At 44.5% G+C, this 115,314-nt stretch overlaps 2 protein-coding genes across 5 annotated transcripts; one reads left to right on the forward strand and one right to left on the reverse strand.

Annotated features, from left to right (window-relative positions):
- Window positions 1-5,565: 5,565 nt before the first annotated feature.
- Window positions 5,566-32,558, forward strand: OLFML2B (olfactomedin like 2B). 3 transcript variants are annotated; one of them, XM_083510026.1, is made up of 8 exons: window positions 5,566-6,364; window positions 15,302-15,565; window positions 20,386-20,493; window positions 22,249-22,425; window positions 23,866-24,082; window positions 25,973-26,593; window positions 29,128-29,304; window positions 30,910-32,558. In XM_083510026.1, the coding sequence occupies exons 1-8, from the start codon at window positions 6,221-6,223 to the stop codon at window positions 31,509-31,511; spliced, it is 2,310 nt and encodes a 769-aa protein (XP_083366152.1). In that variant the 5' UTR covers window positions 5,566-6,220; the 3' UTR covers window positions 31,512-32,558. The 3 variants fall into 3 exon arrangements, with proteins under 3 accessions (XP_083366152.1, XP_083366153.1, XP_083366154.1); XM_083510027.1 differs by having other exon boundaries at window positions 5,875-6,364; window positions 25,976-26,593; XM_083510028.1 differs by lacking the exon at window positions 5,566-6,364 and adding an exon at window positions 14,484-14,721.
- A 1,670-nt stretch (window positions 32,559-34,228) lies between these two features.
- On the reverse strand, window positions 34,229-114,521 carry ATF6 (activating transcription factor 6). 2 transcript variants are annotated; one of them, XM_083507140.1, is made up of 16 exons: window positions 114,194-114,521; window positions 112,135-112,208; window positions 107,832-107,919; window positions 107,195-107,286; window positions 106,398-106,527; window positions 105,073-105,279; window positions 103,781-104,001; window positions 101,298-101,483; window positions 100,580-100,671; window positions 96,752-96,871; window positions 90,655-90,768; window positions 88,116-88,215; window positions 85,216-85,280; window positions 83,896-84,010; window positions 59,384-59,468; window positions 34,229-38,405 (listed from the first exon to the last, which is right to left on the reverse strand). In XM_083507140.1, the coding sequence occupies exons 1-16, from the start codon at window positions 114,246-114,248 to the stop codon at window positions 38,197-38,199; spliced, it is 1,953 nt and encodes a 650-aa protein (XP_083363266.1). In that variant the 5' UTR covers window positions 114,249-114,521; the 3' UTR covers window positions 34,229-38,196. The 2 variants fall into 2 exon arrangements, with proteins under 2 accessions (XP_083363266.1, XP_083363267.1); XM_083507141.1 differs by having other exon boundaries at window positions 83,896-84,007; window positions 114,194-114,502.
- Between the last annotated feature and the right edge of the window lie 793 nt (window positions 114,522-115,314).

The following is a 115,314-nucleotide window of genomic DNA, read 5'->3' on the forward strand; positions in this document are numbered from 1 at the left end:
GGGGGGGCCCGGGAAAGCTCATGAATAATAAATAAGCTCATGAATATGCAAATAAAGTGGCGCCGCCTCCTCGTGAGCGAATAGGGGAGAGTGTGCTGCGCCTATTAATCAGCTCCGAAGGAAATTGGGTGGAGCTTTTGCTCGGGAGGGAGGGCAGGAGGCATGCAGCCCGACCCTTTGCATTTTGGGCTGGGGGAGGGGCGGCGGTGGCGCTCTGCTGGAGGGGCACCGGAGATTATTGGGGGGGCAGAGCCCCCCCAAACGAATTTTTGAGGGGGCTCGGGCCCCCTCAAGCCCCATGGAGTTGGCGCCTATGGGGAAAGGTGGATATAAATAAATAAAATAATGATGATAACAACAATTGTTGTTAGCCGCCCTGAGCCCGGGTTCGGCTGGGGAGGGCGGGATATAAAGAAAATTTATTATTATTATTATTATTACCCCTCCATACTGCATGAAGGCTTCTCCATTCAAAAAACCAAAACACACACACCAGTTTATCTGAAACTGGTATGTCAGAATGCATTTTATCCTGACATGCCAGTTTCTATGTGGGGGGTATGTGTTTGTGTGTGTAGAACATTATTTTATGCGAGCCTCACCTGCAGCCTGAACTGGCGCTGTCCTACTCTTCCACCAGCCGATTGATATAAGAACTAAAGACCTCAGGTGTTTATTTTTGATTTTAATAATGTTTCACTTTAATTGCATTTAACCTTTTAGAATGTATTAGGCTTGATTTTTGTGTGTTCTACATTTCATAGAATCATAGAATCTTTGTGTTGGAAGGGACCCCAAGGGTCATCTAGTCCAACCGCCTGCAATGCAGGAATCTCAGCTAAGGAATCCGTGACAGGAGACCACCCAACCTCCGCTTAAAAACCAAGGAAGGGCAGTCCACCACCTCCCGAGGGAGACCCTTCCACTGTCAGACAGCTCCTACTGTCTCTCCCCTCCTACGCTGCCTTCCATCTCTCCTTATCTGACCCTGAAAGGCAGGATGTTTTCCTATGTCAGTTATGAGTTAGCATCAGGGAAGAAATCCTTGGCAGTTTCCTGAAAGATAGATGGGAGAAATGTCATTAAAGACTGATCATAGGCTAGGTGGCCAGGGCAACATGGGACACCTGATGCCTAAATTGGGCAAAAGGCCTACACGCGTCTGGTCAACCCCAAGGGGGGGGGAGTGAATAGCAGGAAGACGCCATGCGTGTTTTCTATCCCATGACTAGTAACCTTTCTTGATGTATATGAAGGTGTTTTATGACTCGTTGTTTGCTGTGTTTGAACTATGATATCAGCCTCTGTTCTGAGGTGCCTTGGGGCAGCCCTTCGCAACTGGCCGTTGAGTGGAGTGAGCTCTGTCCTATTGCAATAGCTATAATAAATGCTGGGCCTCTAAATCCTGATGCTGGACTTGAAAAATAGTTTCTGTGGTTTATTCAAAAGGTGGTTGTTCCTCACCCGGGTAACAAACAAGGTGATGTAGAAGGGAATTCTTACATTTGTCCCTATTGAAATTGAGTATGTTAGATTGCACCCAGTTTTCCAGTCCATTAAGGTCATTTTCATTTTTTATTCTGTCTTCTGCGACATTAGCTACTCCTCCCAGTTTGGTGTCATTTGCAAATTTGATGAGCATCCCTTCAATTCCTTCATCCAAGTAGTTTATAAAGATGTTCAACAGGCTTCTTCTTCTAAATATTTACAGTTTTCGTGTTAATAACGCTTTTCACCAACTTACCTGAGAAACAAGTTAGACTGACAGGTCTTTAATTTCCTGGATTCTTTGTGGATTCTTTTTCAAAACTTCATGTTGGCTGCGTTTCAGTCCTCTGGTGAGGAGGCTGATTCTAGCAATAAGTTACATACTTTACCTTGAAGATCAACAATTTCCCATTTGAGTTCTTAAGAACTCTCAGGTGAGTGCCCCCTGGTCTTGGAGACTTGCCAACTAGTTCTGAAATTTAATCTTTTGCCACCTTGATTTCATATCGCTTCTCCATTGTGCTTCCGGGGGGGATGGAGAAGTCTCCAAATTTCTGCAGTGAAGACTAATGCAAATTATTTATTGAGCTTTTAAAGAACATCTGCAGACTTTTGCTGGATCAGACTGAGGGCCATCTGACGCAACAATCTGTGTCCAGATGTCTCTGAGAAGTCCACAAGCAGGGATCTTGCCCTGCACCATGGTTTATCCTTAGCACCCCCCTGAAAATGATGTTGACTAAGGGATACCAGTAGCAGCTTCCACCTTCCTGTACTTTTAATGCATTTAATTGAATTAGATGAGCCTCAGGTCCCTTCCAACTCTGCTACTCAATGATTCTGCAGCAGCAGAGGCACGTCATCACCCCTCCATAGAGCCCAGCAGAGCCCAGTGGATCCTGTACTGCTTCTCAATCCCCTCCAGTCTGGTGGACTGGGGGGAAACTAGGATTGCTCTGCCCTAGCAGGCATAGACCAGTCCTTTATATGGCCTGCAAGGTGATACGGAAACCATCAGTTTCACTCAGTGGCGTAGCGTGGGTTGTCAGCACCCGGGGCAAGGCAAGTAATTTGCGCCCCCTAACCCATGGATTTGCGCCCCCTAACCTGTGGATTTGCGCCCCCTAACCCATGGATTTGCCCTAACCCCAGATGTTGCGCCCAGTGCGGCCGGCCCCCCCTGCACCCCCCATGCTACGCCACTGGTTCCAGCAAATAGACTTTGTAAAATAGAAAATTAAGTTATAAGTAAGAAAAGGTCGAAATTTAAGGCAACACTACGTTTAATTTTAAGGTATGAGCAATTGATAAAAATTGTTTTAAATTTAGAAGTATAATATTTGGAAAGTACAAAATAAGGTATGAAACAAGGTAATAATTTGCTGACATTCTTATTATAAATAATGCAGGGTAAGGAGATGTGAGGAAGTCCAATCAGTTATATAAGAAAAGTTGTACTGAATGGTTGGTTATATTTTTCTCTTTTTTCTTTTTTATTTCTTTCTTTCTATATGGCTCTTTGGTATTTTGGTTCTGGCTTTTTGGTGTAGGGATCTTGTATTATGTATTTGAAAATTTAATAAAATATTTATTAAAAAAAAATGAATATTTTTATGGGTGTGGACAATGAGGAGCGTTTCTTATGCTTAATATCTGCAACACATTGAGTGCTCGTCCAGAAAAGTTGAGACTCACCCTCCAGTGCTATGCTCATGAGGCGCTTTCCTTCTCGTTGCTTAGGACTTCGTAGCAGCGGGGGAACCGCCAAAAAAGCCCCTTCGGGCGCACGGGAGGAGCGAGCCGCCCGCTTTCCCGCCCTCGCCGGCCTCCTGGGGCGCACGCAGCGCTCGCGCCCTCCGCAGCCCGCCCAAACGCGCGCCAATGCCGGGCGACGCGCCCCCTCCGGGAAGCGCGACGTAGGCGCCGCTCCTGCACCCGACGGCCTTTTCTGCAGGGCTTCTAGCTGCAAGCGAGTGTGCGCGCAGAAGGCGGCGCCTGGGCTGGGGAGCGCGCAGCCTCGTCCTTTCCTTTGCAGCCAGCACTGTGAGAGACAGAGTGAGCCACCAGGACCAGGTAGGGGCAGAGAGCTCCGAGTGCGCCCCCAAAAATGTTGCGCCCGGTGCGGCTGGCACCCCTTGCACCCCCCACGCTACGCCACTGGTTTCACTGTTTTTAAGCTCCCATGACTAAACAATAGCAAGACCAGCATTTCTCTAAACCTATTACCATTTGCCATGCAGCTTCCAAGGGGCAGCTGGGCACCTCAAAAGTAAACCCCAGCCCTAAGGAAGGAAGGAAGGAAGGAAGGAAGGAAGGAAGGGCTGCCCTGTATTTCCCCTCACCATCCTGGTCACAAGGTCCTTGGAAAAGTATATGGCAGCCTTTCAGAAAAGTGGGTGCCCTTTTAGATAAAACAAAAACAAAGGTAATTTATTAATGAGCGGACAAAAACACAGCATCATTCTATTTATTTCATAAAATTTATACACCATTTGATTGTAAAAAAACACACCCTCAAAGCAGTTTACAAAAAGGTAAAACCATAAAATCAGGAAAAATTCACAATACATGCTAAAATAGTTTAAAATTCACATCAGCTTTACGCCATGTAAGTGAGGCTAGGTGTGCAGCTCAGGCAGTTAGTTGCCTTTCTCCACTGCTGGGTTTGGGTGGGAGACTCAGGGCCAGGCCAGGAACAATTCTTTGCCTATTCCAAGAAATCCAAGGTAGCTCCGGTCACGTGGCTTCAAGCGCCTGGGGCAATTCTAGTCACGTGGCCACATCAGAGAGAGCCCCCCCCGCAGTGACCAGCCCCTCCCCCATCCCACCTGTGCAACATGGGCGGAGCCAGGATGGGGATGGGGGAGGCTTGATAGTAGGCAGGATGCAGAACCGAGTTACCTGCGAGGCAATTGATCAGTTGAGTATTTCTGTTTCTTTACTTGATGGGGGGGGGGTTATGCCCAGGGACCCTCTGTGCACCTGGGGAGGTCCCTTTGGAGCTGGAGAAGGAGGCGCGGCCTCGTGCTTGGTCTGTGCAGAGCTACACATTTGGGGCATTGAAATGGAGCAAGGCAGGCAGGCCAGCTGTCTCCAAGCGGAGTCAAGCAGACACGCGTCTAGCCGGGGCTTCTGACCCGGGTGAAGCCTCCGGGGGGGGGGCATTGGGGCTCCAAGCCAGAGAGAAAGTGGACGAGAGCTCCATCCTTCCCCCCGAAGCTGAAGGGGCTCATTTGGAGCGAGGCAGAGAGAGGCTGCATGGCTCCCCCCGTGAAGCAGAAGACAGGATCCCGCGTGGGTTTGCTGCTGTGGGAGAAAGAAATTCAGGAGGGGCAGGAAGCTGAGGAAGAGAAGCAGTTGGACTGGAAGACGATCCGTGGCGTCTCTTCCAGCTCTACATCTCTGTGATCTCTTCAGAACTCTGAATGTGTTTAAATAGCTCAGGTTGAGACATTTTGCAGACTCTACGTGATTCACACACAGGAAAGTAAGGGGCATTTTTCCTGCCAGAGGCAGGCGCTAGTCAGCCTCAGGATTGTACTGGAAGGGCACTTTCTACTCGCAAAAAGCATTTTTATTCACCTTACAGGGAACCTAAAAGGACGACAAAATTATCATTTCTTAAAATGAGTAATCAAACAAAAGTAAAGGAATCTTGTTGAAGCTTAGGAGTAAATTTACACCTTGAAAGGGTTTGCACAGAACCAAGAAGAGGGATGGGTGGCCAAAAGCCTCAAAGAGAGGAGGGGGAAACGTTTTAGAAGGAAGCCAGAGGGTCTTGGCTGATCTTATGGAAATGCAGCCTTTGAATGATCCTGTGGCCAAATTAATCCAATTCCAAACCTGACCTCAGACACTCGCTGTACGTGGAAGTTCTACCATTGTCAAACGAGGTGCTTCTAGTGGAAGGGGAGCTCGGGATTCCTTGGCATTCTGATAATACATTGCCTACTTTTTATGCCCTTTACAAATAAATGGGTTGAGGTGCTTGCTTGTTCGTGTGTGTAGGCACAGGGCATCGGGGTGGGGGCCAAGCTGGATCTTTGGCCGGGGGACGGGACAGCCGAGGTTCGGCCCGGCTTGCTTCTTGGCTGGCGTGGCCTCCCCAAGCGGCGCCCGTCCGGCTGGAGGCTTCGTGGCTCCGGCTGCCCAGCCCGAAGGGGCCGGAGCGGGCCCTGGCGCCCCGGAGGTGTCCTGGCCCGGCCAAGTCCTTCGGCCCCCGCCGAGGCGACCCCCTGCCTGCCCGCCTGGGGCTTGTGGGCCTGCAAGAACTTTCAAGGCGAGGTGAGTCAGGCTTCGCGCCTCGGGAGTCCCATCAGACGAGAAGCGCGGCTCTCCCGTTTCAGACCCGCTTCGGGGGGCGCCTCGACCTTGGCTGGACACCCACGAAATGCGGAGCCCCTCGAGACTCGCCTGACCGGGGTCGGACCCTGCCTTTCGGCCCCAGACCTTCGGGCTTCTGGTGCCAGACTTCGGGGCTTCGGGCGGCGGGGGGTCGGAAGACACAATAGCCGAAGAGGAGGACGGGGCGGGCGGCAGGCTCCTCCTCCGGCCCGCCCCGCCCCGCCTCGCCCCCAGACGGGCAGCGGAGCCGGAGTCAGGCGCGCTCTCCCCCGCAGCCGCCATCCCCGGCGCGGCCGGTGCAGCTCGGCTCGCAGCGAGACCCCCGCCGCCCGCCGCCGCCCATGCCCGGCCCCTCGCCGCCCGCCGCCCGCTAGCCGCTGCGCCCTCCATGGCTCGGCCCGTGGCGCTGCTGCTCTGCTGCTGCTCGGCGGCGGCGCTGCTGGCTGCCTGCTGGGGCTCCTCCGCCGCCAGCCCCGCCGCCGGCGCCCCGCTGCACGACGAGGCGGACAACCAGGAGAACGTCCTCTCGCAGGTACCAGGAGGGAGGCAGCCGCGGGGCTGAACCCCACTGCCCGGCGCCGGGGGCAGCTCCGGGGCAGGAGGTGCTCGGCTGGGGCGCACTCCTGCGCGGAGCCCGGGGAGCCCGGGCGCGATCCCGCCGATGCGCCGCCCCTCGCCCCGTTGCCGGCTCTGGATGCGGCTGCTGGCTCTGGAGACCGGAGCCGGGATCTGGCTGGGGAGGAAGAAGGTGCAGGAAGGAGGAGGCGAGCGCCGTCCCTCTCCGCCCTCTCATCCCCCTGCCGGGCGCTCGGAAGGGATCCCGGGGCAGGGCGAGGGGCTCTCTGGACGCGGGCCCGAGCGGGGTGCCGGCTACAGGCGCGGCCCGGGGGCGGGAGGCTTCCAGTTCCCAGGCGCGGATTTGCTTAGAACTTCAGGAAGCTTATGTTTTCTTTGAAAAACAGGTCTCTTTGAGGCAAGTTCCACCGAATGCCTGAGGTTTGCTTCCAAATCAATGTGTGTTGTGCTGTATTGAGAGCTGGGTAAAGATAAATTTAAAAATGAAATAAAGGTGTGCAGTATTCAGGTGCTGGTTCCAAGGGCATGGAAATCATTATTTAGCACCCTGCAGACCTGCTGCAAGTTAGTTTAGTCTGCAAACCAGTTCAGATCAGAGCCATCATTTTTCCAAAGAAGGATGTATGTGGATTTTTCATTTGGGTGCCTGTCCCTTTGAGAAATAAATATGCTTCATATTTCTGAAGGCTGAACTGTGACTCAGTTGAGCTGAAGCTTTTGGGTCTGCAGCTCAATCAAAAACATCTTTACTTTGAACTCCGTGGAATTTGCTTCTATGGGACTTATTCCAAAGAGAGCCTGCTTAAGATGGTGCAGTGATTCATAGCCTTAACATAAACAGGTTGTGTTAAAGAAACTCTCTTCAAAGGTATCTTTCCACTTCATCCCTTGATGGGATCTCTGCACATGTGTGCGCCATGTTGAGCACTGCAGTGTTACACCCTATGGGCTGTGAACTTCCTTAATTTCCATCTGTACTAACGTCTTGGAGCAGAAGCACATTCTGATGTGGATCTCATCTGCTTCAACTTGCTTCCTAGGCTGCTTCCACACCCACCCACCCAATGTTGTTGTCATCAAAATTCCAGTACTTCCCCGCCTTGTCTTTTTTTACATTTGATGCAGTTTTCTTACTGTGGAAAATCTGTAAAGCTCAAAATAGCCTACTATACATCTGAAGTCACAGATGGTATAAAAGTTCGTTAGCACTTATTTCTTCTTTTATTTTATCTTTTTTGGCAAGTGGGTTGTTAACAGGTAGTTGTTAACATTGCCATCATCATTGTTAAGTTGTGGGTGAACATATCAGACGACACAGAGATTCTTCAAACAGCTCTTGTTTATTCACAGGCCAGAACAGAACAGAACAGAACTGAAGGGTTCAGTCAGCCTGCTTATATAGAGCTCCAGTACAACATAACTGTAACAATTTTCTAAAACTATCCAATCACTGAACTTCACTTTCGATTCCTTATTTGCATAACTATCTACAGTATAGGGATGTGGGTGGCGCTGTGGGTTAAACCACAGAGCCTAGGACTTGCCGATCAGAAGGTCGGCGGTTTGAATCCCCATGACAGGCTGAGCTCCCCTTGCTCGGTCCCTGCTCCTGCCCACCTAGCAGTTCGAAAGCACGTCAAAGTGCACGTAGATCAATAGGTACCGCTCCGGCGGGAAGGTAAATGGCATTTCCATGCGCTGCTCTGGTTCACCAGAAGCAGCTTAGTCATGCTGGCCACACGACCCAGAATCTGTACGCCGGCTCCCTTGGCCAATAAAGCGAGATGAGCACCGCAACTCCAGAGTTGGTCACGACTGGACCTAATGGTCAGGGGTCCCCTTTACCTTTATCTACAGTATCCCCCTGCTGGCCCAGGGTGAGAACTTCAGTACATAACAATCATCATCTTTGCTTTTAAATTGTTTTATTGTGCATTTTCATTCAGGTTGTTTTAATGACATTGTGCATTTTTTAAATACTGTTTTTATTTATATTCAAGGTACAGAAGATAATTTTTGAAAAAATAATTGTTACAACAGTAAAAAAACAAATAACTTGTCCTGATAAAATTACAGACTTGCCGTGTGTTAAAGTTTCATTTGATTACTTTAAGAAATCACGCCAAATTTTCCCACGAGTGCTGGGTGGATTCCTGCCACAGTCTGAGCGATTTGTATTCAATAAACATTTGCCATATGTTATAAAAGGAATATGGATTGTGTTTGCCCTTTGCCGCTCTCACCTGGCATGTTAGTTTCTCAGCTATGACCATACTCTGTTATACCAAGAATCAATGTTCAGCCCAACACTGGTTTTCCAACAGCTGGCTATCTCCATATGGGCAGCAGTCCATAGAAAGGTTAAGAGGTCATCTGTAGGATACTCATGAGCAGACAGGATCCTAAGCCCAAGCAGCGCTAGTGCAGGGGACATTTCAGTTTTGTTCTGTATCAAGCTTTTTTCTTTGAAGACAGCATTCCGGAAGGGTTTGATGATGTCGTAACACCACCACCACATATGGAAATACATCTCCTCCAACCATTGGGATTAGCTTCCTTACATATTCAGGATAGCCTCAGCGGTGTATAATACCACCTATGCAGAAGTTTTAAGGAGGCTTCCCTTATTTTGGAGAAATTGATTCCAGTGGTCTCCCAGACCACAAAGCCATCCCTTTTTCATTTGGTATTTGCACATCTATGTCCATTTTCCATGGCATTTTTGTGAACAATAGATTGCCATATTCTAGTATTATTGGAGCTTTATAAATTGAGGAAGCTGTGCCCTTAGAGAGTGGAGAGAGGTTAATGCTCTACTGCTGTTAGTTTCCTGTTTGCTTGAGTGGAAATGTCTGGGTTATACAGGAATCTTAACAGCTGGTTGAAGTGGTACCATGACCATTTAAGGTTTGGTATGGCAGCTATGAATTGTTCTTTTTGTGGCGGGGGGGGGGGTTACTGTTTGCATAGAAATCTTTTAATTTATAAAGACCCACCTGTTCCAAACCATTCCAATCTAAACATTGCCCTGGATGAAAGCGAAGAGGGATAAGGGGAGATATTGGGGGAGCTAGTTTTTTAAACTTTGCTTTCCACACATTTACTGTGGTTTAGAGGAAAGCGTTCACAATAGCATGTGTTTTAGTGAGTGCAGAGGGTAGAAAAGGATATGCTCTATATATACAGGACCTGAAATTTCTATATCTACCTGTGGTTTACCTTTCTGCCCATGGATCAGTGACATCAAATACTTTAATTAGAAGGCATTGTAATGAGTTTGGAGATGTGGGATTCTGAGACCACCATTTTTGACACTTCCATATATATTTCTGGAGCCTAGTCATGCTCCCCCCCCCTTTGTGAATAAATTTGTTTATTGAGCACTGCCAATTTTTAAATTGTTTGGGTGTAATCATAATTGGCAGCACTTGAAAGAGAAACAAAAATTTCGGCAGGATAGCCATCTTTACCGCAGTGGTGCAGCCTGACCCTGATAAACGTGGGTCTTCAAGACATTGTCATAACTGTAGGAATACTGGTGTGAAGTTTGCTTTCTTCAGAGCTGATAGACCTTTCTGATTTTGAATGATGGTCAGGCGAAGGAATGCCTATATACATTATTTCTTACTTGGATTCATTGAATCATAGAATTGGATGGGACCCCGAGGGTCATCTAGTCCAACCCCCTGCAATGCAAGAATTTCAGCGACAGCATCTATGACAGATGGCCAGCCAACCTCTCCTTAAAAGCCTCCAAGGAAGGAGAGTCCACCACCTCTCGTGGGAGTCTGTTCCACTGCCAAACATCTCTTACTTGTAGAAAGTTTTTTCCGAATGTTTAGTTGGAATCTCCATTGGTTCGAGACCTATCCTCCAGAGCAGGAGAAAACAAGCTTGTTCCCTCTTCCATGTGACAGCCCTTAGGATGTTTCCAGATGGCTATCATATTTCCTCTCACTCTCCTCTTTTCCAGGCTAAACATACCCAGCTCCTTCAACTGTTCCTTGTAAGGCTTAATTTCCAGACCCTTGATCATCACCCTCCTCTGCACAAGCTCCAGCTTGTCAACATCCTTCTTAAATTGTGGTGCCCAGAATTGGAAACAGTATTGCAGGTGTGGTCTGACTAAGGCAGAATAGAGTGGTACTATTACTTCCCTTGATCTGGACACTAGACCTCTGTTGGTGCCACCTAGAATAGTATTTGCCTTTTTTGCTGCTGCATCACACTGTTGGCTCGTGTTAAGCTTATGGTCCACCAAGACCCCTAGATCCTTTTCACATTTACTGCTAGTAAACCAGGCGTTCCCCATCCTATATTTGTGCATCTGGTTCTTCCTGCCTAAGTGCAGAGCCTGACATTTGTCCCTATTGAAATACATTTTGTTCGCTTGCGCCCAGTTCTCCAATCTGTTAAGGTCATTTTCATTTCTGATTCTGTCTTCTGCAGCATTAGCTCCCCCTCCCAGTTTGGTGTCATTTACAAATTTGATGATCATCCCCCCAATTCCTTCATCCAAGTCATTTATAAAGACGTTGAATAACAAGGGGCCCAGGACAAAGCCTTGTCACTTTTTTCCAGGATGATGAGGAACCGTTAATGAGTACTCTTTGGGTTCAGTCAGTCAACCAGCTACAAATCCACCTAACAGTTACCTCGTTCAACCCACATTTTACCAGCTTCGTCGTGAGAATATCATAGGGGTAACTTTTTGCTTTTGCTATGATGGATAACATTGAGTAGCCGGCAAATTGGGTCACAGATGTGTCTCTGGGGTATGAATACAGCTTGGTCCATGGTGATGTAGGAAGAAATAAATGCGTTGAGCCTTGCAGTAAAGATTGCTGTAAAGATTTTAGCATCTTGAGTTAAAAGGCTTGTGTGGAAATGGATGTTGCCCCTCCCCCAAGCGCAGGCATCCATGATAACTAGGAACCAAGTATGGAGCTAGTGCAGTTCCTGCGAATGTTTTAAGGTGCACATGCACAGGAAAGGAAATATCTGCCCCCGTGCCCCCAATGGGGAAAAGTAGTAGAGGGCAGGAAGGTAGGAACTGAGGGGGGAGGCAACAGAAAAGAGAGCACAGAAACATTCCACCAAGGACTGTGCACTGGTGTGGATGGGAAGTAGTGGAACACCTAATAAAATTGAAGATACAGAAAAACTGGTTCAGAATGAACCATTAGCATCTGGAAGGACCCCTAGCAAGATAGGTAGGTTTAGGATTGTTGCCATACAGCCCTTTCCCAGTAGGACTTTCTCCTGAGCAGATATTTCCAGGATTGTGCTGCAAGAGTACTTGTATGTTTATTCCTGTGGCTATGTGAGCCTGTGGCAACAGCGGCACTTTCAATCAGCTTTGTGTTGGTTTTCACCTGTGGCTAAAGTCAGCCAAAAGTGACAGCTGCTGCCATAGGGTCCAACAGTTGTAAAAATGAGCCATAAATTGGTATGAACAGGAGCTCTTTATGGCTCGACTGACTGTGCTTTTGGCTCTTTATTAGAAACAGAAACAATTATTTTTACTTAGATTAAAGTCTGCTGCTAAATTAATTTACTCTGTGGTTGAATGAACTCAGGTCGTGGGTGTTACTATAGTTTCCTTTTTACAAAAAAAGATTGCTTTATTTGCATCAGAGATGTGCCAAATGCAAGCCCAGCCAAATTTAATACGAAATGAATACATTGCCAGAATAGTATAGCTGGATAACAAAGCAAGCAAATTGGGCCTATTTGATTGGATCAGCTTCCATTGTTAAAGGAGCAAAGAAGCTTACATTCTGTGTCAAGCACAATGAAAAAAAGGAAGAAACTGACCAACTATAAAGAGGCTAAATTTAGTTATGGGTTGTTTTAAAAAAGGAGTGTTTTGAAATGATGGTGGCCTAATTACTAATTTTGAAACACACAAATCATGTTGATAGATGGGGAATCTTAGCCTGCTTTGTGTTACAGCACAGCGTAGCTTTCACATGCAGGAGTCCTCTTCCTGCCCTGCTGCTAGTGAGATAAGGGCAAACTCAGAAAGGTACTGATTTCACGTATAATGGATATGTATTTTTGATTTAATTGATTATTTAGAAGAGCATTAAGTTATTTCTGATAAGATTTGGTTTTAATTATTATTAGTGAATATCAATATACGTATCAAGGCTTTGAGATTAGACCACTGAAGAAGCTTGGAAAACTACCTTGGGAGTGGGCTACCTGCAAGCCCCAGTAAAAGGCCCCATTGGGGGCGAACAGCAGCCTCTTGATTACTTGGGCTGCCAGGGCGAAACAGGCGCAAAATGCTGGCACCCTGTCTACAACCTTATTAATATCCATCTACAGCTTCACTACGGGACGCGGGTGGCGCTGTGGGTTAAAGCACAGAGTCTAGGACTTGCTATCTTTTTTGGCAAGTGGGTTGTTAACAGGTAGTTGTTAACATTGCCGTCATCATTGTTAAGTTGTGGGTGAACATATCATACGACACAGAGATTCTTCAAACAGCTCTTGTTTATTCACAGGCCAGAACAGAACAGAACTGAAGGGTTCAGTCAGCCTGCTTATATAGAGCTCCAGTACAACATAACTGTAACAATTTTCTAAAACTATCCAATCACTGAACGTCACTTTCAATCCCTTATTTGCATAACTATCTACAGTATAGGGATGTGGGTGGCGCTGTGGGTTAAACCACAGAGCCTAGGACTTGCTGATCAGAAGGTCGGCGGTTTGAATCCCCACGACAGGCTGAGCTCCCATTGCTCGGTCCCTGCTCCTGCCCACCTAGCAGCACGAAAGCACGTCAAAGTGCATGTAGATCAATAGGTACCGCTCCGGCGGGAAGGTAAATGGCATTTCCATGCACTGCTCTGGTTTGCCAGAAGGGGCTTAGTCATGCTGGCCACATGACCTGGAAATTGTACACCGGCTCCCTCAGCCAATAAAGAGAGATGAGCATCGCAACCCAGAGTCGGTCACGACTGGACCTAATGGTCAGGGGTCCCTTTACCTTTACAGCTTCACTAGCATCTGTCGGTATTGTGAACAACATCAAACTTACCTTTTGTTGGTATCTTCAGGAACTTACCTAAAAAGATAAAGAAAACAAAAGACTGAGTTAAGCACTTGAAAAATCCATTGAAATCAGACATTATAAGTTCATCTTAGGTTGGGTAGTTCATAAGTCTCTGCAGCTTTGCATAAGGTTTTGTATTTTTCTCAGAAGATCGATAAAGAACGTATAATCATTTTGGTAATTATTGTGTGTATATTAGTCGCCAACGTGTTGCATGAGTCGTACTATTTCTATCAGCAGCACAGATTGCATTTTTCTTGCTCAGTGAAAGTGGCACAACCTTTTTCATCCATCACTGCTGACTAGCAATCTGGCTGGTGCTCGGCTTCAGATGTCGTGCCGAATCATTGTTAAGGAAGCCTGAGTACGGCTGAGCGCAGGGGTGGCCATCATGTGATCTCCAAATGTACTGGACTGCAGCTCCTATCAGCCTCACCCAGCACACCCAGGGGTCAGGGGTGACAGGAGTTGTAGTCCAGCAACATCGGGGGAGGGAACCACATTGACTATCCCCCTCCCTGGTTTAGTGTCATGTCTGACCTGACAAACCATAGTTACAGCCGCTACTTCCTTCGGAGGGCGCTCCGCTGCGGGGCCGAGGAGATGGAGAATAAAAGCAGACAAGCAGGTCTGACCCGTGGTTGGCCTCTGTTATGTGTGGAAGCCCAAATCATTCTTTAGCATGATGTCTGAACTGGGCATGTACCATCTGAATTCAAAGCAGCCAGGGTGTCTCATCACTGAATCTCTCCAAACATTGTTTTTGTGTGAATATGGCAAACACACACCTCATGCCTCATCAGGGAAGCTTTACCAGCTTTGTCAAATCAGATATACCCAATTTTGATGATGGATTGGCTTTAAGGGTGTATTTATTGTTTTGTCACTCCCTTTTGTCTTACTTGTTCTTTTTAAGAAATGTACCTTCAGTGGCAGACTTGGGTCTGCTGCTGAGTAGTGTGTGGAGTAGCCCTCAGATGTGGCTCTCCAGACGGTTCTTCTGAAGGAAGTTCTCCACCCCTGGGAAGTCTCAGCACATACTTGCGCTGCAAGAAAAAACATGTGCTCTGGCTATTTTTATTCTTCAGTTTTGTGTCTGACCCCTAAAGGAAATTCTCTGGGTTGCATCTGCAGTTGTTGGACATTTGCTTTGGCTGATGCACCTGGTCTGCTCCAGAACTCAGGGGAGAGGTGCTGCTCCTCAGAAGCCAATACACACCTGCTGGACAATCGTCCTGCAAGAGAAGGTGGTCTGACTCTGACTTTATTTCAAGCAGACCAGGAGGGTTTTCTTTTTTTGGCTGCATTCCTTCTGGAGCATATCCAGTTCCCACTGGGACCATTCTCCTGCACAAGCCAACCTGAAGTAAATGAGAGGTGCAAAGAGAACAGTTCTTGCATAACTCCTTCTCACTTCAGTAAGGCTCAAGGAAGAGAATGTCTGGAGGGACTGTGCCTGCTAAATTTAAATGAGCTCATCCTGGAATGCATGCTTTGAGAACTACAGCCTTTTAATTTCCCAAAACCCAAGAGAGCGAGAGAGCGCAAAGTTCATCGGGGGAAGTTGACTAGTTTGGGGTTTGGGGGGTTTTGGGTGGTGGAAGAAAATTACTTTCCCAGATAATCAAGGAGCAGAAAATGGCGAGAGTCAGCAATATTTTAAACCAGCGACCTATTTCTTCAAGGTTTCAGAATGTCTGAGCCTCTCCCAAACACTCCACAAGAACAAGCATAAAGCAAGGAGGGTGGAGGGAGAGAAGGGGAGGGAAATTCTACTTCCAGAACAAACTGACCAGCTTGTTCTTTTTCCTCCTTTCCCTTTATTAGTTGTTAGGGGACTATGACAAGGTGAAGGCCGTGTCGGAAGGCAGAGACTGCCAGTGCAAGTGTGTGGTGAGGCCCTTGGGCAGGGGCGCTTGCCAGAGGATTAACGAAGGAGCTGCCAAACCAGAGGATTTTTACACGGTGGAAACGATCACTTCTGGACCGGAATGCAAATGTTCGTGTGTAGCCCCACCATCCGCCCTGAACCCCTGCGAGGGAGACTTCAGGCTGAAGAAACTGCAAGAAGCGGACAGCAAGGACTTCAAGGTATTTCTTTCTCTCTCTCTCTCTCTCTCTCTCTCTCACACACACACACACACACTCTGCAACTGTGACTTCTCATTCCAAAGCAATAGGCAGCCTATTCATACTGTTTTTGAGGAGATAAATCTGTAGACTCCTGACTTGAAAACGAACATGATACCTACAAGTGTACCAGGCCTGAGAGGCAGGGGAGCAGACAGACAACCGTAAAGTGCTAGTGTGTAAAACAGCAACTCCTCAAAGCATTCGGCATGTTCTTAACAAACAGGGCTGAGAAGCCAAGGGTGGTCTGGATATTGTTGGACTCCCCTTCCCACCAGCACATGGCCAGGGGTCAGGGATGATGGGAGCTGCAGGCCAGCAACATCGGAAGGAGCACAGGTTTCCCAGCCCTGCCTGAAAGCGGCTCCTTCCTCTGAAGACTTCTGGCCAGCAACTTGCCTCTTTGCTCCTAGATTCAGGTAGTTGGCTGTGTTGGTCTGACGCAGTCGAAATAAATAAAAAATGGTCCAGTAGCACCTTAGAGACCAACTAAGTATGTCCTGATTATAAGTTTTTGTGTGCATGCACACTTGGTATCGGAAGAAGCTTAACCTGAGTCACCAGTGTGATGCAGCAGCAAAAAACCTGAATGCTATACTAGCCTGCACCCACAGAAGTCTAGTGTCCAGATCAAGGGAAGTAATAGTACCACTCTCTTCTGCCTTGGTCAGACCACACTTGGAATACTAAGGAGGTCAGGTCATGGTTGAAGAACAGTTTTCTTCCATAGATAGCTAGTTATGATTCCTCTCATTGAATTCCTTAGGAGCTAATATATATATTTAATGTTGCACTGCTGTATTTCACCTTTCAGGAACTGTGTCCAGTTTTGGGCACCACAGTTTAAGAAGGATATTGACAAGCTGGAATGTGTGCAGGGAAGGGAGAACAAGATTATCAAGGGTCTGGAAACCAAGCCGTGATGAGGAACAATTGAGGGAGCTGGAGGTGTTTAGCCTGGAAAAGGAGACTGAGAGGAAATATGATAGCCACCTATTAATATCTAAAGGGCTGTCACATGGAAGATGGAGCAAGCTTGTTTTCTCCTGCTCTGGATGGTAGGACTCGAATCAGTGACTTCAAGTTACAAGAAAGGAGATTCCAACTAAACATTCAGAAAAATATTTCTGACAGTAAGAGCTGTTTGGCAGTGGAACAGACTCCCATGAGAGGTGGTGGGCTCTCCTTCCTTGGAGGTTACTAAGCAGAGGTTGGGTGGCCGTCTGCCATGGATGCTTTTGCTGAAATTCCTGCATTGCAGGGGGTTGGACTAGATGACCCTTGGCTCCCTTCCAACTTTATGATTCTATGATCTACACACTTGTAATTGGGTAACGGTTACGGGTAACATAAATGTGACAGATTTCAAAGTGTGGAACACTTTGAATACTCAGAAAGCGCTTTATAAATTATGAGTAGTGCCAATGAATAACTGTCTTGCTTAGTTTTTTGTGAATGTCCATTTTGCTTTATGAACATTTCTGCTTTGCCAGCTGGGAAAAGTTTCAGCAAAAGACAACTAATGATATTCATGCTTTCCCTGTAGCAACGCATAGGGAATGCTGCTCCTTTTACACTTATTCTTTGTGGGAAGTGATCCTGCTGAGGGACGTTGTGTACGTGGCAGTATGTGGTAGCTGTGGCAGATCTGTGATGCGCTGCAGGGGGTGAAGGAAGAGAAGAATGTTCCTGAAAAATCAGACTCATTCTCAGTATGCACTGCCCTTCCCAGCTGGAAATAAAACCTAATTTTGCAAAAACCCAGAACACAATTCTGGCTTTAGTTTTGCCAGTTTGTGGCATTCCAAAGCTCTTGCTTTCAAATTAGTCTCCGTTTTGTGTGTGCATATCCCAACAGTTATAATTCTGAGAGTGCTGCCTGCTAAAGATGGGTCTGGTCTTGCAGTCCTCTTTGCAATGGGAGCCAACCAGATGTCTTTGGGAAACTTGCAAGGGCAGCATGATGGCTGCGACAAGCCCATGGGGATTGTGTGTGTGTGTGTTACCGTACACATCTGGTGCTTGGAGACATAGAGACAGCCTCTGGCCACAAGGGTTCCACTTCGTTTCCTGCTTTCATTCCCGCAGTCTGCCTTCCATTCCCTTGGGGCCTGCATGCGCTGTCCTCCGAGTGGCTTCCCACACTCATTTGGGGTTGTCCTTGTGTGGAAAAAGGCACATACCAGGAAGCCGCCAACTTCATGCGCTTGTTCTGGTAATTGTTGTCTTTCCTTATTTTCTGCTTTACAAGGCTTTTTTTTTGGCAGTCCAAAATGTAACTGGAGACGGTTGTTTTAGGTTTGTTCTCACAACCCTGAAAGACATGAAACTTGAGCCTCCAGCTATCTCCTGCCTGGGCAAGTTCAAATGAACTGTAATCCGCTTGACTGTCTGACCAGCAACACCTCCTTTGTTCTCCAAGCAGCAAGGTGGCATGTAGCTGGCCTTGCACATGAATGAATGCCCTCAGCCTCATGAGGAATATTGCAAAGGCTTGAAAGCTGCCACAATTTGGACCAGGCTTTGCTTGGCGGCATGCCAATTCAGGCAGCTGGTGGGAAGTCTTTGTGACATGAAATACTCGAGGATGAGCTTGCTTTTACCCTCTGTATCTCCATGAATGTGTTCAGTCCTTCTTTAAAAAAGGGCAAGCAATCTTCTGGAAGGGAATTCAGAAGTTAACTAACAAATTCTAGCTGGCTGAGTGTCAGATCATGTGTTTCGGGAGCAGAGGGTCCCAAGTTCAGTCCTTGAAATATCCAGTTAAAGCTATCTCTGGCCACAGTTTTGGAAAATAACTTTCCCTGAGTTTTTGGAACTGTTACTACCAGCCTGAGTAGAGCATTCTGGGACAGATGGACCAGTGGCTTGACTCCATAAGGCAGCTTCTCATGTTCAGATTCATGTTAACCTATTGGCAGCTGTGAGACGGGTGGTTGTATTGTGCCTGAGAGCATCATCCTTAAGCCCGCCTCCATCGCTCATGGCCCCCTTCTGTGAAGTTTCTAGGGAATTGCTGCCAGATTCCTTGTCATCCAGGAACAGTGTCATGTTCCATACGGCTAATTCGTAAAGTTCCCTGAAGAGGGTTATGCAAACATGCTTGGCTCTAGAACTCAAGCTGGGAATGCTCAGAACTAGGGCATCCAGACCCTTCTTGTGCCAAGCATAATTTGAAGCAATTCATGATCTGACATTTGTTTAAGAACTTCTTCCTTTTGGATTGGGCTTAGATTAAAAGATACCATTTACCGTAGTTTCATTTTTTGAAAAACAACAACTGCTATTACAGGGTCAGTTCCAATTTAATATTTTCCATCAGAACAGTGAATTTCTTATAGTTGCACACATGTGGAAGAGGAATAAAAGTACCGATGGTTGCAATCTGGATACCGATAAAGTGAGAAATTTCAAAGAACACTTAACTGTAGCGTTAATTTTGGGGCGAAACTAACCATGGCCTTGTCTGGAATAAAATACTATTACATTGCAGAAGGTAGGAACAGACTATGAGGACAGGAGAAAACAGAAGCCAGGCAGCTGTAAATGGAGTAAATTCTCCTGAACAAAATTTGGTATCAAAGTGTGTAAAGGTTTCCATCAAGAGCGTACACTTTCTGCTTTACTGATTTAGCATAATTATAGATCACACAGTTAGTATAGAAAAGTAGTAGAGAAAATTAATGAGAAGGAAATAATTGGACCTAGAAACAAACAAGTATAAAACTAAGATATTGGGGAAGAATGAAAAACAAAATACTCTGGTGTAATGAATGTTATTAAACGAGGGCAGATTGAGCAATTATAAGAATTTAAATTCCTGGGAAGCATGATTTCAACACAGGCCTCTGGACAGTTTGAAAAAGCTATGAATTGATTTGATAAACACAATCAAATAACATCAGCCACATAAAAGGGTAGATCAGAAACGTAAAGTAGCAAGGGTATATATCTTTTAGTTTTAAAAATTACAGAATTATTTATGTAATTACAATTTGTATTTCCTTCAGCAAGATATAAGTGGAGACTATTGTTCTGCTGTTGTTGATGCCAAATGCCCTCGAAGAGTGACTCTTAGTTGCGCGTTTCAAAGACCACAAGTGAACATTTTCTTTCTCAGCGACTTCCTTTTGATTTGCTAAGCATTTGATGCAGCCAGTCATGTTACAGAGAAACCCAAGTTCTGGGTTTGATCATGTTTTGAGGGTGAAGCTAAAGTAGTGAACTTGCTGTCTTTCCCGCTCTCAGAATAAGCTACCAGGCTCCTAAAAGGGCTCCTGACTTTGGCTGTTTTCCATTTAATTTAGAATGTAAGCTTCTCATGACCTGAACCTTGTCTTTTTTGCTTATGAAGCTCTGAAAAATGCCAAGTACACTGGTGACACTATAGGCATGATGATTGTGAAAAAAACTTTTTGCATATATTCTCGGGATACCACTACATATGGCCATTAATATTTCCATTTCAGAACCAATAAACTTTGGTCCTTTCCCAACCGAGACCCTATAGCGCAACACACACACACACCTGCCGAATAATGCTGTTGAGGACTATGAAATAAATGTGATATTCTTTCTCTTGTGTCTTTCAGTGTACAAAACAGTCTTCATAACAGGCCTTTAGGGGAGGTTTGGCTGAGAGATAGTTAACTTGCCTATTGAGCTTCACGGCTGAGCTGTTCAAAGGGTTTATCCAAAGAGCACACAAATTGTGTTACTTTCAGGCAAGCAAATATGAGGGGAGACAGTGACATAACTGTTCCATGATTATGTGTTTTCAGCTGGCAGCTGTCATCGATCTACTAGAAGGCGCTTTCTATGGCCTAGACTTGCTCAAGCTGCACTCGGTCACAACGAAGCTGGTTGGCCGAGTGGAGAAACTGGAAGAGGTAAGATGGCTGCCTTAGACAACATTATGACAACCCCAAGAAGCTGCTAAGTTGCAGATCAATATTCTACTGTGGGCAGCTTGATCCACAATACTGAGTCCCACAGCAATTTTGGGAACAGTCTGTTGTGAAATGAGATTTTGTAGGCACCCAGCATTTCCATCCCTTTCCTCTAGCCCTCTTGCTTGACATGCAGAAATAATACAAGCCCATCACTTCATGCCAATATAAATTTTGCCTGTCTAACTTGTCTATGGAATGCTTTAGAGCAGGCCCGTCTTTAGCATATGCAGCACTGGGGTGCAAAAAACTGCCCAGCGCCCCCAATTTTTGGGCGACGGGAGGCCAAAGTTGTTGAGCTTTTTTAGGGGGCAGCTCAGAGTTGTTGAGCTTTTGGGGGGCCTGCAACTCTCTCCCATGCTGCTGCGGGTGGAGGGAGGAGAGCAATCCCTGCAGAGGCTTGTGAGGGAAGCTACACCCCTTGTGGGGGCAGTGTGCGTGTGCTGAGTGCGCCTCTTGACGGGCTGCCAATCCCAGGTGCGCAGGAGGGCGGAGCTGGCTGGCCGCCTCAGCTCTGACAGGCTCTGCTCCGCTCGGCAGTGGCTGTCGGCTGGCCTGGCTCTTCAGTCCCCGGACTCCAAATCTTGCCCCCGGAGTCTCGGCCTGGCGCCCCTGAGAGCTGGGCCCCTGGGTGCCCTGCACCCCTAGCACCTATGGTTATGCCGGCCCTGCTTTAAGGGCAAAGGAGCTTGAGCCGGGAGAAATGCTGGCAGTCCTACTTATCCACCACCAGTCACATAAATATATGCCCTCTGTCTGTGGAGAAGGTGCCATTATTCCACTTTAACACTTTAAAGGATCTTGGGGACTGCAGTTTGTTAAGAGTGCTGAGAGTTGTTAGGTGGCCCCTGTTCCCCACACGGGCAGCTCTGGTTCAGGCTCTGGCTGTGGCGCGGGCAGCCTAGGCTTGGCAGCAGCGGAGCAGCTATCAGGCAATTGCCCTAGGAAAGCTCAACAACCTTTTGAGGCTCAGGCCTCAGTTGTCCTTGGTTTGATAACGTGGGTGCTAACAACATGCAGGAGAGCTTCTGTTTTCATCTGGGAAATGCTAGGTTGTGTGTGGTGGCACCAACTTGCACCAACGGCATCATGGGGACAGTTCGAGTTAAGTGTAAACACACCAGTGAAGCAAAGAATCCTTGAAATCTTTCCCATGCGCCCTCTTGGAAACAAGGGGTAGCCGCTGTTGATGTGGGCCTGGCTGGGGGCAGGTGGCAGAAGAGTGGGGAGGCCCATCATTTCAGCTGTCTCTCTGGGAGTTCGGTTACCTCTTACTGACCTAGAAAGACTCCCTTGTTCCTGTAATAGCTGTCAGTTCCTGCCTCCCCACCTGCTCCGCAGCTGCTTGTCATGGGCGTCCTCTGTGGGGCATAGCCTGGCCTGGGAGCCGTGGAGCCTACAAAGTATATTTTGCTATTGATCTACAGCAGTTATTGTTCAAGCACAAGGTACTATTTTTGTTGGTGTCTGTCCTGCTCCATCCCCAAGATTCTGAGAAGCTTTCACACATATTCAGTGCCCGTTCAGGGCAATTGGCCAAGGAAGGCAGAGCTGGAATGGGCGGGGGGGGCGGGGGAGCTCCTGGCAGCAGCCATTGGTCCTCTAACACTTTTTAATCCCACAAACTGTAGGCTAATGTGCAGAACTCTGCTCTCTGTGCCAATGACGTTCTTTCTTTCCCTGTGCTCATTCTAGGAATTGTCTAGCAATCTCACCAAGGAATACAAAGAGAAGAGACCAAAGGCAGACAAAATTTGGCAGGAGATGGACCTTAAAGGCAAGACAAATTCTTCTGACAGCATCTCTAACAACCTTGCTGACATCCAGAGTTCACTGCAGAGGGATGCTGCCGCCGCCTACACTCTCACTGAGGTGATTTCAGATTTCCGCAAGCTCCTCCTTGAGGGCCAGGAACTTTGCATTTCCATTCCCCACCCCTCCCCAAAATCAGTGAAACCAGGATTCTGTTAGATTCTGCCTGGTACCAGATTTAAGTTTCAAGCAGGGACAACAATCACTTTTCGTGACTCAAGTAGTCTTTAAAATATTGACTAAAAGGCTGCCTGCTCCCACAAAAGGGTAGCAGTTCATTTACTCTGTGTTTCTGGTTTGGTGGTTTTGATAGGTTAGGGTGGGGCAGCTGTGACCCTCCAGATGTTGTTGGATTGACAACACTCATAATCTCCAACCAGCATGGCCAGTGGTCAGGGACGAAGGGAGTTGTGCTCCAACAACATCCCTGATCTCAAATGGTGAAGGTTATTGGTTAAATACTGGCGCTTTCAACTGTGTCCAAAAATACACAGGAACATTTATATTGCTACATGCGGGCGCTATCTCTTTCACATTTCAGTACCGTATTTTTCGCCCTATAGGACGCACTTTTTCCCCTCCAAAAATGAAGGGGAAATGAGTGTGCGTCCTATGGGGCGAATGCAGGCTTTCTCTGAAGCCTGGAGAGCGAGAGGGGTCGGCGCGCACCTACCCCTCTCGCTCTCCAGGCTTCAGGAGAGCCCCAGCGCCAGCCCCGCAAGCTCCAGGGACAGTGGGGAGGCGCAGCGTGTCTCCCCGCTGTCCCCGGACCTGATCTGAAGGCGGGCGGCAGGGAGAAGAGCGCTTCTCCCCGCTGCCGGCCTCGCAAGCGCCTGGGGGGGAAATAATTTTTCCCCCTTTATTTCCCCCCCAAAAAACTTGATGTGTCCTATGGGCCGGTGTGTCCTATGGGGCGAAAAATACGGTATTTTAAAAACCTTATCCAAATGAATGTAGCCATGTTTTCCTATCTGATGGAGATGTTTGATAAACTTGTATCTTTTGCATTAATGGAGAGATATGTTTCATTTTGAAGTCTGTTGACAGGATTGATTGACTGAGGTGGGAAACTTAGCGTAACTGAGGAGATGTTCTTTCCCATAACTCATGCCAGCCGTGATCATCATTGCCGTAGAGTTCAAGTATCAAGTAGAGTTTCTGAGAAGTATTCAAAAGCAGTCCCATATACAGCACATGGCAGTTCTTGTCCCTGGGTGTTACTAGGGCATGAATGACCACTGTCCAGGCTACCTTTGCCCAGGAGGTGATCATGGTCAGCACATCAGTCTAAGCTGGTGGAAAGTGCTTTGTGACACTGATGTCATTTGAGCATCCAGAATTATGTCCCAAACTAACAACATCTCTGGACTTCAAACCTCCAAGCCCCTGCAGCCCCCCCAAGACAGAACTCCACCTGCTTGGTCAGATGGATAATTACTGACAAACACTCCCTCTTTGTCCTCTGGCCACACTTTAATATGTTGTTTTGTTTCTCAAAAGGAAAAATACGAAGAGGTTTTCCTGCATGACGAAATGGCTTCTCAGCAAATCAGTTCTGCAGAGTCTTTGCGCTATGCGCCCCCAGCTCCAAAGGCAAAGTCAACTTTGCCAAGAAAACTCCATGTGAGGAGCCGGACTCCAGCCCAGCCCACCATCATCCGAGGAGTCACTTATTATAAGGCCAAAGATCCTGAGACAGAAAAAGACCTTGATGAACGTGAGTTGTCGTCGTTTCGGGACTGGGAAGGTTGTAGAAGGGCACTTTCAGAATTCTGGATCTCAGGGAAATGCTGGCAGGCAGCTTGCGACACTTACTTTAATTCTGTTTACAATGCTTTGAATAATACATTGGGGGGGGGGAAATAGCAGGTGAAATTTTAGTCTTTTGATAGGATGGTCTTTTTAAAAGGACCAATGGGGAAATGGGAGCAGAGGAATGGGGGTGGGAGCCTGAAACAATGGGAAATTCAAAATGGTTGGAAAACTTGCATCTTGGAAACACAAGCCGTTACTCCAAACTGAAGGTATGTAGAAAGGCCTTAGCTGTGGCCTTTTAAGGCCAGGAAGGAGAATTTCGCGACGACTCCCTCCCCACGTGGCACATGGGATTTCCTTTCTATTGCTGTGGCACAGAGAACGTTATATGTGGTGTGTACGTGTTTTCAGGACAGTTTTTATTTTTATGATTGAGTGAAATTTGATCAGAAACAGGATATGGGGTTTAGGAATCAGCGAGGCGTTTTATCTCCTGTGGCTCATTACTCACTGAGCAGGTAAGGGGGTGCGTGTTGGCTCTCCCTTTCAGGGTGTGGATCCGCTTGCAGTCGAAGGCACCTGGGGCTCTTTTGCTCTGCAAGTCACTTTCTGTAGGGCACCTGTCCTCTGCCACAAGTAGATGTTCCTGTCTCCAAGCAGGAGAGATGGATGAACTAGATGGCCTCTGAAATTCCTCCCAAAACCAATTTATATTGTAATTATTTTGATAATATTTCAAAAAACAGCAACAGGGATGTAGGCTCCTACGTGCCTCTCAGTAGCTGGATGGGAGGTTGTGCATGTAAGAAAGTTCTATGTACGTCCTGCTTCACCAGCTAGCGCTTCGTGGGCCCAGGAAACAAAGGTGGAATTCTGCCAATCAGCTGTTCAGGAGGGGGAACAGGGCACCTGCGTTCTGGTTTGGTTGCTCTTCCTTTCCTTCCCGCATCAAGCTGCTGATCAGGAGGATTCCATTTTCTTTTACAGTGTGCAGTCCATTGGACTGGTCAGAATCAGCAGAATCAATTTGGACATTTAATATTAACATGGAACCTGATTCTCAGCTTTTAAGCGCCTAAGAACTGAGTTGCACATTGCTTTCTTTTGAGGTTAACATTTAAGATGTTTTAAAGATGAGGCAATTGTAAGAGAATGTTTTGGCTTGTACACCCGGTGGGCCTGCTGAGAGAAACAAGGGAATTGCCTCCTGTTGTTCATCTAAGGGTACCCAGTTAGGCCAGAGTTCACCGTGTGTTCCTGGTACTGAGCCAGTTCCCCCCAGCATGGTAAACCGTAGTTAGGAGTTAATCACGACTGTGCCTTTCTGAGCTGTTTGTCTCCTCCCTGCTAGTGCACAGAGGAACATGTGGACCTGTTTTATACTGAGTCAGCCCAGCAGTTCATTTAGTTTAGCGTTGTCCACTCTGCACTGACTGGCAGAGGCTCTCCAGGGCTTCAGAGATGAAATCTTTTCTAGCCGTACCTGGAGGTGCCAGAGGTGAACCTGGGGTCTTCTGCGTGCGAAGCAGTTGCTCTGCTATTGAGCTGCAACCATTCCCAAACAAACCAGGACCCCTGACTTACTGGTATGTCCAAATCAATGATTGTAGTTTGTTTCTCTCTCTACAAACCACAGTCTGTAAGTCAGGAACAAACTATCCTGGCTGTGGGTGGTGGGTTTTTTGGTCACAAAGTTGTAGATGTAGCATTAAGCCAGTGACTGTAGTGTACTAGTGCTGTAGTGCAGGGAGGAGGCAAACAGGCCAGAAACATGCAGTCATTTTAAACCATTTCCATCCACACTGTGTTCAGGAGGGAAGGGTGAGCCCCACTTCTTGTTCTGTGTCTCCAGCAGACGATGAGCACTTCAGTGGTGAGAGCCCAATTGATATGCTGATTGAAGACCAGCTATTGCAACACAGCTACCTGCCAAATATTCCCATGAGGAAGCAGCTGTCGGTGGAAAAGCCTCTTATTCACCAGAGCATCAGGCTCATCAAGCAGCATGCTGCAAGCATCACATCTGCTGGAAAAGAAGCATCTGCAACCAGTGCTGCAATAACCAAGCTGCCCCTGTCCTCTGCCATCATGCCTCCCTCTGTTGAGCCAACACCAATGTCTACCTCATCGGATCTCCCTACAGCCAGCAGCCATCTTGCAATGACTTTGGAGCCCACAGCAGCCACTGGAGTCTCCTCAGTGACTGGCTTGGTGGATGAAGGTGCCACATGGGCAACAAAAACAGCAGCTCAAACTGCCACACAGGCTTCCACGGTTGTGGCAACCCGGAATGCTTTTGACACAAAGCCCCCCATGGCCAAAGCAGCCACAACAAATTTCCACACACAGGCAACAGCCCAGCCGACTTCAGCTGCCACAACGAAAGCGGTGCCCCCTGCAGCCCCTGCCAGGCCCAGCCTCACCGTCACACCCACACAGGGCCTGGACGAGGAAGATATCCGAAACAGCATTGGTAAGCTTGTGTCCACATTGATATTGCTTTAATCCAGACTTGTGACCAGGGTGTTGGTGGAGCTCTGTTTCTCACCCGTGATGCATTTGACAGACTGTAATATTGTTCCCTCCAAAACAAAACTTGGCTGGTCAAGTTTGGAAGAGAAATGGAGCCACCTCAACATTAGGTAAGCAAGCTCCACATATTTAGGGGATTCCCTAAGAATGCGGAAGCATTTTCTTTTGTAAATTTAGAAGACAAACAAAAATGGTCTAAAAAGGACCTGTGTGTTTTCAGGACCTACCAAATGTTGACAACAGTTAAGCTATGGAATACTGAAGGTGACAGTTGAAGAGAACTGGAGTGGGACTGATCTGATTAAACCTCCTTTAGGTGGAGATTAGGTTTGGGGAGATGTTTTCAAGGAAAGAAGTATCTCTTTCCACAGATACTGATGCACCAGAAAGATGTATATGGAAACACCAGGCTTGTCTGCCTAGCCTGGAGTAACATTGAATAAAACAATTGGACTCTAAGTGGAAATAAAAGAACTAGTATTAGGCGAGGCAATATAGCCCTGTAGCTCAGTGGCTGAGCATATCCCTAGAATCTCCCACTGGATCAGGTTGTGGATGCTGGGAAAGATGATGCCCTTCTGCCGGCCAAGGTAGACAAGGCTAGTCTGACCAGATGTAAGGCAGCTTCTTAAGTTTCTTAAGAGTTTTGCAATGGTCGTCTAAACTGCCTGTGCCTGATGCTTATTAGAACTAAAGACTTCAGGCACAGAAAAGCAGAAAAGCACAACACTCACACCCACTGCTCAGCCACATGGAATCAGGTGCCAGAGAAGCAGCTCTCTCATGCCTGTGACAGCAGAAAGGCTACACTTATAAAGACACAGAGATGGGTGGCAGGAGATTGTTGGTAAAACAAATTGATGTAGGGCAATGGCAGGCCAGGTTTCTTTTTGTTTTCCAAAAGGAGCTTGTGCAACTGAAGTGAAATATAGCAAATTTTGTTAGGAAAGCAATCAAATCACTTAAATCTGAAGCTAAAGTGGCATTGCTTTTCTGCAGATTAATGGATTCCCCCTTCTCTCTCTTTCTCTTTCTCTGTGTGCACATGTGCGCATGTGAGTGAGAGAGAGAGCGCACCAAACACTACGTTATATGAGGAAAACGAAATTCTGTGAATTGACCAGAAGCAGAATAAGGAACAGAAATTGCAAAATTATAAAATGCATGCAAGTATTTCCTGTTGATTCCTTTGTCATTGATCTGCAGGGGATTCCTAGAATTTGACTCACTCTGAGGAGAATTATCTGGTGTCTTGCCTTGCTGTTTTAAAGGCCCTGGACCAGGGTCTGTTATCTGCTTTACAGACAATGTTAAGTTCTCGAGTTTTGTGGGCTGCATTGGTTACTGGCAAGCTATGAGCCTGTCCAGAATTTTTTTTGTATATGGCACATCCTCTGTGCCAACCCTGCCATGTTTATTAATATTATTGATTTATTCATCCATGTATTCCACAACATTTATATACTGCTTGAGTAACCCTGTCTTGAAGTAACCAGGGCATGGGCTGCTGTGGCCAGGCCCTCCCAGCCCAGGAACGATCAGAGCTGTCCTATCAGTTGCAGTTGGTAAAAGGCACTCCTAGCCACAGAGGCTACCTAGGCCTCCAGTGACAAGCCTGGATCCAGAAGAAACCCCAGATTGTGAACCTGCTCGTGTAACCCCCTTCACAGGAGGCAATTGACCAATTTCTCTGCCATAGGAACTACTCACCCACAATGCCTCCATCTTGCCAGCATTCAGGCTCAGCCTGAATTCAGATGTTAGAGAGAAATAGAGCTGAGTGTCAGTGTACTGAGAGCACCTGGCCCCCAAACTCCTCCTTACCTGCTCTCTGCAGCTTCAAAGAAATACAGGCAGCTCCCCATTTGCATGGGGGTTGCGCTCCACATCATCACACACATCAGTGGGGCACACATAAGCCCACCCCTGTTCCGGGGCCAGAAAAGGCGCATGTGTCAGCGGCCACACATGCCTTGAATGCGCACTAAATGGGAGTTGCCTGTATAAAATAGCAGATAAGCTGCTGCCCTGCAGTACCCCATAGCATGCCCACCAGGGAGCAGAAAAGCTCCTTCCCGGTGCTACTCTCTAGATTTTGTCCCATAACAACTGTAACACAGTGCCCCCAATAACTGATCAATAAGGTATTAATAACTGGATAATAAGGTATGTAATAAGTAGATGAATAGCTTGCTTTGTTGCTGCTAGCTCTGTCTTTCAGCTGTTAATCACTTTAATTCACTGGCCAATTCCCATACTTGTGTGTGCCATGTTAAAGGGAAAGGCGATTGCACGGGGGGGGGGCAAGCGGGGAGCAAGCTATGCTCACCCTCACCTGCCCACTTGTAAGGTTGAGGCAAAGGTTGCTGAGATAATTGCTGTATTTGAAACACTATGAACACTTCAAATGTGCTACATACGCAGTGCAAGGTGGTGTTGTGATTGTCGTTATTTGCTGCTCTGATTTATTAACAGGCCAGTGCAAGGACACCTTGTCTACTGTCTCTGGGCCCATGACCCAGAACACGTATGGGCGGAATGAAGGGGCTTGGATGAAGGACCCCCTTGCCAAGGACGAGCGAATCTATGTCACCAACTATTACTATGGCAACACCCTGGTCGAGTTTCGGAACCTGGACAGCTTCAAGCAAGGTCTGCCTTGTGCTGTGTGATAAGAGTGCCTGAGAGAGAAAGAGGGAGGCTGAGTGTTAGTGGTGGATCCTGGGTGGATTCAGAGCAGAGCCAAGGCCCAGTGTTGAATCACCCCAGAGTAGGGCCATTGAGGAGTCTGGTGGGATGGAGATGGGTAGCGTTGATTCAGCAGTTTGAGGCTAGTGTGGGCATAGAAGCATGAAGTCTTTGAAGCTAGTGAACTGCAGATCAGAAAATCAAGGGGACCCAAAATATTCTATCCAGCACAGGTTGTTCCCACTTATGCTCAGAAAAAACGCTCCTTCATCCGTTAATACCACTGGACACTACAGCTGAAACAAATACTTGAAATCTTCCAAACTTGAAATTTTGAACATGGACCTTTACCTCAGATTTTGAACACTTTAGATGTATTGGCATAACATGATTTTTATTTTATTTTTGCAGGGTCAAATATGAAATCTCATAAGTTGTCCACTGTCAAATATTAAATGCCATTACATAACATCTGTAAGATATTCTTAATACAGGCTAAAGCACTACTGCTTGTCAAATAATGAAATCAAATAACTTAGATCAGCCGCGTAGTCTCAGGCCGTGGGGGGGGGGATGTGGGGTGCACCCCCAAGGGGTGCAGTGCATGGAGGGAGCCTCCTGCAGCTGGCCTTGCAAGGCGCACCCAGAGCACATGCACCGCAGCCCCTCCATCCCCTGGGACAGAGCTGGTGCAGCCAGGCCCCTCTCTTCGCCCCGGGTCAAGCCTGACCAAGGGATGGTGCTGTGGCTGGGCTTGCACACATTGCTGCCCACTCCCCCCTCTCCACCCCTCGGTCAGGCTTGACCTGGGTATGGCGTATGGGTATGGCAGCTGGTGGGGTTGGGCGCGAGGAAGCTGCCTGTCCCTGCAGCTCGTTCGTGCGCGGGAGCCAGGCTCCAAGGAAGGAGCCTGTTGTGGGGTGCCTGGTTGCACCCCCTTCAAAAAATTGTGCCTGGGGCCACGGCCCATTCACGCTACGGCACTGAGGTACCTCAATATGTCAAATATTAGAATATTCAGAGAAAAACTACTGAATATTCAACGTTAATATTCACAGGGGAGGATCTTGGGAAATAAATTAGTTTCAGGCCTAGTTAGAGTAGAGGGAGGTGCCAGTGGCAGGTCGCCAGCTTTGCCTGACTTGAGGGGATGTGGTTGAGGAGGTGTTGCCTGGGGGAGTCCCAAGAGCCACATTGAGAAGCAGTTGAACTCCCACTGCAGGCCTGAGGCTCCCCACCACTGTCTTACACTGACCGGCCGGTACCGCACTACATGGACCAATAGCTTGATTGGGTATAAAGCAGTTTCCTGGACTCCTTTTTGAGCCTCCATAGGAAACAGGGGAACCAATGAAATTCAAATCAAGGGTGGTAAGAGCTGTTAGGCAGTGGGATGATCTCCCTTGGGAGGTGGTGGACTCTCCTTCCTTGGAGGTTTTTAAGCAGAGATTGGATGGCCATCTGTCAGGGATGCTTTAGTTGAGATTCCTTCATTTCAGGGGGTTAAACTAGATGACCCTTTCCCTTCCAACCCTACAGTTCTCTGTTTCTGTGATCTCTGCCCCTTAGGTCGATGGAGTAACTCATACAAGCTGCCATATAGTTGGATGGGGACAGGCCATGCGGTCTTTAATGGCTCTCTCTACTATAACCGGGCCTTTACTCGCAACCTCATCAAGTACGACTTGAAGCAGCGTTATGTGGCTGCCTGGGCCATGTTGGAAGATGTGGCCTATGACGAGGAGACACCTTGGCGGTGGCGTGGCCACTCTGATGTGGATTTTGCAGTGGATGAGAACGGCCTGTGGATCATTTACCCAGCCATTAATTACGAAGGCTTTAGCCAGGAGGTGATTGTCCTCAGCAAACTTAACGCCAATGATCTGAGCACTCGCAAGGAGACCACCTGGCGGACAGGCCTGCGCAAAAACTTCTATGGCAACTCCTTTGTCATCTGCGGTGTCCTCTACGCCATTGACAGCTACAACAAGAAGAATGCTAACATCTCTTATGCATTTGACACGCACACCAACACCCAGATCATCCCCCGCCTGCTCTTTGAGAACGAGTACTCTTACACCACTCAGATAGACTACAACCCCAAGGACCGGCTCCTCTATGCTTGGGACAATGGCCACCAGGTCACGTACAAAGTCATCTTTGCTTACTGAGGACACAGTGAGATCATGTTTAAAGGCCACTAGCACCTTTTTTTTAATAAATATTTTTTTATTGTACAAATCAGAGTAAATAAGGTTTTTTGAAAAAAAAACTTGGGTTTCTTTTTTTAAAAAAAGAGTGGATTGTAGATCAGTCCACATCCTAAGCCAACCCTTTTATTTTGGACATAATCCTGCTTTTGTTTTTATACTGAATGTGCTGCCTCCTATGAAACAATGGAAAATATTGTTCATCAGCACCTGCTAAGTGCAGACTCTCAAATAATGAATAATAAGGCAAAGGGATGCTTTTCTAACAGAAGACTCACACTTTGGATAAGAACAGGGCCCCAGCCCCCATTTTTTATAATAAAACATCAATGTTAAAAACTCAGTAAAACCAGAGTCCTGCTCATATTTCCTTCTGTCACTGTATTTGTCTAGTCGCATTGTATACTCTGGGCCATAGACCCCGTAACTCTTGTCGCTCCTGCCCCAGTTGCTGTCTTTTGAACCCTGGGCTGGGAAAGATGTTGCTAGATTCTAACTCCCCTCATCCCTGGCCACTTGCCATCTGTGGTGGAGCTGATGGGAGTTGGGAGTTCAACAAGATATGGATGGCCACAGGTTCTTCCCCTGCTTTACCCACAGGAGTCTGTATGGGACAATTCAGGCTGAATTCCTAAACATACTTGCTAGGAAATGTGCCCCATTGAACATATCAGAACTCCCCCCTGAGATAACCTGTACAAGAGCAGACTTGCAAGAAAACAATTTGACTCCTGTGCTGGAGAAAACTTGGAAGGAGACGAGTGCAGGCCATCCCTTCGTTGTTTGCGCCTTGTACTGGGTAGAACTCCTTCCAAACAGGCTTTATTCAGCTGCTAGATCTGTTAGACAACTATCCCCTTATCCCATGGTAGCTTATAGAGCGGGACTTTGTCAAAAGCTTTTTGAAACTCCAGATGTATACTGCCTACTGGATCCCTTCTTTGTATGTATGTATGTGTTTGTTGACATTTTAAGAACTAATAAATAAAATAAATTGCTGAAGCAAGACTTATCTTTTCAGAAGCCATGTTGATTTTTCAGCAAACCATTTTCTGCTCCGTTTCTAATAATGCTGGCATTCTACCAATTAGGCTGACATGTCTGTAAATTGTGAGATCTTCTTTGCTATATATATCAGCTTACCCTCAACACTTGCGTTGGCATTGTAGGCTGGCCAGTGTTTCCTTTCACCAGGACCTGGTGGGAGCCAGGGCCTTCCCTGCTGGCAGGTGAGCTTCAGCAAGGAGCCAAGGATGAGCACCTGGAATGGGGAGGAGGTTGGGTCAGCTGTGCTGCTTCTGCTCCCTCCACGTCTGGCACGCTCTACTCTCCTGGCCTGGCTTTGGCTCCAACATGTCCAGCACATGACAGTCAGCAGCATGCAGGGTAAGGGAGCACGCCTCAGGAACAGCAGCCAGGTCCAAAGCAACACCCCTGGAGCCTGTAGGCCGTGCTTCGCTCCCTTCCACCCCCACCCGCCAGCACCCGCTCCCCGCCTTGTCCCTGTACAAGCCGCCTGACTGACTGTGGGGGAAGGAGGGAGCACCTCTGTGGGGCAGAGGAGGAGGAGGAGGACCAGGCCTCTCTGGAGACCAAGAAGCTTCAGAGGCAGCAGAGGCCGCCTCAGGCCACCTGGAGTTCTAGAGCAAATCTGGTGTGCACGCAGGGCTGGAACCGCAAGGCTGTCCTGTGCCAGTGTGCTGCAGCTCCTGCGCGCTTCTGCCTGGCACCACCCCTTCAGCTGCTGAGAGGTGGGTAGTGAGAAAGAGGCTTATGGGGTGCCCTCAGCCCATCTCTGGGTGCAGCAAGACCAGCTTGCCAGTCGTGATTTGGGGCCAAAGGTGTGGGAGAGGGAGCATGGCGGCTCCTGGCACTGCTTCCCCCCAGGACTGTAGCTGCTGCATCAATCCCCAGATAGTTAAGCTCAGGGAACCTGCTGCTACGGATCAGACCCACCCCAGCCCAACCGAGGTTTGGTCCCTATTGTTGTTCGTGGACGAGTGCAGAGGAGACCGGAGATGGCAGCGCCCACAGGGGAGGCCTGAGGCAGTGAGGGATTCCCCTTGATGATGTGACCTTTGCCCTCAGAAATGGCTCCAACCTCCAGATGTGGCAATAACCATACTCATCCTTTTAAATCAATTGATCAATCCCCCCCTTTTTGGTTTGCTTTGTATTTTTAGTCAATTCCACCCCTTTTCTTCCCTTTTTCTAGGGGGGGGGATCCCCTTCTTTTAACTTTTTATCCCCTCCTATTTCTACTCTACTTTCACTGCCATCTCTTAATTATCACCAGCTTTTTATTTTTTTACTTTCATTTTCATTTTTTATTACTATTATTAAATCTTTCGATACACCTTATATTTTTTATCTTATTCATTTATTTTGCTATCACGCGTAGTTGAGTAAGATTGTCCTCCATGAATACGATCTTAACAGTGTGTCTGTAGGTGACTGTGGAAGCCAATTCTGGATCCACACATCCTTGCACAGTGGAGACATAGATTTTTGGGTCAGCAACTCAACTACCCAAGTTTGCTATTAATAGTGCATAGGCATTACTTGGGTGGGAAATAGATCTATATAATCTGACACCCACATACACAGAGATATTGAGGCCAGTGCTGCAAGATAGAATTTGAACTGAATGCACACAATAAAACCAAGCATCACTGAACTACACTTAAAAGGTTTTTAATTTATTTTTTATCTTCTAAAGAACAGATACAGAAGTAGTCCCTGATTTTGACAACCTGGCTGCAGGATGCCTTCAAGCCAAAGCAGATGCATCACCTCAGGTACAAAACACACACAGATCAAAACTATATCCCTCCCCCAAAACAGTTCATACAAACAGAAGTTACTTTCTTGAAAACAAATAAACACAATCCTGAAGAAGGAAATAACAAAAAGTACAAAAAGACAATGTGCACAATGCTGCCTTTTAACTTGTTTGTGGGGTGTTAACAAGCACACCTGGGCTTGTAGAAAAAACTGGTCTAAGCTTGGGGGGGGGCAATCAAAATGAGATCAACTCAGAAAATGGTCTCTGCTTAGCTTCTTCTGAAAGGGAGGTTTTCAGTTTTAATAAAGTGTTCTGCAAGAGTTGTGTCCGAAGCCAAGGGCAGCTGGCCAGTTGCAGACAGGCAGTGCTGAGGCTGGCAGGAGGACAGCTGAAAGCCGTGACTTTCACATGGGCTAGACAAGAGATTAATAAAGGCCCTCAAGAAGGGGGAGGCTTTTAAAATAAAGCATAGCACCCCTAACAAAGGAGGAGTGCCCTAGCAAACCAAACAGGGCTCTGCTCTAGTTCATACTGTAGCTCCTTGAACTTGCATTACTCCCCCACCCCAAGGGGCCAAGGCTAGCACTAGGAGAAGGATGTGAGCCTGGTGCACTGGGCACCCCCAAGGAACCCCGTATTATGTATAGCTAGGACATCTCTACCCAACTTAGGCCAGCATGTTGGGTGAATGAAAAATCAAAACTTGACAAAACCAAGCTGGGGGGGGGGGGCTGCCTGATTTGGCTGGTAATTGCTTGGCAGGGCCAAAAACTCAGCAGGATTCTAAATGCACCCTCAGACCATACCCTTTATTACAGAAAACGTTTGGCTATACCAAAACTGCTTGCTTCAAACTGTGTTACCGGACCATATGAGTCTGAAAAGCAGAGGAAAGCACCCCAAAATGGTTCACCCTCCAGCTATGCAACAGATCCAACACTGTAGCCTTCCTACTGGATTGTGCCCCTCTTTTTAAAGCCATCTTGCACTTCCCCCCCCCAAAAAAAACACCTTTCCAAAAATGTTTCTGTGTATATTTCCATTAATATTAAATTGTGCAAAATACGGCTTTCTACAGGGAACTGCTTTCAGGATGGTGAGATTTCTTTGTGCCCCGATGGGGGCTCAGTATCCAAGTGAACAACGCCTTCCTTAATGAAATAATGTTTCTGAACCATTACTCAGCTCTCACTAGGAGCCTGCAAGTTTCCTCTGCCGAAAAAAGGCAGCAGAATCCCTCCATGCTCAAAGGCTCTTTAGCACATACACCCTGAGACGCAGTGGAGGGGTAAAGACAATGTATGGTGGAGTTCCAGTCACATAAGCACACTTTGTAAGAGGCAAATTCACCTGTTGCATGGTAAAATTCTGGCAAAGCAAGGCATTTTCTCAGCATAATGGACAAATAAGAGCTGGCGCATATATTGTTGCTGTTGTTTATATAGTGCTGTCAATGCGCATAGACCTTACCAGGTAAGCATGAATGTTGGATCCTTGGCCTGAAGAGCTTATAAATGAAACACGGGAGACAACAGAGGCAGGAGAAGAAGGTGGAGACAAGCTAAACTGGGACTTGTCAGAGGTGGCCTCTCTCCTTTGGAGGATCTTTCCTGCTGATTTCTAGGCCCCAGAAATAAACTCTTAGCTGACGCACCAGCTGGCTCCTGGGTTTTTGGTTTGTTATTTTAAGCATGTTTAGGGTTGATGCTTTTCAATTTTCATTGCCATTTTGTTATATTGTTTGGGCTTTCCCTTATGTTTTATGTATGTCACTTTTGATACCTCGGCAGAAAGTTAATCAGTAAGTTATTTCAGTTAAAAATCAATTCACTTTAGTTACACACTCTGAGCTTTAACTATAACTACCAGCTTATTTGCACAAAATAATTGAGCACAGGAGTGGTGTACTCCAGGGAGCAGGGTAAGTTCAGATAAGCTTCATGACTGCACAATGCCACTTTCAAACGCTGCGGGACAATTTAACCCCTCCTGCTGCCAGTCATAAAAGGGTGTACAGAAGTTACAGCAACTGCATCTATAAGCCAGGATTTCTCTACCCTTGTCACATCCCATTCATAGGAGCTTCTACTGCTACTTTCCAGGTATGCGTACCTGACATTACTTGTGCAAGTGTTATTTGCACAAATGTAGTGGTATGTACAATGTCTGAACTGACTCCCTTTTTTCTATTTTAGAAACAGGCAACAAAGGAAGCAAGAGGTTGCTGGTCCTGTAACGCCTGCCCTGGTCATGCCATATTGGCATGGTCTTCTCATGCTTCTGGCATGAGGCTAGCTTTCTCTTGGGAGAAGGCAGCCATTCTTGCTGTAAGTCCTATTTGCTTCAACATCCATTTAACAGATGCGTAACACACCATCCCTGACTTACCCTTATCATATAAGTTACCCTGAGCATATATATATGGAAAGACAGCAAATATATATATATATTTAAAATAAATAAATATAAACCTTAGCCTCCTGGCTCTAGCCTCTTTTCCCTTTGCATGATCCATCCATTTTCTACGAGAGCAGCACATTTTTCTTTCCTATTCCTGACAATTTCAAAGCACATCCCAATATGGGCGCTCTATATGCCCAATATGGGTACTCAGTATGTCCACATGCTCCAAAGGAGTGGGTGGGGGGAGGCAGGGGACCTGCTCTCACTGACTGTGGACATTTAACTGGCTCTGGCTTTAGTAGCCTTTGCATCGTCTTTAAAAGACACACCCATTCCCAGCTGCCTAGAAGCTATCCCCTTTTCCCTGACAGAGTAGGGATTTGCACAGCTACAACTGTTCCCCAACACAGCTTTGCTTTGGCTTCCTTCTGCAAAGCCCAAGGTCATTACACACTGTTCTATGGCCTTATCAAGGCGATCTGTTCAAATATTGTTCATATTACATATTAGTGTTTGCAGGACAGCTCTGCCATGTCCCATGTCCCCAGGCAATGGATTTAGAAGAAGGGAAAGTGCTTTCTTAGGCTAAAAATAAAAATCTAAAGTCAGATATATGAGAGAACATGCGAAGGAGACACCCACAGGAAAGTTGAAACACTACAGCCTCAAAGCAAATTCTGGAGAAGAAGCCTCATATCCATTAAGGCCAAAAGTGCATTTAACTACAGTTGCTAAGCAAAGTTTAGCAAACTGAAGATTGGCCAGTGAGTGTGTGTGTTTCTCTGTGAGTCTGTGTGTAACTGACAAGGGGCTCTTCCAAAGTCAGTTTCAGTTCCCTCTGTGCAGGCTGATATCATGAGTCAAAACTTGGGTCTGCACAGTGAGGTCACAAGTGCCAGCCAACAGCTGCTCATAAAGACATGTCCAACCACATTCCAGACAGCACTACAACCTTGTAACCCCACTAGCTAGGGAAATAATTGCTTGCCCATCAACTATACATTATTAACTTGAGGGATGGATAACCAAAAGATCCATGCTTATGATACAACAGTTGTCTTGAGGCTGAATTAAACATCTGAAGCACGAGAAGCAAGCTGTCTTGGGAGATCTTCATCTGCAATCCACATCACCACAGCGGGGAGCTCCTTGTTTTCTCTCCCCCTCTACTTTTGCCATCGATCAAATCAAAACAACCAAAAGCCCACTTCACCTATTTTTATACAACCAAGTAATGTTTTAAAAGCATCCTGCATGTTACTGGAACAGTAGCAATGGTACAAAGCAGTGGGGACGGATTGGGTTAGTAGTCTTAGAGGCTTATTTGACAGCCTCATGTTGACTGTGATAGACTCTTGACTGAGGCAGGACACTGCCCATAAAGCTGCCATGGCAAACCCATTAAGAAGCAACCAGGCCAATTGGTCATTCTAGGGTATTAAGCCTGACTTTGGGAGCCTACTGTGGTGATTCTGTGATTGCTCTCACAGCAGGAGCTGCCTCTGGGACAGTTGGAGGAGAGCTGTAGAAGGATGTTGTATGGTTCCTCTGATGGTCTCGAAGGTAAAGAGGGATGGAGGAGCTTTTGATGTGCAAGATCCTGGTGTCCATCACTTCACAGTCTATCTGCATCATAACTTCGTAGTCTTGGCCATTGATTATTTTCTCTACAAAAGTAAAAGGAAAGAGTCATAATGGGGAAAACATTTCCCTAACTGTATGTATGTTATAACATAATCTAACATAACATAACAATATACATGCAGCTGCTGTACAGAAAAGTTGCTCCTACATTTCTTACAAACTAATTCATATGAATTGAACAACACTTTGTATGAACTAAAAAGAAAGCAGTGTTCTCTTCCATCTTTACTGGGTACATTACTTGGATGGCTTTATGCCATGAAGTGGTCTATAAATGTGTATTATTATTACAACCACCACCACCACCACCAAATTGTTGTGGAGTTGCTTTCCCACAAACTCAAAGCAGGTAACAGTCTATAAAAAAACAGGAATAACCCCACCACACTTTAGAACAAACAAGAACAACTAAAAATAAAACAAACTTCAAAAGGGAGTGATACACAGTAAATTATCCAAATGACCAGTGGGGAAAATATTTTGCACCTGTTACACTCCAGTAAATATGTCAATTTCCAAAGACACCCAAGTTTCAAAATTTAGGACAGACCACAATAAAGTCCATGTTCCTGGCATCATGGGCAGTACCAGCTGGCCTGATTTCAATTGGCATGTGGGCACATGCAAAGAGAGGCAGTCCTGAAAGTGTGTTCCAGAGCATGTTGACTAAAGATACTACGAAACCCATGATCCTTCTAGACCAGGGCTGTTTATCAGCCTTCCAGAAGTTGCCGAATTACAAAACCCTCAGCAATTAGACACATGGCCGAGTCTGATGGGAGTTGGAGTTCAGCAGTCCCTGGAGGGCCACAGGATCCCCACCCCTGTCCTAGATGTACTCAAAAATAGAACTAAACATCCACCAATGAAAATCAGTCCTGGTTGGATAGCATTTGGAAAGTGATCAGTAGGTTTCTATTTATCAAGAAGGAAGAGTGAAGAATCTCACTGGTTTCCAAGCAAAGCTGTATAAAAGTATTGTATGATTTTTAACCTGATCCCTCTGCTGTGCCTAGCTGAAGTGTGAGAAGTTTTATTTGCTTTTCTTCTTTTTTGGGAGCATGCCAGCTGTTCTTTTGCACAAGCCCCATGAAACGAGGACAGCCACCCAAGAGCAGTGCAGAGGACTGTATCTTGCACACCAGCCTTTCCTTTAAGGCACAGCCACAATGGTTGAGAGTTTGTGCCGAAGGGGCAACAAACCATCTTCAAGAGAATTTTGGGATTTTGCTTTGCCACTTATCTTTGGGAACCATATAATGTGGTGTGGTAAGAACTGGCCCTGAGGTAGAACTTTGCAAAATCACTCCTCACGTGGTCTCTGCCTTTCCATTCGCTTTTTCATTCAATGGACCTGCATCTCAGAGCTGTTCCTGCCATAATGGATGGTATTTGGTTATGCCAATATCCAAGCATAAAAAAGGCAAATTTCACCAGATGTGAAAGAGAAACAAGTGCTCAATCCTTGCTATTTCAAAAGGCAAAATCAATATATGTATAGATCACACACACACGTGTTGTGTGCATGAATTTTTTATTTGCCAAAGTATGTCAGAGATTAGTATTTTTAAATTTTAGATTTTTCTAGTTCCCCAGAAAGTATCAAGAAACTCTGGCATAAACCAATAATCAGTGCCCAAATAAAAATTAGTTTCCCCCCAAGGAAATTGTCAATATATAACTCAGAAAATACACGTTTCAAGGTAGATGGTGCAATGTCCAGTCCCTGACATCTCTACATAAAGCTACCTCAGGTAACAGCTGAAAAAGGCTTCTCTCATCCTGAAAATCTGGACCCGACAGATCAATGGCCTGACATGGGCAGTTTCCTATGTTCAACCCTGGCAGGCTGTCCACACGCCTTTGAAGCTCATGGGATTGGGCTGGAGGTGGGGATTAATTTACTCTGGATGTATTTACACATAATGGTAATTCAAGATGGAGAGAAAACAGACCAGAGTGCTGTTTCAGATGATAACAATTTAGATGATAATAGGCTTGTTTCTCCACTCCGCTAAGTGAGAAGAGAAACAGGAATGTGAAACAAGCCATACAGTTGGGGCTTAGCATTCTGTGTGAATGCAGCCATTCTAAATTTATTCATTCTGAAACTTGTACTCAAGCTTGCTGCCTCAATATTGGATGCTTTTTAGAAATTTTACACTGAGACCGATACGGAATTAAGAGGCAGACAAGGAATCAGCTTTTGCCTAGGTTCTCTTACTCATTGCAAAAATGTTTTGACCGTATTATGAGCCATCTCCCACGCTTGTATAATAACATAAGCAGTCTCTCTCTGACCTCCCTACCATCCACAATAGCTTTCAACTTCTTTTCTTTCTGCATTCATGCAAAATTGCCCTGAAGCTTGCCCCACCCCAGCACCTCTTGGTGGGTGGTCAGCTTCTCATCACTCATCAAGGGCGCACAGCCGAGAGCAGCTTGCTCCAGGGGTTTCTGCACAGTCAGTCACTGTGCGGCTATTGAACGGGCTCTTTGGATGCTGCTTCCTGCTCTCTGCCCCGCAAAGTCCAGGTGGCTGAACCGGCTAAATGCCTGTTGTGGAACAGTTGCCTGGAGGTTCTTGTGTGCTAAATGATGCTCTTCATCAGGGCTGTTCAAAGACAAGGACTACCTTTTTCATTTTCTTTCTTGACAAAACAAAATGGGGAACACATCTAACGTCAACATTTGGGTGGGGGAAAGTGTATGCAGTCCCAGATGGGACCATGCTGGATGCTAATTCTCACTCTTTATGACTGCCCGTTAATGAATCATTCACGTTGCACTCTGAGGCACAGAGGTATGACAGCAAGTACTGCCCCTTAGGAATTGAACTACTGTAGGTGGACTGGAGTTCCCTCATTTGCCTGGGAGAGAGGAAAATGTCAAATTTCTTTTCTTTCAGTCTCCCAAAACCAGTTTCTCTATGGTGGAGAATCAACACAGCAACATCATTTACTGAGTCAAACCACTGGTCTGTTTTAAACCAGTGCTGTACTCGAACAGGCAATGGCTCTCTACAGTCTTCCCCTGACCTGCTACCTGGATGAGAGTGGGAGCAGAACTATTTCCCCAAACCCAATTTCTTTCTCCCCAGTAATCATACCCCTAATTTAATAGTGCTAAAACAACTTGCATGGGTCACACCCATGAATGCCTTTTGACGTGTGTGAAGCATATGATTCCTCCTGCGTAGGGTCTCTGAGAAACTGAACCTTGGGCAGCGGTGGGGGGCCTACAATCTAGGATGTTACTCTATGCAATTATCTCTGGAATAAACAGACACAGTACTAGAGCCCTGTTTTACCCTATAGGTGCAATCAGTGAAAATCTATTGCTGAGAGCTGCAAAATATCCAGAACAACTGACTGGCCCAAACCAGAAACTAAGGAAATGTTCATTAGTAGTTAAGTGTAGCCTCAAGCTAATAATTCATACTTCGCTCCTGAATAGTCTGAAGACAGATGACACAAGTCTTCTGATGAGGCTAAAGAGGTCTAGGGCCATAAGCTAGACCTCTTGAGAACCATAAGCAAGCCACTCTGAGTTCTCTGAAGGACAGCAGGGTAGTGGCAGAATGAATATATGAACACACAAGAATAGACACTTCATACATTCAGCAGAGAATCATAAAATCAATATAGGAATAAGTCTGTAATTTCATTAATTCTGTTTCTGGTCTCTCTGTTAAAAGAAGTATTTTATTTATTTAAAAGCATTTAATATCTCCAAGGCGTTTCCGTGTTCTGTGCTGGTGCTGGCTCGCCAGAGCAGCTTCGTCACGCTGGCCACGTGACCCGGAAGTGTCTTCGGACAGCGCTGGCTCCCGGCCTCTTAAGTGAGATGAGCGCACAACCCTAGAGTCGGACACGACTGGCCCGTACGGGCAGGGGTACCTTTACCTTTACCTTTAATATCTCCAAGTTCTCTAAGGAGATATGCATATGATGTTATCCATGACACTTATACAGCTTAGTGAACAACCCAATGTGCTGCCATTAGGACTAAATGTGAGGCCTAGAGGCTATCAGTGCAGTTCCCCTTTAGCTCTCCTACACTGGAACTGGACCAGTGTTAGCAGAGAAAAGTTCTCAATACTGAAGCTGGCTGTTGAATGCAAAGGGGTTCAATGCTTCCTACCTACTCTGAAGTAGTGATACCCAATATGCCTGCCAGTGTCCTTATGGACATTTTGCCAGAGGAAAAAACAAAGCCAGCTTTGATTCTAAGTGGCAGCCAACTACTGACTTACTTTTTGCCAGTGTCTGTACAATATGTTTTCTAAGCCTAAAGAACAGAAGGCCGTCTGATGGAAACATGAATCACAAGATATGGGATATACATTAAACCCAGTATGCTGCTTCGCTGGATAAAGTTGGGCTCTGTTGGACAGTTCAGAATTACAGACTGCGCCACCATTCCATAGCCAAAGTCACCTGCACAAACCATCAGAGCCCACGTCTACATCTGAGGCAGTAACAAAAAGCAGAGCAGTCTCAGGCGCCAAAGGCCCGTAAGAAGAGCCCTTGTCATCAGTAGGAACGAAGCCAGCAGAAGTAGAACCCCTTCAGGCTCTGAAGGGAGCATATGGCAAGGCAATATTTCTCCATGGAAGAAATAGGATGCTGCCTGCTCATTTATTTATTTTTTAGTAATTCTTTTCATTAAACCAGTGTTAGATATGCAAGCTATTCACCAAATGGCTCCTTAAATTTAGGTTATGGGCACAACAATTGAATGTCTAATTGTGTACAGTGGTACCTCGGGTTACCTTTAGGTTACAGATGCTTCAGGTTACAGACTCTGCTAAACCAGAAATAGTGCTTCAGGTTAAGAACTTTGCTTCAGGATGAGAACAGAAATCGTGCAGCGGCGGTACAGCGGCAGCAGGAGGCCCCCATTAGCTAAAGTGGTGCTTCAGGTTAAGAACAGTTTCAGGTTAAGAACGGACCTCCAGAACGAATTAAGTTCTTAACCCAAGGTACCACTGTATATTGTATATTTAGCGTTTTACAATTCAGTTGCACATTTTAACAATTACAGTATTATTACAATTATTGTTATTATTATAGTAAAAAAAAATTGGGAACACGTGAACTAATACACAATTCACATCAGTAATGCATTTTAATAGCAACTGTTAATTGGACACCACAAACATAAATGGGGCTCAGGCTTAGCAATAGTGGCCAACCATAAGTATTAAGTACAGTGGTACCCTGGTTCTCAAATTTAATTTGTTCAACTTCCAGAATGGTTTGAAAACCAAGGTGCAGCTTCTGATTGGCTGCAGGAGCTTCCTGCACTCAATTGGAAGCTGCAGAAGCCGCTTTGGACGTTTGGCTTCCAAAAAACATTCACAAACCGGAACACTCACTTCTGGGTTTGAAACATTTGGGAGCCGATTTGTTTGACAACTAAGGCGTTTGACAACCAAGGTACCACTGTACTTGGATGTGTGTGTGTGTGTGTGTGTGTGCTCTCTCTCTCTCTCCCTCTCTGCCCAATATGTTATGTTGCAACTTCAGCAAGTATTGCAGTCACAGTTAAATACAGCCGTACCTTGGAAGTCGAATAGCTTAATTACTGAACGTTTTGGCTTCCGAACATCACAAACTCAGAAGTGACTATTTCGGTTTGCAAATTATTTTTGGAACCCGAATGTCCCACAGGGCTTCTGCGGCTTCAAACCGAGTGCAGGAAGCTCCTGCAGTTAACTGGAAGCCACGTTTTGGTTTTCAAATGTTTTGGAAATCAAACGGACTTCCGGAACAGATTCTGTTTGACTTCCAAGGTTCGACTGTACGTCTATTACAGTATACCAAAATTCTTGGCAGAACGGGTCTAACAGTGCATTCCTAACCATTTCCACACAGATATAGATCCTACTGAATGCAAAAGGGACTTACTCCTAGGCAAATGGGATTGGGATTGCAACCTAATTCAGTGGTTTTCAAGCAGTGAGCTGTGGCACCCGGGGGTGCCTTGAATGATGGTGAGGGATGCCGCACGCAACACTGGTCTCTGTCCCTCTTCCCTCCGCTCTCTCCTCTGATGCCCTCTTGCTTCTCTGCTTCCCAAAGGCTTGTGTGACTGTTTGTTGCAGCAGCCCTGGCTAGAAGCTCCGCAGGCGAATGGCATCTCTGGGGCCGGCCAAGGGGTGCTGGTTGCCAGGAGCTGAGGTGGCCTCGGAATACACAAGAAAGCAGGCAAGGGAGCCCAGCCAGCCAGGCCAACAGCCTTGCTGCTAGGAATGGACAGACACGACCCAGGCCCTTCTGGGGCAGTGTGAGGAGGCACCTCTCTTTGAGGCAGGGGGCAGGGGCAGCTCAGGAACTGGAGGCGACAGCAGCAGCTGCCCAGGGGACTCCCAAGAAGGGAGAGGCTGCCAGCTCTGAAGGCAAGGGGTGGCATAACTGTGCTCCTGAACCCCACAAGGATGCTGCAGAAAAAATTTAGTTGGTCAAGGGAGTCGTGGACTCAAAAAGGTTGAAAACCTCTGACCTAATTCATTATTTTTGTGCATTACCTCTCCAGCAGCATGCTTATGAACACTCCATTCACAATATTTTTTAATTTTTTTTTTTGCAGGACTGCCCGTACAGCTGAACCTGGATGCAGCGAAGTTGGCTGATGCTGAGTTACATAATGTTCGGCTACAACTTGGACATAGTTTTGCCAAGTTGTGTGTGTGTGTTTTGATGTTTAACTACTGTGAGTTACCTACAATGTATCATATTACATAAATGAAGGCAAGGGAATTACCCCCCTGCCCAGATGTCTGGATAATATAAAAAGATCAACTGTTGCCTTTTGCACTCTGAAACATGTGGCAAATCTCAGTTGTTGTTGTTGTTGTTGTTGTTGTTGTTGTTGTTGTTGTTGTTGTTGTTGTTTAAAGAATGCCTTTTGTATGTAGTATAAATTCGGGCTCTGGGTTATGAACTGCAATTTGAAACAGTCTCCCTAATTCTAATCCGACCCTCTAACCACTAGGGAAGGCAGGGCTTCCAGAGAATGAAACCAAGAGGGTCTTTCTCTTCAGGAAAGATGGGCTACCACACTCTTATAGTCAAGGAATCAAATGGGCAGTCAAGCACAAGTGAAATTACAGTAAATTAGCTGTGTGGTTTTACCTGTGTGTCTTACAAACTGACCAAGACAGTTGCAAAATCTGCCTGTGGCTCAGGGAATGAGCCCCGAAGACATGGCCACACTATCCAGCAGTAAAATATATGCAAAGGCACTTGACTTGTATAGTCAGTCATGGTGTTTGCAAAAGGCACATTTACACCAGAGTTGTTTGTATGTTTGTGATGCAATATTTGCCTTGAAAACAGGGATATTGGAAGAAATCTCGATAGTCATATTCAGACAAAATTCTATAGTTTCAAGAAGAATACCAGCTCAGCCCATCCCCAATTTTCAAGGGCAACAGGAAAGTCCCGGAGCACACATTTTAACACTGAATCTCAGCCAGAGATCTCACAATGAAGTTCCCTATGTATTTCTGCAATGTACCTCTTCTGTTTGAACACCAGTTTCATCTGCTGCAAAATGAAATACGGCAGAGCAGATGCGGCCTTCAGTTTGCCCCTCAGGACTGGACAGGGAGGGGGGAGGCGTGCAGCAGCTAACCAGGACTGAGACTGGACTGTTTGAATCTGAACAGCGCAGCTGTATCTCATCCCACAGCTCAATTCCTGCAAATGCCGTGACTCAAACTAAACTGCGCTGCTCTAGCTCTACCATCCAGTGTGGTCTGGACAACGTTTCCATCAGAAGAGTTGCTAAGTGTTACCAAATAAGACTATAAACACCCATGGGGCTGTAACAGCAAAAAAATGGCTAAAAATACACTATGTTCCAAGCACATACCAGAACATTTTGACAGATCTCCCTTCAGTGCTTCATTTGTTGACCTAACACATAAGTATCTTTTTGCCTTATGAAACCAGGGACTTCATTTCAATGCAAGAATCTATTTTAAAACCAGTTCCAACCACCATTGCAAGAGACAGCTTCTTCTGCAACACATTAAAAAAAATCTGATTAAGAGTTGCTTGGATCCCATTGCTACTTATGTATAAACACAGAATCCTTGAATTGTAGAGTTGGAAGGGACCTTAATGTGCCACACGACATGAAACAAAGGGCATCTCACTGATCTGTTTCCCCCACATCCTGGTCCCACCTTCGCTGTGAAAGAGCTATTCCAGTACTGCCAGTACAAGCGGAAGGAAAACAGCTGTACAGACACATCTAAGCTGAACAAAGGGGCCCAATAAGCTTCCTATTTTGCTGCTTGCATGGGACTAGCAGGTCACAACTCATACCTGGTGGGCTGTGATTGGCTAAGAACAGGAACGGGGAACCTGCCAGAGATGAGAAACCCGTGGTCCTGCAAGGGTTGCTGGATGCCTGCTCCCATCTGCATGTCAACTGGTCAGTGATGATGGGACTTGTAGTTCAACAATATTGTGAAGGGCTGCAGGTCTCCCACCCCCAGCTTAGCAGCTTATAAATATGGCTAGTGCACCCCACAATTCCAGGGCAGCAACAAAAGTGGAATTGGCCACAAAATGTGACTTTCTGAGAATCTCAACTGTCATTTGAAAAGATCCAGGTTTCCAGCTCCTGTGAGTGTGAAGATATGCTAGAAAGCGTGTAAGTAACACCTACTGAAATATCAGATGCCAAGAAGTTGGCCAAGTTTCCAGGCTGTGGGCTGAGTTTCGATGCTCCAATACTTGCCCAACTCAAGTCAAGTAGAACAATACGCTAGTAGAAAAATATTATACATCATAAAAGAAAATTGTGCAAATTTGCTTGATATGCATAATTTACGAAAGCTACAGAATTCAGTTTTTCTTGCCACAGAATTTGTATGACAGAATGTGATTCAATTTTTTTTTTAAGCACAGAACAATTAAGGTTGGGTGTTCACAATGCAGGTGTGAGACGGAAAGCAGCCAACAGTCCCTTGACCTGAGCAAATCTGCAATTTCCCTTGGGATGCAGCAAGACAGCTATATCATGGAGCTCTTTCATGGCAGATGCTATATCAGCCATGATCTCCCTTTCCTCACTATCCGAAAACAATATGCAAGGGAAAAGATGGAAAGAAAGATAAGGTTTATTATGGACAGAGAATGGAGAGCTCAGCCTAGACAGACTGATTTCATAACCCAAGAACAGCCCTGACTCATTTCTCGGACCCTGTTTTATTCCCACGCTTTTGCAGAAGGAAATGTTATGGGAAAAAGCAGAAAGCTGAATCCCAGAGACTGCTAGTCATAAGCTGTAAAACAATAAAAACTGCCGGGGGGGGGGGGAGACTTGATCAGGGATACCATCATTCATTCAGATTAAGTAAAATGTTAATCAAAGCAGAGAGAGAAAGGGCGGGGGGCGAGAAAAAGTAGCACCAATACTTTTTCAGATTTGTAATCATAATCATAATAATTTATTTGTAGCCCGCCCTATGTGGGTTGCCCCAGCCACTCTGGGTGGCTTCCAGCATATATAAAAACATAGTAAAACATTAACCTTAAAAAGCTTCCCTATACAGGGCTGCCTTCAGATGTTTCCTAAATGTTATATAATTACTCATCTCCTTGACATCTGATGGGAGGGCATTTCACAGGGAGGGCGCCACTACTGAGAAGGCCCTCTGCCTGGTTCCCTGTAGCTTCACTTCTCGCTGTGTGGGTACCGCTAGAAGGCCCTCGGCGCTGGACCTCAGTGTCCAGGCTGAACGATGGGGGTGGAGACACTCCTTCAGGTATACTGGACTGAGGCCATTTAGGGCTTTAAAGGTCAGCACCAACACTTTGAATTGTGCTCGGAAACGTACTGGGAGCCAATGTAGGTCTTTCAGGACCGGTGTTATGTGGCCTCGGCGGCCACTCCCTGTCACCAATCTAGCCACCACATTCTAGATTAATTGTAGTTTCCGAGTCACTTTCAAAGGGAGCCCTGCGTAGGACGCATTGCAATGCTGCTTTTATGACCCACCTTAGGTCAGGCAGGGAACCAGCAGAAGATTCTGATCCACTAGCTGAATGCAAATTACAAGAATCTAAAATGTTGAACAAAAATGGTAGAAAATAATGAAAGTCTCTATTTAAAAAGTACAAATCCTTTGTAAATGTACAAATGTACAAAGGATTATTACTTAATATGAGTGATTCAATTTGTAATGCAAGATTATTCAAAGAGTTAATGTTTTACAAAGTACTCCTGTGTGACACTCTTGAATCTCTGTTCACAAGGATCATACTTAGGAACTAGAATTTGCTAGTACCTGTTGAGGTCCTATTTATTGTCATTTCTTTTAATCTATGGAAGTCCAAGGTAGGCTACTGCTGCAAAGCTGACATGTCTTTGGGAGAAATGCCACGTTAGACAACCTTAGGAGGGACCTCTGAAATCTTTGGCCTTCCTTCTGAAAAAAATAGAGGCAGGCATCCTTGAAGGTTCAGTATTACGATTCTGAGAACAAGTTCGCTGTATCAACTTGCTTCAATCTGGTTTGCAAATGATAGTGAATTCAGCTAGATGGCTCTGGTAGAGTTTGCTAGGGAGACAAGGTCCTTTGACAATGCCTTCCCTTCTGCTTGGAAACCTATGCTAAAAAAAACTGGAAAAGAGTTGAAAAATGACACATCGGCGGGCTAAAAGAGATCTAATGCTTGAATCCTAGATCTGGAAGGGACCTCTGTAGAAAGAACCCACCTGTAATTTCCCAGATCCTCCCTAGACTCCTGCTTAAAAATTGGTGTTATACTGGTGACTTTCCAGTCCTCAAGTACAGAGTCTTATCTTAGAGAAAAGTAGCATATTTTTGTTAGAAAGTCAGCAATTTTGCATTTGAATTCTGAAGACTTCCCGGATGTATGCCACTTGGACCAGATGATTTGTCTGTTTTTAAGTTGTCATTAAGACCTACAATGACAACTGCCTCAGTTCCTTTTCTAATGTCAAATATGACTGTGTTGGATTTTCCTGGCAACTGTCCGCTTATTGAATTTGATAGCACTATGGTCACAGTTCCCAACTGATTCAACAACGCTTACATGTTGCATCAGGTCCTGGACACTAATTAAGATAAATCTTCAGGCTTGCTGCCCATATGGCCACTTCAATGACCAGTCATTGGATTTTATTGTTTATAGCCAATGGCCATCACAATACTGTATGAGCACTAACCACACAACTACAAAATTTCCATGGCCAAATCTTCTAGGGTACAGCCATTTAGATGACTACATCCACCAAGCTCTTTGTAAATTTTGAGTTAAGAAAGTATTCCTGCTTGGCCCCAAATAAATGAACAAAAATTATTTGTAACACCCACCCTCCTCCCAAGTTGCTAAGAACTGTATTCATCTTCCAAACAGAGGATAGCCAAGCCTAGACATGATTAGTTTCAGAGATGAAGCTACATTAGCTATCCATGATCACTCCTGCCTTTCCTGACATAAAATCATTATATCTATTCAGTCTAAACACCTCAACAAGTAGTAAGAGAAAATAAAGCATCAGGCAACCCCCTTTTCTTCACTGCTATCAAAGCTGCTGTCTGATCATGTGCAGCCAAAACGCCTTTACAGCATTGAGCTGAACTCAAGGATTACCCAAATTTTCCACCTGTTTTAACTTGGCTACATAAAAATGATGTAATTTATTTACATGCTACGATTGGTATTTTCTTGTAAAAAGGCTGCTTTAACCACAATCTGTCCCTTGTGAACAAGAGGCACCAAATTTACCCTCTTCCCATGATCCTAAAAACATTGCCTGTCAACTCTTGCTCTGCAAGAGAACAGGGCAGGATACGACAAGATGATACCATCTGTACATGGACTGGCTGAAGAAATATGTTTATACTTACAAGTACAAGTTAAAGATGATATAAAGCTCAAGGAAATGCACGGTTTACAGCAAAGTTCTAGCAAGCTGTCTATTACAGCCAGGATGGACACCTATCATAAATCTGTGAACTGTTTCATTAAAAATTTAAAAATAAGTCCCGGCACATACTCCTTTTGAAGTTCAAGACATTGGATGACCTTATTGAGATATTAAATAGGTTTTCCTGGTTACAAAAAGATCCTGACTGTTCTTCTCTAATGGTATATGCTTGTGTTAAATCCAAATAAATCCACAGAAGCTACCAGAACATGACAAGTTCTACAAGTCCAACTGCCCTAAGATTATAAGCATTATAATCTTAATGCTATGCTTATTTCTTTTTTTGTGAAGACTAGGGCTGGGTGATGTCACCTTTCCAACATCGCGTTGTATCACCAGCGAAACATTGCAATCTGGTGATACATCGTGATGTTGAACCTTGGTTGATCCAGGGCTCGTTGTTGCTGCCATCAAGCGCTGGGAGTAGAGGGACTCCCTCCGCTTCCAGCACCAGGTGGCAGCATCACACCACCTCAGCCCAGCACCCTGCAGAGCAGGGCTGCTAGATGCTGCCGCCACCTTTTCCTTCACCTGAGCTCCCTCTTTCTCCTGGGCGAAGGCACCTGAGGCCCCCACCCCGCCTCTGACTCACATGAGCTGGAGGAAGGGGGCTTGATCGGTTGAGAAGTGGACTTCCTTAAACCCCCTGCTGCAGATTAAAAGAGCCGCCGCCACCAAAGAGGTCAGCACAGTGGCGCAGCATGGGGGGGGGTACAATCAGGCACTCGCATGCAGGTGCTGGCTTCCAAAGGGATCCCTACCCCACCCTGGCAAAGGCAGCAGAGAAGCTCAGGCCCACGGTGAGTGGGCGCGGACAGAGGGAAGTGGGCAAGGGACGACCCCAGTGTAGTCCAGCCTCTGCAGTGTAGTCCTCACTGCAGGAGTTGGGGGGATTCGCCCACCGAGGGCCACGTTGGCCAACAGGGCTCTCCCCTGTGCAGGCAGGCAGGCAGGCAGGCAGGCAGGCGGTGCAGTGCAGTACAGCCCTGCTTGGCTCTGAGGAGGCACTCTGGAGGTATTGGCAGCTGGCAACCCACACTACGCCGCTGGGTTAGCAGACCTAAATATTAACAAAAACCATTCCAAAGGTACAAGAGTTGAAGTATTTGATTAAAACAGACTAATCCTAAACCATAATTTATGTTCTGCTTACTGATACTGAAACAAACCAAAATAAAAACGGTTCGAAAGTAAAAATCCTGCAACTGCAGGGGCAGAATGAGATGTTTGTGTAGAATATTTGTTTTTCCTCAATGAGTGCCTAACATAGGCCATCACACATCCAGTCTGCAAAGAGGAATAGATACCCTTTGCTTTAGCAACATAATTATATACCGCATTGTTTCAAACCACACTCTTACTAGTTAGAGAAAAATTCTATGGGATATACTTAGCCATATGACTATTAGAACCCATATGTGTAAAACAGCTGATAATGCTAAACATGAAAAGTCCTAATTCTCTGCCAAGGAAAACCACAATCATTGCTCAAAGAACTATGCAAATCAATAAGATTTATGCAGATCTGCTTATGGTTACTGCAAGCTCACCCAATTTGCACATTTTATTTTCAATTTCAGATGCTTTTGGGTGGAGATTCTGTTCCATTCAACATTGAGAACTATAGCCAGATTCCCCAGAACATTAAAGAGGCAAATCATTCTCTCATTCTAGCCAGCTTCTATCATCTCTCTTTCTCTCTCTCTCTCTTTAAAAAAAGGGGGGGAGTTTCTGTTGCTTTAATACAAAAGGCGGCAACTTAGAAAAACAAGGCAGGATGTAAAATCCCTGAAGAATTTGCTTTTATATTTAATTTCTCAACTGTTTCCTGTCCAAGTGACTAAACACATATGAACTCTCAAACAGAGTTTCAATAACCTTTATATATAAAAAGACTCAGGCCATTTTTTCTAATCAAGGGTGGCCCTCTTTGTTTTAGAAGTAAAAATATATTTTGCTCACATATGCATATACCTTGGAATGTATACATTTTTTAAAGTGGTCCATAAGAACTAGAGTGAGCTTTAATAAACTGAGAACCACCCAGCCAAACCCACCCTTTCCCAATTTCCCAACAGTCAATCACACCCTTCCCAGACCTTCCCTTAGCCCCTTCCGCTCCCCCATCTGGCCAAGCCTGGCCTTCCTCAGTAACATTCTTAAGTCTATCCTTCGCCGCAGTCCCAGAGTGACTGACAACCGACAGTGAATGGCAAGATCCCAGACTCCTCAACATTCTGGAACATGGTACATCGACTTCCTTCAAAGCATGTTAAATAGCTTTCAACTAAGGACCAAATCATTTCAACTATCAAGACATGCCCTCTCTCTTCATCTTCCTGTGTGAAGAGACCACATTACATTTTTGGGTTAGATAACAAATACTTCAAAGGAATAAACAAATGTGGGAAACAGTTATTTTAAAATGGGTGCATTGTATCAAAGCACTCAGGACGCTTGCTGTAGCTCCTTGTCAAGAGTACACACGTTGCAAAATGACCAAATTGTGACTGGCCTTGGTAGTCAGCCGAATTCCTTGTTTCTCACCAATACTGCTCCTCTCACCCCAGAAGTTTTATTGTGATGCCACACTGCAAGTTAGGGTGCTTCCACAGCCCAGTGTGACTGCGGGAGAAGCCCCTTGCCTTCCTCTGAGCTAGGAGGAGAGGGATGTCTCACTGCTTTCCAAGGCTCTCTGGGGCTCAGTGCAAGGTCTAAGAGTTCTCCAGCCCTTCTTCAAGCTCAAGGAATCTCAGCAGAACATAAAAATGCTCCTGCCAGTGGCCTCTGAGTGGATGGCAAGCTCCAGTTTCTTGCTGTGTACAATAATCTTTAGCAGCTGACCCTGGCTGGATGACTGCAATGAAGAGTGGCTTTTCATTTAGTTGCAAGTGATGGAATCATGCATAAGCAGGAGAGCTGGGTAAAGGGCAGAGAAGGAACCCCACCCTCATAGTGCAAAAAGTACAGGGGCAAGAAAGTGCTGTTTGGATGCAGTCGGGGATGCCAGGGCTTTAAAACTACAAACTTTTTACACATGTTTGTAGAACTGTTGTTTTCACTCGTGGTTACTCTCTTTCGGAATTTGCTTTAAACACCCTGCCTCCATATATAAAGGGGAGAAATGCAGAGGAAAGCAGAGAAGCTATTTCTTGTGCTGCTCACTTCTAAGGATCCCTTGGCCTCCTTGTCACTCTGCATGCTTCCTATTTACATGTACCATTCAGTCTACTGTTACACCTAATGATGTTCTGTGACTCAGTAGCTTATTGCACTAAATTATTCCATATACTAAACATTGTAAAGGTAAAGGTAAAGGTACCCCTGCCCATACGGGCCAGTCTTGACAGACTCTAGGGTTGTGCGCTCATCTCACTCTAGAGGCCGGGAGCCAGCGCTGTCCGCAGACACTTCCGGGTCACGTGGCCAGCGTGACAAGCGAGCCAGCGCAGCACACGGAACGCCGTTTACCTTCCCGCTAGTAAGCGGTCCCTATTTATCTACTTGCACCCAGGGGTGCTTTCGAACTGCTAGGTTGGCAGGCGCTGGGACTGAACGACGGGAGCGCACCCCACTGCGGGGATTCAAACCGCTGACCATGCGATCGGCAAGTCCTAGGCACTGAGGTTTTACCCACAGCGCCACCCGCATCCTTTCGCTAAACATTGTACTGCAAAAACCCACTCCAATACAAAACATTTACCATTATATAACTTCCTACATTTGGAGGAGGCCCTTCCTTCCTTTTAATGTAGGGTATGGCCCACATTTATATTGATTCTTCTGAATATGTCTTATTAAATTGTTACCACTCATTCCAGGAGCCTGGCCACCAGTGTTCCCTCTGCCCAAAGCAAGTTTTACATTTTTTTCTTCTTACACACCATTTACTTTTAATGATGCACGAGAGTAAAAGTGTTATGGACAAGATGGCCCAGCTCTGCTTTTGGACTCTATGGATTCTAACAGAATGCTGCCTTTAAATATCTTCCAAAAGTGCATTTCAAAGTCTGAAAGCACACTGTCAGGGAACTGACATCAGAGCGAGAGGCGAAGGGGAGGCTCTCTGATGATGCGGAAGAAGGACCCAGCAACAGGGGGAGAAACAGCCCAGTAGAGGGGGAAGCAATTCAGCGCAACACCAGGGATAGAGGGGGGCTGATGGGGAAATCGGAGAGAGGGCTCCAGGATTCTTCACTGGACATCAGTGAGGAGAGCCCAGGTCCTCCGCTGCCCACGCCCTCCCTGCGCAGGAGGCTCCCGCGCAGTGAGAGAAGGCGGAGACTGGGCGTCAAACAACTTTTATGCTGGAAGAGGTTCAAGAAACGCCCACTGACGGATTCTGCCAGCGACTGAGGCAGCCACGATGAGAAGGGGCTGCACAGTCAGAAAGGTTTAACAAGGCAAATTAGCCTAGAGAGGCACCAGTTTACGCACGAGTAACTCATACCCATTACACACACTCATATTGTTTCCAAGTGTTATGGCTTGATATTTAAAATGAGAAGAGACATTTGGATTTCTTTGGTGAAATACAGACTTCTACCAGAGCTTACTATGGTTGCCTTGTGGAAGGTCAGCTCGGCCACTTGATCTTGTAAGGGCAGATCACTGCCTCCACTTACCATAAAAGGCACCTTATAAATCAATCAATCAAACAAACAAAATAAATAAATAAATAAATGTCAGTCTAGCCATAACACCCTTAGCTGTTGGGCTTCCATGGCCTTACAAGTATATCTCATAACCAAGAGATGGAAATATTGATTCACATCTGGTTTTGTATGCACAAGTATCAGTATGAGCTGAACTGGAAAAATAAAAACAAGTCCATGTTCAGAGCATATCCTTGAACAGTGAACAGGGCACAGCCTTCTTTACAACCTGACCGTTCTAGTGGGGAGGTGGCAGAATCAGCTGACTTTGAGTTGGACAGGGATTCTAAGGTAGCGTGCTTGGAAACACTATTTTTCCCACGTACAAGACTGATGGGACAAGGCAGAGTTGAGGGATCTTCGTGCATAGGAAGCATTCAGATTTGTAAGGCATTGGGGAACATTTTGAGACACACTGAGACTATATAGGCTCCAACTTCATTTGAATCCCAGCAGGACAAGACTTTTATTGCTTATTATCAACAAAAGACTGCAGAAAATCTTTCCCGAACTGACTTCTAAGGGAAAGTTGACAGAACCTCAGATACAGAAAGGTGGCCCCCAAAGGTCTGAGAGGATGTCAGGGGGTTGTACTAGATGACCCTCGAGTCTCTTCCAACGCTACAGTTCTATGATTATAAGTTGTGGTGAGGGTCATAGGTAGAGAGAGGTTTAAAATGGGATTCTGCAAATTTATGGAAGGAAAGTCTACCAATGGTAACTAAATGTTGGTGATAAATGGGGGTGGGGAGGAGAGGCTTATTCTTCATTCTGTTGTCTTCCTGCTCTTAACAGAAAGCGGCTCGGCTGGAGACTCATGAGGAGATGTGACAGGCAGCCTCTTCTGTGGGTGGGTACTTTAGGCTCATAGGCTCAAAGTCTAATTTATTTAGATTAAACCAAATCTTTCAATGAAAGCTAATTTACTTTTCATGATGCACAGCTGGGCAGCCTTTTCTGTGGGTGGGTATTTTAGGTTCATAGTCTAATCTGATTTATTTAAATTAGGTTCAGTTTATGGTGCACAGTTTGGCAGTTATTTCACTACATGCTGCTACACTAAGCCTGATAATAAATCAGTGGGGAAACTTACTGTGGCTTTGACAGTATTTCAAGAAGCAGCTACATCCTTCCTATGGTATAGAAAGCCTCTAAAAGACACGGCCCCTGCTCCTTCCCTTATAAAACCACTACCCAAGGTATGTGACAGCATAATCTAACCAACTCAATTTTTACAGTGAGTTGCTGGAGCCTAGAACCAGCAGCTGGAAAAAGCTAAATGATTTGGGATAAAAGCGTTGATAGAAATGTAACATCTGCAACTGCACAAACAGCTGTTGAACAGAACTAGAATAGCTTTTCACGTTCCTTGGTACAAAGGGGGAAAAAATGCCCAGCTTTGGCCAAGGGAGGGGGGAGGATGGAAATAAATAAGATTTCTCTGTCTACTCACAATCATGGTGAAGAACTACTGCAGGCTTGATTCAGAAGATTTAGCTAGCCTAGCACAAAAAAGGCTTCCTATGTATATAAAATTCCCAGAGCTGGCTGGGCAAGAGAATTATGAGGGAGGTTGCATTGTTATAGAGATTCATGGAGAGAGGAAAACGGGTCCCTGGGCTGTGGGTAAGGATATCTAACCAGGAACATCTAACTAAGCCTTACTATCTAACTATGGGACATCTAGCCAGGCCCTACTGTCCACTTCTGCGATCAAAACACCTGTTCCAAATATCTACATCAGCCTCTGGAAGCTCAAGGTCCAAATCTTGCTGCCTCAGGTAAATCATCTGCCTCTCCACCCCCAACTGCCAACCCAAAGGCTTTTTTTAAAAGTGTTATTTAGAGGGATGTGTGGAAGGGTTGCCACTGTTATGGCAGCAAATTTGCTACCAATTGGGAAAGTGGTGGCTAATCCACAAGCCTCTCACACCCTCCATGTGACTCTCCTTTAAAACAACAACAACCAACAACTACCACTAGTTGCTGTCCAGGCTACAATAACCTGCAGGGAGAGGAAAGAAAAAGGGAGAATCTCTCCAGGAGACAACCCTTTGCACAAAAGTGGCAGAAGCCCCCACTTCATCCTCACACCAATAAGTATTCTTATTCCATAACTGGAATGAGGCAAAGATGCATGTAGAATTTTTTCATTCATCTGAGAGATGAAATCAGTTATCCCTAGCTACTTTATTAAACAGATTGACTAATAGTCACCCTTGTGAACTGATGTCTTTTGTTGTCTCAGTGCTTGACTCCCTCACCCCACCCAATAGCCTTTCTTGTCCAAGCTTCCCAGTAAATACACTTGAAGACTTTAAAGATCAGACAACATAGCTGCACAATCCCTCTTCCCTCCCAAATCTTTGTTTCTTACATGCTACAACAATTCTTTTCACGTTCTTTAGAAACGCTCTTTGCTCCCCTTTGCAATCAAAGGCAGTTTTCCAAAGAAGCTGTAAGATTTCCATATCAGAATTCAGCCTGCAAGCGATAAACCACATGCTTGCAGGTGTTAAATTCAGAGCTTTACTAAGAAATGGTTCCCACTGCATAGGTGTTGGAAACATTCTTCATTCAAATGAATACCAAAACCAAAGTATTATCCATTTTATAACTGTTTCCCTTTCTGCAGTGCGGTTCGATTGTTGCTCTTACGTTGCCATAAAGTTTAGGAAAATATAACTGTTAGGATGTAGACTGATTCATGCCTTTGGCAGAAATTCTTCCTGGTCAGAAAACAATTTTGGTCCCATTGTGGTTCCCCTTCTTTACATACACAGCACAACAGGACAATGACCTCTCCCCTCCAACAGCATACGAATCCATATGGCTAACCTGACCCAACAACCTAGCCTGCCTCCCTCACACAAATGAGACACACCGCAATCAACGAAACACAACCCACCAAGCTTGGGAACCCCCAACATTTCATTTCACAATACCAATAAAAACAAATAAGTACACAAACAAAAGGGACGCGGGTGGCGCTGTGGTCTAAACCACTGAGCCTAGGGCTTGCCGATCTTAAGGTTGGTGGTTCGAATCCCCGCGGCGGGGTGAGCTCCCGTTGCTCAGTCCCTGCTCCTTCCAACCTAGCAGTTCGAAAGCACGTCAAAGTGCAAGTAGATAAATAGGCACCGCTCTGGCAGAAAGGTAAACGGCGTTTCCATGCGCTGCTCTGGTTCGCCAGAAGCGGCTTAGTCATGCTGGCCACATGACCCAGAAGCTGTACACCAGCTCCCTCGGCTAATAAAGCGAGATGAGCGCTGCAACCCCAGAGTCGGCCGCAACTGGACCTAATGGTCAGGGGTCCCTTTACCTTTACCTTACACAAACCAAGGACCTACCCATGTGATGCTGACACAACCCCCCCTCCTTTCCCCCAACTGCAAGATGGCTATAACAAAAATGTCTCTCACTAAACGTAAACAAACTGAATTAAAAGTGGAGACAATAGATATACCGTTCCCTGTTTTTCTGTTTACTTTGTAACACAACCCCCCTCCCCAAATGGAATAACAAACAGTAGCATCTAGGCTAGCAGACTAGCACTACCCAATAAAAGCTCCCGAGAAAACAAATATGTGCATGCTGGTTTGCCTTTATATTTTATGTACTGTTGCATGAAATGGTGTGCCAGGAAGAAAGTTAAGCACAAGCTTCCCCCCTGCTGCCCCCTCCCCACCGTGACATGCTAAATTTGGAAGTAAAGGGGATAGGTTGGGTGTTTTTCTAAAATATTCTAACATTCAGTTCCTCACCCTTGCTTCTTGAAGTGGTATAGTCCAGGACAGGCATCCCCAACTTTCGGCCCTCCAGATGTTTTGGACTACAATTCCCATCATCCCTGACCACTGGTCCTATTAGCTAGGGATCATGGGAGTTGTAGGCCAAAACATCTGGAGGGCTGCAGGTTGGGGGTGCCTGGTCCAGGAAAAGCATTTCATTCTGCTGGCCCTTATTCAAGAATACAAAAGTTATCATGACACCATCATTATAAATAAACACTTCAAGCTTTGTTCATCATGACTTACATTTCCATAAGCAATATACCATATTTTTCGCTCTATAAGACGCACCAGACCACAAGACGCACCTAGTTTTTGGAGGAGGAAAACAAGAAAAAAATATTCTGAATCTCAGAAGCCAGAACAGCAAGAGGGATCGCTACACAGTGAAAGCAGAATTCCCTCTTGCTGTTCTGGCTTCTGGGATAGCTGTGCAGCCTGCATTCACTCCATAAGACGCACACACATTTCCCCTTACTTTTTAGGAGGAAAAAAGTGAGTCTTATAGAGCAAAAAATACAGTAGTCAACTGGACTTTTGTAAAATAACTTCTCCAACAGGTTAAACAACACTCACCACTGATGTTTATTGCTGGCAATACTATTGACATCTTTGGTCGTCTGGTCTTATTATGGGTGGTAGCAGGCAACAACAGGTGATCCTGAAAAATATTTAAAAATGCATTAAGTTGCTAAGTATGTATTATGTTGCACTGGGAAAACTGTGCACGTGAAGACTGTGCATTCAGAGTCTTCATAACAAATCAAATCTGAGTTAAAGCAAGGCTAAGGATGTTCATAGCCAAGGAGCTTCTGAAACACCACTAATTCACCATACAGTCCAGAGATAGCAAACTACATTTTCAAGAGTTAGGATCAGTAACAAATCACAAGACAACCCAACATAGGAATTCTACTCAGAATGCCCAGTGGTTTGCTTACGCCAACAAGAAGCAGTGGACTGCTTTGGATTAAGATGGGATGGGCACACTGAGTGTTTTTTAATCAAACCTGGTATTAAGAGTGTCATGACTCCCCTAAGATGCCTTTTTTGTTATGGCAGATGTTGGAGTCTGCTTCAAAGATCTTACAGTTTAAAGAATAGCTATGGCAAACAACTTAAGATTCTTACCCACCACTACAAAAACTTTTGGCAATGGCAACTGCCCTGTTTTTGGATGCTGTTCAATGAAGACAGGAGCAAAATGATCAAAACTGGCTTCTCTAATGGCAGAGAAGCTTGAAACTTAAGAGCTATCTGGCTTTCTTGGGGCAGCTGGAAAATTAATTTAGAGGCAAGAAGAGCCATCTGAACACGGTATAAGTAAAAAAAATGCTGGCTAGATAAAGCCACATTATAAAGCAAGGATCATTCAGTCTCAGAAAGCCCCGTAGTTCATTTGATAAAAACGGAGGGTACCAATCTTGGAAAAATAAGTGAATACCACCCTAGGGCTTCCTGCTTAGTGGTGCTTCTTCACAAGCCAGGCATCCAACGCCCTTCCTAGCTGTGGTTAAGAAACTAGAGCAAGGATGTGGGAGATGGCCCACCAGAGGCTTCCTATAATTTCTGACCACTGGCCACATTGCAGTGGTCAATGAGAATTGGGAGTCCAACGACATCCAAAAAGCCCACATTCCCTACCCCTGAAAAGAGTGTTCATTCTTTGGTTTTCCATAGTTACTGTATAAGAAGTTTTTTCTATATACTCAGTTTGATTAAAGAAGCATATTGGGTTGAGTTTAGAATATATATAGAACATCTGGTTTAGGAGGTCACTGAATTAGGAAGATAGCCTTGGAAAAAATAAAACTGCTGGAGTCAGGGGCTAACTTTGGCAATCTCATTTTTCCAAGCTGATAGTTTTCCAGACATCATGCCAAGCACTCGGGCCTAAGGCTTCTCCTTAGATTGTCATTTCATCAAAGTGTAAATTTTGGCTCAAAGCTATACTGTCGTCTGTTCTGGTGTCTAAAGTGTTGTGATTTATTCAGTCTATAGCTGACACATCACATGAAAATAGCAGATGGTGGGCTTTTAAGGTTCATATTTCAATCTCTTCCTACATCTGCTACTTTTGGTTATTTATATCTCAAGTGTTAAAATTGCCAAGGAATAGCTTGGGGTTTTTTCTTCCTTGTTTTGGCAGCAACTGAGGACAGGGGTTTAATTACAGACTGATCTAATGAAATGGACCCTAGTTCACAAAAGTGTATGTCATAATAAAATCTTTAAAGGTTCCACAATATCTTCTGCTGTTTTTTTGCTGGAAGGATACTTATTTAGTAGATTTTTTTTTTCATTTTAAGATTATGTCCACAGCAGGGTAAAAAGTAATTTCTTCCAAATTTCCCCCCTCAAATTTCACTTACTGAATGGACTTTGCAAAATGAGTTCAGTAAAACTGCAGCAGGTTACAGGGCGGCAAAGTAATTTGTTTCATATCCAAATTTATTGCTTAGTGGAAAGTGTTGCTTTGGAATGGTAACTGAGCCCTGCTGAATTTGGAGAATTTGAAGCAAGTATAAAATTAGTACATGTTCTACCTGTAATCTTCCTTTTCTTCTACCCAGCTGTTTTGGACTGTTTAGTATCTACCTAGATATAGGTAGAAATCAAACATATAAGCTGAAATGGAACAGTGGAGCAGTCCAGTACTGTGCTTGTGGTACATAAAAGTCTTGCCATAAACAGTGCATGCTTAAGCATGGGAGGAGGAAGGGAAAGAGAACATCTTAAGGTTGGAAGAGAGAAGAGGTGGTGGTGGCGGCACATTACATGACAAATGGAAGGCAAACAGGGTGGGGCATGGGAAGTAGAAAAAGGTGACCTGAAACACAGAGACAATCTTGCATGGTGCTGTGGAATGTGTGAAGCGCAGTTCGTCTCCTCCCTTGCAAGTTATCCCACCCTCATGTCTTTGATTGAGCTGAGGGCCTTCTAAGTGAGGCCCTCTCAGAAACATAAACTTTTCCCTGCAGCTCACTTTGGGTAGGAACACATGAACTACTGCAAAGGGTCACGCATGCCAAATTAAAACACTTCCTTAAGCTTTGCTTTCTGGCCCTTTCCTTAAATCTTAATTTTCTTCTTGGACATTTTTTTGGCTCCCTGTTGTCTCCATGCAATACCGCTACACAGCATCTAGATGCCACAGCAATGGTAAATCACCCTCTACTGTCATCCCATGGGTTAATCTTTTATAATCACTGCAGAGTGCCCCTTGCATGCTTGGGTGACCACCCAAAATACAACAACATACAAAGGGAAAGCACATTGATCTGACGATGCCAGAAATGGAAGGCTCCACCATGTGTTTCACTGGAAACAATAGAAGAGACCAAATGTTTTCCGGAAACAAGCACCATCTGATCTGTGGCCAACTAAAGTGTTATGCTTCCTTTCATCGTCATAAGTGTCACACACTTTGAAGTTTTCTGATTAATGATTCCAGCTACCTTCAGAGATGTGAAAACTTCTTCTGGGTGCTGTTCAATTAAATATGTAACTAAATCATGTTACAGACTACTCGCAGGTGAAAAGTGACAGACCACTTCTCTCCGAGGTCACTATAAATCAGAACACAGCAAAGAAGCTCTTGCAGCAAGATGTACAAAGGTCCAGTGATGCTGCTCTGGTAACAAAGAGTCTACAAACATTTGTGGGCAAAATGCCTTGTCTGTTGAATCAGCATCAGTAACCTCAAAAGAGGAACTGGAGGCGCCTTAGTGTAGGGCGAGATAAAGCCACTGTGGATCTGATTGGCTTTAAGCTCATCAGTTCTTAAGAGCAAACAGCAGAAAACATGTAGATTTTTTTTTAGTTTGTTCAGGAGATAGCTGTAGAATTTTGCTATTGATGTATTTGTGTGATGATGGTAGCCATATGAGGGGGAAATTATTTCAAGGAGCGGGCTGGTTCCATTTGTACAAACATACAGCTTCATAGATGCTGCTGAGAAAACACTATTATAACCATCTGTTCTGGGCCTCCTGCCAGTTAATCTGGCAATTCCCTCAAGCACAGATCAGGGAATTTTCTCCAGGTCTTTGCTTGGGAGACTCATCTGATCCACTCTGCAACACAACCACCAGGTCACATGAAATTATGTAAAGCAGGCTTCAAGGCACTAGCTCTTGGAAGCCTAAAGGAGCTTAGGTTGTTGTGGTTTTAATGCAAGTCACTGGCTTTAATGGGTCTCAATATATGTTTGAAAATACAGTGACAAAAAGGAAGAAAAATAGAAATGGATATATTTACTGCCCTGTACCATCCAAACTTTCATTCTTATTTGCTATAGCAATTAGTAGAACACAAGATTTCAGCTATAGCTTGGTTATAAACAGACTCACAGTCACATAAAAAAGGCGAAAGATTTATACGATCTGAAGAGAAACCAGAGTATCACAGTCACATAAAAAGCTGGGCCAAACAGTTCCAGCTCTTAGGAAGAGCTCACTCCAAATAAAGTGTTCTTAAGCCTACCTTATACCCACAGACTTCTAAGTGCAGTCATACCTCGGGTTACAGATGCTTCAGGTTGTGTGTTTTCAGGTTGCGCACCACGCCAAACCCAGAAGTAAAGGAACGGGTTACATCTGGGTTTCGGTGCTCATGCATGCGCAGAAGCTCTAAATCACGCTTTGTGCATGCGCAGAAGCACCACGTGTGCAGACGTGGCGCTGTGGGTTGCGAAAGCTGTGGGTTGTGAACGTGCCTCCTGCACGGATCACATTCGCAACCCGAGCATCCACTGTAGTCAAGGATCTGCTGCCAGTCCAAGAGAGCAGCCTATAAGGAAAGTGTGAGACAGTAATGACTATGGAACAACCTGTTATATTTTCTTTTGTGATCTGAATCTTTAGCATTCTTCGCCAAAGATGTTTCTTTAAGTTCTAAATAGTGTTTGGAGGCTGTTGGAGGATGGATGGCGGCTAACAACTTGAGGTTGGATCCCAACAATTCAGAAGTATTGTTTCTAGGGAACAGAGAACAGGCAGGTGTGGGGGACTCCCTGGTCCTGAATGGAGCAACTGTGCCCCTGAAGGACCAGGTGTGCAGCCTGAGTGTCATTTTGGACTCACAACTGTCCATGGAGTCACAGGTTAATTCTGTGCCCAGGGTGGCTGTCTACCAGCTCCATCTCGTATGCCAGCTGAGACCCTACTTGCCTGCGCACTGTCTTGCCAGAGTGGGGCGTGCTCTGGTTATCTTCTGCTTGGACTACTGCAATGCGCTCTACATGGGGCTACATTTGAAGGTGACTCAGAAACTACAACTAATCCAGAATGCGGCAGCTAGACTGGTGACTGGGAACAGCTGCCGAGACCACATAACACTGGTCTTGAAAGACCTACATTGGCTCCCAGTACGTTTCCGAGCACAATTCAGAAGTGTTGGTGCTGACCTTTAAAGCCCTAAACGGCCTCAGTCCAGTATACCTGAAGGAGCATCTCCACCCCCATCGTTCAGCCTGGACACCGGGGTCCAATGCTGAGGGTCTTCTGGCGGTTCCCTTGCTGCGAGAAGCCAAGTTATAGGGAACCAGGTAGAGGGCCTTCTCAGTAGTGGCACCCGACCTGTGGAACGCCCTCCCACCAGATGTCAAAGAGAAAAACAACTACCAGATTTTTAGAAGACATCTGAGGGCAGACCTGTTTAGGGAAGCTTTTAATGTTTAATAGACTATTGTATTTTAATATTCTGTTGGAAGCCGCCCAGAGTGGCTGGGGAAACCCAGCCAGATGGGTGGGGTATAAATAAATTATTATTATTATTATTATTATTATTATTATTATTATTATTATTATTTAAATAAGATAGTTCAAGTCAGAAAATTTAGAATATAAACAGCATTTCTATAAAAAGTTTCAAGATGGTCCAAAAGAGAGCAAAAGTAATCAATTTGTCTAATTTATTTTTCAGAGGCCACTCTCTATAGTGTTGATTATGGTCTAATACCTCAGCTAATCTACCCAATCTGTTTTTATAGCTTTTGCTTCTAACAGAACGAAAGAACAGCAAGATGGGCTTTTTATTTTAAGCACTCTAACAGAAACATTTGAATTCCACAGTTAATAAAACAGTGTAATGTTTCAGATGACTATTTTCTTACAGTCCCAGACAGGCTTTTATAAGGCATGACTAACCACTAGAATGTGGATCAGTCCCTAAATGCTCTGCATTGTTTCAGACTGACCACTCTAGCTTCAACCTGAAATTAGGGTTACCAGGTCTCCTGAGATTCAGACTAAGGATTAAGGGAACCAAGCCTGAAGGCTGTAGGGTCATGACCAACCGATGTACAGCCTAACAGTAAGTATCTAATGGTGGGAGACTGAAGAGCCTATCTGTGCTGGATAACTCAGGATACAAGAGCAAATCACAACACTTCTTAAGCCAAGGGGGAGGCAGCTCCCACCTGAAATTTTACTCTTTCCCTTGGAGATGCAAAAGAAAGAAAGAAAGAAAGAAAGAAAGAAAGAAAGAAAGAAAGAAAGAAATTTCATGTCAAAGATTGATTACTCTTCCTGGAGCCGCATACTAGAAATTTTACAACCACAGTGCCCTAAGGATAAGCAGATACAGGCAAATTACAAGTCCCAATTTACTGCAAAACAAACAAACAAAATCCTGAGACTTCTTTCAGTGGCACCCTTGAAGTAATCTAGTCCAAATTCGAAAACCAGATTCTCTGTAATGTGCAGGAGTTGTATTAAATGTAGAGCTAAGGTGTACATTTCATCAGCACAAGTTTCTCCTTGTGCAGTAGAACACGCTTCCCCTCTCCCACCCATGTGTGCCTCCTAAATATGTTATAGGGGTTCCACTAACCATCCATAGCAAATTTGGGGTTGGCAGAGGGCATACATGGGCAGCAGAGGAGGAAATCTCCTTGCACTAGTGCAAAAAGTCAGTTGAATACCACCCCAGATTTGCTATAAGACCAGGTCTACACATGCAGCAGAATGGAACGCACCACTTCAGACTGCAGGTAAGGAATGTAATTTTCTAATGGTTCCTCGTGCGAAGGAACCCTACTATGCCAGGAAGAAAGGTTCTAGCCCAGCCCACACTTTATGGTGCTGGTATTCTAATTGCAGGGAGATGGGGCAGGTTAATGCAAAAGAGCATTATAAAAATGTGATTCCCTCATCCCACCAATTCGGAACGTTAAACAAGTCTCAGGTCCATGAGTTTCGGGCTCAGATGAAGAGATAACTCCGAAACAGCAACAAAAATTAGCTGGCAATAACATGTGAATTCTTGAGTTTTTTTAAAAAATGTACTTTTATTTTATAATTATTGTATGCCACATTGTGGGTTTCCTTGTACAGAAAAGGCAGCTTATACTTTTTAAGTAAAAGAAAGCTATTCAATTTTAGGTTGAGGCTCATCCCTCAGAAAGGGAGATGCAGTTAGTTGCCTCTTACTCACTTGGGATGTTTACAGAGTTCTTTCCAAGAACTGCTGGACAAGTGAAGCTGGAATTTACTCTGTTTTCCCACCAACCCCGATGGCAAAAATGGAATGAAAGCAAACAAGGTGACTGACAATAGCTGTTTTTTCTAATCAGCCGAGCACAACCAAGCCAGCTCTCCACAGTGACTTAAGCTCCAAGTTGGATGGGTCATCCTATATATCTTGGCAGGGAGTTTGGGCAATATTCCTAGGAAACCTAGTGTCTGTGCAGTGGTCTGGCTACAACCCACACTCAAATTCCCACTGGCCTCAAATCCTTTTTCATTAAATAGTTGATTGCATAAACAAACTTTTAGTGTCAAAGCAAACTTAGCATGATATGATTGCTTGTTTTGCATTTGCCAAACGCAGAAGGGACACAGAGCTGATTCACATAAAATGCCGAGAAAACCATTAAAGCCATAAAATGTGTTCTACTCACAAACACCTCATTACACGTGCTGTTAAGTGTGCCTACCAAATCAAGCATGAAGCTGATTGTACTGAGCATGAAACAGATCATAAAATCTGCTCCAAAGGATGGTGGTGCAGGATTCAGATTTACCTTTCACATCAGGCACAAATCTCTATCTTTAAGACCCTCAATCCTTGAAAAAATAAGGAAGAGTCACAAGCATGGATCATAAATAGTCGTACACAACATGGACCACAAGGTTACTGTGCCCCAGAAAAGTGGTGTGGGAGAGAGGGGAGCAGCAGCAGTTGGTTTGAAAGGCAGATATACAGAAGCTTTTCCAATCTTCAGGGTGGGGGGTGGAGAGGGCAAGAGGACAAAAAAGGAACAGTATGGCAGAAGGCCCGTAAAAAGGAGAGATTAAAAACAACAGAAAGTGTTTGAGGGTACAGAAGGAGCAAGCAGAGGGGATTGGGGGGGGGGGTAGAATTGGAGGAAGGAGCCTGATTGTGGAATGTTCTTCCCAGAGAGCCTCACCTGGCACCTACGTTAAGATTTTTCCAGGACAGGTGAAGATCTCTTTATTCCTCAAAAAAAGTTTAATGCTTTTTTTTTAAGTACAATTCTTATTCCCCATCACTGGTTTTATTCTGCTGCTGTATTATTCTGTTTTAGATTTTAATGTCTATTTTACAATTGTCTGTCTGTCTATCTATCTATCTATCTATCTATCTATCTATCTATCTATCTATCTATGCAAGCCACCCAGAAACTTTATCACTCATGATAAAAAAGTTGTAAGCCAATGAATTTCAGGTTACACAAAGTCATGTCAACATACAGAAGCAAACATGTCTCACTTAACTTGAATAATTGAAAAGAGAAAGCAACGTGTACTCTTTTTGTATCCCTGGAATGGGGTGGAGGGCCTTGAAGATATAGACTAATAACTTGATGCTGATGTGGAAGGAACAGAAGAGTAAAACAATTTAAAAACAAGAGAAAGTTTTACTGGACAAATAGGGGCTCTCTCTTTACACATTTCATCTTTCCCAAGAAACACTTTTGAATTTTTTAATATTAAAGAGGTATGCCTTAAAACAAGCTCTATGTGGGTATGCAAGAATTGTGAGGTAAACTCTGCCAATGTCATCCCTCGCCCCCAAGAAGCACTTCAAGACACCAGCAAGAAGTTCCTGATCCCTGTACTCTTCCTTCTCCTGTATCTCTGGCACCAATCCTGCTCTCCAGGACTGGGCATGTTTAGCCTGGAGAAGAGGAGGTTAAGGGGTGATATGATAGCCATGTTCAAATATATAAAAGGATGTCACATAGAGGAGGGAGAAAGGTTGTTTTCTGCTGCTCCAGAGAAGCGGACACAGAGCAATGGATCCAAACTACAAGAAAGAAGATTCCACCTAAACATTAGGAAGAATTTCCTGACAGTAAGAGCTGTTGGACAGTGGAATTTGCTGCCAAGGAGTGTGGTGGAGTCTCCTTCTTTGGAGGTCTTTAAGCAGAGGCTTGACAACCATATGTCAGGAGTGCTCTGATGGTGTTTCCTGCTTGGCAGGTGGTTGGACTCGATGGCCCTTGTGGTCTATTCCAACTCTATGATTCTATGATTCTATTCTATGATTCTCCAGCACCAGGAGAGCACTAAGGAAGTACAACTCACACACATCACCCTTTCTGTCATTCCTGGAGCAGGGCTGAGGACAAGTGGCAGCCACAACAAACAAGAGGTTGGGACAGGCACAGCAGCAGAAGCAGAGAGAGATTTAAAAGGTGCCCCTAGCCAGTAATATCCAATTCCTGGGTGCTGACACCAACCACTTCCATCACATAGCTAAATGCTTGGCCAACTTCCATGAAAACTGCTGGGAATGCCTTCTCTCATCTGCTAAATCCCAGATTCAAAGCAGAGGGAGGCAAGAACAAATTGGTTTTGTTTTTTCATGCAGTTGTCCAATTTTCAAAAGAAAGATACATGAAATAAAACAGAAGTCCTTCCTGTTCTCATTTGAAGAAGAGGCAGCTGTTCAAGATGCCGTGGTTGTTTTGACTCCAAGTTCTCCAATTATATCCCTGGAGTAGATCAGCCTCACAGTTCCATCTCAATGTGCCAGAAACAAAGCACAGCACCTGCAGAAACGTTCTTGCTCCCTTCCCTTTCATCCCTACCCAGCCACACGCACTTAAGTCAAAAGGAAGCAGCCTTGCTTTCATAAACTTTTTTTTGGGGGGGGGGGTTTGGTTATGCCACAACCAGCTGCCAACTGGGAACGGGCAGCATGATCTCAGGCACCCACAGCGCCAAAGCACCCAGGTGTTCCACAGAGCACCCCAAAGTAAGGTTACCAGATTTTTTCCAATGAATCCGGGGACACTTTTCAACTTCCTACTAAATAGATGGATTTTGTCAGGGGACTGATTTGTAAATCCGGGGACTGTCCCCAGGAAACAAGGACGTCTGGTAACCTTACCCCAAAGAGCTCCTGAACTTAACCACTACAGAAGAAAAGGCAAATTTAGCTTTTGAACCCATTCACATGATGCTGACTGCTGTGGACCTTATGGAGGTCAATCTAAGGGTAGACACAGGAATGCATATTTCACAGAGCTATTTTTCACTGCAGAAGCTGCAGTTGATAATGGGGATAAATAAGATCTTCCTCTTGGATTTTCCTTGTTGGCATTCCTGGCATAATTCCAGAGCATTGTTTAAAATTTTGGTACTATTTTATAGGTGGTTTTTGATCTTGTCATTGTCAACTGTTCCTCAATCTCTTGCCATGGTGCAGCCTATAACATTTATTGGAATGGGGGGAGGAGAGGTTATGGGGCTGTGGCTGGAAGCCACATCAATGAACCACACATGAGAAGAAGCAACACCTGTTTTATTGAAACTGCTCTGTGCTCCATGTATGAGAGATGTTGGTGTCAAGGAGTATGAAAAACTAATACAATATTTTGTTGGGCTTAATATGAAAGCTTTCAGATCACACAGAATTATATCTGAAACAGAATATAGCACTTCTGTTTTTCTTGGGTCAATCTACCACACATCAGCTTAAGAGGCAGACCTACCAAAGGCACATTCTTTATAAAAATGTGCTTTGCTTCACAAGTCTTGTGCTATCCTTATGCTATATTTTAATTTTACAGGGAGAGAACTTTTATCCACAGGAAAAAAGTGACACTAACCCCAGATTTAAGTCCCCAATATTCTATCATGTCTGGATTACATAGCATCCTACAAAACTGAAAATACTTTTGGACATCTACACTTAAGCACAACAAAGAGCTTCTGAACTGATTTCAATGCAGATTGCATGCATGAGAAGAGCTCTATACCGTATCTTTCCATGTATAAGACAATGATTTTGGGGGGTTGTCTTATACATGCACAGAGGTATGAGCTTGGGCTCTGGTGTGGGCAGCCTGGCCTTGGGTTTGAGCAACCCTAACTTTGGCCAACTTCCCTCAAGAAAGCTCAACAACTTTGGGTGACCTCCCCAAAAAGCTCAAAGTTGTTCTCTTTGATGTTTAAATTTTGGGTTCAAATAAATAGGGGTTGTCTTATACATGTGGGCATCTTATACACAGAAAAATACAGTAATTAAGGAGATCTATTCTTTTAGCCAGCAGGAGGTGCTGTGATACAGGAAAATTGACACACCCCTAACTGCTGCACCTGGATTTTTATAGATGCTGTCTGTTGTGTAATTGTAGACTTGGCAAAACACATGGTTCCAAATTGCCTGGGAGGGGAATGGCTTCATCTGTATGGAATTAGCTCTTAAAAGAAAAATCAGCTGTATGCAAGAGAAACCTACAGCTTGCCTGGTGCTAAGTGTGCTTAACCAACGTACAATGATCTTCTTAGTGAGATCAATACTTCAAATTGTACACAAGGGAGCCAGACAAAATGCAGCTGGAAATGGTCAAAAACACAATTGTCGACTTATGCAGTCAACGTGTAAAGTCATGTAAGGATACTGGTGCATTCCCACCAAATGACTGCAGTGGGGGCGAAGGAGGAAAATCTTACAGTGCTGGAGAAGCAGCACAATCTTCATAAACATTTTCTCTCTTTGTAGGTCTATAGAAAGTAGTTCCTGTACATATTGTACCAGTTTCATTTATCAAAAATGACATTATTAGACATCTCTAAGGAGCTTGCTTGGAAAATGAAGAAGTGAACAGCTTTTCAATTTATTCCTGCCCATACATTTCAGTATCGTCAACCATACTCGGAGCCAGAATTAAGGTTGTATTGGAGTTATCAAACAGTATTTTTGATGGGGGAAGGTGGGTGAAACAGGGTAAAAATCCCCCCTGTGCCACCCTTATTCTCATTTTATAGGTACAGAGCAGTAGAAAGGTGGCACTTGAGCCGACAACCCTCCATTATGTCTGGATTGCAGGTTCTTAGGAATAGCAGAGGCTGGCATGGTAGCGTGGGTGGGTGGGCTACACGACACTGCCAGTTACTGAGGGGGTGGTGAAGGCAGCAGGTAGCTCAGTGCAGGGCAGCAATGCAGCCCCACCAGTACTGACATGCTGGCAACCACTGCTTAGAAAACTGAACACGCTTTTATGCACAGCTAAAAGCTTTCAAAACTGATGACAGCACAAGTATCAGAATGCATGTGAAAAACTGAAATATGCTCAAGGCCTCCATTCCTGCCTTCTGGGGTGCCAGAACCTAAAAGAAGATTCTGCTAAATCTGACCGGAGTGAGCTCATCAGCTGTAAATCAAGATACAACGTGGTGGCATCCCTGATTCACACCTCTCCCCTCCTGTCTTTGCAGCTTTCATCAAAATGCATTGGACTGCAGCCACACGAAAAAAGGTAAAGGTACCCCTGCCCATACGGGCCAGTTGTGTCCGACTCTAGGGTTGTGCGCCCATCTCACTTAAGAGGCACTTCCGGGTCACGTGGCCAGCGTGACAAAGCTGCTCTGGCGAGCCAGCACTAGTGCAGCACACGGAAACGCCGTTTACCTTCCCGCTATAAAGCGGTACCTATTTATCTACTTGCACTTAGGGGTGCTTTCGAACTGCTAGGTGGGCAGGAGCTGGGACCGAAAGACGGGAGCTCACCCCGCCGCGGGGATTCGAACCGCCGACCATGCGATTGGCAAGCCCTAGGCACTGAGGTTTTACCCACAGCGCCACCCGTGTCCCTTACCCGTGCAGCCACACTAACACACGTTAAAAAGCATGGAATGATTATATGAAGTCATTAGAGATAGTACTCACTACAGTGGTACCTCGGTTTACGAACTTAATCTGTTCCGGAAGCCCGTTCTTAAACCGAAACCATTCTTAAACCAAGATGTGCTTTCCCTAATGAGGCTTCCTGCCACCTGTGCCCTTCTACCATTCGGATTCTGTTCTTAGACCGAGGTAAAGTTTGCAAACCGGGACACTATTTCTGGTTTTGCGGAGTTCGTAAACCGAATCGTTCTTAAACAGGACTGTTCTTAAACTGAGATACCACTGTAAACTTAATCCAGCCCCAACTCCATCTTGAAGTTCTCTGCTACAGAGATTCTTTCAGCTACTCTATTTCCTGCCACTTCTACAAAAGTAGAACAACAAGGAATTATGAATCTGAGGGTTGAAAATTCATGAGGCATTGAGGAAGATGACCAGTATCTTAAGCAGAATAGAAGATCTTTGAGAAATCATTTCCCTTCTTGATGAAACTAATCTCTGATTTTGTACTTTTAAAAATATCTAAATATGTCTCGCAGACATATTCTGCACCTTGGAAAATTGATTTCTGGAACAAACTCCCAGGCACTTGAGAACAATTGCTTTATGTCTTTAGCATTAATGGCCCTAGAAATCTAAATTATATAATCTGATCTCCCCCTGGAACAGATTTCAACTGAAAAGCACAGAACAATAAAACAAACCAATTTCTGCTTAAGTATTACACTTTGACCTCTTAAGCACTGCACCTACAAATTCCCTTTCTTTGTTCAATATGAAATTATCAATATGAAAATCCACACACTACAGCTAGTTTTACAAATGCTCATAATCTTTCCTCATTTGAGGACTCTGACTCATAGAACTGTATAGCTGGAAGGGACCCTAAGGATCATCTAGTCCAACCCCCTGAAATGCAGAAATCTTTTTTTCCATACATAGGTGTCAGGGAACTGCCATCAGAGGCAAGAGGAGAGGTAAGACGCTCCAATGATGCAGGGGAGGGAACTAGCAAGGAGAGAGAGAGAGCTTCCACGGGGGAAGGAAATCCAGGGGACACCAGGGAGAAAGGGGAAGCTGAGAGTACGGCGGAGGGGAGGCTCCGAGACTCTTCCAGTGAAATCAGCGGAGAGAGCACAGGACCTCCGCTTGGCACGCCCATGCTGCACAGAAGGCTTCCACGCAGAGAATCTAGGAGGAGACTTGGAGTCAAGCAACTTTTATGTTGGAGGAAATTTAGGTCCCGCCCACTGACGGATTCTGCCAGTGACTAAGACAGTCGCGTTTCAAGGGCTGTCAAACCAGGGAAAGTTTTAGCTATACAACTAGCTTGGAGCAGTTTGCAGTTTACGCACAAGCAACCCCAATTCCCATTACAATAGGGCTTGAGTGGGCCCTGCTCTTCTTTTAAAAGTTGCCTATATGTTACCCAATTTTCCCCCATAGTTTTCTTTTTGACTGAGATTACTTCCAAGAGTGATAACCATCATGGTGTTTTGGGCTCTAACAACTTTTGGTACCTTGTCCAAACTTTATATAGTGAATTCCCGATTGTATGATTTAGGAACTCTTTATGAACCACAACTTTGTTGTAAACTAAATATGCATGCCAGTTGTATCTATTATTCCAACCCTCTAGATTTCAAATGCCTGTGTTGACTAGCATAATCCACTCCTTAATCCAGCAAAAGCATGCGGCTTCATAATAAATTCTTAAATCCAGAAGAGCAAAACCTCCCTGTTCCAATTTATCTGTTAATAACTTATATTTAATATACAGCTTTTTACCCTGCCAGATAAATTTTGTTAAGTCCATTTTCCATTTATTAAAACAATCAATTTCCCCTATTATGGGGATCATTTGAAAAAGGATCAATAATTTATTTTTATTGCTGAAATTCTACCCCATAGTGTCAGTTTCAATCTTGCCCAAATTTCCGTATCTCTTTGGAGGATGCGGACCATTTGGATCCCTTCCAATCAGGGTTCAGGCCTCATCATGGGACTGAAACTGCCTTGGTCGCACTGGTTGATGATCTCCGGCGAGCTAGGGACAAAGGTGAGAGTTGTTTCCTGGTTCTGCTGGATCTCTCAGCGGCCTTTGATACAATCGACCATAACATCCTTCTGGGCCGTCTAGAGGGGTTGGGAGCTGGGGGCACTGTTATACAGTGGTTTCGCTCCTTCCTCCTGGGCCGTGTTCAGAAAGTGGTGGTGGGGGATGAGTGTTCAGACCCTTGGGCCCTCACTTGTGGGGTGCCTCAGGGTTCCGTCCTCTCCCCCATGCTTTTTAACATCTATATGAAGCTGCTGGGAGAGATCATCAGGGGGTTTGGACTGGGTGTTCATCAATATGCAGATGATACCCAGCTCTACCTTTCTTTCAAATCAGAACCAGTGAAGGCGGTGAAGGTCCTGTGTGAGTGCCTGGAGGCGGTTGGAGGATGGATGGCGGCTAATGGATTGAAGTTGAATCCTGACAAGACAGAAGTACTGTTTTTGGGGGACAGGGGGCGGGCTGGTGTGGAGGACTCCCTGGTCCTGAATAGGGTAACTGTGCCCCTGAAGGACCAGGTGCGTAGCCTGGGAGTCATTTTGGACTCACAGCTGTCCATGGAGGCGCAGGTCAATTCTGTATCCAGGGCAGCTGTCTACCAACTCCACCTGGTACGCAGGCTGAGACCCTACCTGCCCGCTGACTGTCTGGCCAGAGTGGTGCATGCTCTAGTTATCTCCCGCTTGGACTACTGCAATGCGCTCTACGTGGGGCTACCTTTGAAGGTGACTCGGAAACTACAGCTAATCCAGAATGCGGCAGCTAGACTGGTGACTGGGGGCGGCCGCCGAGACCACATAACACCGGTCTTGAAAGACCTACATTGGCTCCCAGTACGTTTCCGAGCACAATTCAAAGTGCTGGTGTTGACCTTTAAAGCCCTAAACGGCTTCGGCCCTGTATACCTGAAGGAGCGTCTCCACCCCCATCGTTCTGCCCGGACACTGAGGTCCAGCACCGAGGGCCTTCTGGCGGTTCCCTCATTGCGAGAAGCGAAGCTACAGGGAACCAGGCAGAGGGCCTTTTCGGTGGTGGCGTCCGCCCTGTGGAATGCCCTCCCATCGGATGTCAAGGTGATGGACAACTACCTGACATTCAGAAGACATCTTAAGGCGGCCCTATTCAGGGAAGCTTTTAATGTATGATATTTTAGTGTTTTTTGGTTTCTGTGGAAGCCGCCCAGAGTGGCTGGGGAAACCCAGCCAGATGGGCGGGGTACAAATAATAAATTATTATTATTATTATTATTATTATTATTATTATTATTATTATTATTTCCTTCCAAATTTTGTTGTAATTATCTTCAAAGTGATTTATATTTTTCATTGTCACCTGAATTGCTAAATATTTAACTTTTTTTACAATTTGTAGATCTGTTTTTTCTTGTAGTTCCTTTTTCTCCTGATCTCCCATATTTTTAACCATTAATTTCGTTTTCTCTTTATTAAGTTTAAAACCTGAAACTTTGCTGAAATCTGGCATTTTTTCAAGGATTTTAATGATACTCTCTTCTGGGTTCTCAATCATTAAAATTAAACCATCCGCAAATGCCCTTAATTTGTATGATTTGTTACATAAAGTTATCCCTTTTATTTCCTGATCACTTAGAATGTCATGATTAAGTATTTCCAAAATTAGAATGAATAATAAAGGAGAAAGTGAGCATCCCTGCCTAGTCCCTTTTTCTATATTAAAATAATTCTGTCATGTCATTATTAATTATCAAGTTTGCTTTTTGCCCTTTGTAAATTGCCTTTATTCCTCTTGTAATTTGTTCTTCCATATCCATCTGGTCTAGAATTTTCCCCAGGAATTTCCATGATACGTTATCGAATGCCTTCTCTGCATCCACAAACATGAAGGCCACTTTTTTGTTTGGTTTCATATCTAAATATTTAATTGCATCTATCACTACTTATTTGGATATTTGGATATAACTATATCTAGTTAATATTTTAATTTATCTAAAACAATTTCCAACCATTTTTTCAAACATACATTCATACAATAGGGTTTGAACAAAAATATATTTTAACACAGATTTTTAAAACTGTTTGATAACATGCTTTAAAATTGTTTTATAACATGCTGCTAAAACAAAGCCTGCTCCACACTCACTAGCATGGATGGAACATGGCAGGATGTAAACGTACAAGATTGATTAAACTCCCCACTCTAAAATGTGAAAAGGAAAACTGCACACCAATCAGGAATTACCCCAGGTCCCAACCAAATGCACACCCCATCTACACTTTTACCCAGTCACAGATGTTGGCAAGCATTATCATTACCTGTTTAAAACTAGGCGACTAGGCATTATGTTTCAGCAACTAGCAGGCCGGTTGGCTAATGTTTTATGGTGGTGAATCTAAAGCTAAATTGGGATGGAGGCAGCTATCACACTTGTAAGGCAGGAAAGGTCTATACAATTTAGAATGTTATTTTATTCAACAAGTTTAAGAATGTAAAATTTGTGCCTAGTGCTAATCATCAGCCAGAACAAAAGGCAGGAGTTTTACTTTTTGCTAAGGAACTGGGCAGGATACAAGGAACAAGCACATAGGCTATATTTCCATAAAAGGTGGTCTAAGACTTGTTTTAGGGGATGCGGGTGGCGCTGTGGGTAAAACCTCAGTGCCTAGGACTTGCTGATCGTATGGTCGGCGGTTCGAATCCCCGTGGGGGGTGAGCTCCCGTCGTTCGGTCCCAGCTCCTGCCCACCTAGCAGTTCGAAAGCACCCTTAAGTGCAAGCAGAAAAATAGGTACCGCTTTATAGCGGGAAGGTAACGGCGTTTCCGTGTGCTGCGCTGGTGCTGGCTCGCCAGCTGCAGCTTCGTCACGCTAGCCGCGTGACCTGGAAGTGTCTTCGGACAGTGCTGGCTCCTGGCCTCTTGAGCGATATGAGCACGCAATCCTAGAGTCGGACATGACTGGCCCGTACGGGCAGGGGTACCTTTACCTTTACAGTGGTGCCTCGCAAGACGAAATTAATTCGTTCCGCAAGTTTTTTCTTCTTGCGAGTTTTTCGTCTTGCGATGCACGGTTTCCCATAGGAATGCATTGAAAATCAATTAATGCGTTCCTATGGAAACCGCCTTCAGACCAGGTCCGGGGACAGTCTGTCCCCGGACCTCTTCTGAAGGCTGGGGGGGGGGACAAGGGCTTTTCTTCCCACCCCCAGCATTTTAAAATCGCCCGGGACAGCGGAGGACTTCTCCGCTGTCCGGGGCAATGTAAAAGCCCCTGGGAAGGCAGGTAGGGGGGACAAAGACTTTCGCCCCCCGCCCGCCTTCAGAAGAGGTCCTGGACCTCTTCTGAAGGCAGGCGGGGGGCGAAAGTCTTTGCTCCCCACCGCCTGCCTTCCAAAGCCGTCCGGGACAGCGGAGAAACGCGCTGCCTTTCTCCGCTCTCCCGGGAAGGCAGGCAGGGGGGAGCAAAGACTTTTGCCCCCCGCCCGCCTTCAGAAGAGGTCCAGGACCTCTTCTGAAGGCAGGCGGGGGGCAAAAGTCTTTGCTCCCCCCCGCCTGCCTTCAAAAGCCGTCCGCGATAGCGGGAAGCACTTCCCTGCTATCCCGGACTGCTTTTAAAATGCTGGCGGTGGGGAGCAAAGCCTTTCGGCCCCCGCCGGCCTTCCTGGACCTCTTCTGAAGGCCGGAGGGGGGGAAAGGCTTTGCTCCCCACCACCAGCATTTTAAAAGAGGTCCCCGGAGATTTCCCTATGGGCTTTCTTCTTGCGAAGCAAGCCCATAGGGAAATTCGTCTTGCGAAGCGCCTCCAAAACAGAAAACCCTTTCGTCTTGCGGGTTTTCCGTCTTGCGAGGCATTCGTCTTGCGGGGTACCACTGTACGTCTTGTTTAGGAATATTCCTAAGGAGGCAGGACTTGCAGCAGCATCTGACAGTGACTGTGTCCCTGCTTGTGTTGCATCTATTCTAGGACAATCAGTTAGGAGGGAAGGAAATTCATATAAATATGAAATTATTTCCTCAGATCATGCTCTGATGTCAGCAGAGCAAAAATATGTGCCACATAGCCTTGGAGCTGCCTGCTTTTCATCTGCAAAAGGAAAAAAACAACATAGGCCCAACTGTTTCTGGAGTAAGAGAGAGACTATGAATTAGACAGGAAGAAACATACTTGTTTGGCTCCACTGAATGCCAACTGCTTTTTGTAACTTTGTACATAAAAGATAATATTTCTTCTCCATTATCTGCCAATGAGAGAATGCCATAAGTCAACCTTGCCAGATCATTCAAGTTTGCCAATAACCAATACTTTTTTTTAAAGGAGCAATCCTTGCTATGAAGTTCCAGAGGGTTCTCAGAAATGTTTTATTAAATACAATGGCTTTTTTTCAAGCAATTCTGAATGACTGGAAATGCCAAGTTTCTTAAAAACATTTTCTGCCCTGCACACTCAAAATTACCACTCTTTTCTTCTTAGACTTTGAATTTTAACACTCTTTAAGCCCAATTGTATGCTTAGAATAACAGAGCCACTGCATACAGGGTGACTTTCTTCCAGAAAGTAGAGAGCTGTACAACAAGATGGTATAGGATGCGGGGAGGGACAGAACTACTAGGACAAGCCCTCAAAGCCTTTTGGGGTGGCCCTCAACAAGATCTGATTTCCCCCCCCCCCAAACTGCAGCCCTCCTGCTGCCTTCCCAAAATTGGATAAACAAGGTTTGGGAGGGAGGCATGAGGGTTCTGACAGGGCCCTAGAGTTCTCTCTCCTCCTTCCCAAAGCCTATTTAGCATTTTCCAGCTTTGGAAAGAAAATGAAAGGGCTCTAGGACCCTGCCAGAGCCTTGCACCTTCTTCCCAAAGCCTGGTGCCTTACTTATCTAGCTTGGTAGGTGTCAAATTTTGTCCTTGCTCCTCCACCCACCACACAACAAGGCAGTGTGTGGCCCGCCAGTTCTGTGTCAAAGTACTCTTGCGGCCCACTTGGTATGAGACATCGGACCACCCTGTACTGGAACATGTGGGTGGACTGGACCGACTTGACTCTGAACGTAGAATGCATCATTTTATTTGGGATCAAGGAAAACATTCTCCCTTAAGCAAAAAGAAACTGCAGTTACTTCTTGTGGTTTATTTGGAGGAAATAAAGCATGTGCCTAGGTTCAGACAACAGGACAAGCCAGATTCTGAATAGCAGACATCAGCACACTGCTTGCTCACATCGAATTGTTTGTTTGCTTGCTTGCTTGCTTGCTTGTTTCCCGCCCATCTGACTGGGTTGCCCCAGCCACTCTGGGCGGCTTCCAGCTTATTTAAAAACATAATAAAACATTAAACTTAAAAATTTGACCAAACTGCAGGAGGCAGTGGAAGACAGGAGTGCCTGGCGTGCTCTGGTCCATGGGGTCATGAAGAGTCGGACACGACTAAACGACTAAATAACAACAACAAACCTTAAAAAGCTTCCCTATACAGGGCTGCCCTCAGATGTTTCCTAAAGATATATTATTACTCATCTCCATGACATCTGATTGGAGGGCATTCCACAGGGTGGGCACCACCACCAAGAAGGCCCTCTGCCTGGTTCCCTGTAACTTCACTTCTCACAGTGAGGGAACTGCCAGAAGGCCCTCGGAACTGGACCTCAGTGCCAAGGCTGAACAATGGGGGTGGAGACGCTCCTTCAGGTATACCATTTAGGGCTTTAAAGGTCAGCACCAACACTTTGAATTGTGCTCGGAAACATACTGGGAGCCAGTGCTATATGATCTTGGCAGCTGTTCCCAGTCACCAGTCTAGCTGCCGCATTCTGTAGTTTCTGAGTCACCTTCAAATGTAGTCCCATGTAGAGCGCATTGCAGTAGTCCAAGCAGAAGATAACCAGAGCACGCCCCACTCTAGCAAGACAGGGCGCAGGCAAGTAGGGTCTCAGCCTGCGTACTAGATGAAGCTGGTAGACAGCCGCCCTGGGCACAGAATTGACCTGTGACTCCATGGACAGTTAGTTGTGAGTCCAAAATGACACTCAGGCTGCGCACCTGGTCCTTCAGGGGCACAGTTGCTCCATTCAGGACCAGCAAGTCCCCCACACCTGCCTGTTCTCTGTTCCCTGGAGACAAAACTTCTGAATTGTTGGGATCTAACCTCAAGTTGTTAGCCGCCATCCATCCTTCAATCGCTTCCAGACACTCACACAGGAACATTCATTGTTTTAAGTGGTTCCGACTGAAATGAGAGGTAGGGCTGACTATCATCTGCCTACTGATGAACACCCACCCCAAACCCTGATGATTTCTCCCAGCGGCTTCATATAGATGTTGAAGAGCATGGGGGAGAGGACCAAGCCCAGAGGTACCTGACAAGTGAGTGGCTAGAGTAGAGGTGTACTGAATCAAAAGCCCAAAATTCACCAGGTAAGGAACTGCAGAGGTGGTGGCAGTGTTGACTGACTGCCAGTACCCACAGCAGAGATGGCCAATTGGTGACTCAGATTTGAGCCCTGACAGCACTAACAAATAATTCAATCAAGATTGTGGGGGAAGGTTTGCCCCATTTTCATTACTAAGGAAAAAACATATTTATAAGTTCTAAGAGATAAAGATAACTATTTCATACTTTAACATAGCATCTTTTATTGCAATTTTAAAAATAAAATGACCCAGCTAAGCCAATGCACACATGATCCATAACCAGGAAGTTCATACCATTAGGTGGCTGGCTCTGAATTACCATATTTTTTGCTCTATAAGACTCACTTTTTCCCTCCTAAAAAGTAAGGGGAAATGTGTGTGCATCTTATGGAGCGAATGCAGGCTGTGCAGCGATCCCTCTTGCTGTTCTGGCTCCTGCGATTCAGAATATTTTTTGTCTTGTTTTCTCCTCCATAAAACTAGGTGCGTCTTATGGTCTGGTGCGTCTTATAGAGCGAAAAATAGTGGTATATAGAGATCAAATGGAGCAACTACCCATTGGCACAACAGCCTAGTTCTCACGGAGGGCATAAAACTGTCTGGGCTGTACTACTACTTGCACTGAAAGCGGAGACTTGCATGACTGAAGGCTCTATCATAAGAAATAAAATCCCACCACATAGAATATTGGTCATCAGGGGAAGATTCTCACCTAGCGTTCACATTTGCTGGCAAGATTGTTTATGGATTTTTTTTGGGGGGGTGCTTGTTCTCTTATTTTTGATAGAAAAAGAACTGATTTTTAGTAACTGAAGTTCAAGAAGAGCTGCACCTATAGTGTTGTGTTTAAGCCTGGGTTAGTTAAAGTAAACAAGTTACCGTATTTTTCGCTCTATAAGACGCACCAGACCACAAGACGCACCTAGTTTTTGGAGGAGGAAAACAAGAAAAAAAATATTTTGAATCTCAGAAGCCAGAACAGCAAGAGGGATCGCTACGCAGTGAAAGCAGCAATCCTTCTTGCTGTTCTGGCTTCTGGGATAGCTGTGCAGCCTGCATTCGCTCCATAAGACGCACACACATTTCCCCTTACTTTTTAAGAGGGAAAAAATGAGTCTTATAGAGCAAAAAATACGGTAACTTCTACCTGAAAGAAAATGAATTTCCTGACCCACTTTGTTTCATAAACCTTTTTTGTTTAATAAAACTTTTCTTGTTTGTTTATTTTCTGCTTGAGACTCCTGTCATTAAGTTTTCCCTCACACAAGTCCCCCACTAGATGATCTGTGGTAAATTGTGGGTGCACTATATTTAATGGGGGGCAGTTAGCGGGAGTGGATCCGCCGCCTTATTAATGGGTGGTATTAAGTGGTGGCTACAGAGGGAAACACTACAGGACCGACAGTTACTGGAATACAGTTATGAGGAGATCAGTAATGGAGAACAAGATTCTCTAGAAGACAGATCTCTCATCACTACTGAACTCTCTTTGCAATAGGCAACAGCTGGGTGGAGAGGGCATCATTCATGGGAGGTTCAATAGGCTTGGCCATTGCACTGAAATGTTTCCTGCAAACATGCAAGGGTTCATCTGCAGACCAAATGAGGTCAGAAGGGTAGAGCATTTGAAAACCATTGCCTTAAAAGCAGTTAAGCAATTATGCCATCTGCTGGAAGGCAGTGGTTTAACCACGCAATGCAACTTTAATGTGGTTTAATTAACTCTCATGCACTTTTACCCCTTTTCCCAGAGTGTGGCCACAGTCGCATGCTGACAGCTGCTAGGAGCCACAGCTGAGAGCTGAATGCAGGGTAGGGACCAAAGGTGGACAAAATATTACAGAAGGAGCATGATGTGTCACCCACCAGAGGTACAACCCCTTCCCTAACACTCTGGGAAATGGATTTGACAGGCCAGGTGAGGGTAGCCAATGGGTCTCAAACCCTTGGCGAGTTAAGGAGTTCCCCTGCATGCGAAGATAAGCTCCGGCAGATTGTGCAGATGAGACCAGTAGTGGGTCCCAAAGTCAAGAAGGCAGTTTCTGCACATGCTGCAGAGGGAAGTGAGGGACAGATGGGGCTCATCAACCTGGAAAAGAAGCCCATCTAGGAGAAAGAAAACTCTGATCCTAAGCCTCTGCTGCTTTGAGTGAAGAAAGAGTAAGGAGAAACCCTACACAAATCCAGAGTGGAGTCCCTAAGACAGTTGGATGGTGCCTTGTATGCCCCCCGAAAGCCAAGCTTGCTCTGCTTTCCTTTGAGCTACACCAGCAAGGCTAAAAGCAGGATCTTATTGTCTGGGCAGCCCAGGACCTCCGTACACAATGCCTGGGCTTGCGCCCCAGGGAGGTCACTTCAGTGCTGCTGTGGACTTAACCCCCAGAGATGCACTCCATTGTCTCTCGAGACAGATGGATGCCAAGAACAACATGCACTTTTATGCTTTCTCCATGGGAGAATGTATCTGTTTGCAGAGGAACAAAACAAAAACTGTCATGGAAGCTTAAATGGCTTTGAGAACTAAAAGAGTATTAACTGGTGATTCGCGAAAAGAGACAGGGAAAAAATGTAATAGGTACTCAGGCTCTACTCTTGAGATTAACATGAGTGGAGGGGGGGGTGTTCACTATAAAATAAGAGGAATTCCACCAGGTGTTGTTCCTGCAAAAATCAAGCTTTGCTCATGCTAGTGGAACTTTGCTTAAGGTGCCAGGCCTCACTCCCTACCCTGCCACAGCAGCCTGCAAGCAGAGGGCAGCACCACCCAAGACGACCAGAAAGTCATACTGCAGCTTTATAGGTCAGTCAATGAGGCTGCATCTGAACCCATAAAGCTCTTGACCTGAGCCTAACTCTTCAGTCTAAACAACTCATTTATGAGGTGCACGTGGAGCTGCTTACAGGATGACTTCCTGCCTTGTCTCACTCTCTCCAGGCCACCAGCACTGACAACTAGTCAACACTGCTTAGAATGGAAGTAAGCCTAAAGGTATTTTCAAGAACACCGGAACTAGCACAAAATGGAGTTTAATATTGCTGTGTTTATCCTTCCTGGGACTGCACTGTCTATTCATTAGGAAAAAAAGCTTTTACAGATTTCTTGATGGACAGGACAGCAAGGATCCATCTGTGCAATGGAAAACTGGGTGCATGCCTAATTGTTCTGATATAAAGGCCTGGATGTGGTAATTTATGTGCTCGCATCTCCTTGTCCCCACGAGGCACAGTTCTCCTCTTTTCCCCTGGGAAAATTGTTAATTGTGAAGAGGTCCATAGGAAGAGGGAAAATCTCACCCTCTGCTGCTTAGCCAAAGCCTAATTCTTCCCAAACAAGCCTATAAAACAGTTTCACTATCACGACTAAATAATATAAATGGATCCCTGCCTCTTCTTCCCACTAAAGAACCACAGGAGATGCAGTTTTTGGAAGAGATTAGAAATGATGGCATCCCTTAAAATGATTATCAACATTTATTGGAGGGGGGCATTATACCCTCCAAATTTGCAATGGATTCCTCTATGCGTTCTGCATTGAACCATAACACACTTACCCTACGGAATGATACCACATAGAATGTATCTCCCCTTCTGTGAATTGCTTCAAACAAATCTTGGTAGTTTTGTGGAGAAGCATAATAAACTTGTAGCTCATTCCCTGAGTTCCTGCTGAAATACATGAGAAGAAAATGCTAGAACCAAGAAGAATTGCATGCACAGGACACTATAATGAAGCACAGGACCTTATTTAATAATGTGCTTAAAAATTTGTAGTGGCTTGTTACTGGGCCAGGTTCAAGGTTCTTGTATTAATTTACAAGGTCCTTAACAATTTGGGTCCAGGATATCTTAAGGATCACCTGGTCACTTGTATCTCTGCCTGATCACTGAGGTCTTTGAGGGAGTCTCCGTTGGGCTCAGATGCATGGCTCATAACTACTAGAAGCCAGGCATTCAGGGTCATAGGCTCAAGCCTGTAGAATTCCCTCTCAATTGAGATTATACAGGCACCTTCCTTCCTGAACTCCCAGCGCATGACAAAGACTTTCTTATTGCAGAAGGCGTTTGAAGGCAGTGTTTCTGTTTGGTTTCATGAATAATTTTTACAGTGGAACCTTGGTTTTTGAATGTATTTAACTTCCAAATTTTGAATGCTATTAAACTTCCAAAACATTCCAAAACCAAAAACTCAATACAGAAGCCTCAATACAATAGGGAAATTCAAAATGGAAGCCGCCTCAGAAGTTTGACTTCCGAGGTGCATTCAAAAACAGAAATATTTACTTCTGGGTTTATGGCGTTCTGGTTCTGAAATGTTTGTCAACGGAGACATTAAAAAACCGAGGTTCCACTGAATTTTTTTATTCTCTGTATTTTTTTATTTTTATGCATATCACTTAGAAATGTTAATGATTAAGCAGTATATAAATGCCATAAATAAATAAATACTATCTGAAACACACATGCTCAGTTTTATAAAATTCACTCCTGCAAATTCATGGTGATAAGACACAATATTAATTTCCTGCAAAAAGGAGTTGGAAAAATTGTGGAGGACTAATCAACTAACAGATAGCTCCCAATTAGAAGAAGCCTCTCTTAATGATTCTCAGAAGACAATGGATGAAAGCTAAATTCGAGGGGAACTGTTAGTCTTGCCAGCCAGGATGCCTTCAGCAAAACAACTATGATTTCAAGTTTCAGTGGTCCTTTACAAGTAGGATTTAGTTTGGATTTATTATTTTTTTATTACTGCTGCACTGGGGCAAGGGAGACCAAGGAATTTTCTTCTCTAGGGAAAATGTTGGAACTTGCATCCAATGGAAGAGTAATGCCATCAAAATATTACGATGGAAGATCCCATCTTCACTCACCCAACACTGTTGTCTGTGTATGGAAGAGCCATCAGCTCAGAGTTCGATTTTTCTCCTGAAGCATTCTGCGGTGGGGTGGGGTGGAGAGACAGTGTCATTACACAGAGATAAATTACTCTTCACTCAACGGAACATGATCTTATTGAGGTGTGCATGCAATGGGCCAATCTATTTTTAAAAAAAACTTCTGTGGAGGTTGTATATATGAACACGGAATCCCAATTAATTTTCTGGCTCATTAAATACTATAAAATCATCTTCAGTAATCAGGTACATAGATGTAAGAATTATCAGGGTCATAATCCAACTGAGTCAGAGTACATCTATTGAAATCACTAAACTTAAGTACACTGATTTCAATGGGACTACTCTGTGTATGACTTAGCTGGATATCACCATAGTTTGCTCTTTCTTTTATGCATTTAGACAGCTTTTATACAAACACCCTACAGTATCCATAATATATCCTTTTTCATAGCACTTATTTTATCTATTTTATTTATTGAATTTATACACCATTCTATACCCGAAGGGCAGTTCACAGAACAAAATCAGAATATAAAAACCACAAAATACATAATGAAAATAAAAACAAGAACCAAATAGCCCCCCCAACTTTAAAGGAGCATAGGATGTCAATTAAATCAACCAAAGGCCTGGTTAAAAAGGAACGTTTTTATCTGGCACCTAAAGGTGTATAATGAAGGTGCCAGGCGAACTTCCCTGGGGAGAGCATTCCACAGACGGGGAGCCACTACAGAGAAGGCCTGTTCTTGTGTTGCCACCCTCTGGACCTCTCAAGGAGGAGGCACACAAAGAAGGGCCTCAGAAGATCATCTCATGGTTGGGTAGGTTGATATGGAAAGAGGCAGTCCTTGAGGTATTGTACTCCCGAGCCATTTAAGGCTTTATAGGTCAAAGCCAGCACTTTGAATTGGGCCCGGAAACTAATCGGTAACCAGTGCAGTCGGACCAGGATCGGTGCAATATGCTCAAACCATCTTGCTCTGGTGAGCAGCCTGGCCGTTGAATTCTGCACCAGCTGAAGTTTCCAAGCCATCTTCAGAATCAGCCATATGTATAAAGCATTGCAGTAATCCAGCCTAAAGGTTACCAGAGCATAGACAACAGTAGTTAGGCTATCCCTGTCCAGATAGGGGTGTGGCTGGGCTACCAACTGAAGTTGATGGAAGGCACTCTGGGCCACTTCCTAGTCCATCTCTCCATGACATTCTAAGCAAACCTTGATTGGCTGCATATCCTGATATTCTACCCATTTTCATCTCAAGTCTTCCTTTATATGATGTTATCTGCTGCTCATATGTCAACTCCTACTTGTAGGTTAGTTTGAATATTGTGCCCTCTTAAGATATTTTCCAAAACTATTTTCCACTCTTCTCTTATCTGTAACTTGTCCTTGTTCCTCAATTTTGCAGTCACAGTTACTAATTTTGTATATTCTATCAATTTATTCTGCCAGATTTCTTTAGTGGGTATCTCTTTTTCATTCCATTTTTTCACATATACTACTCTGCATGGATCATTTCCCAATACTCTCTAGCATATTTACATGACTGCCACATGTGCATCAGGGTTCCTTCTACCTCGTGGTACTTCCAGCATAAATTAGATGATTTTCTGTGCATTTTCACCAATTTGCTGGGTTTCAAGTACCACTGGTACATCATCTTTTGTAAGTTTTCCTTAATAAGATAGCAGGCAAAGAAATTCATGGTCCCCCGTCCCCCCAATTTCTCTCAAGCAGACATTTCTATATTGTAATCAATGTCTATAGCCCATCTAGTCATTGTCGCCTTTACCATCTCATCTTTGGTCTCCCACTCCAATAGCAGTTTTTAATGGATATCACCACAGTTTACTTTTAGGAACATTGAAGGTACAACGTTTTGTGCACAGAAATGTTCATAGGGGTGCTTTACACAACTAATCCTTTACAACAATTAACGCTTAAAACTTTTTTTTTGTATCAAATTATTTGGGCTACAGGGAAACTATAGCATATAATCCAAGCAATCAACATGACGCAGAACTTCAGACATCATCCTGACTTGGCCACCGTACTCCTTGCTCTGGTAACTTCCACACTGGATTATCACAATGCAGTCCACGTGGCGCTGCCCTTGAAGACGACTCAGAAACTTCAACTAGTTGAAAATGCAGCAGCCAGATTACTGGCTGGGGTTGTCTTTACAACTGTTCTAAAAGAACTGCATTGACTGGCAGTTCATTTCCAGGACCAATTCAAGATTGTCATGTTAGTGTTCAAACCCCTAAATAACTTAAGCCCCAAATATCTGAAAGGCCACCTCCTACCCTACAGAGCCTCCCAGGTATTATGACCAGCAGAGGAGGCCTTCTTGCTAGTTCCATCTCCCTCAGAGTGACAGCCCAGGATAGGGCATTCTCTGTAGTAATCCATTGAGATGTGTCTGATTTCTTCGCTATGCAGCTTTCAGGGAATGAAGACACGCCTCTTTACCCTGGCCTTTGGCACCTGAGATGTGTGCTTTCAGGACCCACCCAATTCCTGTGAATGTAATAGGTTTAAATATTTTAAATTATGTATTTTAAATAGTGTAATCTGCCCTAAGACCTACTGCTGAAGGGCAGGCAACAAATTTAATCATGATTGCTGTATCATCGAATCTGATTACAGGAGTGACAACTGCATCGTATAAATAAAGCATAAATTAAGCCTAAAATGTTTGAATATAATATGTTTGTTTGGGAAGGCAACTGGAAGCACCAGGGCCCAATCCACTCCTGGGGAGCTTCCATTCTGTTCCTCAGTCCAGCTCCTGATCCCAATAATTCCTACGTCTTGTTGGCCATCTCAACCACTTTCTTGCACAAGGCAACAAGCAGCAGCATAAACATACCTGGATGGGCTGAGCTTTTTGCTGCTGACTATTTAACATCCTTGATTTTGTCCTTTCTTCTTCATGTCTATGCACCCAGCCTCGCAGCTCATGCCTCAACCTGTAAAATGCAATACTACAGTTATCTTTTTATTGAGAAACAAACATATGCTGGAGGGAGGGTCATTATAAACCTCTCTACAACCGATAAAGATATTGAAAAGTGAGACAAAAAGCTGTTTGTGACACTGATATAGAGAGTCTCAGTAATGACCTGGGTTAATTTCAATAATTCCAATTCCAATTCACTGACCACAGTTGTTTTATGAGTAATTTAGCCATTGGAAAATGTTACACTTTCAGTAACACAGGAGTTTCATGCTTTTCCACATCTGCAGTTTTCAGTTCTGGGCAGCTCAGAGAAATAGCCATAAGACAATAATGGAACAAGGAAACATTCTGAAAATTCAAAAACTAATATTGAGTAATAGCAATATTGATTTGAGGTTTGGATCTTGATCTGTATCTTTATTGGGGTTACAGAGTTGTCCGTCTTCAGAGTGACAGTGTGATTTATCCTTGTGGAAAATACAAAGATGTTTAGGTGTAGAAAGGGCTGAAAACTCCAACACTCTGCATGCCGAAGTGATTGCCACCAAAGAGAACTTTGAAAGGAAGGATCCTTAAGGGTACAAGACACAGAGGTTTGAATGGAGGTCTCTGAAGAGCTGTGAGGACTGAGTGTAAATTTCAGGTGGGAAAGCGATGTGCCACTGGTGGGTGTTGACGTACCAAAACCCTTGAGAAAGTGTTTCACTAACCAGTCCTGGGATAAGGGAGGCCTACCAGTAGCACTCAGAATGGAGGAAATGGATGAGACGTGTCTTTTGAGAGTATTAGGCCTTAAGCCTTTCTGTAGTCCATGTTGGAGATACTGAAGAATGTCTGGAATCAATATCTTGTGAGGTTGCAGGCCAGATTCTGAGCACCAAGATGTAAAGGCCATCCATGTAGATTGGTAAAGACATTTTGTCGAAGGGCATCTGAAGGCTAGGATCGTTGAAACAACTGCGTAGTCTAAACTGTGGCACTTTAGGCTGTGACACTCACATGCCAGTCAGTTTCAGCCACTGAGGAGACAGGTATAGTAGTGGAACTTGTCACAGCAATGTTGGAGAGAGAGGTAGAAGGAATAGCGGAGTGATTGACAGGGCTTGAAGTTCTGTCATTCATGGCCTGCAAGGCTAAAAGGGAGCAACTAGAACTAATTCTGCCTTCTCTTGCCTGACCTTGCGAAGAACACGTGGTAGGATTGATTGAGGGGGGGAAGGTGTAAGGCAGGCCCCGTGGCCATGGAACTATCAGCGCATCCCATGCCTCCTCCTGAGTGTCCTGAAACCTTGAAAATAACGGAGCAGCTCTCAATTCACCTTGGTCACAAACAGGTCCACTTGGAGGGGATCAGAGATAGCCTCTGATTTTCACCAAATAAACACTCAACTCCATTTGCCACACCATGGACTGGGAGTGGGGAAGAACAGAAGCTACACTCTCTCTCCTTGTCACAGCTGCTGACGAGGAGGACAAGGACGAGGGGCTGACACTCCGCCGCTGCCAAAGTGAACCGGGAGGCAGTTGGGCAGGGCTCAATTTCAAAGGCAAATAGAAGAAGGAACACTCACTCTGTTGCTGGTGTAAAAACAGCGAACTGGGAGGAGGTGGCCAGGTCATTTTTAAATCAAGGCAAATGCCATACCAGCAGTCACACAAGTAGCACACACACCAAAATGAAAGAAATACAGTTGTGATCCCAGAAAAATGGTGGCAGCCGCTGAGGCTACTGAGGGAAAGAAAAAGAGGGTGCCGATAGAGGGCCGCCATGCCTGAATGCGGGAATGGCTATTGGCGATGTGGCAAGGGCACCGGTTCTGGAAAATTTATCAGTGTAAGTAAACAACTAAGGAATAAAAGAAGGGTGGCAAATAAGCAGAACAACCAAACGTAAAGAGCAATGGAAAGGGGGTTTTTGTGTGTGGAAAAAACAACAATGTGCAGACTGTCTGCATCTAGACAAGAGGGAAAACTGAGGGAGTCCAGCCTACTTCCCACAAGCCTTTGCTCCTGGTCTAGTGTCTCACGACAGAGTGAACACCCATTCCATTGGATACGACACCCCGTAAACTGAAATAAAGCTTAACCTGGAAGGACTGTTGTATAAAGGGTACAAATTAGCTCCACAAAATGGTGGGAGTAAAGAAAACAGGACACCATTGGTGGCTATGGTAGGCACAGAGGAAGAGAAGACAGAAATTGATCTAAATGAGACACTAAGAGTTGTGCAAGCAGCAATAGAAGCAAATAATCAAGGGTCAGCACAACTTTCTAATAACATTATGGAACAGTCTAAGAGAGCCATTTCTGTAGAGGGAACTTTGAAAAGGAATCTAAACTAAAAGCTTTGGCAGTGCGCACCTGGAAAAACTTTGCATAGCCACTAGTTACAAGTCCTTGGGCTTATCAGACACGAAACACCACCATCCTGACTGAGCAGGTTGCTTACCTGAGTGACTCTGTGCGATTGATCATTGGCTGGCAAGGTGGGGGAGAAATGTATATTATTGGTTCCTCCGTAACTACCATCAACGCTTTATTATTCGAAACTGAATGTTTATACCTAGAAGGGGGGAATACAAAGCCTTAGATATTTGTTCAAAGGAGACATAACTTGAAGAAAAGAAATGTGAAGATTGTGTATCTATCTATCTATCTATCTATCTATATATATATATATACCGTATTTTTTGCTCTATAAGACTCACTTTTTCCCTCCTAAAAAGTAAGGGGAAATGTGTGTGCGTCTTATGGAGCAAATGTAGGCTGCGCAGCTATCCCAGAAGCCAGAACAGCAAGAGGGATTGCTGCTTTCACTGCGCAGCGATCCCTTTTGTTGTTCTGGCTACCGAGATTCAGAATATTTTTTTCCTTGTTTTCCTTCTCCAAAAACTAGGTGCGTCTTATGGTCTGGTGCGTCTTATGGAGCAAAAAATACGGTATATGCTGTTTAGTTTATCCTTTATAGGATAATTTTATTTTGTATTCCTTTGAATATTTTTTTATAGGCTGCATGCCTGTATAATAAATTGATTTCAAACATGAAACATCAAAAATACAAAGCCATATAACAAAACAAGGCTGCTGAAACCATCTGTGGAAAGAAGAGCTCCCTCAGTTTTAGATCCCACATGTGTGAGGTGGCTTACTTATCTTGGAAGACAAAGAGCTGTTAAACACAACAGACGTCCAATGGAATTCATCTCACCACCACCACCACCCATACTTCAGGACACAAATATGTCCCAGGAGAAAAGCAAACAAGTGCATCTAAGCTGTTATTGCAATGAGGGGATGGACTACACTATCCTCATTTAAAAACAAGCAAACTGCAAAAAAGATAACGTCAGCCCAAATTTGTCTCAATAACTCAAGTTATGACCAAAATAAAGACATGCATAATCTGAAACTGATTTTAATTGTTTTTACGTATGGAAGAGTTTTTAATTGTTTTATTTATGAAACTGCATAATTGCTTTGTGAAATTGCTTAAATAGATTTTTATGGGATGCAATTCATAAATGGAATTAAAAGCAACCAATGGGCAAGTTTCAATTGCCAAAAATTATTCTGTTTTGCTCAAAGAATCTAGGACATTTTGTCCAGGATGGGAAAGAAAGTGTGGGAAATAACACTTAGGGACAAAGATGGGGGTTGGGTTCTCTGGCTAGACCATTCTGAGGCTTCTAAGAGAAACTGTAAATGCAGTATACTTTCCAGATTAAATATTTTTTTTGTGTTAGGGTTGTGCAGTGGCAAGTGTAAAACATGAATCAGGTGCAGTGCATTAACCGAGGAGGAGGGGAAGGGATTCCACAGCTCTCAACAATATGAGATGGCATCCCTGGTTAGTCCCTCTCCTTCTCTTTCTGCTCCCCCCTGCAAAAAGAAAAAAAGAATAGGAAATAGCAGAAAATGTAGATTTCAAGCAAGGAGCCACCCTTTGTTTATTAAGTGTGTTAGGTGTGTGTATTAACTATATTTAATGTATATTATATATTAAATATTAAATGTATATAAAATAAACATTAAATATACATTGATGGAGATACAGTCATACCTCATGTTACGGATGCTTCAGGTTACATCTTTTCAGGTTGCGTCCCGCGGCAACCTGGAAGTACTGGAAAGGGTTACTTCTGGGTTTTGCCGCTTGCGCACAAGTGCTAAATCGCGCTTCGCACATGTGCACAAGTGCCAAATCACAACACGCACCTGCGCAGAACCGGTGCTTCAGGTTGTGAATGGGCCTCCGGAACAGATCCTGTTCGCAACCAGAGGTACCACTGTACATAATTAAATAAAAATGCTCAATAAAGGCTACTTTCATTCTTGTCCAATTGTTAGGCATGTAACTCCAGGACTGCAACGGTCATGTCACTGCCCACAATAGGGAATACACCTGTCTCCTTCCCCATCAAGGCCGGCACCATTATTTTCATCTAAGTTACATTGCTACTTTGAGACAGTGCTCGCATGCTCAACCAAATGACCTACCCCTGTACATTTCAAAGAAAAACCCCAAGGAACAGCTATCCGACTACTCCCTTCCAGTGCAGCAGATGCTAACCGTTTTGAATGCTGTTTGTTTTGAACAGTTAGGCCCATGAAATGGGGGTGGTGAGGGAGAGAAACAGTAGTCATAATGGTTTAAAAGTAGATTAGGAAGTCATCATCCTAAAGCTGGCACTTGAAAAAAAAAGGAATGAAAGTTAGGGTGGAAGAACTGCAAGATACCAAATAGGAGGCCTTAAATATGGCAAACGGGAGGAGGGAGGAGACACGAGGTGGGCAGTCAGGATGCACGAGAACTGGCAGGATGGAAGTCTCACAAACGCTCAGTTTGGAGAGTGAGGTGAGGAGTGTATGGTGCCTGGCTGCAGATTAGAGCTGAGAAGAGGCCATTAAATGTGTCCAGAAAACGGTTCCTGGAACCTTGGGAAGCAGTCTCAGTGGAATGGAATGTGAAAAAGACAGACTGGAGAGGGTGGAGGGCAGGGGAGAAAACAGAGAAGAGAACTAGAGGCAGCAGGTGTAAATGAAATAAAACCATGCCAGGCCAACCAACGCTCAGAGAGGCAAGACAGATGAGGCAACGACAACACCAGGAAGGAAAGGGCTGGGCAGGAGCAAAGGCCAAACAAAATGCAAAGGGGAAACCCACACCACCTCCATCGGCATCATGACCCGCTGTCTCTGTGATTTAAGATGCAGGCAAGACAGCAGATACAGGACCCAAACAGGTCAGGAATCCATGGCATAACTTTACTTCTCCAAGCTCCTCTCCAAATGGTATTTATTCTGCAGAGCTCAAGCAGACACACAGCTAGCGCTCCTTCAAGCGGTTGTGCCTATAGAATCTTTCTCGCAAAGACATTACAAAGCTTCTTGTCTAGCTGCCTGCTTTCCAAAACATTCTCAGCTATTCATGCTTTCGGCACATCTGTGGCTGGCTATTAAAAAAAAACGCTGGAAAGGAAAGGCTCCAATAGGATGGAACAACCTATTAGCTGAAAAAGCCAAAGCTTCAATCTGGAGATGATTAAGTGCACATCTCATCTATTGCCTAAAGTAAACCTCTGTAACAAGCCAACAAGAGCATTAGCAGAGAAGAAGGCAAATACTTTTCAGGCTATACATGGAGCAGGCAGAAGCCACAGGCTCACTTGGGGCATCAGGACCAAATGCACACACACAGAAACAGACCAAGAAGAGATGCAAACATATCCTTGAAATGCTCAGACAGTCAGACACAGGAAGAAACCTTGTCTTGAACTGCTGGGAGTGGGGCAGGACGAGAGAAATGCTGAAAGAAGAATTTTATAAAGAACTAGATAATCTGACTATAATCAGTATTTATTTTTATTATTTAATTTATTACCCACTCTTCACCCTAATATCCTGGGGCAGGTTACAACATTACAGCACAATATTAAAAATAGTTTAAAATAACTTGCAATTACAGAAATAAGGCGGGTTAAAGTTTCTAAAAGCAGACTTTTCTGCAAAAGGTGTTTTTGCCTGGCAAAATAACTATGCATTAATTGCGAGAAAGAGAACTTGAGAAAGTTACATATGTGTGTAAATCAAGGTGCAACCACTGGCCAAATTAAAAGAGACATTGCATTTATTCATTTCTATCCCACCGTTCCTCCGAGGAGCTCAAGGTGGCACACACAGTACTCTGCCTCTACATTATATCCTTATAACAGCCCTGAGAGAGAAAGGCTGAGAGAGTGAAGGAGGGACCTGAGGTCCCAGAGTGAACTTCATGGCTGAGTGGAGATTTGAACCCTGGTCTCCCAGGTCTTAGTCCAACACTCTGTAACCACTACACTTCGCTGGCTCTGATATCTACAATTCCCCAACTTGATAATTTTCAAAGGATTTTATCTGTGTGGGTGCTGCTTATTGACTTGGATGTTAAGATGGAGCCGAACACACCCAAGCATACCACCTCTCTCTCCAGTGGGCCCTCATGGCCCACAGCTGGGACCTAGCCTGCTCAGCCACGCAAGCTTCAGGGTCCTCCTCAGGCACAGAAAGGTGAGGGGAAATGGTATAACAAAGACTGGCAAGCAGTATGAAGCCTCTGGATTGGTCAAACCTAGCATAAAATACGAGGAGTTTGGCCTTCTACCACTGCCTGGTCAAAGAAGTCACTTGTACCTACTGCTCTTCAGGTTCAAGTCCTCAACTCTAGTTCCAGTGGCAGAGAGCAGGAAATCAAGGTGTAGTGTGTGTGTGTGTGTGTGTGTGTGTGTGTGTGTGTGTGTGTGTGATCCCCATTCCAGATTTTGGGACAGTTCTTCACAATCCCAGACTTGCCTTGACATGACAAGGACTTCTCAAACTACAATTTTGAGAACTGAATTCCTTTTCATGCCTATTGTTTCATGCCAGAGCTATAAAGTGTGTCAATCTGTCCTGTGCAGAAGGAAAACTAACCTGCCCACAAATGCCTTTCCAACTTTACTCCTAGGGGTTGCCGCAATGTTTGGAGCACACATTTTCCAGATGGAGGCTACAGCTGAAGGAGCTATTTGAAATTGGGGCTATTTTGGGGAGGTTTTTCTCTGAACAAAATGTATGTTGATCCAATACCCCAGAACAGCAGACCCAGATGGTCAAAGACATTTTTCAGCAATACTAGAGAGATTCATAATGGAAAAACATCAAGTTGCATGAAAATGAGCTGGAACAGTGTATGCCCTGGAAGGCTGTAGGCTAAAGACAGAAACCAGGATAGCACGTGCTTCACAAAAGCACATATGAGCTAAAAACTAGGAGAGGGGCCTCTGCTGGCATCTAAATACCCTCCTAAGAAATGAAGCATCTCTTACACTGAAGCTGAAAGGGGAAAGCTGTACAGCATGCTTTCTGCAAACAGGATAGCTCTTGAGCCCCAAAGAACTGGAGCAAAAAGCTACTGCTACAATCAACAATACTATTTCAAATTATTATTTGGTGTCAGCACACAGGATGCAGCCAGACACTGAACCCTGTTAGAGACACAGAAAGCTGGTTTGTGTCAATTTAACATGAAAAGTGGAAAGCAATTTTGTTCAGAAATGCAGCTCTTCACCCCACATACACTCAAACACATTCAACTGGCCAAAAATAACCAATAGCACTGACTGGCCATGTGCCCCACACCCCTATTAATTTAGTCTGGATTCTGGTCTTGCTTTTCCCCTGTTCCCCTGAGACTTGCTTCTCCAATTCATGCCTATATTTTGCTAAGTTCTTCTACTTCCATGCACCTTTCAACCCCAATTCCTATCTTGGCTCTTCTCCTGCACTGTTGGCCCATTTGCTCTCTCACTTCCAGTGTCAAGCACCCAGACCACCACCATCTACAACCTGAAGTTTGCTTCCAGCTTTGATCTTTCTGCCTGGTCTTGGCCAGATTCAGATGTACATTGAACTGGATATGGAGATCAAATCAGGACAAAGATAATCTGGTAGTTATCTGTGTTATATTATCCTAATAAATGAGCCTGTCAGAATTTCTGCATTTTGCACCCACAGTATATTTTTTTACAGGCAGTCTCACCAAGAGAGTATTACAGGAGTCCAACCTGGATGTGACCAAAACAAACATTACCATGGCAGGTTCAGTGTCAAACTCCCTCCAAAAACATGCTTCCAACACAGGCCGTGCCCCTCTCAACAAAGAACAGCAGAGGAGTCTTGCCACATTGAACATCAGAGGTGCTCAAAGGGCTATACACTTCTCAGTCCTGACTTGGGATGAAGTGGGGTTCAGGGGCAAGGCCCTGACTGCCTTCACAGCTCAAAGATGAGAAGGGGGTGGGATGAGGCCATTATGTCAGCTGCAGAAGTGCTTGGGAAGCACAGCGCCTCACTATTTTCCAAGCATCTCCAAGCCAAAAATACAATATACACCCACCATCCTTGAACACAATCATGGACCCTGGGTCCGAGTGAAATTGTTAAGCACTATAACCCCACCCATTTACTGCCTGTGTATGTATAAGGTGCTGGAAACAGGAAGCCAAGATAATGTATGCTTTAATACTCACCCATCATTATTCCTGCCATCTGTTTCCTGAGGTACCCTTGCAGAGAATTCAAGAAGGTGCCTGCTCTGGTGGGCAGAACTACCACGAAGTTCAGTAGAGCTGGGGCCCCATTCAAGCACACTGAAAGCAAAAGATAAAGCTGTGAGTTTCAGGAGTGAACCACAGCCAGATTCCCCCATTCTTTTACCTATACTATAGCTTAGCTGAACCTAGGCCTGGAACATTTGAGGTGGTTCACTGTTCAGATTTGGCAACTCCTTAGCCAAGGCAGATCTTAAATTGATTTACAGCATTTGTACAATTTCTCACTTGCCCTTCCCCATAAGGTCCCAGGGTGGGTTACATTAAGAGCATACACAATTATAAAAACAGACAGAACCATTATAACAATAAAACAAGGAAAGTTGTTCCAAATGGAGAACAGTAATTTAAAAAGTTGCTGTAGCTATAACTGGAAAATCCCTGCCCATCTCACCTGAAATATCAACCCACTTAAGCAAGACACTATTCTCTTTGCCTTAGCACTTCTCCACACTGGCTACATGGTTATTATAAGGTTTATAGCTATAATATGCAAACTGCATTGAAAACTGCTATATAAATCAGGAGAAGGGAACCTCCACTCCTCCAGATGTTGTACTCCAATTCCCATCAGCTTCAGCCAGCAAGGTCAATGGCCAGGGATGATGGAAGCTGTTTCACTACCCCAATAAAATGCTTACTATTCTTGATAGCAAAGCCTCACCAATGGAATTCCTTGCCTAGGAAAAGCCATATGGTTACTGCATTGTCTTCTTTTAAGAGACTACTAAACAGCACCTTATTTAGTTGAAAACAGTATTCTGCGAGTCTGATTTTAGTGTGGTGTTGAGTTTTGTCATTAAGTATTTGGATTTTTTTAGCATTTTGAAATACTGATGGCATCTTGCTAGAAGGCATGGTTACTGGTCATTAACTATCTCTGTTCAGGGCTACAGAACAACAGAAGTACCAGCAATCAAAATCCAGAGAGAGCGTATTTGGGTGTGGCTTGTATTCTTAACCTCAATCAAATTAGAAATTGGCATAGTTCTGAACTGGTTCACATGCAGTTTTATACAGCTAGTTCAGCTTCGCCCTGGAGGGGCTGTTATGGAGGGGGGTGTTTCTGTTTTTATATGTTGTATGAAATGTTAATGTTTTAAAGCATTTTTTTCTTTTCTTCCACCTGTGCAATGTACTGATATATCTTTTTAACTGTAAGTTACTTGGAGACCTTTTAGGTAATAAATAATTAGTAAGTTCTACAGTATTACTACTACAACCACTAATAATAATAATAATAATCAAACATAGGGATCACTGGTCCCTGTCCAAACAAAATTCCACCAGACAGCACAAAACCCATGAATGAGCCTATTTGGATGCCTGGTCAATGACTTCATTCACCACATGATGCGTTTCACAACACAAATTGTGGCCTCATTAGCATTAGCTATAGCCTTTCAATAAATTGTGGACATGCAATTATTCTGGACTCTTGAGCCACATTCCCAGCAAAAACATGAGTTTAAGATTTCCACAGATAACTGCAAGGAACAGAAGATAGATGTACTGCTGCCCATGACAAGGATACATTGCAGACACAACATCAGCCTCCTGCAAGCCATGCTCTGCACATCAGGAGCCAGACTCATTAATACATTACTCCACACTTCTCCAAAGGTATTTTCTTCCTCCTAAAATTAGCCACAGTGTCTCAAAAACAAACTATTGTTTCCTCGTAGAGATAGAAACCATGGTGTGAAAAAATATTTGCAAACCCAGTAAGCAAAGGATCTTGCACACATGCTTCCTGCCAATGCACAAGTAATACAAAGCTATGGTTAGCAACAGGAAAGAAAGATGAGGCTGGTAAAAATTGTCCTAGCCTACTTGGGTAGGGGGGCAGAATATAAAATTAATACCATGTGCATCCTGAGCCCCCTGGAAGAAAGGCAGGGTAAAAATGTAATTATTCCCTACTCTTGTGATCAGAATTGGTGAAATTCAAGGAGAGAGCAAAGGATAATCAGCCACCTTGTGAAATCAGATGGTGGGTAAGAGCATGGGTGCAGCAGAGAGGCTGCCCTCCAGCTTCCTTGATTAGCAAAGCACACGTTTGCCCAGTGACACTTTCTCTGTCAAACTGATGGATTGGAAATCCATCTATGCCAGCAAACTTAACTGGGTCTGATTTGTAAATCTGGCCAAAAAACAAACCCTTGTGCAATTAAAATGTCAGATTTTTTTTAAAAAAAATCTAAGCAGTACAGTAACTGCTCTGCTCCAGCCAACAGTGATATCATCTGAAACATATGCCTGGTTATAAAAGTTTTCTGAGGACAAAATAATCCTTGAATTAGAGCTGGGAAGCTTCCAACAGCATAAATGAAAAACTGACAAGGGCTGGCCAATGCCAGGAGCAGAGACTGCTCCCCCTTCGGACAGAACTTCCACAACACTTGCTCCAGCCAGCCCATTCTTGCAAATTAACCTGGTTAAGGCACCATCTACTGGGCCACTTTAGAATAAATATTGGAATCTTTCATCTTCCAATCAGTGCTGAATACAGATACAAATAACTGCTGGCCTTTCTCTTTTCGGAAAGAGAGTGGTCACTGCTTCATTACCCCGGTGTAGGACAACCTGATTTTTTTGCTTTGACTATAAAACAGCATGCAGCACAAACTTACACTTGGCTAGAGCATGGTGCTGATAATGCCAAGGCTGCAGATTCAATCCCTGTATGGGGCAGCTGCATGTTCTTGCACTGCAGAGGGCTGGACTAGATAATCCTCAGGATCCCTTCCAACTCTACAATTCTATTATTCTATAGTCGCTCAAAATGAGCCTCACCATGTTCAATAGTGTACACAGGGTTACAGTCTTAGTCTGCAAAGAGTTTTTAGATCAACATCTGTAGGCTGCCACACTACACAGTGGCAAGTGTGAAGAGTTTCTCTTTCGCCAGCTACACTAATGGCTCTCAACATTAAATAGCTCTTTGTCCAAATTTCCCCCTTGATTTCTTGAAAAGCAGAGATCCCACAAGTGATATTATCTTTTCTGACTGACTGCTCAAAAGCCCAGCGGTTGTGTCCAACATAAACTGGCCCTGTTCAATGAGTGACTCTGGCCATCCTTTTTCCACTATTAGAGGGGAGAAATTCAGAGTGGCTCCTTTCGCTGGCGCTACTTCTCATATATAACATTCTCAAGATGCATTTCCCATACAACCTTGCCTCACTTTCCATGGAAGGGCACCGACATGGATGGCAAAGGCACCAATGAGAGATCTGCATTTCAGAAGAATAATCCACCCAGCTACTGACAAATTCAGAATTAGTCCATGTGAGGGAAAACAACAGCCACACTCTTTTTAATGTGATGGCTCAAAGTTATCACTGGATCTTCCAGAAGAATAAACATAAGAGAAAAGCTTGCTCCTGACACTGTCATTGTCTAACTTTATTTTCAAACTTTCTGTCATCAGGGAACCTTTTCCATGCTGGTTTGAAATGGCAAAGAACCTTTGTGCTTCTGCCTTGCAGTCTCCATACATTGGAATAGATGCTGTTGCAGATTCTAGTATGAGCAACTGATTCACCCAAAGTGTTGGCCAGGTTTACTGAAAAATGCTGTCCTGTGGATTCACGCTGTAGTGAGATATCAACAATTAGGAGATTTTACCTATTGACCTCAGTAAGCCACCAGAGCTTGAGAATAAAAATCAAAGGATGCATCTCTGTTTTGAAACCAACTCTGGGTATATTGTTGCCTGATGAGGGTGTTGGAAAGGAGCCTCACCTTAGTCTGTCATAATTCAGCATTACGAAGGCTAGGAGCACCATCACACAGAGTGCTCTTCTCTTTGGAGGGGAGCCTTTGAGATTCTGGTTCTGGAAAAGAAGAAAAGCATTACAGTAAAGTAAGTGTGAACGCAGACAGCATTTTTCCACTCCTTCCAACATTAAGAATGCCATTATTATTTGTGCCAAAAGGGGGTTGCAGCATCAATCATAGTGACTTAATAGTGTTGACATTCCTCACATATTCACCCAAATACAGCATCAGCTGTGATCTTGATTAACAACCAACAGGGAAAACAGAACTCTATTTGATCTTTCAACGGCATCCTTCTCAACATACTTCAGATTGCTTAAGTGACCCCATATTCTTGGCAGAGAGGGCCTTGAAGAGCACATGTGAATCCTCAAGGCTGAACATGTCTACCCTCCAATTCAGATAGCATAAAAGATTCTGCATACGTATGGAGGGCAATGCTCCCAATATCCTCCTTCAACTGATCTAGGTCCCAAAGCCTTGGTTCTTAAGTGGTACATGGGCAAGTGAAGAAGAGGATGCAGAGGGATCAACCACATCTGAATCCATATAAAGCAGAAGTTACCATCATCAGCAGATTCCCCAGCCTAGAAATGCTTATTAATCCAGGTTCCCTTGTCAGCACATTACCACAGTAAACAATCTCTTTCAACATGCTTATTTCTCACAACCCCACACCTACCTCCACTGCCAGTTCATCCAGCTGCCTCTTCAGAGTACTATTCTCTCTCTTAAGGTGATCGTTCTCCAACAAGGCTGACTTCAACCTGGCCTCCAAACCCAGCATATATTCTTTTTTCTTCCTGCGTGATTGACAAGCTGATTCACGGTTCTTTATCATACGTTGCTGCCGTCTCAGAACATTCATCTATGAATGAGGGACAGGGAACTCGTTAATGCTATAATGCTATCATACTTGCAAAGAAACCTTGTTACATAAGCAATGAAGTTACACATTGGGAGAGGGGAAATTGGGGGGAGGGAGCCAACAAAATTGTTTATTGGAAAAAAGAAACATGAAATTCAGGAGATTCTTACCATGGCTCTTGTTGCTTTGATCCAGAACTCTTATTTCAACTTCAACCTTCTCTAAATTTGATTAAGATGCATTCACCATGTAAGCAACACTGCATTTAAAACCACGGTGTTCTTTTCAGTCAGACACAGCTTTATTTAATAATCCTATTTATTTGTAATACACAAGCCAAACTCTCCTGAAATGTTTTATAGCTTGTATTTCAGCCTTGGCTAATCTAGCATTTAAATGCTCTGCAAATAATCTTGCAATTTATTCCCACAGAACACCGCTGGGAACCCCCCAATATTTTGGCTTGTGTTTCTTTAAGGGAAATGGAGCTTTTACTCTTCTCTGGGAGTGTTGTGGGTTCCTTCCTATCTAGCTTAGTCAGAGACATTTTGCCTGGTTATGTTTACAATCTGGTGACAATTGACAAAGCCGGGGGGGGGGGGAGGCAGGACACACTGCTATGCTTTCTGAATCAGCAGGCTGATGAAGAGAGAGGCTCAATGAAGCTAAATTTTCAAGTCTCCCTGGCTTGAGGGAAACCTGGAACTGGAAGCACTCTTGGATCCTGTCAGCCTCAATGACCCCAAGGCACCAGGTGAATGGCACCAGAAGTGACCTGACATACCATTAAGGTGTGAGAGAAGTGAAGGGGTCAGCCAAACAAGCAAGTCAACAGGTGGCATTCTTTGAACCACCCCAAGGTCTTATGATGAAGGGCAGTATATAAATCTAATTAACAACATGTGACAGAGGCTTAGTTCTCACTGAACTGCACTACTTCTGACGACATGCTCCTCTATGCCCCCACAATCTTTCCACACCAAAAACTAGGATAAAAACAAAGTTCTAACATTGTTTAAAATTGTCCCTGACTTTTTAAAATGCAGGGCATTCCCTGCATTCCATCCCCATGTAGACCTTCAGTTTGAAGTGGTCCAGCCCAGTCATAGTTTTACCACCGTAGTGATAATTACCACCGACTGGGGAAGTATGGGAAGACAGGGCATCTAACCAGTTTTTATCTATATTGCAGACCAGTGAAAACTCATTCAATGCAGTTGCAGCCCTCTATTGAACCCAACTCTTGTGTCTCGCAGCATCATTACTGGGATTGGGGACAACTTGCAGTTTTCTGGTTGGAGAGGGAAATTGGGAGAGAAGGTTTTAGTTCTCACCTGCATTTCCAAGTGCTGCATCTTTTTTAAGTGGCTGAAAATTGGACAAAAAAAATGGAAATGCATGGCTAGCCCTGAGATGGCTGGCAAAATCCCTGAAGCAGCAACTTCCAGGGAGGGTGGGGACTGTGTCTCCTGGTACAGAAAAAACAGCTCAACAAAGCTTTGCTCCTCTGCCCTGCAACCACACTCAATATTCCAACAATAACTTCAGCATAACTCGGAAAAAGAAGTTCAACAATGCCATCTACATACAGATTTTTCTTTTAAGAGGATTGATAAAATCTTGGGGCAGGGAAGAGGATGGCTCAAACTGGCGCATCCTTGCAGCCACATCCACCTCCAGGAGAAAAAATCAGGAAATGAGTAAATCAGGAAAACAGATCAGGCACAACATTGGAAATAGGAAATAGGCATAATGGTGGAAACAGTGTATCCAGTTCTGTGTTTCCTTCATAATCCTAATGTGTGGGTGGGATCACTTTTTAAAATATATTTTATTATATTTCCACAAATTTCACATAACCATAATACAATAATCTTTAATTATTTCTGTTGCTCATAGTTCAAATCCTGCTCATGAATTCATCATATTATAGCTCTTTAAATAGTCCAAAAAAGGCTACCATTCCACCATAAAACAATCATCATTAAGTTCTCTTATTTTACATGTCAGCTTTGCTGATTCAGAATAGCCTATCACTTTGCCTATCCATTCTTCTCTGGTAGGAACTTCTTCATCTTTCAATTTCTGTGCATAAAGTATCCAAGCTGCTGTTGTCACATACATAAACTTAACCTTTTTTCTTTTTCTTTGAACTTCTGTCTCTATAATCCCTAGAAGAGCCCTGACTTGTTGCTAATGGTGCTCTACAAGTTTTCTTGGAATCCTAAAAGAAGATTTGCAGCAAAAACTCTCTAGGTGCAAGGGCCAATTACAAACTTTTGTTAGAAAGAACTTACATCCATGCTAGTATTTGGGGAAGCAGCATGAAGAACAGGCTTAGACTCAGTAAGTTTTCCGGAGGTCAAACTCTTTCCTACAGTTTGCGGCAATACATTTACAGCATGGCCTGGTAGTTGTGCGACTCCACCAGTGACAGCAATGGCTGGATTAGTGGCAGGGAGGATTGCGGGTGCCTGAAAATGCACCACGGCAGGCTGAGAAAGCATTACCGGCTGACCTGTAATAGAGAGAAACAGCACTGCAGAACTGATTTATCACACAAAGAAACAGATTTCTATGCATGTTAAGTCTTCTCCCTTGGCAGCTGTATCAAGAGGAGAACTGATTTATTGCCCAAAGTTGAAACTTAACACTGATGCCAGACCTAGAAAAACATTTCGAATCCTAGGCACTCAGTCTCCTAGGATGGGATGCAAAGATTTCCTTTAGTAACACCCAATGAGTTGCAGTTGCCCGGTGATACCCCCTCCCTCCTTTTAAGCAGTACACTCTGGGCCATAGCATATATCACTTTGGACACTACCTTCAGTTTTTTAAAAAGTTACAAGGTGGCAAAGAAGCTGCTTGACAGTCTCTGCCAAATCAGACCAAAGAATCTTCTAGTCCAGCCCTAGATTTTCAGCAGTGGCCCATCAAATACTGTCAGGAAGCTTAGAAGCAGAAGAAAGCTGGAGGTGTATTTCTTATTGACTATGACTCAGTGTCAGGTAATCAGAGAAATACTGCCTCTGAACACAGAGGTGTCACTTAGACATCATTATTAAGCTACTGTATGTAGATGGTTCCTTGAGCAGGAAGAACCCGGGAGGAGGGTGTGGTTTCCCAGGAATGTTTACCAGCCAGACATTCCACCTTGGCTGCTGAAGAGCATTAATGTATACGGTAATTGATGGGTACGTTCTTCTTTGTAAATCATGTGGAGATCTTTTTTTAAAAAATGTTGAAAGACAACTAATAAATGTTTAAAGTTTGCATCTTCCATTAACTCACAATGCTTTTAAAAGTCATCTATGCTTGGGCACATAGATGGCTCTTTGCATCCTTGGTCTTACTATAGAAAGGACCTACAAAGTAGTACTTGACCATTTCACCACTGGGTGCCAAAACTGAACATGCATAATGAGCCTGAGGGTTGAAGCTGCTTAACTGCGTACATTAAATATAGCTCTATATTAAAGCAATTTAAAAACATTGGCAACCCACCTTGCTTAAGAAAACTGGCACTGATCCAGTTTCCTTTTCACACATGAGAGCCAAGCTTTCCACCCTCCACCATCTGCTCACATACCTTTTGCAGGTGCTGGCTGGATAGCAACAACTGGCTGCTGCTTTGGCAGTGCCAAGAGTGTTTGAAGAGCCGGAATGACAATAGCTTTTGCATGAACACTGACGCTGGTCTGAGGCTCCCGAAAGGCAGGCAACAAAGGTTTAGGTTGAACCAAAGGTTTGGAGGCTGGCTGACTACATCGACTGGAGGTCACAGAAGATCCATTTGCTGGAGAACAGAATGAAACTGGATTGAAATTGACGTGCTCTTCCAAAAAGATTACAATTACTGGTTTCTTTTTATCCAGGACATGCATTAGCATGAAGATAAGCAGTCATGCACCTCAACAGAGGTGACATCATAGGCCAGGAGAGCAGGGAGGAAAGCAAGAAGATAGGAAGCTGCCTTATATAATCAGCCCCTTGTGTTGATCTAGTTCAGTATTGTCTACGCCAGAGACGTCCAGCTTCCAAGAGACTGTGATCTACTCACAGTATAAAAAAACCTGGCATTGATCTACCCATTGTCAGAGTTGTTGAGCTTTTTCTTTTTGGGACTACACTAACTAGCAGCGATTCTCTAGGGTTTCAGACAAGGGATCTCCTGTCTGGATGCTCTGCTACTGAGGTACGAATCCCTCCTCAAATAGAAAATGCATCAGATGAAGGGAAGCATTCAAGATAGCCTAACCACAAAATCTGCTTTTAAATATCAACAAAACCTGGAAGATACTTATGATTAAAACTATTAAAAACATGTACATTTCAAACTAGCTTTATATATGTTGAACTTGTGTAAGCAACCATCCTTTAATTCTAAATGTTTGTGACATCAAGAGGCCACTGCAAGCCCCCTCTAAGAATCAACAACCAGAAAAGGAAGCTAGATGAAAAAGGGGACAGATTGCTAACATCAACAATAGTAATTTATATAGCACATTTCAAGTGTCCATTACACAGGGTTTAGTGAATGGTCTTAAGGTTTTTAAAGATGCCAAATAATTGTGTGTCAAAATTTTAAAATATTGCTAATGATTTTTAATACAATTATTTACAAAAGCTGCAGGTAATAAGAATCCTCACTGACACAGGAGATAATGCCTCATCTACAGTGCTGATGCTTCTGATACATCTCTTAAAAACGAAGAATGACTCTTTCTTCAGAACTACTGTTTATACATATGCAAACTTACGCATATATACTGATCAATTAAAACTCATACAATTCATTTTCTCAGCTATTTTAAAGTGAGTGACAGCCCTAATTCTCAGTCACACTTATAATGGGAGAGGCCAGGATTATGACTCCTATAATGCAGATGGCCAGAGCAAACATATCTGCTATACCCGAGCGGTTTGTTGTTCTGGGTGGAGGCTTCTTCTCCTTTCGTCCTACAGGTGAGGAAAGACTTTGAGAGCCCCTGTCATACAAAGACACAGGCGATGGGTGGGAACTGGAGCCCAGCTCTACCCCCTCCTGAGAAAGTAAAAACAAAAACGAAACAAAATGAGTCAATTCCAGTTGCAATAAATAAGTAGAAGACAAACACATGCTAATAAAAAGTCTATTTTCAAATCTGCACTCTGTTCACACGCTAGCTATGGCATGCTATGCTAAATCTTCAAGATCCCAACCCAGCTCATTAAGTCCTATGTAAGCCATTTATACCCAGTATCTTGGAATATCTGCAGTTATCACAGTAGCTGGAAATGGTGGATTAAAGGGTTGTGGAGGTTGCGGTACAGCAGCCCCAAATAGAATTTCAGTTAATAAAAACCATGAATTGTAATAGATGAGGACTTGCAATGAACCATATCAGTCTCTATGTTTGGAAAATTTGTAGGCAAATATCAAATCAGTCAAAGACTCACTCAATGGCCTTGGGCAAGTCACCTGCCCTTAACCTCAAGGAGAGAGTACAATAATTTATTCCTTGCATCATTCCTACTGCAGCAGAGCCTTAATTCTGGTTTGCTCCCAGGTATTTTCTTGAAACATCGGCCGAAGAACATGGAAGTTACATAGCAGAGACGAAAAGCAATCACTTCTATGCAACTTTAAAAACTACCTATAGCTCTGAATTCTAACTCCATTAAATGCTACCCCACTGGATGTGACTAGCACAAAATGTTCAGCTGCTTACAGGTACATGTGCCGGAGAATCCACAGATAGAGGAGAAGGAACTGAATCAGCTGAAGTGGCTGGCGAGGGAGGCTCCACTTCACAGTCGACATCTGCAAAATGAGGATGTAAATGAATGTAAGACTAAACAGGTGCCTCTATGTGTAGAAATCTGGATTGTAAGTATGATGCTGAAATAGATTTAATGAGTTAATATCCTCTTTGGTTTGAGTGTTTGGGTTCCCCAGTGCCCCTTCTTTAGAAAGATTAAAACATAGCATGACGTTAGGAACCTTATCCATCATTTCCCCTTGGATCAGACTACTTTCCCCATATCCAGACTATCAGGATATGAGCAAAGAGATTTTCCACTGATTTAGGGAGAATTCATTATGGTTTAAAGTCAGCACAAGAGAGTGTTGTTGCACTCAGGCCCTGCTTGTGGGCTTGCTATCAACATTCGGTTGTCCACTGCAAGAACAGAATGCTGGACCAAAATGGCCTTTGGTCTGATCCACCAGGGCTCCTCTAATGTTATCTTATGCAAGAGGTCTCATTACTACCGTGTCAACGCCAAGCACTTAAGCTGTGTGAAACATGGGTATATTTCAGAAGCAGCATCTAATATTTTGCGATGAGCAACCCATCCGGAGATTACCTGCTGGAATCTGCTTTGAAACATCACAGGAGTCCAAGTCCCAATGTATCAGATCCAAGTCAAAGTCAAAATCACAAAGATTGTTTTCCTACAAATTAAAGTGAGCAAAATTAGAAAGAGAGAGAGAAGCAAACTGAATAAGCAGTATATTCAAGAAATACTAGGTAGACTTCCGGTTTGCTGCAAGGGGAGAAGGAAGTAGGTACTGCTATCGCAGTGACCCGGCTGCTGCTTTTTTGGAGTTTTGGGGTAGCTCAGAGGCAACAAGCACCCCAAAGAAGGTCCTGGGGATGACCAGGACATTGAGGGGTCCCGCAGTTACCAAAGCGAGCTCCCAATGGGTCCGCTTGGTTCCACCAGGAGCCGGATCGTCCCAGTGGTTGAGCCGTGGTCACTGGGCTCTAACGCACTCCAGCAGCAAGCTGCCTTGTCATTCCTCTCTCAGGAGTGGAAAATTTCCCAAAATTCAATCAAAGAAACAAAAGGATTAATTCTGAATTATTTTGAACTATTGGATTTATTTGGTGTGTTGACTGGAGAACGAAAAGGGAGACTTCTCTGGAAATGTTTGCTGTCCTGCAAGGGAACAAGCTGTTTGAAGAAATCAAGGTAACAAAAAAGCCTGCCATCGCAAATAAGGGAAGGGGATAGGGTAGTCAAATTGAGAAGCTTAAGTGAATGACCCTTAACGGGAAAACCCCCATGACTATAACCACTACACTGCCTATAACCACTTCTATATTTTAAAGGACATTTTTTTATACTTCTTTATATTGTTGTGAGAAGGAGGATATTAAGAAAATGGGAATCTTATCCGAGTGATTATAATATACCTGAGTGTCTAAAGACAAACAGTACAGTGGTACCTCGGGTTACATACGCTTCAGGTTACAGACTCCGCTAACCCAGAAATATTACCTCAGGTTAATAACTTTGCTTCAGGATGAGAACAGAAATTGTGCAGCGGCGGCACAGAAGCAGCAGGAGGCCCCATTAGCTAAAGTGGTGCTTCAGGTTAAGAGCAGACCTCCAGAACGAATTAAGGACTTAACCTGAGGTACCACTGTAATTTTGAATGCACCAATATTGATTTTGGAACTGCAGGTGGCAATAAACTGAATGAAGATGGGCAAAGCATCAAGACCAGATGGACTTACCACAATTTATTTTAAAAAGTTTCAGGATGTACTTATAGAACCACTTAAATACACCATGAATAGAATTTTGGTGACTGGCACCAAAGATGCATTTATTACTTTGATCCCTAAACAAGATAGTGATCTAACAAAGACTAAGAATTATAGATCTATTTCTTTATTGAATTGTGACTATAAACTACTTGCCACAATTTTGGCTGATAGATTGAAAAGGACATTGACCAAGCCAGTCCACAGAGACCAGGCCACTTTTATAACAAGCCGACAAGTGAAATATAAAATAAGAAATGTAATTAATTTGAGTACCTGGAAGGAATGAAAAAATTGATCTTTCTAGACATGGAGAAAGCCTTTGATAATATTTCCTGGTCATTTATGATCAAGGTTTTAGAAAAGATGGAGACAGGTAATTCATTTCTAGCAGGTATTAAAATAATTTATGCTATTCAGTCTGCAGATATTTTAGTAAATAATATTCTCTCAGAAAAATGTAAAATAAGAAAAGGAACTAGACAAGGTTGTCCCCTATCTCCGTTGTTATTTATCTTGAGGTTAGAAATATTGCTTCAGAATATAAGGAGAAATAGGAAAATTAGAGGTTTTGAAGTGGGACGAAGGGCATTTGCTGATGATGTGGTGTTAACATTGGAACAACCATTGGAGAGCGTTCCCAAAGCGCTAGAAGAAATTAAAAGGCTTGGGGAAGTGGCAGGTTTTAAAATAAATTCAGACAAAACCAAAATGTTGGTCAAAAAAATGTTTTTAAAAAAAGTTTTAGAAAGGTTGTCTGGTTTAAAAATGTTCTGTTAGCCCCAAAATGGAAAGTGAGCGAGGTCCCTTGTAAAGAGGATTGGCTCTAGAATATGATGCTAGAATATGCAGAACTTACAGGCTTAACATGCAGAATAAGAGAGCAAGAAGAACATATATTTAAAGAAGACTGGAAAATATTGACTATATGGAAAACAATTGTACACAGCTGAAAATGCTGGCAGTATTAAGAAAAATTCAACAGAGAAAACAATATTTGATTAATGTAGAAGTGGAAAATTGATTTGAATGGTTAAGGAAATTATGCAGGAAAGCACGATATGTAATATGAACTATGAAAGGAGAAGAAGGGAAGTCATTGGATATTTTAAAGTTTGTAAAATGTTTATTTTGAAATATAGAAAACTGAAAACTCAATAAAATTTATTTTTTTAAAATACTGGGTATTCAACTAAGTTTGACTTGGAGTAGACCCACCTAAATGAAACATACAGTGGTGCCCCGCAAGACGAATGCCTCGCAAGACGGAAAACTCGCTAGACGAAAGAGTTTTCCGTTTTGGAGGTGCTTCGCAAAACAAATCTCCTATGGGCTTGCTTCGCAAGACGACAATGTCTTGCGAGTTCCTGCTGGTTTTTTTTCCTTCCCCCCCTTTTTCTAAGCCGCTAAGCCGCTTATCAGCTGATCCGATCAGCAGATAAGCCGCTAAAAGCCGCTAATAGCACTAAGCCGCTTATCAGCTGATCCGATCAGCTGATAAGCCGCTAATAGCGCTAATAGCGCTAAGCCGCTTATCAGCTGATCCGATCAGCAGATAAGCCACTAATAGCGCTAATAGCGCTAAGCCGCTTATCAGCTGATCCGATCAGCAGATAAGCCACTAATAGCGCTAAGCCGCTTATCAGCTGATCCGATGAGCAGATAAGCCACTAAAAGCCTCTAAAAGCCTCTAATAGCGCTAATAGCGCTAATCCTTCAATGGGCTTGCTTCGCAAGACGAAAAAAACCGCTAAACGAAGAGAATCACAGAACGGATTCTTTTCGTCTTGCGAGTCACCACTGTAATTTAGACAGGTTCCAAAATTTAAATAGTTCTACTATGAGAAAACAGTTGAATATCACCCACTACTTCATTTACTTTTGCTAACAATAATCTATCAAGCAGGCTGAAGTTAACTGAGGGTCTTTGTCTGAAAATGCTCAGGCTTTTGTGAGAGGCATCAGTTTCAACATGTCCTCAGCCTTTACTTATTCCCTTTACATCTCTTAAGTCTAGATTCCTAGAATCTAGATCATCTGTTCACCAGATGCGTATGTCAGGCCTTTCTAGATATGGCTGCAGAGCTACAGAACACCTTGCCTACTTGAACCTAAAATGGTTTTCTGTACATTTTCCACTATGTTCATTAGCAGCCCATGACTTCTGAGTTTGAAATTTCAGGCTGTCCAAACATTAACAATACAGTATTGTGTGCTTAAATGGTTATTCCAAGATAATATATGCCGCACACATTCTGCATATCAAATGTTGAAATAAATGTTTACATAGAATCAGATAAAACAACATACTAAGGCCATAAAGCTAAAAGCTGGTTGCCTAAAACATCAAATACATAACTGCCAGCACATGTAGAACATTTGTTACATATAAACAAATTGGAGGCAGAATTCATACATGAATATGCTTTTCTTACATATAGAGAGTAAAAAAAAATTACTGCTTATTTTTTTAAAGCATCTATGTGCTACTGAAGAGAAAGAGCTTTTCAATAAAAACTATCAATTGAGCACATCTCAAGATCATTTTAAGCCTACACAGCAGCTTACATATGTTTTAAAAGTTAATATTTTACTTTTCTCCAGTTCCAGAAAAACACGAAGTCCCAGGTTTCAAAGCCACATTTTTTGGTTATAGTATCATCATAAAAGCACCCAACATTACAGGGATTGACTATGAACATATTTCAGCTTTTAAATACAAATGAGCACCAGCAAGATTGCAACTGAAGATAAATAAGGAGTTTGTTGAATAGTCAATTCATACCAAAGGGATTCACAGAAAATGTTAAAAATACAAAGCTTCATTTACATTCTCTTGTGCAATGGTAATAAACACACTGTTGAAAGTGCAAGTCAGAATATGGTTGTGTTGCTGATTGCTAAATTAAGCTGCATGCATGCATTAAGTAGAAAGAACTATGTTAGAAAGAAATGCTTCCAAATTTGTGCTAGTGCAGGAGAGAAATAATATTGCACTAGGTAAAGTTGTAACGGGTGCAAGCAACAAATACTGTACTAAATAAAACCAAGGGAGTTTTACGTGTTGATTAAATACACTGTAGGGTCATGCAACTATCCATACTACAACGACTTACATAAGTTTCATTCTCTGCATTTAGCTGCAATTCATCTTCTATCAGATCACCAATTTCAGTGAAGAGAAGAGACTCTGTAGGATGTAAATCAACATGAAGGAGAGAGAACATTAAGGCATGCAAGTCAAAGCTGAGCAGGTACTGATAGTCAGTTTTCCTGTTACCCAGAATTGAGAAACCACTAATTCTCTATCCTGCAAGTTCTGCAGCGGGTACACATAACTCAAGTTGTTTACTATGATTAATTTACTGCTTCCAAAATTCAGGATTATTTTTTTAAAAAGATATACACTTGTCCAGGTAGGAACTGTTTACTAAGCAGGCAAAATATACAGGACAGAATAACTGTGTTGCAATTTACAGAGGATTATTCTTCAAGCAGTACTCTTTGGGTCAAGCTAAGAGAGAATAAGTGATCTATGACTGACTGGAGACAACAAAATTGGATTAGTGATCAGCATGGAGAGAGAAGGATGAACACCTTTCATGCCATTTATCAATTTAATTTCACTCCAAAGCTCTCATTTACCATGGGATGATAGGAGACATATAGACACAAGAAGGAACACTTCAGTGCCAATAAGAGCTTTAAAAGAGACCTGAGGAGGCTTAAACAGATTGTCAGAATCAACAAGAGAATGTTCATGTACGAAGTTTACTTCAAATAGATTCCACTGATTTTTTAGAAACATTTAATTGCAAGTAAAGATGTTCAGGATTGCAGTCTTAATTCTACCCCCACTCCAAAAGCCAGTATATTGACTATGTAAACCAAAGAAAAATGCCTTGCGGGCCTTAAGTAGCATATTCTCCCTCAGAACCCCTTCTAATACCTGCTTACGTGTGTATGTGTGTCTGTTGGGGGGATTATGAGGCAATTCATATGAAAGAATATAGGTAAAGGTAAAGGGACCCCTGACCATTAGGTCCAGTCGTGACCAACTCTGGGGTTGCAGCGCTCATCTCGCTTTATTGGCCGAGGGAGCCGGCAGACAGCTTCCAGGTCATGTGGCCAGCATGACTAAGACGCTTCTGGCGAACCAGAGCAGTGCACGGAAATGCCCTATACCTTCCCGCCGGAGCGGTACCTATTGATCTACTTGCACTTTGATGTGCTTTTGAACTGCTAGGTTGGCAGGAGCAGGGACCGAGCAACGGGAGCTCACCCCGTCACGGGGATTCGAACCACCGACCTTCTGATCGGCAAGTCCTAGGCTCTGTGCTTTAACTCACAGCGCCACCCGCGTCCATGAAAGCACTAATGTAAGAACATAAGAATAGCCAACGGCCTATTTAGTACTCACAATGGCCAACCAGATATCTGCCTGTGGGAAAGCAGTGAGCAGGATCCATGCACAAGAGCACTCCCCATTCCCCTAGTTCCCAGCAAGTGGTATTCAGAAGAAATTGTGGAGGCAGAGCATAGCCATCCTGGTTAGTAGCCACTGCCAGCCCTCTCCTCCAATCCTTTTCCAAAGGCATCCAAGTGGGATGGAGTTCCACAGGTTTAACTAGGCACTTCCTTTCCTCCGTCCTGAATCTTTCAACGCAACTCTAATGTCAGGCGCTGCACTGGAAGAGGGGATGCCTCCGTCCCTGGGCGAAGGGCGGCAGAGGCATTTAATAAGCAAAGCAAGAAGAATAAAGGACTGTGAGGCGAGGGCTCAGGGAAACCGGGCTTCTGCCAGCCAGTCACTCTTAAGGGGCCCAAGGCGTTTTGGCACCTGGGGCGAACCCCAAAAGGGTGCCCCCCACCCCGCCAGAGGGAAAGTCCACAGCAGGAGCCAAGCGAGGAGGAAGCGGACATTTGCCAAGAGGCTGCCCGGGGGGAGGCGGCCCTTGACGGGGGCTGGGTCTGCCCCCCCCCAGGGTCCCCCCCCAGGGTAGGCCGGCCCTGCTCCCGTCCGGGCCTAAACAGCTCCTCACAGGATTGGGGAGGAGGGAGACGTTGTACGTCAGGATGCACAGACGGAAAGAAAATTAACCGGCAAACCGAGCTTGGGGGTGGGGAGAGAGACAGGCCGGGCCCCGTCCCCGCCGCCCCCTCAGCTGCCCTTACCCCACTCGCCGCCGCCCGGCTCCCCCGGCTCCCACCCGGCCACGGCCGCCGCCATCTCGCTTCGCCGGCCGCTTCCGGGATTGCACGCAGAGCTCGTGGGATTCCAGTCACACACGTGTACTTCCTGTCAGCGAGGCGCCCCGCCTCCGACGCCGAGGCCCGGCCGCCCCAGCCCGAAGGCGGAGGGAGCGAGGGAGGGAGGGAGTCCGCCGAAGCCTTCCAGGCGCTGCCTCGGGCGGGCTTTCCGGCCTGCGAACCGGTTCGCCATCAACACGTTGAATAAAGAGCAGAGCAGCTCTCGCCCTCGAAGGGCCTGTGCATAAAATCCTCCCCCGTCGTGTCCCAACCTTCCTTAGGCCGCCCACCTCTTTCCTGGGAGGTTTTCCCGCAGAGCTTGGGTGGCCCCGTCAGGGATGCTTCCCTTGAGATTCCTGCTTGGGGTTGGAGGAAGCAGCCCTCGAGACCCCTGCACATTTTACCTTCCTGGGCACCGGAGCCCTCAACCCACTGTATAGGATTCTGCAGTTTCCGCTGTGCCAAATATGTTCTTCCTGGTATTCTTTAGGTCTTCTAGTTATTCAATTATTTTCTTTTTCAACATTGTTTAAGCTGTTTATTAGCAGAACACACTGGGCAGAAACTGAAACTGGGATGAGGCGGCCTAAGAGTGAAGTCCTCCTGTCCATCATAATACTGGACAGATTACTACAGGGTCTGGAGAGGGGTTATTTTGAGAAACAGCAGCCGTAGTCGAGGCCAGAAGTGCTTTCCCTTGGTGGCCCCGCCATGCTGAAAAGGGGGGGGGGTGTTTGCAAGGGGATCTTTTCAAGATCTTTTCTAAATAAATGGACTAAAACCGCTTAAGCCCCTGAAAGATAGATTTGAAAAGTGACTGTGAAGGGGAACAATGCCCGTTATGAAGCAAGATAGCTAAAGTAAGGGGGTCATGTCCTCCATTGTGACACGTCCCCCTGCTGAGTGACTTGGCTGAGCACTTTGGGAAGAGCAACCATTTGAGGATAGCTAGTGAAGGAGAGAGGAGAAACATGCTGCGAGAGAGAATTCAGAGACTCTCTTCATGTCAAGTGTAAGTAGGATTTCTCCTTCTTTCTGAAACGTAG

This window comes from Podarcis liolepis, assembly GCF_965112155.1.
Source record: "Podarcis liolepis genome assembly, chromosome: 6".
Classification (NCBI taxonomy): Eukaryota; Metazoa; Chordata; class Lepidosauria; order Squamata; family Lacertidae; genus Podarcis; species Podarcis liolepis.

Excerpts from the sequence above, each read along its gene's own strand:
- OLFML2B (XM_083510026.1), top strand. The coding sequence starts at position 6,221 with ATGGCTCGGCCCGTGGCGCTGCTGCTCTGCTGCTGCTCGGCGGCGGCG. Across the intron at positions 6,365-15,301 it reads AGGAGAACGTCCTCTCGCAG|TTGTTAGGGGACTATGACAA; the intron begins GTACCAGGAGGG and ends TCCCTTTATTAG. Across the intron at positions 29,305-30,909 it reads CCTGGACAGCTTCAAGCAAG|GTCGATGGAGTAACTCATAC; the intron begins GTCTGCCTTGTG and ends TCTGCCCCTTAG.
- ATF6 (XM_083507140.1), bottom strand. The coding sequence starts at position 114,248 with ATGGCGGCGGCCGTGGCCGGGTGGGAGCCGGGGGAGCCGGGCGGCGGC. Across the intron at positions 100,672-101,297 it reads TGGATGAACTGGCAGTGGAG|AACCAGAATCTCAAAGGCTC; the intron begins GTAGGTGTGGGG and ends CTTCTTTTCCAG. Across the intron at positions 90,769-96,751 it reads GATGGCAGGAATAATGATGG|GTATAAACATTCAGTTTCGA; the intron begins GTGAGTATTAAA and ends CCCCCCTTCTAG.